General features: G+C 38.5%; 3 protein-coding genes across 3 annotated transcripts; 2 read left to right on the top strand and 1 right to left on the bottom strand.

Annotated features, from left to right (window-relative positions):
- The first annotated feature begins 47,886 nt into the window (after positions 1 to 47,886).
- Positions 47,887 to 48,630, top strand: sox21b (SRY-box transcription factor 21b). The gene has a single exon (XM_030786021.1). It carries the CDS (start codon positions 47,887 to 47,889, stop codon positions 48,628 to 48,630), a length of 744 nt encoding a protein of 247 aa, XP_030641881.1.
- Positions 48,631 to 71,538: 22,908 nt separating this feature from the next.
- On the top strand, positions 71,539 to 75,585 carry dct (dopachrome tautomerase). The gene is made up of 8 exons (XM_030786510.1): positions 71,539 to 71,827; positions 72,400 to 72,699; positions 73,025 to 73,125; positions 73,353 to 73,519; positions 74,095 to 74,274; positions 74,448 to 74,583; positions 74,920 to 75,118; positions 75,410 to 75,585. Exons 1-8 carry the CDS (start codon positions 71,539 to 71,541, stop codon positions 75,583 to 75,585), a joined length of 1,548 nt encoding a protein of 515 aa, XP_030642370.1.
- Positions 75,586 to 80,186: 4,601 nt separating this feature from the next.
- Positions 80,187 to 137,514, bottom strand: LOC115823491 (glypican-6-like). Its single transcript, XM_030787544.1, has 10 exons — positions 137,364 to 137,514; positions 123,542 to 123,700; positions 114,129 to 114,520; positions 110,412 to 110,577; positions 99,764 to 99,894; positions 98,884 to 99,027; positions 97,735 to 97,764; positions 84,359 to 84,492; positions 81,105 to 81,280; positions 80,187 to 80,395 (listed from the first exon to the last, which is right to left on the bottom strand). Exons 1-10 carry the CDS (start codon positions 137,512 to 137,514, stop codon positions 80,187 to 80,189), a joined length of 1,692 nt encoding a protein of 563 aa, XP_030643404.1.
- Positions 137,515 to 144,179: the final 6,665 nt, after the last annotated feature.

Genomic DNA, 144,179 nt, shown 5'->3' with positions numbered 1-144,179 from the left:
ATAAAAAGTCCTGGTGCTTCATTCGAGGGTGTGGCCACCTCTTAGTATCGAAAAAGAAACACAGAGAGAGAGAGAGAGAGAGAGAGAGAGAGAGAGAGAGAACTATGTGAATGAGAGAGAATGAGAGATGAGCAGAATATGGCACAAGATTGGAGTGTTTGCGACTCAGAGATATGAAAGACCTGGAAAAGAGAGAGGCAACATCTCTGGACAAGACTTTAAGAGAGAAGGGCTTTATTACTAACAGAGAGAGAGGGAGAGAGGGAGAGAGAGAGAGTGAGAGAGAGAGAGAGAGAGAGAAAAGAAGGAATATGATAGACTCTCTGATGGAGAGATCCAACAGGAAAAAAAGAGTTGGCAAAAATCCCTACATTGTTGGGAACAGTGACACCTCAATTTTAGCTGTGTTCAGTAATGTGGAAATACTCTAAGAAGTGCACAACTTGATAAATTTCTGATAAAAATTCTCCATGAAATTCTTCTCTTCAGGCAACACAACGAAATCATAAAACTCAGGCTTCTGTGCTGTTTCTTTCAACGTGTAAATAAACCCCATGCATCTTTACACTGCCCCTGCTCTACACCTCCATCCAACATTTATATTTCCCATCAGAAGTGCATGCGATTAATGACAATAATATTACATGGAACATGAAAACTGCACCACAGTGCTAATATCATGCAACAGAAATCCAGTAATACACATGCGAGTTAGCATAGCCACCTAACACTACATAATGCCCCCAAACTTCACCAACTCTTTGTAGAACCAAGCCTGCCCATGCCCATAGTCCTACAAAAGGAGAGAATGTTCTAGACACAATCAGAGGTAAAGCAGTGGGTGTGGCTCCTTTGGCCAGGGCTAAAGAGCAGACCAATGAAGGGAAAAGAAATCTTTGTGCCACAATACTTGAGTGATGTTTGTCACCGACACTACCCTCACATGAGACTAAAAAAAAGTCATATTAAATAATCCAAGCACAAGGGACTATGAATACCCAAAACATCGCTATTGTCCTGTCATAGCACGGGGACATTATAACTTTACAGAGGGTCAAGTTGAAACAGCTTGAAAAGTAAAAGCAGGCAAAAGCAGACATGGTCATGAAGACAAAAAAGATTCTATGTCTCTCCTCTTGTGATTACTGCCTAGAATTCAAATTGAATTTTATTGAATTTGTTCTACATGACTAAAGAGTGTTGGACATAACTGTTGTCACTTTTTAAGTATGCTGTTTTTGGAAAGGGAAACAATCTGCGAATGAGCAAACACAGTCAATTAGCTACGCTTCTTTGAAACTGTCTAAACATCTTTTTGGACTCAATTATACCCTGTAACATTTTGATGACCACATGTGTCCTAATCATATTAATATTACTGATAGCCAGACCTCAGTGATGTACTGCTCTACAGTTGCTTTTTCGCTGATGTGATCTGACTGGTCTAAAGACTCTCCAAGCAAAACCAATTACCCCACAGTGTGGACTGCTGTGTGCGGTGGCACATTATGGACACACAAAAGCTGCTCTTTTTCGCCACAATAGAAATCGCGGAGTTCTTTGTGATGGGAACAAAAGTGGCATCATTTGGACAAAGTGCTTTTGTTTGGTTGGCCTTTTCTACTCTTGTTTGCAGGTGCCTTTCATGGGACGCTCTTTTAATTCTTTCAGGAAGGAAGATTTTCTCTCTTTCTCTTTTTTTTATGAAAGTATTAGCTGGGACAGAAAAGGCCGCTGATCCTGTCCTGTTATTGCTCTTTGCATGGAGGGACATTTCCCAAGAGTCATTGTTTAAATGGTTGTCAGAGGGAATAAACTGAGACTTCATAAACAATACCACTAACTGGTTTAGCTCCCCTTTTTCTGTGGGGAGAGGCCCTCACAGCTTTGGGGGGATTTGCATCTTAGCTCTTCTCTTTATGGTGACAATGTTAGCACTCTACACTCTGTCACCCCCCCCCCCCCCCCCCCCCCGTTCACCAGTGTGTGTGTGTGTATGTGTCTGTGTATCTGTGTCTTTCCTACACTGGAGGTGCATCACTCCTGTCCTATTCCAAACCACATTTCTCTCCTTTCTGTTTTATTAGTGATTTAGTGTATTGAAAAAGTGGCCTTCACTCGCTCTGTCACTCTCCCTGACTCTGTCTCACTCTCTCTCTCTCTCTCTGTCTGTCTCTCTCTCTCTCTTTTTCTTTTCTGCAGAAATGTCAGTGAAAGGGCCCTCAGACACTGGGAATAGTTCAGTCTTTTGTGTGGACATGACCTTTAAATCCTAGGTTGTCTCTACTGTCAAAGAGGGCACATTAGCAGGCACAAGGACAATACTCAGGATATGAAAAGACAGCTATGAAAAGTGAGGGCTCTTAACCAAGCCACATAGCAAACCACAGGGTTTCAGAACACGCTGGCCCATAACCTAAACTATTAAGCCTGTATTGAGTATCACATAGAAATATTACTATAGTGGCTTTCTTTTGAAAGAATATCAGAAATTATGCACACGAAATGTTAGAAGCTTTAGAACTTTTTCATTAAGATTACAGGCAGAATTAGGCCTTTGACACATACAGTCACACATCTGATGACTGAAGAGAGCTGGCTGCAGGGTAGGTTAGTACTTGTGATCATAATGTTTGCAGAATGTTATAACATTGAAGCAACTGTTCCCTCTGTTGGATATATTGCTTTTTCACTCTGTTATTCATTAATAGAGGACCAAGCAGGGAGCTGCTGGAACACTGCTTTTCCCCTCTGTTTATTCTTTGTTTTGTGCTATTATCATTTCTGTCCCTAATGCTGTCTGCCAAGCAGGAACCATAAGTTATACAGCTGTGAAATTTGGCAGGTGTAATCCTTATGCCCCACAGAATTCAAGCTACCACACTCACAACAATTAGTCAAATGGTTTCACCATAGCTACAAGTGTAACATGTTTGTATTTTTGTAAATAACACATGAATCTTGTGGCCTAAAGACCTTTTTTTTTTTTTTAAATGTCATACAGCTTTCTCTTAGGATAAAAAGTTCCCTCAAATTCTTGTTTATTTCCACCATATTGGATTTTCCACCATTTTGCTCACCCTAGACCATTTGTGATGTCGACATGAGATTTGACAAGCACCATTCAGGAAGCTGTTGGGGAAAAAAAAATAAAAAGAATTTGGTTGTATTTCAAATCCCCCCCCCCCCCACCACCACAAGCCAAGTAATTTCTGGGGACTTGGCCTGTTCAAAAACAACAACATCAACAAGAAGAAAAAAAAGTGTTTTGAATAAAGCTTGAAAACAGTAACAAACTTGATGCAGATATTTCCACAACGATTATGAAGTGACGTGGCAAGTATGACTTATTTTATTTGTTACCGTAGATGAATACATGACAATATCTAGAGCTCTAAGGTTGTTTATATGATCAGACTGAAACTTTGCACGGCCCCTTTGAAGGACTAAACCTGTCCTTGTTGAATAAGAAGGAGTATGCAGTAAATATCTGAACATACTATGAAAACACATAGATTGAACAGGAGAATTTCTCAATGCTGCACTCTTTTGACTTTGCAGCTAAATTCCTTAAATCAATTTTATAAACACACTGAAAGTATTTTACATTAAATATCTTGATTTATTGTAGAGGATTAAAGATACCACACACACACACACACACACATACTGTATGGGTGGCTGTGTCATTTAGTTTTGAATGCGAATCTTTGATTTACTGTGGTGACACTTTATTGCTGTCTGTTTGAACAGAGGCAGAATGAACTGTTACTCTTCTATAATTTTTTAGGTTAGCAGTATGTTATCAAGCCTGAAGAGACTGAGAGACACTGATGGGACATGACTATTGTTTGGGAACACTGGTGGGTGTAACTGTGTGTGTCTGTGTGTGTATTGTCTGGATAGGGGATCTCCAGTGGCTGTGTCAGATATGGGAAATGCTGACCAAAGGGATAAGTGGGTTAGGATAGGGTTTCTCATCTGTCTGGAGAGAAGTGTGTATATGTGACAGAGAAAGGTAAGCATGTCATGGTTTCAGGCTACATACACATCTGCAGCTATACAGAACTGAGTAGACTTGAAATTTATGGGTGTCTGTTCATTCCTGTTTTTTTTTTTTTTTGAAACAGCCATTGTCTTCTTATAAAAGCAAAATAAAGTGAGAAAGAGTAAGGAAAGACAAAGAGACAATATTTCAGTGTATCATATATTTGTCTGTGTGTGTGTGTGTGTGTATGTGAGAAAGGGGGAAAGAGAGAGAGAGAGAGAGAGAGAGAGAGAGAAAGACACAGAGAGAGAAAAAGAGAGAGTTAGGTGATGTGAATAAGACGATGTGAGCTGACTTGAAGTTTTGGGTCTCAGCAGCTCTACTCAATGCCATGTGCTCAGTCCTGGCCTCTTGTGAAAAGCTCTGTCTGTCTGTGTGGTCTGGCACAGGCACAGAAGAGCTTAAGAACAGCTCACGTGTGTATGTGTGTGTGTGTTTGTGTTTGTGTGTGTATATGGGTATGTGCACAAGTGTGTGTGTGTGTGTGTGTGTGTGGTTGTGTATTTGTGTTTGTGGATTTGTGTGTGTGTGTACACTGTACACGTACCCAATGTGTACTTGGGTGTGCATTTGTTTGTGCCGTGTGTGTGTATGTATGTATATGTGCGCATGCGTGCATGCGTGTGTGTGTTTGTGTTTGTTTGTGTGTGTGCAAGTGAGTGTATGAGAGATAGAGAGAGACAGAGAGAGAGAGAGACAGAGAGAGAGAGAGAGAGAGAGAGAGACAGAGACAGAGAGAGAAAGAAAGAGGGAGAGCATTTCAAAGCTTGTCTCTAATTTCCAACACAGAAAGAGGAAATCAGCAGCTTGACTGACCCCAAAGAAAGTGACTTCTTTTACCTTTTCATCACACACAAAGGTCTTATCCTGGAACTACTCAAGCCAACAAAGGCAAGACAGTGACTGAGACCACCACAGTATGTATGTGTGTGTTTGTGAGTGCCTGTGTGTGTGTGTGTGTGTGTGTGTGAGTGCCTGTGTGTGTGTGTGTTTGTGTGTGTGAACTTACACAAAACACATTGACTGCAGCTTTTATGAAGTAAAACGTCCAAGGAAAGGGAAAATGTGAAGGAGGTGTCCACAGTCATTTCATCCAAAGAAAAGCAGTCACATAAGGGCATTTATTGCCCAAATAAAAGACATAATATAAAAAAAAGATCCAGAGAAGAATGGAAAGGGTCACACTCCTTTTTTGAGACAAACTAGGAATGAAAAGTCCCTCATTTGTTTCAACAACCGGTGACCCCCCTTCCCTTTATTCTATCACCCTGTCACAGAAAAGCGTGTGTTCCAGAGGAAAAAAAAAAAAAAAAAAGAAAAGAAAAGAAAAAGAAAAGGAAAACCCAAAATTGTGATGACGTCGGGAGGTCCTTTTCGTTTTTTTTTTTTCTCTCTCTCTCTGTCATTGTCAGGCGTTTTTTCCCCTTCATTTCCCGTTTTGTGTCGGTGTCTTTCCCAGCAGTCTCTCCTTTCTTAGCAACTTTGTTGCCGAGTCAGTGTTAGAAGAAAGGGATGATGAGAAAGGAGGGAAGGAGGGAGGGAGGGAGGATGAGAGGAGAAGTTAAATGACTCTGCTGCTTCCTCATATCCACGGGGATGTTTAATTGTCGTGCTATGTTTACGTTCCGCTGCGGGACAACAGTTTGCTATCAGCACCGAGCACAAATATAGCAATTAACTTCAATTTTCTCTGTTTATTTGGACATCAAAGGCCCTGATTGGTATCGCTTACAAAATAAAGCAATTAGGGTCAGTGGAGATGTGAGGTGGTCTTTTGGCCATTGCGGTACACCCTGTTTGTCTGAATAGAGGCTATCGCATCACTTCTTATTTAAAGGCAATTAGTGGTAATACTTTATTTAAATAGTTTATATACAAAAGCTTTTATCCACTTTTAAGTGCAGCGGCCTATTGATGGGCGGGAGTTGTCTGTTCCTGTGTGTGTGGTGTTTTGTGTGATTGGGAGAAGAGAAGAGGCAGGTCAAAGCTTATCGGTGTCATCTGTGCGTGTAGGGTGGGTAAGAGAACGAAGTGTGTTCTGATTCTAACATGATAACAGCTAAACCAGGCCAATGGATCACATCAAACACCGACTAATGGCCACAAGCAAGCCCCTGGGAACAGAGAGAGCATGTGTGTGTGTGTGTGTGTGTGTGTCTGCGTGTGTTTGCGCATGTGTGTGTGTGTGTGTGTGTGTGTGTGTGTGTGTGTTTCCCCTCAGATGACCTGCGCCGTTGGAATAGCTTGAACTTCACTCCAGAGACCAGAGCCACATTTCTTTCATAGTATCCGACAGGAGAGTAACAGCCAGTCCTCCTGGTACTGGCCTGTGCTCGTGCCAGCTGAGAGCAGACATTTGCTCATTTAAACTGTTTTGATAAATACTATAGGATTGAAAAGCAAGATAAGACAGCAGCCAATCCAAACATATGAATCAAATCCTGCTTCTCAGTAGGTGACTACTTGTGAAACTCTGTTCCTAAAGACAAGTGACCGTTTCTCCAAATCTGGCTTTTCTTGAGCGGTATTGCTAAAGGGAAGTGCCCATCTGGTTCTGTCGGAGTATATCTGTGGGCTTAAGATCTAATATAGCGAAATCCAGGTGAATGAAATCAATGCCATCCTCTTTCATTTCCTCATGCTGAGCATGTGTTTGTACATTGTACTGCATTGTACTGTAAAAATGAAATATTGATATACTTCACCCATAGCTTTTTAGGCCCTAAAAAAAGCTGTCACTTAGAACAGATTAGAAAAGTAAAACTGTTAAAAGGACTGAATAGATATATTCCGCAGAAGATGCAAAAAAGGCATTAAAGAGGCATTTTACTGGTCAAATAAAAAAGGGAGACTGGAAATGAATGGGTCTCTATCAGCACCAGTTTCCTGCTGATCTTGTTGTGCATTGTTTGAGTCATTCAGCTATTCACTTCCTTTAACAGAGCTGTACCAACCTGAAGCCTAGGTTTACATAGGCAGAAATAGATTAGATCAATGCGTACAGTTTGTTTTTGGTGGCATCTTTCCCCATGCGCATTGCATTATGTTTATTAGGCTCCGAGACACATTCTAAATATTGACGCAAATATGTCTCAATTACAAATCATCATCCTGTATTTTCTGTTTCACCTTTGGTGTATGTACTGAGAGAGGCAGCACGGCTTCCTGGCTCAGAGCGTGGTGGTTTTGAACCTCTCCGCAAACAGGCCCAGGCTTGTGTACTGTCAAATGTCAGGGGATCAGATGGGCTCAGTTGTCTTCACTCTCTGCTTGAGCGTGTGTGTGTGTGTGAGTGTGTGCGCATGTGTGTGTGTGTGTGTGTGTGTTCCACAGTGGTGACGTTGAGACCTAGTAATACCTCTCTTATCTGATCAGTAAAGCGAACAGTGTGGCTTTTCCACCTATAAAAACATTCACTGAAAAACGATGGTACTTGAACATAAGCTTAAGTGCCTGATAAGATCCATAATTAAGGTGCTAAATGAAATGTTCCTCTCTCTTTGGGCTTGTCTGAGAGCACTGAAGGAGACTCGCTGATCCTAATCGAACTCCTGTAGGAACCATCTCTGGGATCGTCTTTAATTTCAAGGGTTCAGGGTTTCCATTCAAATCTGACACATTCTGTGTGAATTTTCAGAATGTCTGTCAGATATGGTCTGAGGTAAACTTTATGAAGTGGTTAATCTAGCATTAATCAATTGAGCATCTGTTGCATATATGATGTTAATTCAAAGATTAAATAAAGAGACTTTTATTTTGAAAACCTACTTTCATCAAGTATGCCAGGCAGTATTTTGGATAATGTAAGAAACTCATAATGATACATAATGACTAAAGCAAATGATATGTTTATAAATGGCCTCAAATAGTTCAGATTTTGTGTTGCTTGCTGCCTTGTCATTGCTTTTGAATCTTGTTGTAATCATAAATTATTTATTTGGATAATGTTGTTTACTCTTATAAGAATTCAGATAGGGCGGGCAGCACTTACCAAAATACTGGGTACAAGTAAACATGGCCAGCACCACAACTGTCAAATGTTCTTTGTGTCACATGGTCATAATGTTAACCTGTGCTTTAGCGTTTGGGGCCAGTGTAAGTGCTGGATCATTAACATGGAAAAGCAGGATATCATAGATTCTTCTTTCAGTACTAGACTTAATAATAACTAGACTCTTCTGCATGTTGGATGTTGTTCCACTGTTGTCATGTAGGCGTACCTCTGTATTTATTTCAGTTATTGTCATTGATTTACTTTACTACCAGGGCTCCTCTCAAAGAGCTTTAAATCTCACAACCTGGTGAACAAAACAATTAAAATGACTACACACACCAGTCTGATCGTCCAAATACGTGTCCCTGTCCTTTTTGACTGTCATCTTTGATCCTCTGTGATGTCACTTCCTCCAGACCTCTGGGGACACCCTGTAAGTGAAGGCCGTGGGTGGGTTTCGCTCCGACAGCGTCAGTTTGGGTCCTAGACAAAAGAGAAGAGACGCTATGCAAATCAACCATTGGAAGGAGAGCTTGGCCATTAGCATAAAGGTTAAGGGTTAGGGCTGGTGGATTTTCCGACCCATACGGTTTCTTGAGTGTTACGGGTTCATGGCAGAAAAAACAAAGGCAGAAATGCCAGGGGCATAATGTGGGCACCTGGTGGTGCCCTGTTGTTTGAAAACAGCTATCTCAGAGGCACAGAGGACAAATAAAAGGAACAGGACAAAACTGTTTTTGTTTGTTTTTTTTTTTTTTTAAGGCATCATGCACATGCACCCATCATAGGCTTCTTTAACTGGACAAAGTAGGATCAGTAGTCTTTAGTCAGGATGCTCTTTGGTCATAAGATGAGCTGCCGGCTGTGTTTATGCTGAACACACACACACACACTTACAGGCGCGCACACACACACACACACACACACACACACACACACACACACACACACACACACACACACACACACTAACATGTTACTTTATTGTAAACATACATTCTGATATATCATGTACTTCTTCCTTTGTGTGAGGCCATTGTTTAGATCATAGACACTACCACACAGACTGCTTAACTTATCAAGTTACGATTAACATAAACCAATATATGGAAAGAAATTACAGGGGGACCACCTGTTTTCTCAACACTCAAACAGAGCACTACATGCATATTTGATTCTCATGATGTTCAGGCCTGATTTTTTCTTTTGATTTGGTGAAAATGTTGGTTTTTTCCCCTCACATCAACAATTTTTCTCACATCCAGACTTTTTTTTATGGACAGCATTTCTAATAAGCTGTTTTCAAGCAGTGGTAGGGGCCGATGGAACACTTGGGAATCTTTTGAATGAAAATATTTTTTTTTTTGTCTTTTATCAGATGGGTTTTTCTGGCTGGTAATTTTGGAGGGTATTGTCTTGTCAGGGAGAGGAATCAGACTCTGTTACTTGTACTGATGACTGATAATATAATAAAAAAAATCAAGGCCATAAGATATGTATGAAACATAGCAGATTCACTGGATCTGAGCTACAACTGTGAAATTAACTGTGAAATTAATTTGGCTTTCAGATAAAGTCAACATAAGAATGGAATATATATTTGTAAATACATTTCACCCAGTGACATCTCTTCAAGGCAATCTTTTGATGTAATTACAGGAGAAACTCATGCATTTTTGATTTTCTACTCAGCCTTTGACTTCAATCAATATTTGTATAGCTGTAACATTGTTCATTTCCATATGTTTTCCTCCCTAAAATCAATTATTTAGGCAACTTATTATTGTGCCTCTGATACTGCAGGAATATGCAATTTATGATTTATCATGGAACACATATAGTGTAATTAAGACCAATGAAGTGAATCCTTTTGCTGCTCTTTGCCTCTTCTTTGCATTTTATACCAAACAATGTGAGGAGGGGGTAATGGAGGTATTTAGCATGAGACGGTTGGCCAATGCAGCTGATTTCACAATGGATGGGCTGATAAACGTTGACTCCGAGAGCCTTGGGCAGTGGTGTATGTTTGTGTGTGTGTGTGTGTGTGTGTGTGAGCAGGGATCTAGGCTCAGTGCACTGAGGATAAAAGGCTTTGTGCACTCTGACTGTCTCTGTGTTGTGGGCTGTGGATGATTCAGTAGGATTGTAAGCTGAAGACTGCCCACTGGGGTTTTTACCTGCTTTCTTCACCTTGGCCACAGGCCACGAGCACACTAGTGTTAGCAGCTTTCCACAGGGAACAATGCAGAATATATGTTCAGGTCACAAAAGCCATTATAGGGTGATCAGTATGTTTAGATAGAGTCCTCTTCACTTACTATTACAGATTATTTTAGTTTAGGTTAAACTCTATCCAGATTTTATTCTAAAGTGGGGTACTTAAGTGAGCTGCTATATCTATGGACTGCTAAAGGGTAAGGTTGGTAAAATAATTCAGCTGAAATGAGTTTTATTTGTGTAGTCTATGTCAAGGAGGAAGACTTGAGAGAAGTTCAGAGTTGGAAGAGTGAGGCCATTCTCCTTTAGTTGGTTTCAGTGGAATGGTCCCTGTTCTTTAATTTCACACAGTATCTCAGGCAGCTCCATATGCTATATGACTATACATCAAAACTTCCTCCGATCAAATGAAACTGGGATATTCCAGTTGATCACAGTCCAAATTCAAGTGTTTATAATTATGTATAAAGTTGTATTCGGCATAATTTTTAAATCCTCGGAATACTTTGTGCAGGAAACACATTCCTTGCCAGATTAGCTGATGCAGGTAAGTCAAACCTTCCATTTTTGTGAACGTCAGCCTGTTCCCTCCAGGTCTGCTTATTTATTTAATTTTTTTTTTTTAACCGGAAACCTTATGAAAAGATTTTGCATCATCGTTCAAGGTGCGACGTTTTCTCTGTAAGTGAGACAAACCGATGCCTTGAGACAGTTTCAGACTAACTTTATTTCCGCTTGTTGAAACCGATAGCGCATTAAGAGAATGCCAGCCTCCGGAGTTGTGTCGGAAAAGTTGAGAAGAGAAGAACTCCCACGACTACTCTGTGCATGTGTGTGTGTGTGTGTGTGTGTGTATACAGAGAAGGAGAAGCTGCTGTCAGTAGCAGGAGATTAGTCTCCCCCCACCCCCCCTAGAAACATGGAAAAGCTGCTTAGATGAGTTTTCTCCCCTCTCCTCAGACCCTCTCCTCTGTCCTTATTCAGCTGAGCTTGTTTAGCATTTCAGAGACTGTAGCCCAGATTTTCAAAACAAGTTCATTAAGGGTTTTGTCATGGGCTTGATGGGTTTCTGGTTATCGACGCTTTTGCAGATTAAGTTTCACTCCTGTATAAAGCTTTGCTTGTCTCCCCCTGCCCGGGCAATCTTAGCGAGATGTTCTTTTCATTGTTGCACGACTCATTCTGCCTATGAGAAATCTTCCTGTATGGGTATGGCAGCAAAAATACAGCCCCCTTCTTCCTCTCACAGGAACTCTGCTCTTTCACTAACAGAAATGCCATCTCCCGGCTAAAATCAACGCTTAAGGTCTTTTAGCAATCCAACCATGACCACCTCCCCCACCCCAACACCACCAACACCACCACTACCAGCAGACAACAAACAAAGTAAACATTTGTATTCTTATGAAACGTTAACTTCACAAAACTTCAGACTTATCCTGTATTCCACAAGACAAGTCTCTATCACTTCATTACAGATATGAATCTGAAACTTTTTCTTCTATTGCTCTCATGCTGTGCCTCAAAGTTTAAAAGATATTCAGTCAGCCTTTCAAATGGAAAATGACTTGATATCAGATGCTTGTTACCTGGCCTTGTGAAAGTGCAGTCCCCAGATTCTGATACTAAAAGTATACCAGTCCAGAATTTTCTATTAGTTTTCACTCTTCTGTAGACTTTATTATGATAAACATCTATTAGTATACAGAAAGAATCCATTTAATGTACTACTGAAAATGGAGGAATAATTGTAAAGTCTGAATGAATTCTCAGCACAGAACACCTGACTTAGCAGGAGTTGTTAAAGCACAAATAACAGGCTTTGGAAAGCAGTGTGCCCAAATTCAAATTGAAACTCTAATTTATGTGTCTCTCTAAACCAAATTGGGTCTTGAACTGACTTGAAGGTACCACAGTCTGCTGTGAAACGCAGATTCCTTTGTTGACATCAGGAAGCTAAAATTATTTCAAGTTATGAAGGAACACTCAAAAAAAACAGTGTGCTGAAATGATGCTTAAATGCACAGCTACTCTGCTGACAGAGCTTACAGTTACAGTGCAATAGTGTAATTACCCACTAATTCAGTAAATGTTTAAATTGACTTTAAAAGATGATTTAGAGCTGAATTAAAGCAGCCACCTCAATACTATTTATCAATAAATTAAGTTATTGATTCATATTCATCTTAGGAACATCACTAATATTAACTAGTACCAATATTCCAAAACTGCAGGAGAACCTAAATTCATCATGAATACCAGTGGAGACTGGATGCATGTGCAGACTCATTTGTTTCATAAAGACTGTTTCCAAAAGCAGGTTAGGGACATGCAGGGCAGGATACGGCCGTAACTGACGCAAACCAAAGGAGTAGTCAGTAACACAGTCCTGGCTTCTGTTCATTAGCAACAGGTATATCAGAGGCAAGGAAATACTCTAGAACAAGAAACAAATCCTAAATCTTAACACAGGAGAGCACAGGTTTGAGAAATAAAACCAGGCTCAGAAACTCCTTGAGAGACTTCTTAAAGAACACTGGGGAAGAAAATGAGCGTTTAAAGTTAACAGGTAATGAGTCCATGAACTAGAAACAGGTGAATGGGATGATTGACTCATTGATACAACCAACCAGTGATTAGAAAGCTGGAGGAGCAGAGCCCTGATATGTGGAACCGGAAGGCGAAAGACCTGGAGGTGTGATAAAAGGCTTTAGACTAGTCTTGTAGTTGGGGATCAGTCTTATCTGAATCTGTGAATCATTCATGGTCATTACAATGTAATTTACCACAGTTGTTTGATTCCTGTTTTGTGCATTACAGTTGTCTGTTATCTATTAAAGTTTCCTAGTGTGAAGACAGAGTCACTTTTTCATCAGGATTTCACTGAATGGCAGTGAGTCAATCATTAGTCATGGACGATTGCCCATCAATGTTTGAAAACTGATCAAACAATGTAGGAAACAACGCTGTAAAAATATTGTCTAAATTGTTTCACAAATGACTTGACACTTTGCCTGATACCAGTGTTTGCTTGGCTGTAGTGTCTATTGCAGTCATTTCAGTGTTAGCAGCTCTCAGTTTTAAATATACTGTATTGTGAGGTCTTGTTAGTTTGCTTGCATGGATTTGAGCAGTTGCAGGGGCATGCCAGAACATCAACCGTAAATGAGGAGGTGTTTGGACAGCTCTGTCATAAACTCTTTGCTTAGCCTCTTTCAAGCTGGTTTCTATCACTGAACCTTGATCTACCCCTGAAATTCACAGTAAATACACATACCTAAAGAGATCTATTTTTTTCTGTGTAGCCTGTAGAGAATAACAGAGTGAATCTGCTGTAGACATTTGTCTCATACTTGTCAGTCAAACACCTGCAAATCTTTTCATCTTTCAACCCAATTCTCTTGAGGATTTGTCTCCCATTTTTTTCCCAGTGTAAGATTTGTGTTTTTATTTAAATGTCTTTCCTGCATGGCAGCCTCTAAATTTCTGACAGTTCAGATGTGCGCACACACACACACACACAGTTACACATATCCACAATTCAACTTTATGACAACCAAAAAAACTATTACAATACTTCCTATCGTTGCTTTCCTTTACTTGACGGAGAAAGAGCATACCGTATGTTGTCACACACACTGGAGCTACTTATTAATTACTGTATATTGTATATTCATGCAATAACTACAATTGTACATTGTATATTTACACTATAACTGAGCTATGCTGAGTTTTAAAATGCTCTGAATATCATGATGCAAAATATACAAATCTAATTACATTATATTTGCCCGTGCAAAGAAACAAGTGTGAGAAACTGGACAATAACTTAGGTGAAGCCACAGCAACTAGTCCATCGGTGTAACCACGGTAGCATATTAAATCTGACTTACTATGATACAACTTGACAATGTGTTGCAGCTGGATCACCATGCTCACCTCTAGTTCAGAGACTGTTCTATGCTCATTTCTCTTGAACTTTTTCCTTATTTATCTAAATCAGTCTCTCTTTGTCTTTGTCTTTCCATGACAGAGAGCAAGCCTGTTTTCAGAGCCATACAGTTGGAAAAGGATATAGAACATGTCCTAGAAAAGATCTACAACTGTCAACACACAACCTAAGACCTGTGGAATGCACTCCAAGAGGTTCTTCAGCAAAAAAAAAAAAAACAACAAAAAAAACCCCTCACTGGCCTCTCCCTTCTGTTCTCCATAGGAGCATCCCTCCATCCTACTACACAAAGCCACCATTCAGCATCCCCCATACTCATCACAAGTTGGGGGGGGGGGGGCAATCCCATTAGAAATATGGGGCCCAGCTCAATGAGCAGTGTGTAACTGGGAGGCATTTAAAGTGCTGGGGTAGATGTTTTAGACCTGCGGTGTAGAGGGGACAAGGTTCTGCCCCCCTCAGAGTAGAGCTATGCTACCCTTTTTTACTCACTGTTTCTCTCTCAATGGGTTTGCTGGCCTGGATTAAATCAAGCCACAAGGTCACTGGGAGAGATGGCCTGGCATTGTGCAGGGGGCAGAGAGGTTGTTTGAGGTAGTGTTTGTGAAGAGATAATTGTAAAGGTGTGCTTGTAGGGGTGAAACAGTGGAGGGATTTCTCTAAGCTCTTTATTGGTGGAACAGAAGGGTGTGGCTGTGGGAAGGCCACGTTACAGCACTGAGGCGGCCAAATCTGGGTCCGTTTTCAAATCACAGCCACGTTCGTTTAGGGGAATTTAGATATAATGAGAAGCAACAAATATACAGCAATACAGAATGCAAAACAATGTTATGAGAATTAATATGTGGTCTGGAAAGGTTCATTCTTGATTCAAGGAAGACGTCTGTACAGAGTAACAGGTAGCTCACTCCACCCTAGACACCAAATGGCTGCAACTTCAGCTCCAAAAATGAATGTGTAGAACTGTGCAGAGCCCTGCTGTTTCACCAATGAGCAGAGGGATTGTGACACAATAAATTTCTCTAGGGAAACTGCAGAAAGATTGGACCACAAGAGTATTTTTGTCAAACAGAAAAATATTCCGGGACCACGAATATCAGGCACCTCAAAGTAAGAATGCTGATCTAGGATCAGCTTTTGCCTTTCACTTCCCTAACCAAAACAATTATGTAGACCGAGGGAGCGGGTCCTAGTTCTGCTCTCTATTCTTAGACAGTGGGCTCTGATCTTCCCTTGTTAAATACATTTTGGAGATGCGCTCAAGTCTTGAAAGTCTGGTTCTTTGGTTCCATCACAGCTAATCATGCATCTGGCAGGAAACGACGTGATCTGACAAAACAAATGGCATTTAAAAAGAGTGTTTCATTCATGTTGCTCTTTTGTGCAACAAGGTGCGATGACAGAGGACCTCTACACCTAAACCACTCCCCTATATAAACATATCACAATACAAACAATTGTACAGTTTACCATCCTGGAGGATTCCTAGTGAAAACATACCACCTCCCTGAATGGTTGAAAATATATGAAACGGTCATGTGACAGATATAAAAAAGGGAATGGCAGAATTCTAGTTTGGAATTCCAGCTCACAGAGTCTGAGCCTCCACAAACCTCTTAATGAGCAGGGCATTGGTCGACTTTATCACGGTTATACATTGCTGAATATCCATGTTTCATGAACGCAAATTTGCTCTCTAAAAAGAATCCCATATAACCCCCTTGTGGTGCCAGAAGAAAAGCTTGTTGTAATGGTCACTGTGGTTTTTTTTTTTAGTAATGTTTTTAGTATGCAGTACATGTGACAGGCAGACACATTTTCCCCTCCATGGCACTGGGGTTAGTTGTGAGGTGCGGCCGGCTGACTTTGTCCTCTTACCACCTGATCTTTGGCCTCTCCGGCCAGGACATGCAGAGGTGCCAATTAGTGCCATTTGCGGTGGCATTTGTTCCCCGTCCGTTAGGACTGAATCTGACCCTGATGCCGGACGGACCACGGGTCGGGTAGAACGCTCGGCCAAATGGTACACAGCGGGTACAGTTCCACACCCATGCTGGTGTCAAATACCCCCAGATTGCCTCACTGTCTGAGGAGGTGATCTGGACCTCACTTTGGTCACCTGGCTGAAATAATAAATTCTCAATGCACCCGTGGGTTTGCTATTGTCCAGTGAGTAGGTAACCCATAAAGGGGAAAGTGGTTGCAATCTGGTTTAATTTGACACAGTTACACGTAATGCAGGTTTTGGTAATGAAGAGGTTGACTGTTGTGCTTTCTGTAATATAATACACCCAGTATTAGGATGCTGATCTCTTGGATCATATTTAATTTGGGGAAATGAAATCTAAGAATATGACAAATTAAAATGAGGTCCTCGCAGGGAAACATTTGAAAAACAAAGCAAACACACATGCCACATAGACACATGAATTCACACACACGCACGTGTGCACAGACATGCATGCACACATTAAGTATGTGTTTGGAGTTACTAAACATTGTTATCATTATTTCCTTGTTTTTTTTAAATGACTGTTCTGTTTTGTTTAGCATGAATTAGGAGAGCAGTATAAGAAAGCTGGTAGTTCATGGGGTATCGTCATAGTTTCAAACAATGTTGATCATAGTTGCCATAAACTGATAACTGCTTTAGGTGTATGAAAATGAGTAGAGCAAAAACTGGAAACATGAATAAGCAAAACCGAGGGTACTGCCCTTATTTTCATTACATGCTTCAGATAGCCAACTCCCTTTGTCTTCATGTTGTCACAAGCAATGAAGCCAGGCATCAAATAACCTTTAGTTCATGCTATTATGAGTCAACTGAAAAAGTTATTTCCAGCTACTTGTATTTAATTCTGTTTTTCCATGTTAGTCGGTTGTGACAAAAACAGCCGAAATACCGGTTTGGAAGGATCTTAAGTAAAGGGCTGAATCACACACGCCCAGCTTAGGAGTGTTTTCTCTGTCAGTGATTGTAGGTTTTTGGAGCAAAAAGGACATAGGAACATGTCCTGCCCTTACGTGCCGCTGCAAATGTACCAGATGAGCTTAGCGTACTGGAAATTTCAGATGACTGACAAAAGGTAAAGACATGCTGACAGACATTTAGAAGCACAGAGGGCAGATAAGTTGCCTTGCCCAAGTTAAACACAGAGTCTTTCTCCCTCTGGCTATACCAGGCCCAGTATCTAAACTATTATCAGATATTTATTTATTTAAAGTAATTTTCCTCAAGAGGTCTTTACACATATGAACACTAAAACAAATTTTGCCATTCCTTTTGTCTATTTTGTCTATGTACTGTAAAGTAAAGCATAATATCAATTTGAATTTTAAGTGTAACTATTCTGTCTGTCTCTTTGACTCTACTGACTATCTGTTTATCCTGTTTATCAGCATTCTATCTGTGGTGCAATCAATCCCATCTGCCCTCAAAATGCAATTAAAGGATTCTGCGGCACTAGAAAGCTTCCTTTTATTTTTTTTGCTTTATCCTTTTGGGAATATTGGGTTTAACTGTCCGGATTTCGAAAGTTTCCATGGGGATTACTGTAACAGTGTTCATAGTTATATATATTTTTCTCTTTCTTTGAAATTCATTTATGATATAAATTTTCCCCCCCTTGGCTTCTTGCCAGATAAGGGCTGGGTTTGCATTGTTCAGTTCCATTTTTTATGTGCATCTGTCATGGAGCGAAGATGCGATATTGCAACTTCAAACAGGTCTTTGTGAAATAAGAAAAACCCAGGCATCATTCCATTTCCTCTCTGTCCCACGCACAAATTTATCAGCAAGGCTGTATCTCAACAGCCACAGCCAGAAATTGGTAAAATACCGATTTAAAAGACTCACAGCACACAGCCGCATTATGTTGTATCGCCTTACCCTGCACACTGGCGGATTGGTTGGGACATTGTTCGGATCCTTATGACTCCTTTCTTTATTGTTGGGCTACTCTCTTTCCCGATCAGATTACTCCAAACTCCCAGAAGCGTCTAGCACCACTTATTAATACTGAGACGTCTCAGAAATGAAGTGTGAAGTTTCTATACTTGTCAGTCAAGGTTTAAATATACGAAATCATCTGATACCGCCGCACTGGCCCTTTGTGTGAGTTGAATGAGCGAGCTTGAGTTGGGAGTATATCTGATATTATGGTTAACTGTTTTCACCTGGCCCTTCTTCACTTATCCGTGTGTATTGCCTTGAACAGAATACCTGCCTTTCCATGCGTTGCCTTTGTCCTGCCTGCAATCAGATAGAGAAACATCTTTGGTAGTCACGGCCTCAGACTCGCTACTGAAAATGCAATAAACATGCCTTCTCATCCTTTTAATCTAAGAACGCACTTTAAAAGTAAAACGGTCTGTGTGCTTCATGTATAAAAATTAATGAGAAACTAGAGTATGTTTTCACATATCTATCCACCACAAATATACCAAATTTCCTCTAATATGGTAACTAGAAGAATATTTTGGTTTTTTTTTTTTCATGATTTCTCTCATGTTAGTTCATTTCTGTTAAAATTTGATTTCTCCTGAACTAACAATTTACTACATCTGTATTGTGACACTCTTTTTCAATGTGCCTGATAGCAATGTCCTTTGGGATATGAGTAAAACAGATTCAGAGAAAGCTTGCAGATGACATTTTGTAGAATACAAGCCTAGATATGACAACATGTAATCAGAATGAAAATTGTTTCACTCTACAGGGAGCATCAGTGCATATTAAAGCAGAACTACTTTGAAAAATTCCAGTGGAATACAAAGCATTTAAAAGTCAAGTTCTTTTATCTACTCTTCTCTCTGATGTCATAGGGAGACCTGTTTCTACATGTATCTGTCACAATCCCATTGCAGAAGTAAACTGTTAAATTGATCTTCAGAGGAATACATAACACTGGCATTATGAATTTCATGAGTGTGGACTCTTGATAAACTGTTATACAAAACGTAATTTCTGGATTCTAGACTAATTTATACAGAGGGCGTACAAATTGAATGAGGTAATGCAAAACAGATTGTTAGAAATGGACAATGACTGACATGTTGTGAGGACATTTCATAAAGCTGGTGAACCTGCATCAGTCAAAGAAAGGGAAACATTTATTCACAGTACTGCACTGCAGATAGAATCTGTGTAAGTCGAGGATTGATGTAGTATATATGCAGGTCTGCGGACTAGCTGTCAGAGCGACTAATTATCATAGTTATAAGGATGTCAGTCACACAAACTAATCAGTATGCAAACTTTGAGCCAAAGGTGGAAATATGGTTAAGGTAACGTCAAACAGCTTGTTTTATTAGCAAACAGCTCCCACTGTTTTATTGGCATCTATAGACAAGTTAGCCAGGCTGAACACCTCAGAAGAAACTGTAATTACAGTGTAAATTTACCCGATAGCCTTTTGCTTGCCAGCAGACTAAGCTAAATTTACCTACTCGCAGGGGTGCCACCAATCATCTAGAAAAGCACGGCTTTCTTTTCTTTTTACAAAACAAAAACTGCATAATGTGTAATTGCATAATTCCACCATTTAAAATGATTGGTATGCATAATGTGCTAAACAAGTTGTGTTTATTTTAACAGCTGAATACAACATCTGTAATTAGACTTCTGTGCGGTTTGCCAACATGTGACAGTTTTAACAGTGCCCACTCCAACAAAGTCTCTGATGTTAATAACGTGCAGAGAGGAACATGCATAAATGAGATGTGTGAACATCTTTTGTTGTCATAAGTCACTTGAGATTGAATCTCAGATGATCTTAATAATGACTCATGTCCTTGACACACTTCTGTGATCACGTCTTCTCGTTCGATTACACTTGTACCTCAACGTATCATGTTAAAGTCAGACAGTTCTAATTAAACCGATGACAAGGAAATACTGAACATATTGTACACAGAGACATAGATGTTTAACACGTCGTGCTAAGTGCAAAACACACACTGAGCAACACGTTAGACCGTGACTGTTTATCAGTATTATTAAATAACCTATAAACCTTCACAATGCACACGTATACTGTTCATTTGCAAACTGTCAAAACTTGTTAAAAAAGTTGTGTGTGCTCTAGTATTTACATTTGTATTTGGAATAGGATAAACATGTGTGTTTGCTCCCTTCCAGCTCAAATTACACTTCTACCAGAATCTGGCAGAAGAACAGGGTTGAATTGCTCTCAGAAATCATTAAATTGCTCAAAGAGATAATTTGCATTTACTCTCTTTCCTGATGCTGTTCTCTGAAACTGACTCAGATATTTAACTAGTTCAGAGGCCATAGAACTCTGGGGTAACCTTTAGGTTAAGGGCTTTGCTCAAGAGTACACAGACAAAGACGAGATGGGCTCAACATTCAAATCCATAGCCCTCTGGTTACTAAACTGGTTCCTCAGCGACAAGGCCACAGTCACCGTGCAGCTGTTAGTATTCCATTTTGCAAGGCTCCAAGGCTTGTTTAACTTAATCCCCACTTTCCTCTCTTTGGTTGAAGCAGAGTGCATTTTATTTTGAATGCTATTGAAGCTATTAGCCTGGTTTCTCATGAGATAATTATCATCTCTGTTTTATCGGGTATTTTGTAGCAGTCATTCACAATTATCACACATCTAGGATGTGACACCATACAACCAGCATTTATATACATATTAAAAGGATATTTAGGGCTAGTCATTGTTAACCAGGCCTGCCAGAAGGGGAGCCATTTGGGGCTTGAATTGAAAAACCATGAGGTCCTCCAAGCCGTGTGATTTACACAATTCATTAAGGCTAGTGATTTTCCCCTGTTAACATTATATTAAATGGTTACTTACTCTCAAATAGCCCCAGGGGAGTTGAATTGTTGGGCCTGCGAATAGATTAAAGTTTACGTTGAAAGAGAAATTGAATTCAAAGTAATCAATAGCATAATGGGGCAGCTCGAGCACACGCAGCCAGGCAGCCAGCCTGCCGCCTGAAATGAAATTACCATATTTTTAATCTTAATTTTCCACTCTGTTTATCTGACAGTGTGGATGTGCAATCCAAACAGATAATGAGAGACTGGGATATTGACACAGGGACTCTCCAGAGTGCTTGTTTCAGTGATTAAACGCTGTGATCTGTGATTACTTTGTGTCGGGTGTCAGGGCTGATGGCCAGAGAACCCTGAGAGCTGGCGGAGGCACACAGCAGATGTAGCATCAGTCGGTCTCGGCGGCGATAATACACCTGACACATAAGGGGGAGTGACAGCACTTCGAAATGTATCGGCGACTGGAGCGCACATACGAGTCACAATGGGGTATACTCAAAGCTGCAATCTTACATCAGTCAGCAAATATCCTTCCCTGCTTTCTCCTCGATAAACTGCAGTGCAGAGAATGGCGGCAACAAAGTTTGCACAATAAGTATTATAAAAACTGATACCTTTTCCCATAATAGGGCCATTTCAACACTTAATCTGATCATATGTGAAATAGTAATGCTGTCAACGTAGTGCTGATGTGGCTTTAAATAAATAAACAGACGTCTGAGTCACTGAGAATGAAAGCCTTGCTCACATTCCACAATGAATAAAACCCAAAGAAAGTGAAATACAATTTGAGACAGTCAGCACAATGCAGAGGCAATGAATAAAATGACAAATGAATTCAAATCACATTGGTTTATGTGGCAGAGAGGCAGTCTGCATTTTATTCCATATGATAGTGAGCGTTGATGTTGATATCTGTGCGATTTTTTATCGTGTATTATGGGTGTATTATAATCATTTGTATGAGGCATAATATAATGAGCTTTCTGTAAAAAAAAAAGTGACACCTTATTTATTTATTTATTTATTTAAAGAAATGTTTTGTTGCTTGTGAGATTGGAAACTTACCTATACAACCATTTTGTATAGGTGGAATGGCATTATTTCTCTAAAGCAGACATGTTCTTTTTGTGGTGCAACAGGATGGTTAATGAAAACTAACTGCACGCAGTAGGGCTCTGAATAAGAGCAAGCTGTAGTGAGGAGAAATCTCGCGTTGAGAAACAAATAGCGGGAAAGTCGTGAGATCTTTGTGAGCTGCCCAGACTGAAGTGATCCACACATAAAGTACTTGTTGAAGGGAGAGAGACAAGGAAAAACAACATTTTTGACAGGCGTCTCCAGAATGAAAGAAACCACTGTGTCAGCTTTGTACTGTGTCGGTGACATGGGGGAGAGACTGTGAGTTGTGAGTAATTCCCCTGAGATAATGCTTGCATCTTATTCTAAAAAGAGACAGAACACATTTCCAGGGCCTTACACAACTACGTTAGTACCGCTCAGAAAAACAAACAGTAAAATCTCTTATATAAAGACTCAAGTTCACGTGGCATGTGTTTTGATCCTGAATACAGCTAGAGTACACTGGTAAAAATAACTCCTTTTTACCCCGTAATGTTCAGTGGTGCACAGATACAACTTCTGTGTTTTTTTTTTTTTTTTCTAGACCTTGATTATCCTGTTGCATATCATCATTAGTCCCCCCCCTAAAGACCTCAGTCTCCAATACTGAAGCAGCAAATCTTAGAAATGGCAGTGTGCCCTCGAGACCTTAGGTCCTGTGGTTCAAAAACATTCAAAACCCCCCCAACATATTACACATATTACTGATAATGCAAAATGTTCTGAGAATGAAATTATATGACTGCATATTGGTTGAAACGTTAGTGTCTAAAGAACAGTGATGCCTGGCTATGTGAATTAGGTGTGTGTCAGTAATCAAAGACAGACAATACGATCATGTTACAAGAACACCACATAGTTTTTACTTAAATGCATGAGAGGTCAACAAATAAACAAATAGCTAAAATAAATAAATGAATCAAATAATAAATTAATAATCACTTAATGATTTGAATGGGCATAAGCTAAGCATATTTTGAAATTTAGGCAGTGCTTAAAACTGGGACACTTTACCTTAATGTCCGACTTAAAGCTGGCTGAGCTCTTGGGCTCTTGTGAAAGACCAAAAGCTTGGAAACCAGTGGCATGCATTAACTCTAAATCCTTTACATGCTCTGCCACCTTAACAAAATGGCCTTTGATTCCTCAGCTGCAAAAGAAAAAAGCCTGAAATGAGAGAATGGAAAATAAGGAAAGGCTTATCTTATCTGTAAATAAGGTCACTTAATGCTTAAAGCAGACAATGCTTATTGATGATGTCATTCCTTTGTGAATGATTGATGAGGCCCAGGCTAGGCGAGAGAGAGAGAGAGAGAGAGAGAGAGAGAGAGAGTTTTTTCCATTTTGTCAAAGTTTCTTTGAAATAGCAAAGAAACTGATCTGTAGTTGGTACTTACTCTACCAGATTTTCCTTCAAAGTCATACTAGGCCGGAGGGCTGGTGTTCAGAAGAGAGGGACTGAGAGCTGAGAGAGAGAGAGAGAGAGAGGTGGGATGTTCTGTGCATATAAACGTGTTGGACTGAACGGACTAAAGTAAGGTAGGGACAGCTTAGGAAACCTTCACTTTTTATTGTTGGAAGCTCATTTATACCAGTGAAGTGAAGGCCCTGTGTGTCTGTCTCTGTGAGTGCGTCTTTTGGGGGGGGTTACTTTCTCATCATTTTTCCTAATGTAGAGACCCACAGGGTTGGTGGCAGGCCCACAATACGACCGTTGTATGGTTCCTGTCAGCGCTCTCAAACAAGGCTTCCTGCTCATTCGACTTCTTTTCACCTCTGCACAATGTGCTGGCTTTGCCGCAATACTGCGTTGACGCCCAGCTCTTCAATGGTGTGTGAATAGCTCTAAATAGTGTTTATGCATGCCATTGTTGCCTTTTGTAAGCTCGCTCTTAATGCACAGTGATTTGTCTGCATCGGAGCCCCTGGGATACATGATTTTGCCTGTGTGGCTTCACATCCAGGCCCAGAGTTTGCTTTTGAAGCAGTAAACAGGGGAGGAGAGAGGAGAATCCTCTTCCTGTTCCCTCAAACGGACAGTGCTCCGTGTATTTTTGATATACATGGCAAGGTCTAACTTGAACCTGTTCTCTTTGTGCTGAAACAAACAAAAAAAAAAGTTGGATTTTGAAACTTTTAGCAGTTTGTTAGGAAAGTTGAAACTTTTAGAATTCTGCTAAAAAGTCATCTCTTAAGATTTTTTTCCGGGCCTTTACTGTTTTGATATGACAGATAATAGAAGTTATTTGGGATTTTATTCAAGATCCATGCGTTGGCATCAGTCCAGTTAAGTTTGTGACCCTGTTTACCATTATAAGTGATCAGGTTATACTTTTACAGTCTCATTTCTTTCTTTCTTTCTTTCTTTCTTTCTTTCTTTCTTTCTTTCTTTCTTTCCTTCTTATCATGTGAGCTTTATGTCTTCATAGCAGATTGTCCTTAGTGACGGTTATACATTGTTAATACAGACAGAGAGGCAAAATGTTGCATTAATCTGACACATGCAGACTAGAAATACCAGTAAACCTTCCTTATCAAACTTCTGCATGTCCAATACGATGCCATCTCAAATCTTATTCACTTCTGGAAGATAGATTTCTGTTCCACTAACATGGCCATGCCTAGATCTGACGGTTATAGGATTTGAGAAGAAAGAAACTTTGCATGGAAATGTCACAAATAGGCACAAACATTCAGGCAAAATATTCTTATTGTTTTAGAGGAACTGATAACAGCTATACACAACAGTGAGTTGGGGTACTGATCCTTGGGATAAGTTATGACAGAGAAATGAATGAAATCTTTTAGTACATAAGATAATCCACCAGAGTTTTTATGTAAATGTATAAAGAAGACTCTCTATTACAGGTGATAAAAAAGTTGTCACATGATCTATACTTATCACCAGAGTAAATGTAGCCATGAATTCATCTCATCATAACTAAAGGACATTTCAAACTGGGCAAGCAACATCCACAAATTTACCATGTACTGATACTTTCAGAGATCTGAGGGAGAAACTGTCTAGAAGCTCTGAGTTATGATTAACGATTTCAAAATGGGCCAGTAGTATGAACCTCTTAAATGTAATATGTTGGCTGCCTTTTGTACTGGAGCTCTGTGTCAACATGTTACAGTTTGACTCATATGAGCTTAGCCCTTTAGGTCCTGCTTCTAAACCACAGAACTGAACCAGTCAGTTGCTCATGCAGTCTTTCCTCACTCTCTCAGCTGTCAAAGCAATCCTACACACTGAAGTCTGACCACATTAGTAAGGAAATATTTATTTAAGGCGGTTGGACTTGAAAGATAAACTTGTATTGCGCAAGTTTGCACTGTGAGCTGAATTAAGATGTCAGTGGAAAAAAAAAAAAGCTTTTGTGGAAAAAAAAAATAAATAAAAGAAATGTCATAAGACAGGATTGGCGGGCTATCGTGGCCTTTATGTGAGTGCGGTATTGTTCTAAGACATATGCAGCACAATTATTCCAACAGTGTAACTGATAGGCCTCCATGCTCTCTCTAAGGGCTGGAGATACAAAAGGGTAGCAGATATTTGCTGTGGGGATTACATTATACTTGGTTCAAAAGCATTGATACGAAGGTATGCAGGGCGACTATTCCATTCAAAAGGTCCTTTTAATACAGAGCCAGTGATTAGACATGAGAGATGTAACTGATAGTAGGGGTCATTATTATTGTGAGATTAGGTGCACACACACACACACACACACACACACACACACACACACGCACGCACACAGTTTCCCTTGACCCCCATCCCCCCACACCCCCCCGCCACCATCGCCCTAAGGAAAGGAATAGAGCAATTATGATGACTTAATGGGACTTTGACATTGATACTGTAATGTCTTGTCACACACACAGCTGCTTTGTGTTTGGTTATAAGAGTGACGGGGGAAAAAACACAGACAGAGATGTGTCACACTGCATCAGCGTGACATTTTTTTTTTCTTTTTTCCCAACCGAGCCAGCGTTTTTTTCTTTCTTTCTTTCTTTTTTTTTTTTGTCTTGTTTTATCATTCAAAATGTTGTTTGTGTTGTTGTGGCTGTTGTTTGTTGTTCTCTTTTGAAATGACATACCATTAAATCACATAGCAGGTTATTTCCAGTTTAACTTAATGAACTCAAGTGTTTTGGAAGTGTGGAATCCTTCGTTTCCCAGTATCTTTAAGACACTCCTTGACTCGAGTGTTAGGCTTTGACTCACAGCGCTCCAAGCGGATATTTTCATTAAGTCTGTTCTTATCAAATAATGAAACAAGGCATCCATTCTTTGCCAAATGCCATTACTTTCCCAATCGAAAGATGTAAGTAAATGTAATGTTTTTCTTTTTTTTTTTTTTTGTCATTTTGGGTAAAGTAAATGTTCTAGTCACACCCTGGCCATCTTCACATTTGATTTTTTGCCTTTGTTGTTCAGTCTAATGCTATGAACAATTATGTTCCTCACTGAAATTCAATCACCTATAAAAACTCTAGTGTTACCTGTTCAGAGCATGCTATGCTCCTCATTAATGAGACAATTAGACAGCTAATCCACTCGATGCATATTGAACAGATACATTTGTTTAACATGCATCAAGTATACATTACAAGACATGGTTATAGGGCATAGTTGTACAACTCCAGGTTATGCGAGATGCTGAACACACCAGGATTTTTCCAGGTCCGCCCAAGAGACAATGTATGCAACCTCTTCATTGATTTGAAGAGTCAAATTGATATTCAGACTGTTCCAAATTATCATAACATGCTGTTTGTGATTTGTTTTCATTGATTTAAGTGACAAGAGCTCTGACTGTCCTGTACTGCAATTATTAATACTTATTGCATTGACACACTATTTCTCAATCAACAACAATTTCAGCAGATTAAAGTGATCAGATGACAGATGCAAATTAGGTACTTTCCTCTCTGAATATAAAGTTTGCAGTTTTAATCAGTGTCACATTTGATAGAAAATCTTTTTTTTTTTAAATCAATCCCCAGGCATTTTTTTTTAAATACTGTAAACAGTGGGGTATTCTTTGGTGTTTTCTATTGCTCTAGGGTCAGTTTCCTAAATTTGGTCATTCAAATTCACAAATGACTTTGGACTTACCAAAGCTGCAAAATTAACATTTTTAAGAGTGATTTTAAGGGTATGGAGATAATATAAGCAAAAAAAATGCATTTAAAAGGAAATTAACAGTTAAAAAAGTTTGTGAATGATAATTTCACTCCTCTTTTTATAAACCAGTCATTATCCAATTCATCAACTGGCAATCATTCAGAATCCTAAAAAAAACTCCAACCAAAAAAAAACCCCCAAAAAACGGTCCAGCTGGAGCTACAAGGCAGGATCATGAGCAGGGCATGTGGGAAGATTTTCTGAGGAGCTCTTGTTTGGTTCTTAGAAATGCAGTTTGTCGTTTTCTGCCGTGTTATCTTGTGACACTTAACGGAAGAAGTGTTTGTTTTTTCTTCTTCCTCTTCCACTGTCGCACAGTGCCCAGCCTTATAGTGATAACTTACGTCAGAGCCCTTTCTGTTAAAGAGGATTTGTAGTCCAGACTCAGGGTTGTACAGCCAAAACCATCATGTAATTACAGTGACCATCAACCTACTAATGCCTGTTATCACTGGTCAGTTTACTGATAGGGCCACTCATGAGATAAGACCATGTGTTGTATTAATGAGAGGAAAACTGTACTGTACCATGAACACACATCACATACATACTGTGTGTTTCCTGCTTACAGAAGAGCAGCAAAGGCTGTTCAGTGCTTTGCCTCTCAGCACAAGTATTATGTTGACTGTAAGAATGAAACAGTTTTGCTATTTATCAAATCCAAACTCACCAGATTAAGTGTAATTATGAGAGGACCTGAGACAGTGACCTCTAGTAGGTGTTTATATATACAAAATTACTCTGGAGGGAACCCCTGGAAATTTTACACTGGGAGATCAATACTTTACTGTGCTCTGTTACAAACTGTCTTAAACTGATGGAAAAACTGATTCTTGGAATTTTTTTATTTTGGTCTGCTCTGTCAGATGGATTCCTGTCAATGGCAATTAAAACGTGCATTTAGGTCAGGCTTTCCAAAATCAACCATTGGCTATCACAACCACTTGGCTAAATGGTAGATCATTTGGGCCAAGGCTGATCCTTTAACATGTTGTTAAGTCTATATCCCTTAACCCAACTGCAGCCCTTTTCTGTTACTAAAATAGGACACACAACACTGCACATGCTCCAACTTATCAACGACCAATTTTCACCTTACCCTTATGGATCTGAAGAAGCAAAAATGGGGAAATTGTACATCAAGTGCCACAAGGCTTCTGATGCATTCAGCTTTATATGCAAGCACCCTAACATTGGCCAAATGGGGGGCAAAATATGGAAAGCACTAGTGAAATAGTTGCAAAAATTGCATTCTATTGTGGAAAAGGAATTTATCTTTAACAGCATCGCCAGGTCTACAGGGTTTTTTTTGTGGGAAATCCGCTGGCAATTTTCTCCCTAAAGAGTCCCAACAAGCGAGACTACCTGTACCGACTTTTTTCCCCTAAAAGCATTGATCGTTGGGGCATAACCAATATTGAGTATAATCCATTCCCCAAGTCTATTCTATGGACTGCTTATGGAAACATATTTGCTTAGGGCAGTCATGCAAATTATTACTTACTGCCCTGTAAGCTGATAAGGCAAATTAGATCCCCATTAAAGCCGAACAATGTATATGGAATTCTGAAAAAATGATTGCAAACGATACCTGGAAGGATGCTTCAGTCACGAGGAAGTGAATATACCACCCACTCAAAGATTTTAAATGTAAGAGAAGGATGTTTATCTTCTGTTCAAGCACAGTGAGAAACTTACATTTATGTATAAAGCTTATTTGAACATAATTTAAGAATGTTGTCCACTTATGAATAGAAGCAACTTCTGGTGAAAATCAAGTAAACACCCTTGCATGGGCAAAAAGCAAAGAAAGAAAGAAAGAAAAAAAAAGCCCCCCCCCCGACACACACACACACAGACACACAGACACAGACACATGTAGACACACAGACACACAGACACACACACACACACACAGAAATGTTCACAGCAGTAACTGAACCAACCACATTGTGTGACATCATGTAGCAGCTCAGTAAATTTGACCGAACTAATACAAATCAGAATTTACTCCTCTGTAAAGGCTTTGTCCTAGCTTTTCTATTTTAGCACAAAACCCAAGAATGTTAATTACGACCTATTCGCCCACAGGGCCAAATAAGTGTGCAAAAGTAGTACATCTAGAAAAACCCATTTAAAAACCATCACAAACAATTTGAAAATTCTACTTCTACAAACCTTTATATAGATATTAGTAAACGTTAGTGCCTCTCCTCTGTCCTGTGGATGTTAAAAGGCAAGCAGAAGTGACTGAAAACATTGTTTCCACTGTTTGACAAGAGCAGGATAGTCTGAGAGCTGTTTAGAGACCTTCCAGAATGCCACTTTTGACTGTCATTGTTTTCTTCCTTTTCCACCCTGTTTCCACTCAGTTGGCTTAATGATAGTTAGGGAACCATCTTAAAGCCTGAGTTTTTTGTGTGCGTGAGGGACAGTGCGGTCAGTGGTAATTCATCAGATGAGGGCTTTGAATGGGGTAACTGAGAAAGTGATGAAGCCCAAACACAAAAGCAAATTAAGGGCACAAAAACGCTTGCCATTGTCCCATTGTGGTGGGTCACAAATCGTTGAGCAAAAGCCACACAGCGTGGTCAAAATGCATTTGCCTCTATCCATTCCTCCCTCCCTTTTTTCCCTCCTCCTCCCTCTCTCCCTCCTGTCTCTTTATATTCATTAGATTCATTATAGGCCACAAAGGACTGCCAACAAAACAGCTTGTGATTTGAGTTGAATCTGTCCCCCTGCAAGGCCTGCGGGGAAATTAAACTGGGTGACTACCACTGGAGGGGGAAAAACAGATCTGACATGTCTGAGGCTCTCAGTGATGCTAATAGCCAAGACTAGCATCTTAAATACACAAGATCTGACCACAAACAAACACAGTGGGCTTTAAATCATTAGTTTTGCAAATGAAGGCAAAAAAGTGTGAAATGTCTCTCCCCACCAAAACACTGATTAGTGTTTGTAAACTCTTTTCTGATACACACCACACACACACAGACGCACGCACGCGCTCACTCACACAAACACGCACACACACTCACACACACACACACACACACACACACACACACCTTTCTGATCTGAATGTTATTTAAGCAGACATTGCTGCTATACTTTTGGGGGAACAAGTAAGTAACTGAATTTGGAAGCACCTGTTTAATCAAGGTAGTGGCAGAAATCAAGTGCAGGCAAGTGCACACTGCTGTAAAATCTTCATTTAGAGTCTGCCTCTGGGGTGGAAGCTTTATTACTTGAGATTTATATAGCATTAGTTCTGCCTGGCAAATACGCCATGCTATTCCACCTCCTCCGAAATATGAAGAGCTTTGATAAAGAGCTACAACAGATTTTCTCATTAAAAAATTTAAACCTTTTATAAATTCATTAATTGAACTTGTGGTGTGGAGCACTGACACGCATGGGGGGGGGGAGGGTGGGGGTGGGGGGGGGAGTAGGGGGGCTCCGTGTTGGTTATTAGTGTTCAATGTGCACTTAAAGGAGAAATGAGCCATGGACAGAGAATTAGAGAAACTGTGGCACAGCAGAGAGATGGAGAACTTGGTGCTACACCTTTTGTTGCTTTGCATCAGTTAATTGAATCGAAGTGTTCAGACAGGAAAGTGTTGTTTGATTTTTCAGTGTCTTGTACTGTCCCAATGAGCGGCTCTGAGGTTATGCATGTATTTTTTAGCTTTAGAAATGCAAATTGATATAATAACTTTGTTACAATGGAATAGAACATGTTCTAGTTTTCATTTCTTTCATTTGAGCTCCAAAAATGACACGGAGAGCTCAGTTCATGGAAACAAGCGCAAGCTACAAAGGGGAAAATGTGTAAGAATAAGTTAATTTTGGGCTGTAGTGAAACCTTTATCATACCAGTTGTAGGACCATCTCTATCGAATCAATGTGTTTCTGTCACCAACCTGTTTTGGCTCTGGATTCTTTTCAATTTGTTTACATTTGGCCCCTCTGGCAGAGAAAGACCATCTATTGATGCATTGTGCCAGCTTTCAGGGGGTGGCATTGAGAAAGAACAGAGTTTCCCTGTCCCGTAATTCAGCTCATCTCATTCCTGTATTGTGCCTGCTGCTTTGTGAATGCTGTCATATAGTAAGGCCACAGACAGCCCACAATCAAGAGGCCCCTTTACTAAAAACCTAGAGTTCATAGAGAAGGTCTAGTTTAATAGTTAAGCTGCATCAATTGTGCTCTTGTTTTGTTTCCACCCACATTTCTTCTGTTTCTGAATGAAATGACTGGTAGTTCTAAAACAAACAAACAAACAAACAAACAAACAAACAAACAAACATAGCATAATCTGGGACAGATTTTTTTTTTTAACTTTACCGTGGACAGTTCTGAAACCTTTTTCGCTGTGTGGATTATCCGTATGTCTCCTGTGTGATTGTTATACACAGACCATATTGTGTCCCTCGTCCAGATTAATATTCCCTCTGAAAAGAAGCAGCTCCAGACTGTAAGCAACTGTGTGTGTGTGTGTGTGTTTTTTTTTTTTTTAAGTGGGGGTGGGGCTGTTTCAGATGAATATTTGAAATGCCATTGTGAGTGCGCCCCTTAATGTATACTTTATTCCTGCTTGAAGATAAACAATTTTGCCATGAATATATGGCAGGCTGCAATCTGCCATAGAAATCGCTATGTGTCCCATTCTGAGCCTATTGTGGTCTATTAAAAGAAATCCTTCCCTGTGGCATCCATTTTGCAGGTTTTCAAGTAGATAAATGCCTTCCAAGAGGGATAAGAATGCATTTCTACAAAAACTGCATTAAAGAGTAATGTTTGTCAACGACTTCGATAAAAACTTCAGAGTCACATTTCTTTTTACTGTGTGGATAATGCATTGGCAATGCCGGACGTTGATTGGTCCAAGGGGTAGGCTGCCTACAGGTTAGCCAGCCTCAATTCCAATCTCTGACAGCGGTATGTGTCGCTTGGTGCTGCATCCCGATTGCCCGTGTTCAAACACAAACACGCCGTTCACTCTATATATGGAAATCTCTATCTTGGGGGCGAAAAAAAATTAAAAAGGTGAGATTGGCACTTTAACCTCACTGGCCCCCTGAAAATATGTTTCAGTCTGATACATTATACTAGTACGAATTATTTATCAAGAAGATACAAGCTTGATATTTCCAAAAAATAATGAGATGTTGGGGATGCAGCTGGAAGGTTCTGGTCCAGTGAGCAGCATCTATGAATGCTGGAGAAATGAAGTAAAATATGGCAGTGATGGGACACACAGTACGCCTGTGACGTGAAAGAGTGAAGAGTAGGGTTTGGAAAGGAGTACACTCTCCAAAAGTTTGGGGATTGAACTGTTGCCTTGTGATAGGAATTGTAAAATGTGGGTTTAGTCCAAATGTTTAAGAGAATAGTATATTAACAATAGACCATTATCACAGTTCACCTGTGTATAAAATGAAAAGAAAATTAAGAAAATATCTTGCGAAGAACATACGTTAATGTCAAATACAGAAATATAAAACCTATGAGGAAATACTTACGTGAAAAAAAAAACTGGATGAAAGGAGAAGCTGTGTCTTTGTACTGGTCTGTGACAGAAAACAAACAATTTTTCTTTCGAAAGTATTAGGAATTAAATGAGATGGCTACCTTGTTTTCAGAGTACAAATCATTAACGTCATGCAACATGTAAAACACACAGAGATGAGGAATTGTGATCAAATCCCTTCAGCCTGGTCAAACACATTTGAGTTGTGTGTCCTGAGGTGACTGGTAGCAGAAAAACAGAGTGGACAAAGAGTGTCTTATTAAAATCTTTATAAGATATAAAACAAGTCTGCTCAGGTGTAAGAGATGCTTTAGTCCACAACCTCTTAATACCATGTTAAATAAAAGGTATGAATCATCTCACATGTGCAGGTGTATACACACATTCTCTTTATGTACCAAAGGTGTCTGAGAACGGCCCTGTTTTTAAGACAACCATCCAAGGATTAAAAGATTAAAAGATAACTTAATATAACAGATAATAATTCATCTTTTCTTTGCAGTTTGTGTGGTGATCAGGGAGATGAATTGCCCATGAAACCAGCACATTCAACAGTTAATAACTAGACATAATTATAAAATAATTATTCTATTTTTTTGAAATATCACATACTCATAACAACCTTTTCTTCAGAAATCAAGCACATTTTAATAATGATTCCATTCAGTTTGTTTTTGCTTATTTAGCTCAAATCAGAACAAGAGAAATACAAAAATAATTTTAGATTCTTATTTCTGTCTCCATTGTTCTCTGAGAAACCATTTTATTTTCAGGCTACCGATTCATTTCGTCCTCTGTGATCATCATTCCTTTTGGTTTTGGCCAATGTCCATTGTTAAGAGCGAGGGGTCTTTCATTTGGCAGGGCTTTGCTATCTGAGGCCCGAGTTTTGCCTTAATGCAGATATTCATTAATCTCTCCAGTTTGCTCCAGCCTATACCCTTTCATTTTTTGGGTGGGAATTGAATTTGATACCGTATTGTTGTGTGTATGGCTGCCTGACAAAGGCTTGTGTTTCTCCTTGTGTCTGAGGACAATCACAGAGTCCCAATTAAATAATTTGGTACAATAAAAGAGAACAAAGAGGATACGAGGGCTTAAAGTGAGAGCTCCCAATATTTGCATTCTACCTCTTTTCTGTATCATGTTAATTAATTTGCTGTGAAACCATAGGGGGAAACACACAATAGGGGTGGCATTGAGAAAGAGAGAGAGAGAGAGAGAGAGAGAGAGAGAGAGAGAGAGAGAGAGAGAGAGAATGAGCAAATGTAGCTCATCTGAAGCGTTGCTAGAGATGCTTTATATTCCGACGATGTGCTAAATCAACATTTTTACAAAAGAATATTCTTTTGTATGTCTCAGGAGCACAGATACCACTGGCTGCAGCAGCTCATGAGGGAATTGAAGTCATGTCTGTTGTTTACTCACATGATGTTTTGTGCCTCGGAAAAACAGTGACTTCCTCTTGCCCTATCGTAACGTCAAAACCTTCAATGGCCAGAAAAGTGAAAATATTTTCTTGTTCAACATTTTGATCTTTTAGAAGAAGTCTTTTCAGTAAAAACACTGTTTTCCCAAAGGTATGTCTGATTACAATATGTAAGACTAAGATTATTGCTCATTCCTTAGCGCACTAATTAGAGAGACAATAATAGAGACTTTACGATCATGCTAACACATATCCTTACAACTGGAAACAGTGAGACCAGTTGTCAGTGAGATTCGGTCAGGCCAGATCTCTGCCATATAAACTCCACTTGCTTGTAGCTACAAGGAGGTTAATAGAAAGCTGTAACCAAGCATCTTAAATGTTAGCTCAAAGCCAGTTGAATGCATTAAATCACTGTCTAGTGTTATTTTAAGAACACAACGGTAAAGCAGTAAATTAGGTAAACCTTACCTCTAAAGGTTTCACATAAAGAGTGTGTGGAGAGGTGTAGTGGAGTGCCATGGTGCGTTAAACAGAGTTGAGGTGGGTTTGTTGTCTGGTCGCAGTAATTGAAAGAAATAAGGCGTGGAGCTGACACATTAGTGACTCCACACAAGACTGCTCACAGAGACTGGGGGACACATACATGGAGGTTTGGCTCCACTGTCTTTCTCTCTCTTGCTATCTGTCTCTCTCACACACAAACGCACAAATTTACACGTACACACACACACACACACACACACACACACACACACATAGAGTCAGATGAGATTTCGAAGCACCATATTATTTACAAAGACGATTCAAAATATACTTTATGTGTCTGATGAGATGAAACAAAACATAATTCTAAAGATTTTGAGTGTTCAGTCTCCACCAATAAGTGTCAATCAGTTTGCGTGGCAAAATTATCAAAATGATCTATGCATGGTAAAATGATCTGACATAGTAATAATAATTAATAATAGAGAAAAGATGTCCATTTTTGGGAGGGGAGGTTTTGAACCTTGCACCAAAGCAATTTGTACTAAGGATATTATTACTGTTTTTCCTGACAATGACACAATCAGATTTATATTAAGATACTGCATCACTGGTCTGTTTCACCAGGTGCATAGTGAGTGAATAAGATTAGAGAGTGAATACCAGGGGCCTGTGTAAATCTGGGCAGTAGTCAGAGGTGGGGAGAGATAGAGAGAGAGAGAGAGAGAGAGAGAGAGAGAGAGAATGTAAGTGTGTGTGTGTGTGTGTGTGTGTATGTGTGTGTGTGTGTGTGTGTAGTAATGAGAAACTGCCCTGCAGCAAGTTAATCAGCTCATCCCTCTCCCCTTGCGCTGCTATTTATTTTGCTGTTTGTTCCTGTGCCTCTGGCCCCTGGGGGGCCCCAACCTGTCTATGAGAAGGACCTACGGTCTTCCCCAGGTCTGATTTAGTGCCGTAAACACTGACGTGTGGAGTAGATTAAGCCACACACTCATCAAATTGCATTTGCACTCTGATTAGACAGACTGACACACATTGCACTGACTGGACTCAAGCAATTCCCCCTTTGGTTAACGTCCACATTGCTGACTGCTGTAAAAAATGATTAACTCATGCTGACCGGAGTCAGAAAGAAAACCCCTGTCTCTCTCTCTCTCTCCCTCTCCCTCTCTCTCTCTCTCTCTCTCTCTCTCTCTCTCTGTCTCTCTCTCTCTCTCTCTCTGTGTCTCTCTTACTGTCTCTATCAGAACCACACACAAACATACACACACACACACACACACACACACACACACAGACATGGTCTAAATTTCCTTGTTCATTTCAGATTCATTTTACATTCTCACTGCTGATCACATTTACTCTGGTAGACATTTTTTTGTAATCTTAAGAAGTACCTACAAGACAGTTAATGAGAGAAGTCCTCCAACAGCCTGGCAACTTATACTGTAAGACACACCTACATTCACAGATATCTTCATTTAAGAAGAGGTGTTACTCAGTCAAATTCAGATTAAGGTTCATTAGAATAAGATATATATACATGTAGCGCTATTGCATTTGTAGCCTGAGCTAAGAAACTGGCTCACGGCAGTGCCTTGTATGTCCTCTAACAAATGCTATGTTCTTTGCTTCACAATTCACACAAACACACACACACATACACACAAACACACACAAACACACACACACATTAAAAGGCAATAAAAAGCCTGTAGCCTTGGTGTACTGTACATTGTGGTTTGTGAACCCTGATTTTTTGACAGAAAGCACTCCAACATATGCTTTATAAAGTCTGATTCAGAGAACCAACCTACGTCCACCACAAAGGTGACTGTGTCTGTCCAATAGCAAGAGCATCTTAAATATTTGCTAAACACAATACAGCCCAACCTCAATGCCTTTACAGTGAATCCACAAGGTCCCCCTGTTTTCATCTGCCTTTATGTTGAATCCAGAACAGCATTAACGAAGCCATTTTCCGATCTGTTCATTTTACCTTGATCTCCTGTGCTGAAAGCCAGGCAACAGCTCCCTAGCTCTTTGTGGAGCACTTTTTCTCCTTCATTTTCTTTCTTTCTTTCTTTCTTTCTTTCTTTCTTTCTTTCTTTCTTTCTTTCTTTCTTTCTTTCTTTCTTTTTTCTTTCATTCATTCATTCATTCATTCATTCATTTTTTCTTTCTTTCTTTCTTCCTTTCTTTCTTCCTTTCTTTCTTCCTTTCTTTCTATCTTTCTTTCTTTCTTTTTCTCTCTTATACTCTCACTCTCTGTTCCTCCTGTCTAGGCCACATTGCAAGTCCCATTTCAAGTGGAGCAGAGGCATATTATGATGAGAATGCATTATTTGGTAGAACATGTATAAACAGCTGAGAAGAAAGGAGTGCAATGTTCATAATGGAATCCGAAAAGCTTTTCATTTTAGTTCTCATTGTCTCTCCTTCCTTTTCTAAACAACCTTCCTTTTTCCCCTGCTATCAATGCAAAGTTCTTTGAGAGAAAATGAAGTGCATTCAGGCAAGCTGAAAGGAAGGCTTTTAAAGTTGAGTACAGCGCTGACAAAAGGGAAAAAAGGTACAGCTCGCCGAAGCCTGAGAATGACTCAATGTTTATAACCTTGCCATGCACACCCCCAAGGAGGCTTGAGGAACTGGGGAATAGGAGTGAACAGTGCCTAATGAAAAGGGCTGTTTTTGTGTCCCACTTCAGGGAAAAAAAAAGGCTGAATTTTTTGCCATTTTTGATCATAGACAAAATATTGGAGCCTGAGAGCTGTGTTGGGAATTGTATTTATTTAATTTTTTTTTTTTTTTGGTCTGTTGAAGATGGTTGTGTTTTTATCAAATAAAAGAAACATGAAAAATAGCTTTTCAATGACAGATAACAGATGTAGAAATATCGTCACAAAGGGTCACGTTTGCGGAACTGAAATATTTTTCCTCCTATCTTTTAAAATAAATGTATGCATTTTACAAATATTTAACTTGAAAGTGTACAGTCTGTATCGATTAGCAGATATGAAAAGATGAAAACGTTTTCGAGATAAATGTTTATTTATGGTAAGCTACAAAAAAGCATTTGTCTTGGCTGTCACAGGCCTCCTATACTTTCTCCCTGCTCATTCTCCTCCACCCCCCCTCCCCCCTCCCTCCCTGTATCGTTTTGCTAACTGCTCCTCAAAGCGCCCCTTCCCTTGGCCGGACCAAGCACCAGCTTTCCCCCTGCTGTGATAAATGGGCCTCTTTGAATTGATGGCAAGGCTTGAGGAGAAAAAAGATAATCCCAGATAATGTGGACACAGTTTTCATTTCTTGTCACCCAATTAAACTGCAATTATACTGAGTGGAAGACCACAGAATAGTGGGAAGAATAGCCAAAGAATGAGAGACCGCAGCTACCCCTGGGTTTTTCTTTATGTGAGACACATTAGCCCAGATTTTGCTCCGTCCGGATAAAAGGTAGAATCATTCCTCGCACTTGGCAGTGCACAGCAAGATGCAGACCAGCTGCAGGCGGGTAGACTCAGGAGTTGAATGCCTGTACAATGTTTTTGCCATGCCACAAAGTAATGTGAGGGGAAGAGAAAAGACCTTAGTGTATACAGGTTGTCTCCTCGCTTAAGCATTATGGCATTGGGATAGAGGCCTTTTTTTGTACCTTTTGTTTAGCGTGGGACATCAAGTTTTTAGCCCTATTAGTCCCTAAGGATTTCTAGTTTTATCATGCAAATGCAAAGGGACTCGTTGCAGGGGTTGTAACAAAAGTGTATATTATTTGAAAGCATTGTTCCCCCTCTAACATAGCAAGTGACTGATCAATGCCGAAACCCAGGGAGGGGGAACTACACACGGGGGGGTGGACTCAAATCTAAGGAGCAGCCAAAAATCTGGTTTGACTCTCAGCCTCTGTGTTTGGTGTCTTCACAAAGAATGAGCTTTGCCTCGTCTGAAATGACCCGCTTCCTCCTGATACTGTTTACCTCATGAAGAATCAAGAACCTTCAAAGTGGTTAAAAAAGAGAGAGACAGAGAAAAAAAAAACGGCCAATGAATGTCCTTTGCAATTACCAGTCCAGCAGTAATTATCAGAGGAGAGGAGATGTATGGATTGCTTTATTGATTTGACTTGACCTCTCTGTGCGAAGGGAAGGAGTTGGAGAGTTGGAGACTGGGTTTTCCTATCTAGTCACAACAAATGTGCCAGAGTGAAATTGACTCTAAAAGTGTAATTTCAGATCGCAGATACACCTTTTTTTTTTTTCTTTTTTTGTCGCATTTATATTGTAACTCACATGCACCAGAGTGAATGTAATTATTACAGCACTCAGAAAAGTGCTCTTATGGTAATTATATTAACATAACCATTAACTGGTGTAGAATAATTCCCAAATTAACTCTAGAACGCCAGTAAATTCTTCGCTCCAAAAAAAAAAAATCGACATTCTCATATTTGTTGTGGGTGCTCCGGTCTCCAATGAAGCAAGACTCTCCCTGGTGTCGTTCTCTGTCTCGCCTGCAGCTCTTTCCATTCCCAGATAAAAAATTTGTCCCATGAAGGAGTCCGTTTTTTTGTGTGGCCCAACCTTGTGGGCATAGAACTCCGTTGTTGTTGTCACCTGTCTCACGTGCAAATCACAGCGGAGAAAAACCTCCCCGAAAAGAACATGTTGAATTAGAAATCCAAAACTAGACAACCAGCACTGCTTTGATGTCCAAGGTGCTCTGAATGGAAAAACTCCCCCATTTTCCCTATAACCTGATACTACATTCCAATGCAAAGGCAGCATATAGACTTAATGGATGGCAGTAGGTTTGCAAATAACCTTTTAGGAGCTCATTATGTCATTAAAGACCATTTAAGATACATTTCTAAGACAATATCGGTCAAATTATAATTTGTCGGTGTTTTTGGTATGGTGAAATCCATGGTACCAGACATGTTGATATATAATCATAGCCCGCACCTCTGGACTGTGTTAGCGTGCCGTTATGGTGGCCCAGCTTCGGAAGTGAGTCATGACACCAGTGCAACGCTGATTATGTAAAGGAGGAGATTATTGAGTGTGAGTCTGATCAATAACTCCTATAACTGTCCCCAGCACTGTGAATGAATAATGGGCTGATTAAGCAAGGTGTGATGGCCTGTGGGAGGAGCTACTGTTACTCTGTCTGTCTATCAAATAATCAAATTACACCACAGACAGGAGAATTCACAGACCAATCAAAAAAGAGTGTTCAGGGACCGCATGATCAGAGTGTCATGCATGTGCACACATGCGCACACATACAAATTTAAACACACACACACACACACACACACGCACACACACACACACACACATACACACACACACACACACACACACACACACACACACACACACCATATACTGTAGCAATGTCATGTTTTAGAAAGTCTAGAGAGGATATGGTTCAGTCATTCGATTTCTTTCATGTCACAATACGGAGATGGCAAACAATTCCGAGCACAGAAGCAAAGTGTTTCCTTGTCACCTCTCTGGTATAACAGTTTTACTTTGGCCAATGTAACATGTAATACTAACAAATACCATATTCATGCAAAGATTTTCCTCTAACAAAAGTGAATACAAGGTTTTTCCTTCTCTGACACGGCTACTATCCTACACATTTAAACCCTTCAAATAGGATTGATTTCCCTTTTGAAATGCTGCTAGTGGCAGTTTCTGTTGCATGGCATCTAAGGCAATGGGAACTATGGCCTGTGTTCCCAGTGCATCCTTCACTATTCATCAGAACTGACTGAGGCTCACACAATGCCTTTGAACGGTTGCTCTGACTATATAAAGAGGAAATATTAGGAAGGAAAAAACAACAAAAACAAAGAGATTTTTATTTCACTTTGACCAAAATGGATTTGGTGTGACCTTACTACGTCCACACAAACCTAACACTCGCCTAGTGTTAAATTAACTCTAAGAGTGTTAACTCAGAATGTTTTTTTGAACGTTTTTATGTTTAGATATTGCATTCTCACTAGGGTGAACGGAATTATGAGAACAGTCAAAAATAGTGTGCTCTCAGTCGCAGAGAATCTGGATTTGAGAGCAGAAAGATTGCGTGTGAATGCACTGTCCTTACTCTGCAAAATATTTTGGCGTCACTAGTGTGTTTTCTATGCTGTGCCACTGCTTACTGTGGAGTGTAGACGTGAGTTACTGTTGACTTGTTAGATGAATGGATCGTCATGGTAACTCAACAGTAATTCGAGCCATTTCATGACCAGATGGATGAGGTGGCAGTTAATTTTGTTTTTGCACATGTTCGTATAACTTTATTTCATTCATTTCTGTCATTATATGCTTCTATTTATCTTTTTCCTGTCAGACTCTTTACTTCAGTTAATGTTTAGTATAAATGTAGTGATAACTGGTATGTACTGTGTAAGTTATCCAGCATAACACTTCTCCTCTTAGCTATTGAAAGAATAACTTATATGGAGTTTGTTGAAAGTCAAAAGGTTAAAAAAATGGCATAGACTTTTCATTTCAGACAGTAATGCCAACTTTCTCTCTCTCGCTCTCTCTCTCACTCTGTCTCTCTCTCTCTCTCACTCTGTCTCTCTCTCTCTCTCTCTCTCTCTCTCTCTCTTCTCTCTCTCGCTCTCTCTCTCACTCTCTCTCTCTCTCTCTCTCTCTTTCTCTCTCTCTTTCAGCCTCTCTCTTGCTTTCTCTCTCTGTCTTCCACATTCTCTCCACACCTTTGAGCTAGTATGACATAGGGGGAACTCCTCACAGGCTGAGGGTCAGTGACACAATATGAAAGTCCTAATGGCTGGTCAGATTAATGCTGAAGGTTCAAGGAGATTGGATCATGTTTTTTGCTCCAAACTGCTTCAATTCTCTACTCACAATGCAGAGAGAGAACCCAAACAGACAAGTGAAAGAGGGAAGTCTTTGTTAGGATTGAGTGAACAGGTAAAAAAAAAAAAAGAAAAAGAAATATTGTGTGGGTGCATCAGTCTCCCCTGATCCCAACCCGAACTGGAAATGTATCAGTTAGATGAACTATCAGGGGTTGTGGCACTATCAAACTCTCTCTCTCTCTCTCTCTCTCGCTCTCTCTCTCTCTCTCTCTCTCTCTCTCTCTCTCTCTCTCTCTCTTGCTCTCGCTCTCTCTCTCTCTCTTTCTGTCCTCTGTCCCCCCATCCTCTTGGTGAGGAGACAGCCAGTGAGGCCCAGTGAGATAACGCTGATAAAAGGGGCTGCTATCAGGTGACAGCCTGGGTAATTACAACTCTCTATTTGGACTGAGCCACGATGCAGCACCGATAAGGTTGGAATAATGATGAAAAACGAGACACGATAATACACCCTGCTAAACGGTTGAAAAAAAAAAAAAAAGTATCATCACAAAACATGCTCCAAATGCCTTTGGGGGTTGGGGGGAACAAAACTATCCACTTTGGATTTTTTTTTTTTAAATCATAAGGCCCCTAGGATGAAAAAAGGATGCACTTTTCCTCCCTCCCTCCCCCAAGCACCTTCCTTTTTTATTTTGGATAAACATGTGGCTTCTGGAAGATGTCTGAGATCTGTGAAAAGAGAATTTGACTTGACAAATGACTCTGAGGGTTGTGCTGAAACCATCTCAGATAGTCTGTTTAGCGCGCGATGGTTTTTCGGCTTGCCTGAAGGTGAAGAGATACCGCATGATGGAATGTATAAAATACTTTGACAGTCCTCTGTTTGAAGATTCAGACCTTATCACCCCTGGTGATTTACTTGTCCCCTTCTCTCAGTATTCTCTTTTTCTAGAATGTTCTTTGAGAGGTGATCGTTATTCATTGCGTCTGACAGTTAGGGTCTTTACCGAATGATTTGTGTGAGATTGTGATTCAGTGTTTGTCTATGTCCACTGTAACATACACCATTTTCCACAATAAGCAGGGTTCAGACAGTCAGCTGTTGTGACCAAAATGTGGAGAACAGACACAAACACACAAATTTAAACACACACACCCACGCACACGGACACACATGCACACACACGGACACACACGCACACACACACACACACACACACACACACACACTCACAGAAAAATAAACAGAGAGCGCTGTGCCCGCAGTTGCTTTTTAACGTTTTTCTGTAATATTCTTATCTAAAGTTTTATTATTGGGACTTGGAGGTTATTAGAAACATTAATTCACACTGGAACAAAGGCACTTAAATTGGTCCCTGGGGAATGCTGAAGACTGTAGTAGTATTCAGAGAACTGTATGAGTCTTATGGCTCACACAGAATGGGAATGGAATGTGCAACCAACCACTTATAAAAAAAGAAAGAAAAAAAAAATCATTTTTTGAACCAATAATTAGACACACTGTAAAATATTGCTTGAACTACAGTTACGATGGCAAGAAAAAAAAAAAACATGCATGCGGCAAAATGATTTGATGGTCTCAGTCGCTGTGTTCAAATTGTAACACTTCTGGATTTGTCATGAGACTTAACTGCAAAGGCAATTAACACCATCTCAAAGGGCTGGGTATGTATTTCAATCAAATAGAGGGGCAAATAATATTTAATGGATGGCAAATTGACTTTCAATGCTATGGAAATTTCATACTGAGAACATTTTTACATTGGGTTTAATAAGATTATATTTGAGCTATTAGATTCCATTTTGAGAATGACTTCTTTTAAATTATGGAATTTGGGCTTATTTTTCAGGGGAAGGGTTTAAACTTTGAGTCCAATTATGCATGTGTAGTTTTGAAGGGAAAAATATAAACAGCAGGAAAAATGTTTTCCCTGATATTCACAAGAGTGGGAAGATACAATGAAATGAAATACTGCTTTATTTAATATTTCCAGAGATGTATAACACAAAACAGTGAATATCCTTACCTCTGTTGAAATGATCTTTACATGAATTGATTAACAGTGATATATATTACATTACTACAGAAAAAGCATGCTTCAGACAAGTGGATGGAATCTAGAGGTGAAATGTACAAATCTTTAGCATTCTACACATACAAGAATAGGTGCTGCTATAAGTTTATTTCAGACATATAAAAGGTTAAGTGAAAGAGGGCAGACTCCTATGATCAGGGAGCAGAGCGAGAGACGAAGAGAGAGACAGAGAGAGAGAGAGAGAGAAAGAGAGAGATAGAGAGAGAATATGAAATAAATCTTTCAACTCGTCCCTCCCTCGTTCCCTCTTACCTGTTAATGAGCAAACTTTCATCATAGAGTGAGTAAAGACACAACACTCTTCTGCTCTGCAGAATAATGTCAGTGGCAGTGGCAGTGTTGACCACTTTCAATGGCATTGCACCAAAGACAAGAGGATGCCTTTGGAGAGATATGAAGATAAAAATAGAGCAAAGACTCAAACAAAAGCAATGGATATTTCCTCATGGAACCAATTTCCTCTGCACAATATTACAAAATCTTTTCCAGCTCTATGTTGCACATGACCTGTTCACTCAAACCGCGCTACAGATGTTTGACTGAGGTTCATATGAATGTGAACATCAAGAAATGTATATTTTTGTACTGACATAGAGTTTTCAGAAATTAGTGAGTTAGATATTTGTGAAGAACCTAGATACTGCATGAGAACATCAACCTGGGTTATTGTCATTGTACGGGGGTGAACGATGAACAGCTTCTTTGGGGACTCTGTGAATGTGGAAAGTTTGTACTACTGATTTTTGAGCTGAACATTTCTAGATGAGGTCTGTAGAGAATGAGAATACTGGTCTTAAAAGTAAGAACCTTGAGAGTGGAAAATTAACCCACTCCATTGCCTCATGAAATATAAAATGACAACATTTACCATGTACTAAACATAGAGAAAGAGTCCTTATTATTCTCTAATAAAATGACTAGAGAATTACTGTACTCCCTACCTGTGAACCTAATCCCTGCTCCTCCTATTTGATTCCTTTTCTCCCCTTTTCAAATGTTACGATCAGAACTTTTTTATGTTATGCCCTGATAGTATGTGAAACCAATGTTACTGATGCATCTGTAGGGTCACACATTTGTAGAAGTAGCCAACTGGTTACGTAACGTGGGTATGTAATCTGACTCATAGATGGTAACCACTAAAGCTCGAGAGAGACACCCCAGCATTATTAAGGAAGAGTAACAACGATAATCAATGCTACGTTAAGTACAGTTTCTTATGTTCAGACTATGTAGATCTGTTCCGTTGTATCCCCCCCCCCTCCCATGAGATTGGTTTTGTTGTGAGATTACCTACTTTCTGAGATCATACGGTTGTACTATGTGCCAAATTAATTAATGGTGTTAACGCTATACCTCTCAAAGAAAATGACTTAGTACTGTCATATGCGCACGGACACAGACGCGCGCTCACAAACAGAGCAAGGTGCAAGTAAACTCTTGTCAGTCAGCGGTCGGTCTCCTAAACAGGTCACCTCAGTCTAATCTACTATTCTCTTTGTCATTTCAAATTTAAACAATGGAGTAATATATGAAAACCGAACCAAATATTTTCCCACTACACTGACACGACATTAATCTCCATCGGTAGACGTAATTAAATTTGAAAATGCATGCCAGACCAAATAAAAGACAGGAAACCAGGAGGAAACAATAAAGATGAATTTATCAAACGTGCTCTACACGCTATTTTGCACTGTCAAAATCAACCAGGATACTGATAATTTTTCCTCTCGATAACTGTTCTAATGAGTGTTTAATACAGTAAGCTACATATCTCACAATCAATCTTTTTCTTCGTTCTCTTTTGAAGCCCTCCCACCGCTGTATGTTTCCTTATTAATTATACAGAATAATGGCCCCCGATGAGAACGTCGATAAGGCGTTCCTATGTGGAGTAATTGAAATAGGTTCAAAAACAACAGCAATGATAATAATAATAATAATAATAATAATAATAATAATAATAATAATTGTGATAAATTATTCTTTTTGTTGTTGTTATTATTATTATTATCATTATTATTATTATTATTGTTGTTGTTGTTGTTGTTGTTGCTGCTGTTATTAGTAGTAGTAGTAGTAGTATTGTTGTAGTTGTTGTTAATTGGCATTAGTGGCGCCTTAAATGCATTTTTATTCATTTTTATTTGTTACGTTGTCGTTGAAATACTGTATTTATATCACTCTGTCTGTTGTCTTTGTTAATTTAACAGTGTGCCAGCCATTCAGTAGTCGCAATTCTATCAAAACCATTATTGAATGCAAAAGTTATTTTCACTCCCCAATACACGCATAATGTGAACAACAGGAGCGGTGTGTGGGGGGAAATCCATTTAACATACAATTTACTCAACGAGTGTTTTAGATAAACTGTAATTGCTTAGTTGAATATTCGACAACCTAATTTCGGAGGTCGATGCGCTGCCTCCAGGAAAATCCTTTGAAGTGGGACTGAGAGAGAAGTCTGAGAAAATAATTAAGTTCTCTCCGTGCGATTAAAAATACTTTATGATTTCTTTGGTTTGGCATATTTATTACAAAATGCCTTCTCAAAGTATTAAAAAAAATAAAGAAGACATACGTCGTTTGAAATTTTGCGTCTACATATGGGAACATTACCATTTCCCACCCACGGTGGGGACAAGAAAGATGAGCAAAGGTCATATGTAATCAATGGGGAGTAATATTTACCGGTCAAATAAAGGTTGATGACAGATGCGTTCACACATTGTTGACTGCATTTTGTGCGCGCTTTTGTGTGTGGGTGTGTGTGTGTGTGTGTGTTTGTGCATGAATGCGAGCGCGTGTATGAGAGATAGACAGAGAGAGAGAGAGAGAGAGAGAGAGAGAGAGAGGGAGAGAGAGAGAGAGAGAGAGAGAGAGAGACTTTAGTGAGTTGACAGAGGGAAGGACAGAGTAACGAAGTTACCACAACCTAAGTAATCGTGTGTAACCTGTTGCGCAGTCAAACGCTATCTATCTTTGTATTTCATCTTTTTAAATTGCTTACACAGATAGTCAGTAGTGTTTGGCTGTGCTCTGCCCTAATTTTAATTTTATTTTTTCTTTCTTTCTTTCTTTCTTTCTTTCTTTCTTTCTTTCTTTCTTTCTTTCTTTCTTTCTTCTTCTTCTTCTTCTTCTTCTTTTCCTCTTAATTAATTATTAATTTACTTTATAACTGCTTTATGGAAAAAGTTATTTCAAATCTAATACATTATGTGGTCTATAAAGCTGGGTCACAGTTATTTTGTAATAGTAATATCTTAAACAACAGTAATAATACATTTTAAAGTGCTCAGTAGGACCCCCGCCACCACCACCTCTACCACCACCAACACCAACAAAAAACGACAGCGGCACCACCACCACCACCACCATTAATAATAATAATAATAATAATAATAATAATAATAATAATAATAATAATAACAATAATAATATTAACAATAATAATAATAATTCTTAAATATGTAACAATGAGATGAGATAAAATGCTATTTCTGAGAAGTGATTTTCCCTCCCCGTTTCCCGTTTTGGGCCAGACGTACTGCGCATGCTCACATGGTCCTTTCACTACCTGCCGGTGAGGTTGGTATTTCTCCTGTGGCAGCTCTCAACTGGAAACCATTCGCGTCGATGCTGGATGCCAGCGATCAGTGGCGGTTAAGTAAGTGTGCAAAGAGCGAAACGGGACAAGAAAACGGAGCATCAGAAAAACAAGGGCTGTTATATCTTCTGCAATCCCTCTATCCTTACACACACAGACGGATATTCACAATGTTGCAGAAAACGTAACTTTCTGAGAGTTGTTTTTTCTACCTGGACTTCACGTGTAAATTCCCCGCACAAGTGGATGGCAGATTTGTCCGAACGATTGGTTTGAAGGACTGCAATTAGAGTAAGTGGAAGTCTTATTATTTGCAGAATCTATTTACGTTGCAGCTTTTTTCATTTATTTCGTGAATAGATGAATCTCTTGCTCCGCAACAAAAAAACTTTAATCGACACTGAACTGACTCGGTTTAATTAGATTCTCTTGCCACCTGAAATCTTGGCAGCAAATCACTGTGTTAGATAAGGAGTTCGTAGACACAGGATATATTTACCCTGTCAAATAAAAAAACTTTATCTGTGCCAACATGTCCAAGCCCATGGATCACGTAAAGCGTCCTATGAATGCCTTTATGGTGTGGTCTAGAGCTCAGCGGCGAAAAATGGCTCAAGAAAACCCCAAAATGCACAATTCGGAAATCAGCAAACGCCTCGGAGCGGAGTGGAAACTTCTCACCGAGTCGGAGAAAAGGCCCTTTATCGACGAGGCGAAGCGGCTGAGGGCGATGCACATGAAGGAGCACCCCGACTACAAATACAGACCACGGAGAAAGCCTAAAACTTTAATGAAAAAAGATAAGTTTGCTTTCCCAGTGCCATATAATTTGGGAGAACACGATGCATTAAAAGTAAGTGGCTTACCAAGCGGAGCGCTCTCCGAGTCCCTCATAAGCAACCCGGACAAGGCAGCAGCGGCAGCTGCGGCTGCAGCGGCCAGAGTTTTCTTTAATCCATCCATGGCAGCAAACCCTTACTCTTTCTTTGACTTGGGCTCGAAAATGACCGAACTTTCTCCGCCGTCATTTTCTTATGCGTCTCCTCTGGGTTACCCAAGCGGCGCGACAGCTTTCTCCAGTACTGGAACAGTTGGAAGCGGAACACACACCCATACACACTCGCATCCATCGCCGGGCAACCCAGGGTACATGATCCCCTGTAACTGTACAGCGTGGCCTTCTGCAGGTCTACAGCCACCTCTGGCGTACATCTTACTGCCCGGGATGGGCAAACCTCAACTTGAACCATATCCTGCGTACGCAGCGGCATTATGATAGGTTACCAGAGACTTTTTTTGAGTGACAAGTTATGACATGCAATGATTACGAAGCATGCACAGATATGTACATGTGATAAAAAAAAATCGTCGTATCAGATATCACATGTGTGTGTATATTGCTTAATGCCTTTTTGTAAGGTCAAACTTAGTATTTAGAGAACTCTCTAACATTACGCTATGGTCTGATAATTCGGGTGGGGGTGGGGTGGGGGGCACAAAATGTTGAACTGGTGAGAAATTGCTGTTGCTATAGGAGACCAGTATGCCCTTAGAAATGTGAAAAGGGTACCATACTGATTTCTATCAGTTTGTATGTGCACCTGTTGGACTGACCTGTTGAAAGCACAAGCTGGTAGACTAGCCTATTTGTCCTGCAGCCCTACAGAACAGAAACAGTTGGTCAATTGGTCACTATGATTTACCGATACACTGGCTCCGTTTTTAACTTTGTGTAAACAAGTGGCCTATTTATAAATGGTATGATTAATAAGATTCTAATTTGCTGTGATTTAAACCACATTTCACACCAGATCAGTTTTGATTTCTTCTTTTCAAGCTGAAGAAAGTTCTTGTAAATTTGTACAGTTAACTGACCCTGATAGCTAATGATTATAGGAATTCTAAATGGCAGGGCTGTCGGGCTTTTGGACTGGTTATCCAGGTGTACATTTTTTTTTCACTACTGTTTTATAGATGTATGTGATATTTATTGTTTAGTGAAAACCTTTTGGTGACCCAGGTGATTAATAGATGAATCAGACAGTGACGTGGTTCAATGGGGTTTAATTTATTAAGAAAGGATGCATTCTGCTCTGTCATGTTTACCGTATCAGCAGTTTAAAATTTGGCAAAAATTAATACCTGGGGCTTCAACACTGAAACATAAATTCATAAAATGTTCACCGTCGATCATACGGCGACTCATCGGCATTTCTGTGCTTTGAGGAAGATAATTCGTTTTTACTAACTTAAAATGAAGTTGTATGTCAATGTGTTTTATTTAGCATCATTTACATGTTAAAGCTTAAGAAATAACGTTCATTTGTTTGAACAAAAGGTCATAATAAAGCGTATGCGGACCAACAGAAAAATCGCTCCACAGTTGTTATTGACTTGCTAACGAGATTTGTATGTGTCCAGCCCTTTTGGTTGGTCAGGCCAGGTGAAGTGTAAGGTATCCTCCAATGGCCGCTTTTGTTCAGGCTTTGAATAGAATTACTTGGAAATCCAAAGCAACTCATTGTAATCTTGTGCCAAAATCCAGATTTATCACAACTTGAATCATGAATAGGAAGGAAGATAAAAACTGAGTAGTTTTCTTTTCAAGCTCCTTCGACCAGTGAAAAGAAACCTTTTAGGCCTGCGAACAGGCTTCTCTTTGAGTTTCACAAATGTCTTTAAATAGGCCGAAGTAGGCTACTAGCCACCATATTATTGGTAGAGGAGGGACAGAAGACGATATTACGATCCAGTAGGCTATCTTTCTGTTTTGCGAGTGTTTGCAGGAATCGTGAAAAAAAACCTGAAAGCTCTCTGAGAATGCGCATTCACAGAGAGAGGGAGAGAGAGAGAGAGAGAGCGCTAACACAGACTTTTTAGTAGAACACAGCCTTGATTATGGAGTTGGGGGATATCCTCAGTTTACTAAAATATGCTCGCGATATGTTCAACTTGTTATTTAAGCAAACTGCCCTTCTTTGATTACATTAAGAAGTTCATTCATATGGATCAGAGTGATTATGCAAAACTAATTTGGACTGTCCAGGGATAATTATCTCCGCCACGGTTAATTGAACCCTTTCACCGCCCTTGCATTCTCTATTGAAACACCCCGATCACCTCTCTTCAATCAACTTCCTGCTATGCCTCCGAAATACCGCTGAAGTGACCCTGTTTCAGTCTGTGGACTATTGTAGAATAAACACGCAAAAGATAATAGAAATTTTAGCTATTTATATTCATTTTAATCTGTGCCGGATACTTTTAATATAGGCTAACGTATTTCTCCGTAAACATTCTCTGCGTTTAATATCTTTTGCTGAAAATTATGTCGGACTTTGGATATGACATAACGAGACATTTTTAATGCCATGAGCAGAAATTTATGGTGAGAGTCATGAAGTATTTCTTGTCCATTTTAATTTTTCTCATGATGAGTTGGTTCTCATCCTTTAAAAAAGCTACAAGTTTTAGGCGTTTTGACCAAATGGTTTGCTGACTGGAAAAATCCCTGAGAAGATCGTCAGTTTGACAAAAGGAGCGCACATATAAGCTACCCAACCCAGTGACCATTTCCCTCTTTTCCCCTCTGGTTTTATTCTCCCTTTTCTTAAGGAGAAGAGGAAAGAAAACTGAAAGAACTTTTTTTTTCTTTTCCTTCAGTGGGAGCGTTTAGACAGTCGAGGAGGTTTTGTCTGGGAACAAAACATGGGGTTGGGGAGGTTTTTTTGTGTGAGTGTTGTTTGTTGAAGTGGAGCTTAGCAAAAAAAGAGGCTGCTTTCCCTCATTGTGATGAAAGCAATCAGTGGTATTTGGAAAACTGTTAGCATTGTGCACTTCTTCTGTGTCTATTGTGAAGGATTTCTTTTCACAAGGGTTTTTTTTTCCTCTCTTTTTTTTTCAGCCGATCCAGCTGGCCTGAGTGAATAGCTCTGAAATGTGTACATGCTTTGTGCCTGTGAGCCCTCAAGTAGCCCACAGTGAATAGAGTGAGTTGACACTGGATGACAGTGAAACAACATTATAAAAATTACATGAGCCAGATGAATGGAGGCAGGCGCATAAATAAATAAAAAGGGTGACCAAAACTGGATAAACCAAATGACAATATGGTGAAAGGGGGGACAAAAAGATATTTAACACACTCGATTAGCATTAGAATGCAATCTACAAGGCAGAACAATTGATGAATAGGTTTACCGGCCAAGAAAGAAATGGACTAAATGCCTTTTGAATAGATATGCTGCCCCCCCCTCCTTTTCAGAGAAAGGGGTTCTCAATGGGGAAAGGTGGAGATGCAACTATGCAAATAACACGGTAAGAAAACTTTTCTGAGGAGAGGGAATAGGCTTGTCTCTCAGTCAGACTGCTTAAAAATAATGTAGAGCTAAATGCGGGTGAGTGAGAGATTAAATTGAAGATTGGGAAAGATGCAGGTATTTGCTTGTCCTTGCCAATAACTGTAAAGTATTATTTCAGGGGTATTTCAGACATAAACTCATGCCATCATGCTTGAATTATTTTGCTACAAACACTTAATTTCTAATACTGAATTTTAACTGCTAAAACATTAGAGAATAGTATGAAAACTGGAGACCGTGTACCAAACTCACAAACTGAAAAAAACCTTTACATACATCAATAAGACTAAAATCAGCACATTTCAGAGTGCGATGCTGATGTGTACAAAAATGTGGTTATTGAATAATAATGTTTTAGCTCCTCATTTCTTGTGAGGTACAAATCTCAAAATTATATTTTAATTTAAGATATTTTTCTATTAATATTTTGTCAACCCTCATGAAAACAGGAATAGTGAATTAATAAACTTAATCACACACGTATAGAATAAGTTATACACACATTAACATCTCCTTCCAAGTCTTTGTTCCATTTGGAGAAGTTGATAAATACAAGAGGGGCCAGATTTTATTTTAATCAGTTGTCAGGATTCACTTATCCTGAGAGCAAAAGAGGTCATCTCCCAAATCCTAATTCACTTCCCTTTATGGCTGATACATCAGCATGTTGCACATGTTGCAATTTCTCTTCTTTTTTTCTTGGTCATAAATCCAGACTGATCCATTTTTTTTTCATACCTCCCTCCTCTGCCCATCTCATCCGGTGATAAGACTAATTTCCATCCAGCGCAGAGCTACTAAACAGAAGCTCCTAAAATCTCTCCCTCCATATGCAGCTGTCATTTCTCTCCTGTTGTCCTCACAGAATAGGCGTGTGGTGCCATCCAAAGGATTTATGGTATTTTCAGCAAATATTTGGACAAATACTGCATAAGACAAACCACTGCAATTTAGATATTATTATTCAGTTTCACTTTTATTTAGGACATAAGGAAAAGTAATAAATAATCTTTTGCTTTGGAACAATTTTGAGTCATGCTGTTTATGCAGTTAATGCTCTTTTACTTTTGTGTTCCCATAGCGACAAACATAAGGAACACAAAGTTACTTGAACAGGTAAAGGTCAAGCACCAAAATCACACACACACACACACACACACACACACACACACACACACACACACACACACACACACACACACGCGCGCGCACACACACACACACACACACACACACACAATACACAATACACAATATACAATAACCCATACTGTGTCAGTTCCATGCTGTTCTCCCCCCTGAATTTATCACGTTAATAAACTGGTCTGTGTAACTTACACTCTGCATAAGGCCTAATGCACTTTACCATAGATACACCGGATAATACTGTCACGTCACACACTTCCCTGTTATCTCAGTGGCCTCCCATAACCAACCTGACACGGAACAATTCATATTCCACTCTCAAAATTAGGAGTGGGAGTTCCCACAAACAAGATTAGCTATGGGTGAATAGATAGAGAATTGGTTTGCAGAGCACCAGGCCTCTTCAGGGTCACTCCAGACCATTGGCGGATTGACAGATGTAACATATTTAAAGAGGAGACATAGAACTAATCTAAGATGTGCTCAGAATGATTCAAATTTTTACCTTTGTTGTTGTTGTTGTTGAAAATAACACATAAGATCCCCTTATTCGGAAACGCAGTCCTTAAAGAAAATGCAACAACAGGCTTTGGCTCGGGAAGTCACACAGAACTTTAGAATTATAAATGGATTCATAACTCATTCCGAGGCCATGCAAAGACTCCTAACACTCTTTTAGGGTCAAAGGAAGACGTGCAGTTATCCGGATGTAGTTGCTATTGACGATATGACGATAAGCCTCATTACGCAACTCAATTACCTACGCGTTCCTAAGACTGACAGTTCCCCAGGAAACAAGCCAGACATCTAATTCCTCTAAAACACTCACGCCAGATATTGTTTCTTTGTGTAAAAGAGGGAAATGCTTGATGCCTCCCTCAAGAGGATACAATGATACATTACACAGAGGTTTTAAGTCAATTACCCATCACACCAAACATATACTACAGGGAATTCTCCATTTCTTAGAGCTGTTTTACGCTCCACATTATACTGGTTGTACAAAATAATGTTGTATTGACATGAACAGTGGTCCATTCTACTTGTGATGGTCCAAAATATTGTGTGCCACACAAATTTCTAACATGGAGCTGCCATTTGTAACATAGGTAAGGATCCACAGTGTAAGAGTGCGTACCCTCACAAATGTGAGGCTATATTTACACATGAAACTACGTCCTGTAATACATGTAAATACAAAGTACTTAGAAGATTAGGGAGTCTCAGAATCCCAAAAGGGATTCTTATGATGTGACATGAAAATAAATATTCTTCTGCTCAAATACAGTGGTTAGGGGCACTTAATAAAAATGAAGCTCTGTACTTGTCTGTTTTTACAGAGTAAACACACACGCACACACACTATATATACATATACATACATACATACATACATACATACATACATACATATATATATATATACACACACACACACACACACACACACACACACACACACACACATATATATATATATATATATATATATATATTTTATGTATATTTATATATATATATAAAATACACCAGTGATGCTTTAGAATGTTCATATATTGCGATTAAACCTTCAAAGAGCCTATAAGACATTTAGATCACATATATATTGCATACATGCTAAATGCAGAATGGGAGACAAACAGCAGATCCTATATGCTCTGTAAATGTGTTTTACATTTGAAATGTACTGAGAGCTTTTGTCTGAGGTTCACTGTCATTGGTGAGACTAAAGCAGCGGGAAAGCAAAAAAAAAAAAAAAAAAAGCACACTTTGTGAAAAGAAATCACTTACCTGACAGAGATTCTTTGTTAGCATTTTTATCTTGAAGGTGTTTGTAAGTTGTTTATTGCTTTTGGGTTTGATGTTTATTTTATAACAGGTAGGATTCTAGGGGGGGGGGGGGGGATTTGTCAGAGTTTGCCAGTGCAGGTGTCTCTCTGAAGAACCTCAAAGACATCACAGAGTTCTCGAGCTCATTTTAGGCAAATCAAAGTGTGAAAAAGGTCTCCTGGAGCAATCTGTCCATCGTACGCTTGTGTCAGGAATGTTTATTGGGGCATTCGACTGTATTACCTGTAATCTCTAGTGAAGGGTCCTGCTGCATTTCTCACCTGCGTATGTTCCCAGGAGGGTAAAAAGACCAAAAATTATCTTGCATTGCACCTTTACTGCAACAACTCGACGTGTCAAATCAAAAAGCTTCCCAAACCCGCGCATGTGTCACTGTGCCTGCCCAAGGTCACCAGAAGAAATGAGATCTTTCTCATATAAACATCCCACGTTCTTCTGAAGTCTGCTGCTCAGCTTTAAGAGTCAGAAAAAAGTTTGTGTGAAAGTATGCGTGTATACAATGCAGCTGATACACAGCAAGCCTTCGGGATATCAGAAAACTCCTGATGAAATTTGGAGACCTGTCAAGTTTTATTTTTCACTGTCAAGCATGAGAAGAGAATGCTAGAGATAGATGACATTTTCTGTGTGACATTAGTAATAAAATAAAAAAACAAAACAAACAAACAAACAAACAAAAAAAGAAAGAAACAAAGCAAAACAATGTAAAGGTCGTGATGGTGTCATTCAACACTGGGGTCTTGAAAACATTTATGTTTTTGAATGAATGCTGTCTTGTTTTTGGCCTTAATTTATTTTTGTCTCCACATATTTACATTTGAATGGTCAAACCACATGAAGATGTGCTGTAAAAATGTAACTTCAATACTCATATCTCATGTTATCCTGTTCTAGCAGTTTCTCCATTTTAGTTGTTACTTATCCTGAAATTTCCAAACACATACCATGTACAATGGGACTTGTTGTTTTGTGTGGAATTTGTTTAGAATCACAGCCACTTACTTTATACTATTTCTGGTGTTGTGTGATCAAACTGGGGATGTAATCTAACCCTTTTTAATGTGTCTATGTGTGTGTGCATGTGAGTGCATGCATGTGTGTGCGTGTGTGTGTATGTGTGTGTGTGTGTGTGTGTGTGTTTGTGTGTTGATATAGCATAGCTACTCTCTCTAGGGATTAGAACTATTTAACATCACAGTGAAGTTTTACAAACATAACTAAGTACAATTAAGCAAAGTATGATTTGTTCTGCCTTTGTGTGTTTCATCAAATGACTCCTCATTTTGCCATGGGCAGAGCATTCACCCAGTGAAGTGAACCAGCAACATAAGATTCCTTCAGATGGCTGGGACTTCCTTGAGATCTTTGCATGAAAGGCCTTCTTCATTTATGGCTCAGGCTCAGATAAAGCGGCAGTGCTTCCTGCCCTGAGGTCACGGCCCTGTGAAGTTCAAACTGCCAGCTCTCATAGCCTCTACATACTTAGGTGAATGAACATCTTATGTGCGCCATGGCTTAATGTCCCCTCAGGAAATGGTCCTGCTCACCTGAAGACCATATTTATCTCATTATTCATTAATAATGTTCAACATTATTTAGTGACAAACAAGTACATTTAGAGATGAGAGATGAGCACAGACACATTAGATCATAGATCATATTATCAGACAGACATACACTGAGGTCACTTAGTCCTTTGTTAGACACAGAGCACACTCAGGTACTCTACTTGATATTGTGCTATCTGTTTGGGCTGTTTGAGAACTGTGACCATGACAGTCTGCACAATTCTACTGATGGCACAGTGGACTCTGGAGGACACGAAGTACTGTCCATAACACTTCAGAGCTTATCTGAACCATTAAGAACCAAAACTGGCCACAGATCAGCAACTGTGAATACCTTGTACCAAACCTTATTAAAAGAGATTTACACCATTTAAAACAGTTTAAGTGCAAAACTCCCACTCTTGTCTGAAATGAATTCTCTCTCTCTCTCTCTCTCTCTCTCTCTCTCTCACACACACACACACGCACGCACGCACACACACACACACACACACACACACACACACACACACACACACAAACTTTAATAGGGTATTTTAGTCTAAGGCACTGAAAATATATCTGTTTCATAATTATGTGCCACATATGTTGCGACAAGCTGTCTGCTAACAGAGTCCATCCTTGAGACAAATGTAGTTTTGCGTCCCCAATCAGCCTATTAAAAAATTTGTTCTGTCACATAAATGAAAAATAGAACCTATGATTGTTTGGACTTCTTTGCTTGATATCTAATTATGCCATATTCTAGAAAGTTCTGTTATGTACCTAATGAGGTTAAGAGACAGAGACAGTATGAAAACTGATTTCTGCAGTGTTTGCTATGTTTTTCTTTGGAAATTTGGAAAAAAAATGTTCTTATTCAGCCTTGACTAGGAGTTATATCTCTGTGCTTCACAGAACTAAGTAATAGAAAAGGGCAATATTAATGTATTTAAGAGCAGACATAAGTAGACAATGGTTACACAATAATCACATCCAGTAACAAACACACTTTATATAATAAGGCTTTAACAGATGTAAAATACATTATTCAAAGGCTGTGTGTTCGGTCTATCCTGTGTCACCAATAAAGATTCCCAGTGTGTGGCATTTGTTTCATTTCTCTTTTGAATTCCACATCTAAAATAAGCTCGCATATATATTGCTTTGGAGAAAAAAAAAAATCTGTCAACTGTCATGCCATTTTTTTGTTCAAGTTCCAAATGACTGCTGGCAGAGATTGTCAGCCTTCATATTAGATTCTCAGGTTTTTAGGGCAAAAATATTTCTATCAGAAATGGAAATAATGAATTTGAAGAGCCGATTGCCCCAGGAGCAGTCACAAAGAATTAGATTGCTCTATGAGACGGGACACGGGCAAAAAAGATAAGTACCTGGCAGTTGGCATACACTCGGCTACATATGCCTATCAATAAAGCAGATTATTTTCTCTGCTTATTACTCTGGAGAGATCTGGAGGGCTCCAGATTGCACCTTTAATGAGAAGAAATGGATCCTACACACTCTCAACTCCACTTCAAGTAAAGTGAGATGTAATGCTTTCTCTTTTACACTCCCCCCCCCCCGTTCTTTCTTCCAGCACTTATTAAAATTAAAAACTTGCCAACATTAATTCAAAAGGGCTTTATTTATTTATTCACTCACACACTCATTCTGTCATATTCTCAACAGGATTATTGTAGCAGAGACTTGATTTGGGGAGTCATTGCCTGTATTGTGCTATCGTGGTTTCACACGCAAATTCTGCAATATTTGCTTTAATTCACAATAAGAAGCAGTGGGGGGAAAAAAAAGAAAAAGAAGAGAATAAATGGTTGCCAAACGATGTGTTATTTCATATTTAATCCCTCGTGTCCTTAAATTTCAGAATCCTCTGCCCCCACATTGAGGCATGCTGCCTTTTGCTGTATTAAAGCAGGTTACATGCTGAAATGTAATGAATAGTCTGGTAAGTTTTGTTTTTGAATGCCTAATATCTATTCTGATACTGTTATTTTAACCCTGCGACAATGTCTTAAAAGATAAAATATTTTTAAATGATGCTATTATCAAACTCTTTAAAATGTTTGAAAATGAGCCGGTCCACTATGCAGGGGTGTCCAAAAGCTTTTAAAACCTCATTTCAAAATTTCTGCATGAATTCTATATAGTACTATAGTATTAAGCATATCCTAAGTGTGACATTGCTTCTTGATTTTTTGTCTTCTCAGAGACTCAGAGGCTTAAAAACTTCCAGACCTCATACATCAGTGCATGTGAAATTTTTATGTGTTTCCATGTTCATCTCATTGTCTACAGTCTGTGTATGGTAAATGCCACAGGTGAATTCAGCACTGTGAACTGGTAATCATACCATTGTCCATGTTCTTCACTCATACCAGGGTGAGAACAATAAAAAAAGGAGAACCCTGGCTATATTTTTCTGACCTCTGTCAACACAGTGAGACAAGTCATTTTCATTCATGTGCTTCTGCTGTGATAGAAACACTTGTGTGTAATTTAGCATTGTTCGCCTCTGTCTGTATATCTATATTGTATTCACAGTACTCAGAAAGCAAGGGGATGATATCAGCTCCATCCCTTAAATATCATTTGAGACAACAGGGATGGCCAGGCTGGTTCTGCACCCTGTTTCCCACAGTATCACTGCTGAGGTATTGATAAGATGGACTGTCCATGTTGTGCTTTATGGTCTGAAACATTAACGTCTCAATAAGCTGTCAATCACAGAGTGCACAGTACAGCTGTAAATTTGATCAGGCCATGTTTCCGTTCTTTCTTTCTTTCTTTCTTTCTTTCTTTCTTTCTTTCCTCTACTTTCCTTCACAGTTCATGCTGTCTGTAAGCCTTCAGGAGGAACCTGTCCATGAGATCCAAACAAAGTTTTCTATGCTTGTGTCATTCGGATTGTATGTAAAAGTGTAGAGGGTGTCATTTGAAAAACAGCTCATTATGCTACTTTTGAAACAAGCTCTGAAGAAACATCCAAACTTTATGTATTTTACACACTCTCTCTAACTTCCACTGCCGACAGTGAGAATATGTTCAAACAGCCATGTTTGGTTTTACCAGGATCATCACGGAAGACATGTGTAAAAAATAAAGCTGACATTAGCATGCAGTAATGAGAGAAAGATTTATGTATGTAGGACACTATAAAAATGCTCAGCCAGTGACTCCCGCTGTCTGCTTCATTCTCCTATTGCGTCACTCACTTAGCTAGCGTGTGTTTCCGCCAAACCGATCATTTCACATTACCTGCTCTCCAAAAAACGGTTTGATCGCCAGAAACATAAGCAAACAAACATTGAGTTTCTCACTCTATGGATGTTTTTTTTTTTTTTTTTTTTAAGATTTTTCGTTCTGTGTAGGTGAATTTCTGGTGATTGAATTTCTGCTGTAATTTGATGTAGAATTGATTGTGACAGGACAGCGGATGGTTGAAAAGAGCTGCTGATCTTTTGCTCCATGCTGTTGGGTATGAGTCAATGATATCGTTAAAGAAAGAAGCAAAAAAAAAAAAAAAAAAAAAAAGAAAACAGAAAAAGACCTCTGACAACTGAGTTACGGAAACACAAACACAAATTTTAATATACCACAAAGAAGACAAAAATAAATATATTTTATGTGTTTCAAAAATATATTTTGATTTATTCTGGTTTATCTATGGGTGCGTAGAGATGCATATGCCCAAACTGTCATGAAAACTCTGATATTGTGCAATATTTCATGTTCTCTTTAAAACTTCTATTTTTCTAGAGACTCCAAATACACAAGTTTGTACACATTCAACTTTTTGTCTGCTCTCCCCATGCCTGTATTGTTTAACCCATTCCTTCCACAAGCTTAGCTGTGAAATCAAACTATGAGTGTGATTAAGTTAAGAATGAATGGGTAGAAAGAGTAAAAATGAAGGGATGAAGGGTGAATGAATGTTTCAGTGGAAGTGGTAGTGTCAGTAACATACAGTAAAAAACGCAGGCAGCCTTGTATTTTCGGTCATACTGTAGATAGCACACTTCCATGTACACACACGAGAGAGAGTAAGATAGAGATAGAGGGAGAGAGAGAAAGAGATACAGAAAGAGAGAGAGAGAGAGAGAGAGAGAGAGGTGCAGAGTTTTTTTTTAAAGTGAAACCAGAAATTCGGGTTTTTGGCGCATGTGACTGACCCAAATCTCTTGCCCGTCCTTCGTAACATGCTTCTGCAAACCTGAGCCCCAGGGTGACACTGTATCCCTTACAGAGGGGCTTGCCAGTGCATTTCCATGGCATGCGTAATGAGAGATCTATACCCAAGGAAAGCACAGCGGATATAAAGCTTTCTTGTAGCAATAATGAGCGAGCGATTGATCCGTACTCAAACAAACCGGTTTGCTGACTTAATACCAAAGGCAGATTAAAGTGTGTGCCAAAAAGTGCCCTGGCACACAGCGACAGCGCTTCGAGGGTCCCCAAACTTGTCATCACATTAGTGCATGGTCAAGGAGTACATCCTCACACTCTCATAATCTGCTTTCCTGCACAATTAGGCTTCTATAATAAGGCAGCTGTCAGACACAAGGAATGAGTGAGAGAGAGAGAGAGAGAGAGAGAGAGAAATGGCTTAGACTCTTTACAGGGACTGATGGATCTGTTACTTTGCCTGAAAGTTAGATGCTCTCTTCTTTTTAGATGTCCCTAAAGCCTGTCTGTTCTTACAGTCAAAACATTGACTATGACAACATTCAGACACAATACCTTATTGTGCCAAACTGCCCATTGTGCTCTGATGAATCCAGACAGAGAAGAGAGAGAAAGAGAGAGAGTTGGAGAGGGAGAGTGAGAGAAAGAGAGAGAGAGAGAGAGAGAGAGAGAGAGAGAGAGAGAGAGAGTGAGGGTTAGGTGAGAGTGCTTCATCGTAGATGCACACGGGAAGCTGACGTTAAAAAAAGGAGGAGGACAGTTGGACAAAGACAACTTCTCTGGGTAAAATAATAGATAATTTCCATCTAACACGAGAGAGAGAGAGAGAGGGGGGGGGGACCAACAGCTATTGAGGAAAAATAGAATGATAGAATAAAGTAGTGAAGGAGGGGATATGGGGGATATAAAAGAATAAGCAGAAGAATCCAGTGGTGAAAGAGAGAGAGAGAGAGAGAAAGAAAGAGAGAGAGAGAGAGAGAGAGAGAGAGAGAGGGGAAAAAAGCCATTGATGACCCCCAGTTTCATTCTTCCGTTCTTCCTTTTCTCCTGTTCTTTTCGCCTGGCAGAACGGGGAGAGCTAAGCTGGGAGCTGTAATGTCATTAAATTGCAAATGCTTTTTTTTTTTTTTCATTTTTCCGACACACACTGTTTACTTATCTGGCAAAAACATATGTTGGAAGGAATCCGTTAAATTCTGCCCATTGCCTTGGGTGAAAGTGCAATAGAAACGGCTCCCACTGAGCTCCTCACTGACGCTGTCTCTTCTTTTTTAGCACTTTGGCCCTTATCTACAAGACTGCTTAGCACCAAAACTGGCAAGTTCAATGAAAAAAAAAAATGAAGATACAGCACGAGATTAAGGCACCCCAAGAACAGTGAGGGGAGGAATGCTTTAGCTCAGAGAAGGGTCATCCCATTGCAAATCATTTCACTCCTCTCCATCTGCATAAATGACTATTTTTTTTCAGGGCATCTCTCTTTCTCTCTCTCTCTCTCTCTCCCTCTCTCTCTCTCTCTCTCTCTCTCTCTCTCTCTGTCGCTGCTGTCTGTATATTTTTCTCACTCTGCCACACATTTAATTTCACGCCCCATGTTCTGAATATGCTTAAATGCCTATCTCCGATGCACCTTTAAGCCTAAGGAAAGAGTGTAAAGGGTGGTGGAGGGATGGAGGGGTTGGGTGGGGTGGGACGTGAGAGGTGTGGGGGTGAGGGGGGGGGGGGGGGGCGAGAGCAAAAAAAAAAAAAAAAAAAAATTAAAGATAAAATGGTATGATTTGCACTACAAGTCTATTACTCTATGGCATTTACATATAGTTTACCTCTGCAATTCCAAGACTTTTTTTTTCCCTGTGCCACCTTTCCTATCAGCAACTGTGAGCTTGTATAAATATGTATAAATCTTTGTGAAGGGGAAAATAGAGTTCCTCTAGCACCACAGCAAAAGTTTGAAGGATGCACTTTTCTTTCTGTCCCTCAACTTCTCTCTTCTCTCAGGAGTGTGTGTGTGTGTGTGCGTGTGTGTGTGTGTGTCTGTGTGTATCCGTGCATATGTGTGTACGTGCATGCATACGCATGTGTGTGTGTATATATGTGTGTGGATGTGTGTGTTTGTGTGTATGTATGCATCTGTGAAATTGATGTGGTGGAGGTGTATATTCTCACAGAAAGGCAGCACTCACACACATACACACCTCCACTCAATCTCTTTGCACAAGACAGACCCCAAAGAACTGGAGCGAACAGGGATTTCAACATGTGATCGAAAACCTCTGAATACACACACACACTTACTGACAGAAACGTGCATGCATGTGTACCTCAAGCACACTTTTGACTGGACACTCATACACACGCTAAGAGCCCCTGTAACCTTCAAATACATCGTGACTAGATGATAAATATTTTAAAACACTTTGATACCAACGCACACAGTTAAGAAATGAAGGACACCTTTGTTACCTTTTTTTAAAAGTGGACACTTGATTACATATGACACCATTCAAGCAACAGTATTAGCTTAGTCACTGACAGATGACAAATTGGTTAATGTGACGACTTTTGTCATAACATTGGAGAATTATGTGCGTATAACTCTGTGTCTCTGTGTTGACAGGGGAAGTTCTATCCCTGAATACTGAAAGAGAGAGAGAGAGAGGGAGAGAGAGAGAGGGAGAGAGATAGAGAGGGAGAGAGAGAGGGAGAGAGAGAGAGAGAGAGAGAGAGATAGAGAGGGAGAGAGAGAGAGATAGAGAGAGAGAGAGATAGAGAGGGAGAGAGAGAGAGAGAGAGGGAGAGAGAGAGAGAGAGAGAGAGAGAGAGAGAGAGAGAGAGAGAAAGATAGAGAGCTGGAGAGACAGAGACCGGGGCAGCTATTCTAATCACGATCACCTCTCCTTTCTTGTTCGCCCCTCCACATTTGAATACTGTGACTCTCCACAGATGAGAAAGGGCTTTAGCTCTTGCCGTATTGTCGCCTTTCTCCTCTTCCCTTTTATTTGCAATTAAATGCATTTCAAACGGAACAACTGTACAGAAAGCAATTTCGATAAGGCTGGCCGCAAATCCATTGCTTTCATACCTCCATTGTTCATATTTTGCATTTTGGTCCAGTTTTCTGTTATGCGTATTGCTATATCGAAAACATATATCAACAGACAAACTTGCCAGTAAAAAAAAAAAAAAAAAAAAATGAAAAAAAAGGGGGGAAAAAAAAGAATAAAAAAGGGAAAAATAAGTCCCATATTGAAAATTAAATTGTGGCTTAGAATTCATTTAAGGGCCTTTTTTTTGGATAATTTCAAAAACTTTTTTTCACTTTTCCTGTCCTCCCCTGGATGCGTGTCAACATGTAAAGGTCTTGACTTTATGCTCTTGTCCTGTCACACTCAGGCCCAAGGTCCATCTTATTTTGCAAATGTGGCCAAGTGCCATTTTCTCCAAGCATGTGATGGGATTGGGTATATTGGAATTATTGTCATCTGGTCAATGCTAGCTTGTCTCTCTCCTTCTCTCTTTCTCTCTCTCTTTCTTTAAGCATTGTGCTTGGTTTGTGTGCCAAGCACCCGTTGCAATGAGCAATCTCCTCTTGGAGCTAAGGCATCTTTGAAGGATTTGAGCATTGTAAATAGCTTCAAACCCTCTCTCTTGCTCTCTTGTACAAGGTTTACCCCCCAAGCACTTTGTAACTTATCAGGCTTGCCTGGTGCCTCCTTTATGGCTGGCATTATGCGGGAATGTAAATCAGTAAGCTGCCAGAGATGTAGGCGGGATCCAGTACTGAGAGGAGAGAGAGAGAGAGAGAGAGAGAGAGAGAGAGAAGACACTAAAATGCACTAAAGGGGAGTAACATACACCTCTCTTTTTTGCATTTTTGGTTTGCATGGGAAACTATTTTATTATCTGACACACCAGGCACCAACTGATCAAGAATAGGTGGAAGTTTCAGTCTGGAGAGGTAAATGAAAACTGAACTACTGAGTTCATCTGTTTAGAAACCTGCATGTTAGTCAGAGAATAGTTCAGAGAAAGATGATGAGATTGTGTGTACTCTCTCTCTCACACACGCACACACACACACGCACACAAGTGCGGGCTGGTGAGATTGTGGAGAAGACTAAGAGAACATCTTTGCTGTAAGCACAGCACCCTGATCCTCTTAATGTCTTTAATGTATTTTGATTGACAGATGCCCAAGGTCTTTCTTGTTTTTATAATTTCCATCTCTAATGGTACAAGGGACAGATTAGTATTGAAGGAGAACCCATGAAAGCCTCTACAGAAAAAAAAAAAAAAAAAATCCCAGGACCCTTGGCCTACATTCACTTTGTGTTAGGATGTATAGATAATATCTATATTAAAATGAACGCCTATTAAGTTTAATGATGATTTGTCTAAATCTTCTGATTGTCGTACTGTTTGCCCTTGAATTGTCACTGTACAATCTGATCATAACATCTCTGAAATCTTCAAAAAAAAAAAAAAAAAAAACAGTCCTGAAGCAGATTTCAAACACACGATTAATCTTCTTTTACGGCCCCTAATTAGAACACTTTGTGATCTGAGAGTATGGATTCACGCTGAGAGAAATACATTACCTTGGCCTATATGGAGTTGGTGTCTGTTTGGTTCTAAACTTCAGGACTAAATGCAATGACCTTCAATGGTGTTAGTTCAAGAGGCAAACATTCCACAGTGAAGCCAGACCAGGTGTGGAACATGTAAAACGGTGCAATGACTGGTAGTGAATCTGTGTAAAGAAAAACGACAAGGTCGCCCTCTGTCTAGCTTACCTGTGCACTGCATCTATATCTCTGTCAGTAGTTCCAACCTACTACACTATGGCAAATAAAGATATCTTTTCAAAAAACGTAACAGCATTTTTATTTCATTTACTTTCATTTTCTTTCAAGACTGTGATTTTCTTATTCCGTATGTAGAGTCGTGCTCATTTGAAGCATGGGAATGTCATGACATGAAATTTGACATGAAATTTAAACTATTTTAAAATTAGTTTTGAATTTATTTAAAAAAAAAAACATTTTCAATTTATACTTTTTTTTTTATTAAAATGTGTTTAATTTAGTGTCAGCTTAATAATTTTGACCTACTTTTGAGAGGTTCACCTGTTTCTCAGAACTACGTATTTTGTGGAGTCCCTGCTGGTGTCCATACAAATCAAATGATGGGTTCTCCCACCGGATGAAGAATGAACACACTCGTTTCTCAAAATAAAATAAAAAAAAAAGAAAGAAAAACAAATAGAAAAACGGCTGTCATGTCAAGACCTCAAGGGATGAATTTGAAATATTCTGACATAGAACACAAAAGTAAACAATGAGAGCTGAAAAAACATATATGGTATCCATTAGTCCTGTTATTTAAAATGCAGCAAAAAAGAGTGGAAACATCAGTTAAATGGACAAACTTATCCTTTTCCCATTCTTTCTCATTCATCCTTGTTAATTTATGAAGCCCTGTCCCTCGCTCAATGAAACTGAAGTGCCCTCATTTACCATCTGAAAAAAATTCTTTTCTTCCAACCAAGACATTACCCTCCCTGAAATGTGTGCTGAGAGCAGCGGACACCAAGATCACTCCAACAGCCATTAGGAAAATGGATCCATTTTGTCCATCAGCATGACAATAAAAAAGATCGTTTCACAAATTAAGCCTCACCTCCATCTGCAAAATCTCTTTGAAATGCTATTACCGAGGATTTCTCATTGTTAGCACTTCAAAAAGGCCTAAACACCCCCCCTCCCTCCCCGTTCGTGAAGCTAGCCTTTCATTTATAAGTTTCCATTGACTAAACACAATACCAATTCCTCTGCAGCGGACAGAGAGAAAGCTCTAGGCTGCACTGAGAGATATTGTGTCGTGGATAAAAGACACATGGCACACTTGCATATTTCACGCTAGTGCAATTAACAGCTAACAAATTAACATCACTCAAATTAGACACAACACAGGCGCACACACACACACACACACACACACACACACACACACATTACTCAGCCTTCTCATTGCTGAGTCAAAGGCTGTAGATAAGTGTATCTTAATTATAAAACAGGGTGGAGCAAAGAGAGAGAGAGAGAGAGTGAGAGTCTTTTCCCATTAACATTTGATAGATTTCAATGACGGAGTTCTGGAAAATTCATTTTGTCGCAATGAAATAAAATTTCAGAAAAATAAATAAAGCAAAGGCACTTAGATTGGTTAAACACAGAGTTATTTCTCAACACTGTTTACTGTACTAATACTGAATTATTTACATGAAATAGAAGTGAAAAACTCTCTGAGCATATTTTTGACAATCATGGTTCTCTCTCGCCATCTTGTGGTGTGGATAAAACAGTGCCTTAGTTTAATGTACTCAGCTTAGGAGCTGCTGCACTAATGGTTATAACAGGATTGTTGTCCTGAAATGACATTCATTTAACTAGCATTCAAACAAACAAACAAACAAATAATTTGAGCAGTGGCGAGTGCTAAAGTGTTTCTTCTTCAATTAGTTTTGGTTTTCTCTCTTTATCAGTATTGTAAGTTTTTTTTTTTTGCTTTTTTTACAACAGTAACATGACTGCATCTTATTTCTCATCCAGAAACGTAATTATTTTAGTGAATTTGACAACATAAATAAAGCCATCTCAAACAATAAAAAAAATGAAAAAAAAAAAAAAAAAAAATCATGCATTCTGATGAACTGCGATTGAAGCACAACAAACAAGCAAAACACTGTGAATACATACAGATGGGTTGCTCAATACATTCTATGAATGGTCTGAGCTGGAATGTGACCTAATGGGTGAAGTACATGATTTTTATCACATGCCTGCCTGCCTGGAAGACTTAAGGGAAAGTCTTCTACATGTATATACAGAAGCTTTAAGATTTGAACTCAAGAGCCCTCTAAAATATAAAAATTGAGAGTTATTTAGCCTAAAGAACAAATTATATGTCTGTGTATCTGAAATGATAGAATGCACTGGCACAAAAATAAATTTTGGAAATAAACATACAGTATTTACCAATACTGTTGCTGTGCTTATACGACTGGTGAAATAATGAAAACATAAAACATAGCATTTACAAAACATTCCACTGAAAACTTTGTACTTCTGTAACTATTAACCTCACAAAAAAAGCATTTGTCTCAAGCAAGAGGTTGACTGACTAACTGACTGACTGATTGACTGTATTACTGATTGTGTTACAGACTGACTGTATTACTGACTGACTGCATTGCTAACTGACTTTATTACTAATTTACTTTATTATTGACTGACTGTATTACTGACTGCCTAGCTGCATTATTGACTGTCTGGCTGTTTTACTAACTGACTGGTTTACTAATTTACTGTATTACTGACTGACTGTATTACTAAATGAACACCTTACTAACTGACTGTATTGCTGACTGACTGTATTACTAAATGAGCACCTTACTAACTGACTGTATTAGTGACTAACTGTGTTACTAAATGTGCGCCTTACTAACTGACTGTATTACTGATTAACTGTATTACTAAATGAGTGCCTTACTGACTGACTGTATTACTGACTAACTGTGCTACTAAATGAGTGCCTTACTACCTGACTGTATTACTGACTGACTGTGTTATTAAATGGGTGCCTTACTACCTGACTGTATTACTGACTGACTGTATTACTGACTGACTGTGTTACTAAATGAGTGCCTTACTAACTGACTGTATTAGTGACTAACTGTGCTACTAAATGAGTGCCTTACTAACTGACTGTATTACTGACTGACTGTATTACTGATTGACTGTATTACTGACTGACTGTATTACTGACTGACTGTATTACTGACTGACTGTGTTATTAAATGAGTGCCTTACTAACTGACTGTATTACTGACTGACTGTATTACTGACTGACTGTGTTACTGACTGACTGTGTTATTAAATGAGTGCCTTACTAACTGACTGTATTACTGACTGACTGTGTTACTAAATGAGTGCCTTACTAACTGACTGTATTACTGACTAACTGTGTTACTAAATGAGTGCCTTGCTAACTGACTGTATTACTGACTGCCTGTATTACTGATTGACTGTATTACTGACTAACTGTATTACCGATTGACTGTATTACTGACTGACTGTATTACTGACTGACTGTGTTACTGACTGCCTGTATTACTGACTGACTGTATTACTGACTAACTGTATTACCGATTGACTGTATTACTGACTGACTGTGTTACTGACTGACTGTGTTACTAAATGAGTGCCTTACTAACTGACTGTATTATTGACTGCCTGTATTACTAACCGGGCAGGGAGATGAAAGGTTAAGACACTCTCAACAATAGTTTTGTACACTAGTTCTAAGATCTGCTGATTGACACCAAGGCCGCTGAGTTTTCTGAGAAGATAGAGTCACTGTGAGTATATCTTAAAAATATACTCTGTATTTTCAGAGAAGCTCACCTGGGAGTCCAGAACTATACCAAGGTATTTAAAGTTTTCCACAGTTTCAACATGTTGGCCATCAAGTGAAACTGGTTCTGTTTTCAGATTTTGTTAGATAATTAGTTGTTTTGTCTTGGTGACATTGATTTCCAGCTGGCTAGTGCGACACCATGTTGGAAGGGCCTTAGTGTGGACCAGATAGGCAGCTTCACCTAAATGGTGTGTTTTCAGTAGGAGGCCAACTAAAGCCATATTGTCAGCATATTTAAACAATCTAAAGTGCTTCTCATTGATCATAAATTCATTGGTAAAAAGAGAGAATAGCACAGGGGATGGTACACAGCCTTGTGGGCAGTCTGTGGTCACACTGAGCACATCTGACATACTCCCTCTGACACAGACCCTCTGTGGGCGTTAGGTAAGAAAGTATCTGATCCAGAGAACTAACCCCAAATTGATGTTGAGATCAGTGAGCCTTTTCAGGAGAATGTTGTCTTCATTGAATTAAAAGCTGAGCTAAAATCCACGAATAAAACCCTAGGCGTATCCTTTTGGATGCATAAGATGTTTCGGGACTATATTCAACAGGGTCAGCACAGCATTGTCTGTGTCTCTGTCGCTGTTATATGCAAATTGAAGGGGATCTAGCATGGTTGCCACAGTGGAGGTCAGGTGACTGGCCAGAACGTGCTCCATGTTTTACATGGTATGGAGGTTATTGCGATGGGCCGAAAATCATTTGGCATGTTTGTGCCTGGCTTTGTTGGCACAGGCCTGATTACTGATCATTTCCATGATTTTGGCACTGTGTGTGTGTCTAGGAGGGACTGAAACAGCCTTGCAAAAACAATGTGTGTGTATGTGTCTAGGAGGGACTGAAACAGCCTTGCAAAAACTCCTTTTAGTTGAGGAGCACAGTCTTTAAGAAGACATGCTTTTAGACAGTCTGGGCAAGTAGTCTTGATTGGCTTCAGTTTAAAAAGATTCGTTGCAACATCGTCCTCATTGATAACTATTGGAGTTTCTACAGGGAGACTCTTGCATATCTCATCACACTCTGTCCTGCTATCTATAGCATCGAATCTACAATAAAAGTTGTTCAGGTCATTGATAAGGGTTTGACTATTACTTACAGGACTATCACTCTTTTTACTGGATCTGCCCATTAATGTGTTTAGTCCCTTCCACGCTTGTCTTATATTACCAGTTAGAAATTTGCCCTCTATTTTATTTTCAGTTTTTGCCTTAAGAATTTCTCCCCTTAACTGTCTCCTTTTCTCACACAATAATTCCATATTACCAGTGCAGAAACTGTATTACTAAATGAGCACCTTACTAACTGACTGTAGTGCTAACTGACTGTATTACTAAATGAGTGCCTTACTAACTGACTGTATTACTGACTGACTGTGTTACTAACTGAGGGGATTAATAACTAACTGTATAACCCACTGACTCTATTATTCGCTGACTGCCTGACTGACTGACTGACTGCCTGACTGACCGACTGCCTGACTGCCCAACTGAATGGCTGACTAACTAACTATCTAACTAACTAACCAACCAACTAACAAACTAAATACATAAATTACAATGTCTATTAGTGGTAAATACATTAAAATGCTCATGTGATGTCAGCTGGCTTGAGAGTGCCCATGTGGGAGACATCCTTTGCCTCAGGTCATGGTACTGAGATCCTTTCATCAGACCTGGCTGAACAATGGCGGCTTGGTTCTCACAAATGAATTATTATTATTTATTTATTTATTTCTTTGGTGGAGAAAGGGAACACAAAGATCTACATTCCAATAGGATAAAGTATTTGAAAATGTTTTTTTGTCTGACCTTAAATTTAACTGTATCATAAAACCTTAAAAACATTAATCTTAACATGTCAAAATAGTTTTAATGCGTCAAAGCCACTGTGCTTAGTGAACCCTTAAGTCACAAGACTGACCTCATCGTGTAGTATAAACACCAAGGGATATCTCTTTCTAGTATTACTTGCAATGCGTACAGTATATTAGAATACATTTCTATGAGCTTCATGAAAAGATGTTTTCAGAATTGGTTTCTTTGTCTTTTATTTTTTGCATTACTCTGACCTAAAATACTCAGAAGAGATACAATCACACTCTATTTTGTGAATAGATAAAAAACATATCTTTGATAATATCCTGCTTTCCAGTAACTCTGTGGTGTTGTCATTAGGTAACCAAGTGGCCTTTAATTTAACAATGACATGTTTTCACACTGTTCCTATACATATGCTACTAGGACACATTTGGGTTGCCTATGCCTGCTGGGAGCCCTTTTCCCTTTATTGCTTTCAAGGGAATTAGGGAGACACATAGTTTTCTTGTGTCAGGTGATTGCCACAAGACCTCTGGCTTAATCCTTGCGGTTAGTTCATAGTAGAAGCCTATAAATAGGAGGCAGAGTTAAAAACTGTGAAACAAGCAGAGACAGAGACTTGCTTTCTTTAGAGTATGCTTCACGGATCTTGCTCATCATAACTGTATCAATTCGTAAAATCACATTTGATTTTCTGCCTTTTTAGCTAGGACTAATGAGCCAGGGTCTCCACGGGTTTTTGACAGAGGGACGAAGAACAGAACAAGTGTAAGAGATGAGGGGGATTCTTTCGCTGTGGTTGTTATGCTGTTTGAAATGGAGTCTGCTTGTGGATGCTCAGTTTCCGAGGGTTTGCTGCACTGTTGAGGGGATTTCAACCAAAGAATGTTGCCCAGCTCTAGGGCCAGATCCTGCCAATGTTTGTGGAACTCTCTTTGGTCGAGGAAACTGTTCCAACATCAGAGTGGACACAAAACCTTGGGGTGGACCCTACAGGCTGAGAAACGTGGACGACAGAGAAAGATGGCCAACGAAGTTTTTTAATCGTACCTGCAGATGCTTTGGTATGTAAAACAATGATAATACTTTGGAATTATATAGTTAGTATATCATTACAGTGTAATACCGATAACCAAGCTATTGTCAGATTTGTTAAAGTATATTTTAGTGTACAAGGTACATATCTAGGATTTAGGGGTATATTTTTCACTTAAACTACACTAAACTAAACTAAAACACTATCTTTTCTCAAATTTATTTATATGAAAAATTCATAGATCTTTGTTAAAATCGTATAAAATGTAAAGTAAATGTTTTTATTTATTTATTTTTTTTACTCTGGTACAAGTCACCAAAACTGTTTTGTTACTTTACAGCAAATAACAAAGATCTCTTTGCATTAGTTAGTTAATGCTACAATTGCGAAATGGTTCACGAGATTGCTTCAATATTAAGACACTTACAGCAGGATTAGGCTTATGTATAGAACAAAACCATGCTAAAAAGTTCAATTTTTTTCTCATTCTGTTATTATCCTTATCAAAGCTGCTTATGCTGTCTAGCCCAGGGACTAGTCCCTTCTAGGTGGTATGACAAAACTGACACCTTTCCTGGTTGTATGTTACCTGTTGAACAGGTAATTTTGCAGGTTTTAATTGTGGAGAGTGTAAATTTGGCTGGACCGGACCAAATTGTGACCAACGAAAGCCTCCAGTGGTGCGGAAGAACATTCATTCTCTGACTGCGGTTGAGCTCCAGGAGTTTCTGGATGTTTTGGACTTGGCCAAAAACACCATCCATCCAGACTATGTCATTGCCACCCAACACTGGTTGGGTGTTCTGGGTCCAAATGGAACCCAGCCACAGTTCACCAACATCTCCATTTATGATTACTTTGTGTGGCAACACTATTACTCCGTCAGAGATACACTCTTAGGTAACATATCTACATTAATAAGCACATTATAGAATGAAGGGTTGGAGGGGTTTAGAATAGGAAATGTGATCTGAGAAATATTTTTTCATGTTATAGTTCTTAAGTGTGTGGGATTTTTGGTAAATTGTCAGTTTTAAACCACAAAACAAAACAAAACAAAAAAATGTCCAGTTGCAACCCACTGTCATCTGTCACGTGTTGCATGCAAAAAAAAAAAAAAAGCACTGTGTGTCATCCAGCTCATTTGAAATATTAAGCATTTTACTGGTCATTGATGTTTAAGCCAGCAGATGTGGATTCGCTGTTTTTGCTGTGTGTTTTGCAGGCCCGGGGCGTCCATTCAAAGCCATAGACTTCTCTCATAAAGGCCCAGCCTTCATCACCTGGCACAGATATCACCTGCTGAGTCTGGAGAGAGATCTACAGGTCAGAAAACGCAATTTTCTTCAGAAGAAAAATCAATAACTCAAAGGAACATCTCACATTTCTATCTACTTTCTGTACATATTGCATTTGTACAAAGGCCTTTAATTCCTTTTATAACATTGAAAAAAAATTATATTAAAAAGTCTGGTATTTCATATTCCATCAACGGTATGAAAGTCTTCAGAACAGACTCTTTTTTTCCTTTTCCTCTTTTTTTCTTCTCTCAGAAACTGACTGGAAATGAAAACTTTGCTGTACCTTACTGGAACTTTGCCACGGGACAGACGGATTGTGACGTCTGTACAGATTCTCTCCTGGGAGGTCGTGATCCCAATGACCCCTCCCTCATTAGTCCCCGGTCTAGATTTTCCAACTGGGGAGTGGTGTGCAACAGGTCTGTAAGACTCACATTCTTCATGTTTGCTTGGCTGCAAGAGATGAGCCACTTCATTGCAGCAGAGCAACTCAGATGAAAACAGTAAAAATATGACAATATTTATCTTTTCTCATGTTATACAAAATCTGTAGAAGTAGTAGCCCCATAGTACCTTATATTTTGACAAATGCTGTGAGTAAATAATTACTTTTTTTTCTTAAACTGAATTTCTTCTGAATTCTTACCTTCACTTGATTCAGACATCTATTTATAGACAGAAAATCAAAACCTATGCTATTTTGCATAACTGTGCCTGTAGGTTGTGTTGTTCGTCATACAGTAAGAAGTCTGAAAGTTGTTGTAATTTAAGGACTAAGTAATTGTCAGAAATAGAGATAGTAAAAAATAGGAGTGTGGAAAATTGTCAATGGCTTCATAATAACAGAGACACATCATTCATCACATTGTTCACAATTTCTACAGCATAATGAAGCATTAAACACACACTAAACACCGATGTTGTTTATTTGGTAGCTGTATGAAGTTCTTGAGGTGAACTGAGTTTGGTCTATCTCTGTTTTTTCTCCTCCCAGTTTGGATGACTACAATCGCCTAGTCACGCTGTGTAACGGAACGAGGGAGGGATCTTTACGAAGAGGAGTGGTGGACAGATCTAACATGAGTCTACCTACCATGAATGATGTTAGGAGCTGTCTCAACATTCGAGATTTTGACAGTCCCCCTTACTTTACCAACTCATCCTTCAGTTTCAGGTGAACTGATTTATCCACAGTGTGGCTCAGCTGTTTTCTTTTCTTAATTTAAAATTGCTGAGCTCTCATTTTCACATGCAATACACTCAAGAGCACTGCATAATTTACAGAGTCTAGATGGCTGATTTATTTGTCGAATAAATCCTTTATTTTCGCTTTGATTCCATTCACAGAAATGCATTGGAGGGTTACGACAAACCAGACGGTGAACTTGACAGCTCTGTGTCCAATTTGCACAACCTGGTTCACTCATTTCTGAATGGAACAAGTGCTCTCTCTCACTCTGCTGCTAATGATCCCATCTTTCTGGTAAATGGTTAAATCCATTTCTATTCAGTTTAGTTCGACTGTATAGCAGTTATGCAGTAGTAGTTATCTTATGTCACTGCTGGCTGTTGCGAGTGAAACTGGCTGTTCGATTTGATTTAATCTCAGAGTTATTTTACTTTCCAAGAGCACTCACATTGTTACATCTGTTACTTGTGAGCTGATGCTTTTTCTGAGTGCTCTGATGAGTAATTATATGAACATAATACGTGTTTACATGAACCACCGTTTGCTCAGTTAATGTCACTCCATTAGTGGTGCAGTTGCTGTGTTGATAAGCAGTGGGGAACAATCCGGCCTCCCTTCTCTTTTGTTTAGGTGCTCCATGCTTTCACAGATGCCATATTTGACGAGTGGATGAAGCGTTTCCCTGAAAACGCTACCTTCCCAGATGAAATGGCTCCCATCGGTCACAACCGAAAGTATAACATGGTGCCCTTCTTTCCACCTGTGACCAATGAGGAGATTTATGTTACATCTGAAGTACTGGGTTATTCATACGCCATAGATTTGGAAGGTATGCCACAGTTTATCCTTGATTCCCTAAAAGAAAAGGAAAAGACATTAAAGGTTTAACTGGGGTTGAGCATAACAAATGAAACAGTTCTTCCCATCTCTCTTCATACTGCTGTAAGAACTGTCTATTAATTCCTCTCCTGCATTCTATGTGAAAAAGACACGATTGTGCTAATTACACTATGCTTATTACTTTATTGAGTTTATTAAGATTTTTACTTCTGCAAAAGTTTGCCCAGGGTTATTCTGCTGGATGTTTCTGACTTATATTTCCCTCCATTTTCCCTTGAAGAGACTGAAACCAATGCCACAGTGGTTGTGCTGGGGTCCACACTGGGAGGAATTTTCTTGGGTCTGCTGGTTCTGCTCCTGTTGTTAGTGCTCTATCTGCAGCAGAGGAGAAAGCGTGAGTTTGAGCCCCTCATTAAAGCAGAGTTCACCAACAAGAAGTATACAGAAGAAGCTTGAAAGCAAATATAATAAGGACTTCAGTAAAATGGATTTAAGATTAAGATCTGAAAGGACACCACATCCAGCTGCAATGTAAATGAATCACTGTTCCAAAATATTCAAATCTGGCTAGACCACTGTTCCAAAAGACTCAAATCTGACTGAAAAAAATAAAGCTATCTTAGTGAAAAAGATATTTTCACTTTAGTGAGATCACCCAGTTAAATCAGAGCTCTGTAACTAAATAAATGAGGCAATTAATGAATATTTTAATAACAGTGCAACCAGAGTGAATTTTATGGCTTCTGCAGAACTTGACAAATGTGAGATCACTTTTTGGTTAGATCTTTGGAGTCATTGTCTGCTCACAGTTCACAAAGATGCCATCTGGTGCCTCACTCTGTTTTGTCTCCTGTTCCTACAGTATTTTAGAAATTCACAAGATATGCCATTATGAGTTAAAATTTACAAACACACAGCAATGGTGACTGAGAGTAAAGATGAGAGTAAAATGAATAACTGGTTGATTACAGAAATTAGGTGTAGTTAGTAGAGCGGAAAAAAAATTTTGACTTTAAAAGTCTTTTAAACTAATGCTGACTGCATAAGAACAGTATAAAATTTAATATTACTACTTCCTGTGAGGTGCTGTTACTGTCTGTTACTGTCTTTTCTGCAAAAAAAAAAAAATAAAGAAAAAAAAGACAGAATTATCAATAAGGCATGATATTAAGTTTTACATTTCCTCTACGTTACATGAACGTTATAAAATTGTTTATTCTGAGACTTTGCAAGAGATGACATGTCATTGCATGTTTCATATTAACCAAAAGATTGAGCATTGTGTTTACCAATAATGTTCTGAAAAGTTGTCATTGACTGTAACATTCCACTTCAAAAGATTAAAAGAGAAGAGGCTTTCACAGAATCATTTTTAATAAAAAGTATTTATTTGCAAGAAATCATTAAAAACCCAAAAGAAAAATAGTTGTAATTGATCTAAATGTTATAAGGCATATTATAATCCATTTTTACCATAATTTCTTGGGACAGTGAACCAGTAAATCAAAAGTCCAGACTCACCTTCTCCATAGGACTTCATGATCAGTTTTGCTTGTAAAAATATTAATAAAACAGAAAGATACCATTTTCAATGTAAATATTATACTGTTATCAAATTATGGAAGACGTTGCCGAGAAACAAAACTCTACTTGGCTAGCTTAGTAACAATGTGATTTTGCCTTAAAACCCAAAGCTGAATCGATTCAACAGTTATCATTTTCCTCTCACACAGACAGATAGAATACTCTAAATAAAGATTTTTTTGTTTTGTTTTGTAATTGAGTAATTTTTGTACTGAATAAGCAGTTGATTTTTTGAATGACAATTACTCTGCATTACGGTGTTGGACACGGTAAGCAATGCACAGCATTTCCAATATAACAAAGTGAAATTGGTTTGTATAATTATTTAATGTAATTTTACCTTTTAATGTTTCACAAATCCTTTTGAAACTGTGAGCCCATATTCAAATAAATGTATGGCATAACCTGTTCACCACTGGCAGTGAGTACCACTTCTTTTCCAAACTCAAAATCTGTGGACACAAATGGCTTTATGTATACAGATCATACACTTTAACTAAGAGTTAGAAATATTCAACACAACTTCCACATCTCCTCGTTTTCAAATTTCAGCTGAACTCATTTCATATGAACTGTGAGCTCAGTACAGTAATCCCATCAAAGGGAGTTGCTTAGAGACCTTCTTCCTCTGTCCAAGGCACTTGTATGCACTTTTCCTTTTCATGTCTACTTTGGCGATGGAAGTGCTTTTAGCATCACAATATTGAAGGGACATTCCGACCAAAAATTTCTAATTGGAGGTATGTGGCAAACCATTTAGCATTCATAATGCTGGATCAATACTTTCATATAGAGTTTTAAGCAATAGTAAAGCTGATTTGATCAGTCAATTATAGAATATGCCAGATTTATGTTTTAACATACAATAGATGCTCTGACACTGATTAGGGCATTTATTATATATAACTTACACACAGCTGACTATTGTAAAAGCTGTATCACTCTACATCTCTCAAGTGCTATTAATTTACTCCACAAATCATTAATAAAAAATATATGTTAAAATGATATATTTTGGTAGCAAATTCTTTAATACCGCTTCCTTAAACACATAGATGTCATTTTAGGCAAGGAAGCAAAAGAATCTAATTGTTAGAAGATCTATTTCTTGAAAAGAACTATTTGTTTGAGTGTAATAAGGACATCAGGTCATTAATACATTACCAACATGTACTGACCAGTGAAAGTGTGTGTGTTATTTTAACCTTTTAAAGGTAGCCCTCGCTCAGGGACGAGACCTCAGTGATAGCTCAACTTTGTTACTTTACATCAGATGGAGGTGAAATAGTCACCTCACAGTTGGTAATGTCACAGAGGCTGCCCTGCCTGCTCTACTGAAGCACTTCAACAAAGCATTCAACCATCCCGCCTCTTCAAATTCCCATTTCACAGGTGACTGTGGCCAGCTTTCTGCTCCCATGTCAAGTGGGAACAGGGAAGCTTTTGAGATAAAAGAAAGTCAAGCACTGCAATTTGCTCCTTCTAACTTCAACTCTGAGTTTAGCTTTTTCATCCTTCCACTGTCTGTGTGACTTTCATCCATTTTGAGATGCATGAATTCCTAACTAATCAGCGTAAGAGGGTGATAGCCAAAGGCTGCTGGGTAAAGATCTCTGACAAACTCAAATTTGAAACCAACACATATGAGACATCTGAGTAAATTAGGAATAAAATCTGTGTTGAATTTGTCTTAGTTTTCTTATTAAATAATCATAACATAATTTAATTTCAACTCCCTAATGTCTATAAAAGTGCTTTCACTGATACATTCATTTTAGGTTTTTGTCTGAAGATCTACATCTGGGTATAAATAGAAATATGCATTTTAATTCTCACTCTCTTCAACTGCTGAATCCTAAGAAATTTGTAGATAAATTTAAATCTTTGAATAAATCTGCTGGGCAGAAGGGGGTTATACTAATAGAAATCTCCCTGATCAGTGGATCAATGTTTCAACATATGGATGTGCCATAAAGGTGGCTGACATATAACATTACATGTTTACATTATATGTCAACCCTGAGTATTCAGGTAGCATTTACATTTATGAATATATATATATATATATAAACAAAAACAGATGATTAATGACACAATGAAAACTATAAGAGAACCTTTTACCCCTCAGTCTCTCAGACAAATAGAGACAGGTGAGAATTTAGCATCACAAATATTCTTCATCAAGTCAAAAGTAGGAATAATATAAGAATAGAGAAGAATCTGTTAAAATATCAGAAAAAGACGAATGCAATTCCCAAATCTGGCAATACATTAACCGTGAAGTTTGGGCTTTGTTTCTTCTAGTGAGGTGTCGATCTGGATTTCCTTCAGTCAAATCCCTAAGGTAAGAGACAAATCAATCCAAAAGAAGTCTGTTGGGTCACTGTTAGACACTGTGTGTTCAATCATAATATCGGATCTATCCGGCCAAACCCAAGACCTTTTTAGAATCTATGACAGGATTACTCAACAGCAGAATCAAGATGTTCTACCAGCTTTTGATTCTACATAAAACAAAAAGCCGTTTGTTTTCTTAAAACTCTTTACAAGCTACAGTTACACACGCGCTGCCAAAATAGAAATCAGCTGAAAACAAACAAACAAACAAGAACAAACACACAAAACAAAAACCAAAAAAAAAAAAAAAAAAGAAAAGAAAAAGAAAAACAGCAAGGGCCAATCTGTAAAAAGGAAAGCTGAAAATCCCTATACTCTGTTGGAACCTCTCAATAACCTCTGTAGCAATCTCTCAGTGTAATGTCCCGGAAATTAATTAAGAAAATAGAAAGAAACTGTAAGTGTGAAAATTTCCTATCATTGCGTCTATATTTTGATTGAACTGACATAAGAAATACTTGTGTCCCCTCATCCCCAAGAGTATAGCCATCAGTGGAGCCTGAATTGGACTATGATGTAAAAGTACTGTTGCATCTAAATATGACATACAACACCCTTAGCCTGTCTTCTGATGAGGAAGAATCAATACAATTTAAAGCTTGCAGAAAACTATGTTAAATGTTATATCTGTTTTGAATGTTATAGGCTTTTGTAGCTCTTAGAACCTGAAAGAAATTAAGACTTCTCCATTCCAACCAACAAGAATAAAATAAAATGAATTACTCTTTGTTAAGGATATGAAAGGACCTTATTTTACTTTCTGCAAAAGAAAAAAAAAGGTTCGAAAAAAAACCAAACAAAACAAAACAAAAAAACAGCACAAAGCTTGCGTGTAGGTGAGCACCAACATAGAGATGTATTGTGCAGCTAAGGAGCTATTTGTTTAGTGGAGGCTGGTTCTTCGTGGTGCTACTGAGCTCTCTTTAGAACTTAGAAGCACACAGACTGGAAATCTGCTTGCCTAAAAACCACCCATTCCTCCTATTAAAAATGATAAGCTCCTCGTTCTATCAGACAATACAAAACCAGCATAGAAAATAAGAGCAGTCTGCAGTATGACAGGTTTTTCTCTGGCACTATCTCCAGTGGTTATGCAGTGCCAGGACAGACAGAATGAGAGTAGCTAGCAGTGCCGTGAAGGGATGGAGGATGGAGGCGGATGAATGTTCATCACTCCTGTCTGCCTCAAGCACTGGAACTACTGTGGTACTGAAATCCATCTCTGCTGTTACACACGCATCAGTACAACTCCCACTGCCGCTCCCAGAACCACTGCCCTCATCACCTGGCCAGAGAGAGAGAGGGAGAGAGAGGGTGTGTATGTTTGTGTGTGTGTGTGTGTGTGTGTGTGTGAGAGAGAGAGAGAGAGAGAGAGAGAGAGAGAGAGAGAGAGAGAGAGAATGAGTGGTAGGCATAAACCATTTTTTGAAAAATCGTAATAATCATAATAATCATAAAAGAAGATACATATACACACATACACACACACACACACACATACACACACGTGTGTGTGTGTGTATAAATATAAATTGATCTGTTATTACCAGTTAAAACTGTTTTAGAAGATGGGATTGCGCTTAATTCTATTCATTAAATTATTGAGGTATCTACAAACATGTTTTTATTGATGAAAGCTAAACTATTTATATTCTTCCCTTACACCATGGCTCTCTCTTTGGCCAATAAAACAGGATTCAGGCCAAGCAGGAATGATACTGACCATTTAATGAAAATGTACTATGTGCTTCTGTGACTTTGTGTCTGTGGATTCTGAAATAATTGTAAGATGCTATGGAACTGCCGTTCAGTGAAGGTGCTCAGTTATAATAAAACATACAGTTTAAGCAAGCTTTCCCTCTAATTCCAGTTTTTAATTTTTCAATTAGCTTCAGAATTTAATTTTTTTATTTATTTATTTTGTTTAATGAATTGAATGAAAATGAATTTTATTATAACAGTTCTTGCACAGCTGGTCAGGAAAGCAGACTTACTTGAGTCTTCAAAGTAGATATCATTGCCATTGTAGGCGCCTTTCAGCTTGTTGGTCATCACTCTTAGAGCCATGATCTGCTGCCGCACAAAGGTATCAGGTCGAGTGATGTCAACACCAACCTCTGGGTTATTCATCTGGTTGGTCAAACCATCTTTTGAAACCTCTGGAATGTACCTGCACAACAGCATTTTTTCATTAAAATAACAGAATCATGCAATATGTACCGACGTAATGACATATATGGGATCTACTGATTTGATTATGTTTTGATCATGATATTATGTATGTGAATTTCATAACTGTAGAGGTTGGCAGAACATTATTCCTAGGATAAAAACAAACAATTTCTATGTTCATTTCAGTACTGCAACAGCAAAGTCGTGTTTGTGGTGACATGGAATAGCAGCAGATTAATATTTAACAAGAAAACTACCTTAAAATCTATGAAAAACTACCTTAAAATTTTTCTCTCCAAAATATTTTACACAAAGCTTACGACAAAGTAACCTTTTTCAGAGACACTGCAGCTGAAATTTCAGAGAAAGACATTTTCATCTGGTTGTGTGTAATGTTCAACAGTAAATAATGAGCGATATCTTTTCTCTCAGTAGGTAATAATATTTCTGGCAATTTTTGCAACTCTTCAGTGGCAGACCTACTGTGAATATACTATCTTGCAGTCAGTGCAGTCTTTCACTGCCTTCCTACACCATGGTTCAATGCCAGCTGTGGCACGTTTTTGCTGACTATGGAGGGTTGTCCCAGGGAACAGAGCTGGCTGTGTTTACTCAGATACCTATACAGCCATGACTGCTGAACCAACCCCGTGCAAGTAACAGAACTTAATTATACTGTGTGGCTTTAAATGTGTAAAAACATCCATTGACTGGGAAGCAGCTAACCGGCATTCTACCACTCTTCTCTCATATCCCATTTGATCATTCAAATAGTCTCACATCTTCGTCTGTAACCCACCTGCCATACTCTTCATATATTTTATCGCTGTAAGGCAGAACAAGAACTTAGCTGCGCACCTTCATAACTTCTACGTGTTTATTAAGAGGAGCAAAGATGAAGATATTATGCATTTTATTTTTCTGGATCACCTGCAGGAGGCTGAAGTCAAGGGCTCTTATTGATCATATTTCTTTTATCTGTCAGTGACGAATGCATGCAACAGATTAAAGACAGACTCCTGTTTACATCAGAAGATGAGAGCTCAAAGAACACCCTAATCTCATTTTGCTGTGTGATGTCAGAGCTGATGTGAGCTGGTGGCATGTACCTGTGTGGGTTTACTGATCTTTTCACAGTGGCGGGGAAAAGATCTAAATATGCTGAAAACACTACAAGATGTTTCTCGATTTCTAATACTGTCAAGGAATAGAAAAAAAGCATGACTAGTGACTATACCCTGAATTATGCCCATTCATATATTAGACTGTACTTGTCAGGGCCAGTGTGCTGCCAATGTACTGAAATTGTAAAATATTTTACTGAATGTTTCAGAGATTTACAAAGAAAATAATGAAACCTCTAAAATTCTGATAGTGTATGTGCGTTTTCTTTTTCTGTAATGTGTTGAGTCTTATGGCCACATGAGCAAACTGAGTAGAATATTCAGCATATATCAATCATGGCTTTAAAGTGTGGTATATTTTCATATCACCTCTCTTGTTTACTAAGGCAAAATTTGTGAAATACTCTAGTTGTTACCAAACTCATGCTGTATAGATAATTAGAATAAATGGCTTCAAATCTAATGAGATGTCCTCTCTATTCTTTACTCAAGCAGAAGTACAGATACTTGTGCAAAAAAAAAAAAAAGACTCTAGTAAAAGTAAAAGTACTGATTACACTTCTTTACTCAAGTAAAAGTGAAAAAGTACAGGATCTGAAATGTGCTCAGAGTATAAACGTAAAAAGTGGCCCTTTGGAGGACATTTCCACCGGCTGTTTCTGTGCAAAGCAAGCTGAACCTCACGTCATATTAATATAATTCAAAGACTATTAAACCATTCTAACTTCAAATAAAATAAAAATAATATACTGAAAATAATGAACATTAACTTCACTCCAATGTGCAAATCAACTTTCAATGTCAGCAACAGAACTCGAAACATTATGATCAACACGAGAACACACTTCAGGTCTAATTAAGCCTTAAATTCTTTTATTAGAAATTCCCTTATCTCTACAGGACTGCCGACAAACATTTCTCTTAAATAAGGCCATGGATGGCGAATGTCTTGCTGCTCTGAATCTGCTCCGTCAGCAATGTTGTCTGATTCACTTTCATTCACGTTGCTCCCTGTCATGGACATCACATTCAATAGACAATGATTTTCCACGGTAGAGTCTCCCTTTCTCGTCTGTTTCGTCTTGTTATGTCTTTTACGTCGTTTTTGTCTTGTTATGTCTGTCATGTGTGATATGCACCAATGGATACACCATGGGATTGCCTTTTCTATGTGTTATTGTCCCATCCATTTAGGTTGAAATCGGTCTTGATGTTGGGAAGGCGCGCAATGGTGCAAAATAAAGATAATCGATAATTCCCCTCAAATGCATTAAAACCTAAGTAATGTGCCTGTTTTGAAAATGTAAGATGTAGAAAGTACAGACATTTATGATAAAATGTCGGTGGTAAAAGTGAAAAGTTGTCAGAAAAATAAATACTCAAGTAAAGTACAGATACCTGAAACCTCTACTTAAGTACAATAATGAAGTATTTGTACTTTGTTACTTCCCACCACTGCTTGTATGGAGAATTGCTGACCAGGTCAGTGATGCAGATGTGGGAATTGGTATCACCTCAGGAAGAACAGTGTTGGACTTTGCTTCAGGGTTGATCATTTTTGGTTTGTGACTTGTAAAAAGTAGTTTATCTTTCCTTTAGAGCAGACCGAAGATACAATAAAAGAGAACAACTAATCTATTTTTCATTACTTTTGGGTTTATTTTTTCACATTTGCTTTAAGAATCTTTTCCATGTCCTCATAATAAATATCTGGCTGAGCTCACTGGACTTGTATTTGATACAGCAAAAAAACCCCAAAACAACAAAACAAAACAAAACAAAACAAAAACAAACAAACAAACAAAAAAACATTATAATAACCTACTCTTGGGTTATGTCTTCTCTTCTGCCAAACTATTATACTATAAATTATTTCGTCAGTTTTAAATTTGATGACTAAGCTTTTAAATCTGTGCTGTGTGTTATCAATTTTGAATCACTTGTGCTCTTACCTTCCCTTCGTCTGCCCATTCCAGCAGTCCTCTTCACTGATCTCATTGGCCACATGTTCACCCTGACACACCCCCTCAGGCAGAAGCAGCCAGAACTTCTTAAACTGCTTGAGTTTGTCCTTGATGTCAATCACCTAAAACAACACGAGCCACTGAGACGGCAGACTGATGCATAAACAGACTGAAACTGGGAAACACACTGGAAAACTACAAAAGTTGACGTGCTTTCAGGGAGGATGGAGGTGGATGGAGAGTAAAGACAGCCACAGTGGTTTGTTAAATTAATTAATTAATTACTTAAGTAATTGCATTTAATTTAGCATTTTGATATCAACTGCTGCAACTGATCCATGGACCACTTCACTCTAATTGCATTCATTTATTTCCACGTTATGGTCACTGAATGGTCACACTTATTACACAAGTTGGAGCAAAGCACAATTCACTTGATTCTGGTTGAAACCATTCAAATGCCTGACCAACAGCAAAGCTGTCAAAGAAAGAAACGGAGACAGACCCTGGCCAACACACCCAGCCAACTTAAAGTGCACCGTGACCTAACAAATGAAAATCATATCATTTTACCGTTTAGTTGATGATGTTAGAAATTGGCTAATGACTCTACTAATATCTTCACAAATGCAATAAAAGAGCGTAAAGCTAAGATAAGAGCCACTGAGAAACAATAACAGGAGGTTTGTTGGTTCAAACCCCAAGCCTGACAGCTCAGGACAGCTCAGTGTTGGTTTGCCCCCCAAGCTGACACAGACAATAATAATAATTGTTACTCTTTTGATCTACAGGTTCTCAGAAAACATCATGATATTTTATAGGCATGATGTTTTAATTGTCCTGTTGTGATCCTGAAGCCAGACCTGGAACCTGATGTTGGCTGATGTTGACCCTGCTGTTACTGAATGTATCGTCATGAGGCTGGCGTGCTTGTCGCGAGAGACTGTTGAGCTAGCCACCATTTTTATAATTCTCACTTTGTAAATGCTTCAAAGAATGTGAGTTTTTTAAAATATGCAAATATGAGTTGGAAATGAACAGAGTATGAAGTGCAACCAAAGCAGTCTCCAGCAGGACCCAGAAACAATGTCTCATAACACGGATTAAGATTCACCATCTTTTCAGGGTACTTGCTTGTAGTGGGAAAAGACAGTGACACATGACTGTTTGATTTTGCATCTTGAGCCAGGTTCTCATACCATGTGGCCTCATGTAGTAGTGGATAAACAACGTGAGAACGGATATGTATGCTCAAAGCTAAGCTTAGGCACATTTTGATCCTGTTAGATTGAGAGAGAGAGAGAGAGAAAGAGAGAGAGAGAGAGAGAGAGAGAGAGAGAGAGAGCTACCTGTCTGGAACATTAAAGGGTTTGATTCTCTGACATCCCATGTCTGCTGTAGGCCCTGCTGTCTGCCACTTCGTTTGATGTGATAATCTTGTCATAAAGAAGATGCCACAACATTTTAACATGACTAATAGTGCCCCATGGGGCTGACTTCCTAACAGACAGATACACACCTATGTATACACATGTGTTTGTGTACTGCAACATGCTATATTAGACCCCTTTTTTCCAATTCACCTTTTTGATTTTGGAGAAAAATATGCCCCCTAGTGGGTGAGTTTAAACACTTTTGAGAAGATAGTGAGAACATTTCACTACATGATGAATCCAGCTGATAAGCAGGCACATCTGTGGTAAAACTAGATAGTATAGTGTTCCGATAGCAATATTTATAGTTATTTATAATTCAGTATGTATAGCATGTGTATGGACACTCATGTACTCAAACAGATGCAATATATACTGAGTGCGTACAGCTATACCTTTCATCTCTCTACCACACTTCCTGTTGTTTTCTGTATCTCTTTGAAGCAATTTGGACAACTAGTGTTCTAAATGAGTGAATAAATGTATTAATGAATGAATCACTGAATGGCTGAATGGTTGAATGACTGCCTGACTTATTGACAGACTGTCTGATTGAATGAATGAACAAATGAATGAATGAATGAATGAATGACTCAAAACATACATACATACATACATACCTACATACATACATTGCATACATACATACATACATACATACATACATACATACATACATATGTAAATGCAATTTCACAGATGCTTGGGTAAATGCCTTTTTATAAAGACAGACATTAAGTCAACTACGTTTGCTAAACTGTGAGAAACTAGAATTCTCTGTCCCAAAATTCTGCCCTTTTCATTACTTTTCATTACCAAGTCAAAAGCTTTTCCTCTATTATATACATTCAGATAGGGCATTTTGAAATGTCCTATTTTGTACATGTGCTAAGAAGGACAGAGCCTCCAGATCTTAAAGTAAAGTGCAGGATGACTGAACCAGCATTAGGTGGTGCCAGATTTCTAAGGAAAGAGGAAGAGGACGAGAACACGAGGCAGAGGGGAGAAAAGACCTGAGGACTCAGTGCAGTATTTACAATAATAATGATTACTGCAGTTCATGTTATACCTGTCCAATAACATTACTCTTATTAATTTACTGCTGTGGAAATACCTTTGACAAAACAGTTTTTTCCACAATCAGAGAACAATTTCAATACAAGTGCCTTTATGTCATATTCCTGAGAGCAAAAGGTTGAAAAATGATATAAAAACAAGTGAACTCTTCTCACTCTGTAGTGAATATCAGCTCAGTACATTCAGAGAAGTTTCACATATTCTAATATTTCTATGGTTTGTCTATGTGTCTACAGAAATGAGGCAGTGGCCTTGGGGATTTGATGCCAACCTTCTGATTATGCACAATTTCACATCATTTATTTCTTAAAACACCCAGTAACTCTTTATGCTGCTGAATGGTGCACTGAAAGAGAGAGGGAGAGAGAGAGGAAGAGAGAGCGAGATTGGTACTAAAGTGGGTGCTGAAACCAAATGACCTTCATGTGTTGCAGTAAGAAGAAATATTTCACCTTAAAATGTAAAATGAAGACTGAAGCAGGTGGTGAAATGGCTGTGTACGGATGTGTGTGTCTGTGTGTGTATGTGTGTGTGTCTGCGTGTATCTTTGTGTATGTGTTTTGTCTCTGAATATATTTTTTTAGTGATTGACTGCAACACAACAGGGCAGCAGATAGACTCCTTTTTGGTTCTCCACATACACTCACAGTGTCAATCTCAAAGAGCCACAGCCACAACAAGTGAGTTCATGAAGAAAAGAACAACAAAACACAAACAATACTGTCACAACAAGCTCCTGCTCCAGACAGCTAGCCCTGTCTCTCTCATTATATTTTCACACAGAACAGACAGTCTGACAGAGTGTGGGTGTGGATTTTGTGGAGTTTGGAGGCATCTGTCAATAAATGAAACTTCTGACACCCCACAATTGTCTGAAATGCTGGCCTTTTTAAGAAGACGTGACGGTGCTGAATGGTAGAGTTGAATGGGAAATGGAAAACTGACTGAAATTCTAGACAGAGGTGTGGTCAGCAACAATCAAGCATCAGAACTTATCTTTGACTGAACAGAACCGTTCTGCCCCCGTGGCACACACAAAAGCATAAAAAAAAGAGCGTATTATCACGCACCAGTGTTTATCTCAGATGCATTCAAAATGTAGTGCTTAACATCTAAAAAACCTCACTTCCATTTTCATGTGATCTTTGAGATGTTTTTATGGTGGTTCAACTTACCTTACAAGACTGCTATTCAATGGTACAAAAATCCCATCATTTTGACCGGTTTTAAGTGTGAAATACTGGGGCGTCTAAGAGCAGCGATGTAAGTAGTAAGAATGACTTGAAGCTCCAAAGCTGTGATACATCAGAGTCTTAAATTATTAGACAAAATAGACAAGACAGATTGTTATGTGCTTCTAAAAGAAAAAAATCTAAAAAGAATGTAGTTTGTGGCTTTATCTGTTTGAGCTGAATCATAGCTACTTTTTATATTGCATGGATTCATTAACTAGGGTGGTGCTGTATTTACAATGATATGTGAGAAAAAAGAAATAAAACTGTGGGTTGAGAGTTGTTTACCCTACACACACACACACACACACACACACACACACAGAAAGAGAGCTGTCTGAGGGGATTATCAGTAGGGACCCAGCAGGTTGGACCAGTGTTTGTGAGCAGCAATACAGTCAATTAATTCAGCTGTAAACATCATTAGAATGCAACCTGTTGTGTATCAAAGCTAAATAAATAATGTTCTCAACAAACTCTGCATTTCTCTCCTTCCATTGTAACCCCTCAAATTCAGCATTGAGAAAGGACTATTTGCAAAGCTAAAGCACTGTGTGAACATTTCAGCTTCACTGTGGCAATTAATCAGCCAAGAATAAACTGATGAATTAAATTTAAGCTGTGCTATGGCAGAATGATATTGTCCTCATCTTACAGTTCAATTTTATTTTAAACATTGCGATGTTACAATGCAATTGCTTAAAATGAAATTGTAAACATAATTGGGAAACTGTGAGTATACTGTTAATGAAAAACTGTTTGTGGTCATTTACCTTTTTTGAACCTTCTTACTAGAGCATGACGAATAGGCTATAGGATTTTTCAGACCGATACCGATTTTGATATTTGATGATTTAAAAATCCGATAACAATACGTCGGCCAGTATTCTTTCTTGCTTTCTTTTTTTTTTTTTTTTCCAAAAACACATAACATAAACAAAGATTTTCCCTAACATTTGTTATGTGTAGTTATTTAAGAGTCCTTTATGTCATGTTATCTTGGTGAGGACTTTCACACTACACGTTTGAAAGAGAAGCTAGATAACTTTGTTTTGCTACAAAGCCACGTTAGATAGTCGTGCAGCTCACGTTTATTTACATGTCCCCTGTGGTTTAATAATTTGCGACTGTAACTGCAGACATGTGAATCGCAGATATATTTGCCATTGCTTCATTTAGGCAGAATGCTACAGTTTAATCCCTCATTAACGTTAGCGGTCTTCCACTGATAAACAGGGCATTAGCTAGCTTTGTTGGTGATCTAATTTAGCAAATTTAACAAATCAGCAGGCCGATTTATCATTGGGCTCTGCTCTTTACCCATACCTGCTGTCGCTGTAAAACTCATAGACGTGATATTCTAGATATACAAAACATTTCAAGAGTTATTGCTTACATTTCTGAATTAGCTACATTTAACTAAATTTAACTAACTAACTAATAAACTCATTCGTTGACTAAAATGTTTGGCCCATTGTTTTATGCTTGGCCTTTCATTTTCTTTTCATCTGGCTTTGGTCAGTCCAGTCACTGTGAGAGCCCTTCTGCTGCTATGTGTCTTTATCTTCCTGCTGCAGATATTTTCAATTTTTTTCTTCCTGCTGGAAATAAGCTTTGTGATTTTGAGGATGGTATTGAAGTAGCTCATGTGGGTGGACATATTCGTGATAGTACCCGCCAGTTATTCTTGCATGTATTCTCGATATTTAGATGAAATACAGTGCCATTCGAAATTTGATGGCTAGTACACGTTATTCCTAATAACCTCACTAACTCAAACATCATCCAAAATAACTAAGCATCCACACTTCACTGTGAGGTGATCAAGCATAGAGATGTTTTGTTCCTGGTACTGTTATGTCCAAAAAGAAGGCTGTTATAAAAGGGGGTTTGCTTGTTAAGAACTCAATAGTTACATTTTGAAGCTTGCAGCCTTAAATTTGGTGAAAACATTAAGCAATAAATGATAATAAATGTAAATGATGATGACACAGCTGATTGATTTATCTGATGCTGGCATTCCTTTCATCACATATAAACTGGTGTTAAGTAGTCTTATGATAATTTTAGTGTTAAAAAGCTAAAGCTAAATCATACCCTGTGATGTAAATTAGAAGAGAACTCAAATCCATTATTAAAGCCTCAGTGCAAATGCACAGCACAATGGGCTTCTAGTGGTTTTGAACCAGCATGCAGTATGTGTGTGTGTGTGTGTGTGTGTGTGTGTGTGCGCACACGCGTGTATGCATGTGCACATGCTCAGTAAAGCCAGAGGGAGTTTGTTAAGCTCCTGCTGTAGCTCTTAGATAACTGATAAAATGAAATGCCTGACACAAGACAATAAAATCTTCCTGCCAATGCCTCAGTCATACACAACAAACAAACAAATGAACACACAGACACACACAGACACACAGACACTTCTGTATTTTCACAGTTTCACTTAAATACTACACTAAAATAACCAGGATTTTCATATTACCCGCTCATGATCAAAATTTATGTCTAATTAAACTTTAAAGATATGAGAGAGAATGGAAAAAATTATTTCTGTTCCCTCTCCACATTAACTTGCATGATTATTAATAAAATCTTCGTGAAATACATCTATGCTATTTTACGGTGAAAGGTAAAATTAGACTCTGTCACTCTAAGTCCTGTAACAACATATCCTGTTCAGCAAGCAGGTGGTACGAGTGCAAACAACGGGTCCCTGCAGACCTCTCCTCAGTTAATTTGGCAAACTGAGTTAAACAGAGATAGATGAACTGTGTTTAGTTGTACATAAATTATTAATATGGTTACTCTGTGCATTGATGAAGTGAATAAAAATCAGCAAATGTAGAGTTTTAAATGAATAGGTCTTGTGTGGGTGAGTGTGTGTGTGTGTGTCTGTGTGTGTGTGTGTGTGTGTGTGCGCGCGCGCGCTTGTGTTCCACAACACAACTGTTCTATCCACAGAAGGTGTCACCACCCACGGTATCCTGCAGATATACAATTTTCATCAATGTTTATCTATATGTCTCACAGATTTCCACGCTGAAAATCCACACTACAGTTAATTAAAACGATTTAATAACCGTAGTGGTTGCAGTGAAAAAGTAAAGACTACACTGAACATCCTTCCTATACAGGGACTGGAGTTGTTCATGCCACAAATTAAGATGACACAAGACAGAAAAGCTTAAGCAAGGTCATTTAGCCTCACCAAATGCAAAGTGGCACGAGAAAAAAATAACTAAAGAATAAGCCAGTCCATATTAATTCTCAGAAGAGCACTGTTTATGTTTATAAATACACAAATGCGCACAGACGTGACTTTCACGCTTGCAAGCCTTGTCCTTAAAATCCAGGTCACTGGTAAAGTTTTTTCACAGTTACCTGACTTCTGCTGAAACTGAATGGTTTAGATACAAGTTCATGGTGTTCTTGGTGAAAGCTACAGAAAGTAACTATGACAGCCTTACTGAGGACATGTCATGATATTTTAGAGCCACTGCTTGCCCTGGGAATTGAAGTGTGAGAATGGTTCTAGTAACCCTGAAGGAATCAGACATCACTAGGTTAAGAGCTTTAATTAAACGCCCAAGAGATTTACGTTATGATCTTTTATCCCCTTTCATTTTTCTGAAGACCAATCTAAAGATTGGAACCAACAACCATCTGGAGATCAGCCTGCATTCCTGTCTTTTAGTTCTGACAGCTGAACTACCTGATATCAGTAAATCTACACTCAACACAAGAAGAACACTTTGAATGTCCTTGGGGGAAAAAAAAGGCAAAGCTAGATACATTTGTTCAAAACATTTTTGGCAATATTCACAGGAAAGTTTACAATTTTTCATGATGAGTTTTTAAATTTTACATGAGTGTGTTCTTGAATCTCCGCTATCACAACCAGAAGAATAAACAATCTCGAACCTATTAAGTTGCTTTGAGGTAAATACAAGATGGTGAGACAGAAAAATGGATGAGTCTATCTCTTAATTTTAACATGAAATATTCTGCTGGAGAGTGAAAGAGGCAGAGAGGAATGAGGAGAAACGCTTCAACAGCGAGCAACATCCAAAAAGCAGTGAACAACAGGTGCACACACAATTACAGAATATCCCACCTCACTCTAGACAGCCAGTCTGGTCTGTCCTCTTAATCTGCTGAACATACACCAGAATGAAAGGAATGGAAGGACTTCTTTTCAAGATGTTACGGCTGCATTTTCATTTTACAATGCATAAATACCAAGAAATCACACAGAATGTCCATCATAACATAATGTATGTGAGGTAGAGATGTTGTGGATCAGTGGTTTGTGTCTACTGACATCTTTAGCAGTGGCACCATGTATATTCAACATCTAAGAAATATCTACATACTATAAATAATTTCCCTTTAATGAAAAAAAAAATATTTTGCATGTGTGTACTATGTAAATTCTTGACATACATGTGCAGGAAATGGATGGGCTATTTACCTTTGTTATTACATATGTGACTGTAACATGTTTTTGGACTCATTACTCTGGGAAGTGAAACTGAGGATGCTGAAAATGAAGTCAAAATTCAAATTTCACCATCATATAAATTAAGAATGAAGTATTATTTAAAAAGTCATATCTTCATAAATTAAAAAGTGCATAAATTTCTTCTTATATTTATTACGCTAAACGGAAGAATGTCTCCCTACTGTCGCAGAAAATTGATATTAATCATTTATTTCTCTTGGTAGATTTCAGAGAAACTTCCAGATTGAAGCAACTCAAAACTTAATCTCCATGGAATGAGCTTCTGAAAAAAATATGAATGAAAATCACTTTTTAGATCAACAACTTCTGTTCTGATTGACCTCTGTGGTCAGTCCAAACAACAGACACTGCCCAAATGACCTCACTGTCTGAAATTTCATCCCCAACCACTGCTCAGTCTAATGTTACCACAACGCTGAGAACAGCCGAAATAGCGATGCCAGGATCCATAATTATCTGTTAATTGCTTCAATCTGCTCACTGTTCATTACAGGGCAATCTGTGCACTCTTCCTCAGAGCTCTAGTTCACGTGAGAGGACAATAAAAATGACACATCCACCCAGAAACTTACAGTTAAACCTCTTTGCCTCATTAGGTTAATTCCCACATGATAGAAAGGATGTGAAATGGCTCATTTAAATGGAAAGTCGAGTTAAAATATATGTGATCATATGATGATAATATCACAGTTTTGCCATCTTCATCGATGTGTTTTTTTTTTTTATATCAATTTTGCGGGATAAAAAAGTTTGCAGGACAAAATATTAAGCATTTAAAAAAGACGATGTACTAAAAGTTAAAGCCAAATTCTACTACAACAGAATTTATACATTTTTGCATGAAAACCTATCTGACATTTCTGTAATGTTTTCATTGTGAGAAAATATATTGTAAATACCAACCGTTCTTTGAAGCCAGAAAAGTTCTACAAAATATTCATAAACATGATACACATGATCGACTACTGGAATACTATATATGTTTCTGAACTTGTCATTTATTTATTTAAGGTGCTAAAAATATAAAAATGCAGAGCACAAAATTGAACTCACAAACACCATGCCAAAATTCAGCAGATGATAAAGTTCTCAATCTGAAGTTATCTGCTTTGACCCCACTTCAGTCAATCCCATCTCATTAGTGCTCCCACTAACAAGACAAAGCTCTACTGGTGCTGTACTTTCAGAACAGGCTCTCTCTCCAAACCAGCTCTGACTCCGGGTTTACAGCACAGTTAGGCTATACAATTCATCATTGCCTGCTTAATTTATCAAACGGCAGTTCCCATGGTGCGAGCCAATGACAGAATATTGATGAAATAGTTGCTGGTTTGCTGTGGTGATTCGCCCAAGGGCTATGACTGGAGAATTTGTTGAAAAGAGAGAGATGATTAAAGGGATGCGCTACTGCGCTCAAAAGAACAGAGCAATCTCGGGCATGGGCTCTCTTAACGGCTGCCCTCTCTCTCTAGAGGGGAGGTGGGGGCTGTGTCGTAATGGAGTCCGAGGGTACCTCATTAATGTATTGACAGATATGAAGTGTAGCAGCCATTGAAATATGTGCCCATTTTTCACTAAAGGGAATGAGACATGGGCCAAGCTGACTGGAGGTATGGGCAGAGGGCTCACCTGGAACTCTAAATACATGAAACGTATCTGAATGGACTTGAGTGAAAACGTTCCGGGCAGAAAAAAAGAGAAAGTGATGCAAAACGTTTTCCATCATTACCTATGGCATAAAGAGAGAACACTGCATGAACTGAAGTGAGAGGAAAAGCAGAGAGGTTCAAACGGACCAGATTTGACTCAGATTGACTCTGGCCGAGGCCGCAGTACTTCTTGTGCGTGGCTTACGAATAATCTGCAGTCAAATGATTTTGACAGCTATTTTGAAAGTGAAGTTGTCAAATTATTTTGCCGATTTCTAGACATCAGACTGAATGTCTAGACTGTAAGTGGTTTGACATGATTTATGTCACTAACGTTAGCAGCCAAAGCACTGAGTTAAAAGGTTCATTATGTTTGCACCGTGACAATAGTGTCAGAACGGGGATATATATAAGTGAGAGGTGCGATGTCAATGATCTACTGCTAGACATGGATCGACTTCAAATAGAGAGAGAGAGAGAGAGAGAGAGAGAGAGAGAGTTACCAGACTGAGGAGCTTACTTCATACCAAAGGACATATACAATATCCTTAATTAATTAGAAAACAAGCAAATGATTTCATTGCTAAATTTGTATATTAAGGGCATCTATTAAGAGTGTCAGATGGTGAAAAGATTATAGTGTGGATCCATACTGCTAACTGAAGGATTTGTGGTTTGAACAAGTTGATAAGTTAAGAAAGTACATGAAATGCTACTAAGAGAGCAGAGGAATCTTGTCATAGAAGAGTAGGCCTAACCTGAATCTTACTGTCACCCAATGGCAAACCCTAAGCGTCTAAGCACTCAAAAAAAGGACACTTTCTCAAAGTTGTTTCCTGAGTGAATGAACGTGATGCAATGTAAGTGCTCTTACAGTCCTTTTATGAAGCTCTTCAGCTACGTGCTCAAGGATCATATCATTTTCTTGCTTGGTCCAGTCAAGAACGTCGTGCAGAGGGAGAGATTATTCACAACATCAAAATCACTTGACTGAACGTGTTACGAGGTAATAATGAGTATTGGCAAGATGAAGCAAGGGTATTACGCTGACGTTTTTCAAGTGTTAGGCCTGCATTAAAATGCACCTTTTACAGTTGTGTTTATTTAGCAGATGTGCATATTCAGAGCGACATACACGAAGCACATTCGTGTTGAGCAGCAGAAAACTAACAATACGACCCCATCAAATATAGAACCTTCCTATGAAAAGTGCCAGCAATCATTTGTGAAGAACTTGTTGTAAATTTAAATGTATTGGTGACAGCAAAAAATGCATATAAAACCTTGATTGTTGCCTGTCAGTCAGAGACGTCAGAAATAGAATTTATATAAACACTGATGTATCCATCATTGTCATGTTTATCTTTGAGTGGTTTTTCTTGCAAGCACTAATTATGCTGAAGGAATCTGCCGAAACTATATTACATAACCGCCAAGTTTGGTCTTAAATAAATAAATGCTCCAAAAGAGGGATAAACTGCCATGATTCTGAGCCAAGAAAATAAAAATAGACATGTTTGGCAACCACACTTCAACAACCATTATATAGACACTTACATGCCAAACTGCCCATGACCTCCACATACAAATACACTCTATTCTAAACTAATGAGAACCCGCTATCTGAACAAAACGACATAAGAATCCTGTAAATACATAAATACATGATTCTGTGTATATTCATACAACTTTCAAATTTTTTAAAGCATGCATTCAAATCTCTCTCTCTCTCTCTCTCTCTCTCTCTCTCTCTGTGTTTAATTATACATGTGTTATATTCATAAAGAGATTTTAACATAAGCTTAAAAAAAAATTGCAATGAGTCATGAAAAAGGCAAAAGAACTCTGTTGAACAACATAATTAGGGACAATCGAACAATTATAAACAGACTTCAATTACAGAAATATTATGATTACAGCAATAGACTGTTGTTGTGTGTCTTTAGTTACAGTGGCAATACTGAGCAAATGTATCCTGTTTCCTAGACCACACAGCAGGCGCCACATACAGCCCAGCCTGGAGGAGTTAAGACTCCTAAATGTGATCACTGAGCAACGGCAATTCATTCCCACCTCAGTAACAGAGTTAAAACTGACCAGTGCATGCACTCAGGAGCTCATGCTTACGGATATCTATGATATCAAATATCAGACATCCACAAAACCTACAGATCTACCCACCTAATGTGATCCTACAACTGAAGCAAACAAAAGGAGAACAACTCTCATTAAGAGCAGCTTGTTAGGTCTCTGCCTAGGGGCTTCCATTTTTCCTCCCTGTTTCCTCCCCGCTCTCTGAAAACAGTGAAATTAAACCCCACACATACAAATCAAGACAACTCTCAGTTATCAAACAACTAAACCCAGTGTTCTGTGTCCTTGTATCATCTAGTGACGGCGTCAGATAAAATTGTATTTCAGATGAAAATAGCAAATGTTAATAAAGATAATTAAAAAAAAAATGCTGGTAAAATATGCATTTAATGTTTAACATTAAAATAATGAAACGCCTGGAGTGGAGACAGACTAACAAAAAATCTGAAGGAGCAGTAAAGACAGAGAAAAGAAGCAGTGGATCATGTGGATCCACTAGTTTACCTATTTATTTATTTATTTTAGGATTACGATAACAATGAAAATGCTTGCTTGCCAAAGTGATGGCACCCTGCTGATTCCTCTGAAGACTGACGTACTGCATATGTTTGGCTATAATCTAAAATAGTTTCTTGTCAGTATTAATAACACAAGTCCAGTCCATTTAGTATCGTACAAAAAACAGGGCTGTTGGTACAGCCAGGTATGTCCTGCATAAACGAGTAGTGTTTACAGAGCTACAGAGGTAGAGACGAATCGTGCGTGTGTGTATATAAGAGAGAGAGAGAGAGAGAGAGAGAGAGAGAGAGAGAGAGAGAGAGAGAGAGAGAGAGCAGAACTTATAGAGTAGCTTACTTAAAGCAGCTAGTGCCTGGGTGGTATGGCAGACAAATCTTCTTACTGCTTGTGTACAAAACAGACCATGTACTGATGTTCTCTCACTCTAGAGCTGCTCCCTGCAGGCCAATTGTCCATTTACCAACAAGCAAGCTATCACTTGGTCTCCCTGCACGTTGGCATTGGGGCGGACAGCATACTGGCAGAGTAGGTCAGCCACTGATTGGTTGAAGCCCCCATGGAGTTGACTCCATTACTAAACGCAGCAGAGACCTTCAACATGTCTGGCTAGTTAGAGTGAAAAATTGGGCGGGGTGGGGAGAGGATATTGACTCCCCACAGACGAGTCCTCAAAATGCACCGTACACACACTACAACGCGGCCAATCAATCTTCTTAACCCTTATATCAATACGGCAGCTTTTTACTATGCTGCATGTAAGGACAGAAGACGAGGCAGCGGGAATGAGGCTGAAAGACGAAGAGGATGGAAATGATGAAGAGGGATTGAAAAAGCTTACACTGTGTTGCATAGTCCTCCAGACAATCCTCTGACAAGCAGTAAAGAAAAGAGAGAGGCATTAATTGAAAAAAAGGTATTTTTGAGTGGACGAGAGAAAAAGAGGAAAGATTCAATACAGTCCCTGCACATACACTGAACAAAATGCTCTTTTGTTTTTGTTAGGTTGTGCCATCTGTTGATCAAATGATCTTCATGTTGTTGGGAATTGAAACACATTTGGACATACTGAAGAAGAAAGAGAAAAAGAAAGAAAGAAAGAAAGAAAGAAAGAAAGAAAGAAAGAAATGAAGGGAAAGGGCGGGTATTTGTATAACCAGGACCAGAGATAGAGTAGGCCATAGTGGGAAAGATGGCCATTTCCAACTCTCCATTTTAAGAACTTAAACTCCATATTTTCTCATTACACTCAATGGAAAGAGCATGAGGTAGGCTACAGCTGCAATGGTAATCCATAATGAGAAATGTCTGTCAGCTAAAATGGACTGTCAGCTACACATTAACCCCAAAGGCCTGCACTAAGTTTAGCGTCAAGGTTATTGCAGATATATCCACAGCAAACTCTCAAAACCTCTAAACTTGAGGGAAGGGAAAAAACTTGAGAAAAAAGGTGTTCATGTTGATTAAATAGTACAAAAACAAAGCAAACCGAGCAAAGAGGCCACAGGAGTACACATACACTTGAACATTATTGACACATATATATGAAAACAAAAGCTCACACAAACACACATAGATAAACATGTGCACTCTCTCTCTCTCTCTCTCTCTCTCTCTCACACACACACACACACACACACACACACACACACACACACACACACACACTTCTCCTTTGCCCTCACAACGTGATGCAGGTAATTTGCTGACAAACAAAAATCAGCAGAGGAACCTGTCCAAGTGAAAAAAAACAAAGACGTAATTTCTGCCGACGGAGGACCCGGAATGACAGGAACTTTAATCAGCTGTGTCAAAAGAGTCAACACAAACACCATTTCCACAGATAGAAACCAGCTCCCCCCTGAAACACACACACATGCAAGTACATGCAAACACACACCACACTTGCACGTGTACATACATACACATGTACTGCGCACACACACACACACACACACACACAAACACACATGCACACACCCCTCCTTACCAGTCTGTCCAGGCTGGTGCGGGCAGCAGTAGTGGGTGGTTCCTCAGGGTTGTAGGGCCTGAAGCGGGCATTGAACGTGTCCGAAACACCGCGGGCAGCCCTGCTCATTCCTGAGGGCTTGGGTTGTCCGCATCCTTGAAAAACCTGCAATTACACCCAGAGATTGGTCCAAGTGTTGATGTGCATAAAGCAGATGGATAGAATTACATGAGAAGTTGAACAGAAAAAGAAAAACAGCATTTGCGTTCAAGTTATGCTAGGAACTTACTGCTCACCCACGTTATTCCCAACACAAAGTCGGCTATGAGTCAATGTCACTTTGAGTTAGCTGCGCCCATAATACATTGCGTTGGGATTTGTCTTTTGACCATATATAATTTCATGGGCTCAAATTATGGGAAATACTGAATATCTCATGGAGAATGTTGCACACGTAGACAAAAAAAAAAAAAAGGAAACACAGTCAAATACCATAGCTATTAAAAACAAAACCAAAAAGGGTAGATCCTATTTAAGGCAGGACTAAGCCAAACCACCAACACTCTAGGAGTGGGAGAATCCCATCTCAACCGCTTCCATTTCTTCTCTGCACTAAATGACAATCTGTGGTGGTGATAGAATGTAGCCAAACTCAGGAAATACATTAACTGCTGCAAAGCAAGAGCTGCCATTATATGACCACCAGCAAACATGTAATTCCAAAAACAAATGGCTGCAACTCGGTGAATGCTAGAAGACGCAGAGGGCTTCGGAATGATGAAATACTTGCGGAAGAGTGAGCTTGTGTATGACAAGTGAAATCATAACATAAGTGTGGATGTAGTCCAGCTGCTGGCTTAGGGAGGAGTTGGAGTGCAGAGGTGGCAGAGTGTGGCCATACCTGATGGGAGATTTGCATGGTGTTGTCTTGCATATTCATGATGGCCTCTGATATCTTTACATCGATTGGCTCCATCACCGCCTCGATGTTAAACGGACCCTCTAGCCGCTCTGTCACTAGCAACATAGCATCTGTCAAACCACAGAGAGAAGGGGAGAGAGAGAGACAGAGAGAGAGAGAGAGAGAGAGAGAGAGAGAGAGAGTTGAGCATTGAAATGTCAATTTTGTCCTCAAACTTTCTGTCACCAGTTTTTAAATCAGCTCTCTCTGCTCATATTCCCAAACAAAAGTGACTGAAAAAGAAATTTTAATCACACACTTGCTCAGGTTAATCTACTTATCACTTATACCACTGCCTGGTACATCAAAGCCAGCTGGAGGAAAAAATACATTACTATACATTACAACACTACACTTGCTTTGAAGCCAAGTATGATACACGATGACTGATTAATATTTATGAAAATATTAACATTGACTCTGTGTGGAAATTTCCTATGTGGTATTCAAAACCAGCAAGATGATTTTATATGAACATTCAATGTTTTTGAAAAGTGTAAAGTTGCAACAATTATCGGAAGATATTTTTAACCATCTGACAGTTCCGTAATGTTATTGTTCTCATCAACACACAAAAGTTATTTGTTGTATATTTGTAATAATTCATGAATGAAAGGAATGCAACAAGAACAGAAATAGTTCTTAGAGATTTCACAATTTGTGTCTGAGATTTTTTTTTTGCTTCAATCTTTCCATTCCATTTTTGCTCACTGTGCTTCAAGATGCAGATGTGTGGTCCAGATGCCAGTGACAAACTCAGACGAAGAAAAAAAAAAAAAAAAAAGTCTCACAATGCACGCATACGGATTGCTGAAATCTTTTTTTTTTTTTTTTTTTTCTGTGACCCGACAGTGACCCTGCATGGTCAGCATTCCTGATTCAAACCCAGCATCACAATGGATCACTTCACTACTTCGGAAACAAGTTTTCAGCCCTTTGGTTTACAAGCCTCGATTCCTTTGCTATCATTGTGGGCTGTGTAAAGAGGGATATTATTTTGGAGAGAAATGGAAGGAATATGTACGGCTAAAAGAGTGGACAATGGATTAATTCTTACATAACTTGACATGTGTTCTGTTTTGTATTGACATCGAGAATGTTTTCACACGAAAATGAATTCAAGGTTACGAGCTCTACTACTACTCCTACTACTACTAATACACACTGAATGGTGGAGATGAGAGAATAACTAGAGCATGATCAAAGACTTCCATGTACTTAGAGGCTCATTTACTGTGGGGAGTCAAGCAAACAAACAGCATTTGCCGCTCTATCTCCAGTCCAGCTTGATTTGGCTTCCAGGTACTGAATGAGGTTATCTTCTCACAGAGCTCTTCTTTCGTGTTTGTGTGTGAGCCTCAGATAGACTGGGTGATTTCTTCATGTTTAATCAGAAGACTATGAAGACAGAAATCTAACTTGGCTTAAGTGTAACTAAAACATGCAGTTGTGTGGCTCAGTTATACTAATACGCCTTGGGGATAATATGGTGGAAGTATGTCAAATTCATAGTCTCAGCATCCAGACCATTCAACACAAAAAAGCCAAAGCTTTGAGGATGCAAAGGGAGTTTTGACACCGAGTTAAACTCTTGAAATCCTTAGTCTACAGAGAGGGAGAATGAGAGAGAGAGAGAGAGAGAGAGAGAGAGAGAGAGAGAGAGAAATGAAAGAAGGGCAAGAAGGAGAGATATAACATCTGCTCTGGGATGTGAATAGGAGTCATTTATAAGCCTTACTGCGTGAGCAGTCCCGCTTCTGTTGGCTAGAGTCCCTTCATACTCATTATTGTGGAAGCGAGATAGGCCAACATCCAACAAGATGAACATCTGGTTATCAGCAGCAAGTGTATACATGCACACACATAAACACAAACACAAACATACAAACAAACACACACACACACACACACACACACACACACACACACACAGACACACAGACATACACACACACCCACACACACACACACGCAAACAAACAAACAAACAAACGGCCATTCATTAGTTCATTTTTGCCCCAATTCAACAGATGAGCTGAAAAATGACTTGGACAGCAACTGTTTTCTTCATTATTTTCTAAACTATACAGACATATCCATTGTAAATGTGTACAGAGAATCACAACAGCATGATTATCAATCTATCCTGCAAAAGAGAGGCAATGTTGTGTACTGACTTAACAGTGTGTCTCATCAAATCAAAGACTGAAAGAAGACATTTGAAATATGTGGGGTTTTTTTAGCTACATGTCCCTGAGCAGATTTCTGTCTCTCTCTGTTGTGTACTACAGTAAACAGAGGTGCAAAATGACAGAGATAATGATTACTTGGACACACACGTACACAAACAATTAACATCAAACCTATAATCAGCCGTCTCAAGAGTAGACAACTTAAGAAAAACATACTTCGAAAAAATGTTTCATTTTTTTTTCCAAACTAGAAACATCTCATTATTGTGTTTACCATCATGTGGCATGACTGACATTTTACCATGGCAACGGGATCAACTATAATCTCTCTGTTGTACTTATCTGACAGATGCAGGGGAATAACAGGCTCAAACAAAAGAACGGAGAGACGGTATGACAGGTCTCTTTGGTTTATTTGTTTATCTGGAGGGTTTTTTTTTTTGGACAATCAAGCCAATCTGTCCTTGAACAGCTTGCCTATAATCCTTTGAACGCAAAGACTGGTTGGACTGGCAGATTCATTGAGTTCAGAAAACCCTGAGTAAGTGAGGAAACAGCTGAGCACTGCCACTGCCAGATTCCACTGATATTCATGAAGCAGGTTGCCTTTAATCTCAAAATAGCACTAGGGAAATAGCCTCTTTAAAACATAGCCATGAATATTTTATGGTCAGATAGAAATGATCAGCATAACAAGCCTCTTGTTTCTCCACCTTCACAGTCACATGACATTACCAAGAACCGTGATGGATGGAAGCTCTTCCCACAATTCACTGAGAAAATTCTACATTATGATGGTGTCCAACATCAGATTGAATCATCTGTTGCTAAGTGAAAATCAATTAACCTGTTCCGCTAATGAAACCACACACATGTAGCTAGGAAAATACTGGGAAAGTTCCAGAAAAAAATGGAGTGTATATACTCCTGCCATGTCTCCAATGTCTTCTCCTTCCCGTTCCATCTCTCAGTGCTGTACCTCATAGGCTTTCTAATTACTGTATCTTTAGAACAACCATTTAGTCATTATACACCTGTTTCTGGTTCATGTTTCCCACATGCTCCTGTGTATAAATACTCCCATTTGTCTCATTGCCAGTCATGAAGTCTCTCTATTCTCTGGGGTTTCTGAGCCTTGGTGTATCAACTTTGCCTAATTCTCCCTGTGCATGAGTCTGTTTCTGGTTTACAAGTCTAGCACAACATCCGGTTTTCCTGTTCCTTGTGTATCAAACTCTGGATTGTTTGTGAAACTTCTGCCCTTGCCTTGCGTTGGAAATACCTGAACACCCCATACCAAACTCTCCCTGTTTTGTGGCCTGACTGCTGGAAAACAACATCATTAAACTCATACCCAGGACATACATTCAGTCTCCCCTGTAGTTCACTGAATACTTTCTTTCTTTCTTTCTTTCTTTCTTTCTTTCTTTCTTTCTTTCTTTCTTTCTTTCTTTCTTTCTTTCTTTTCATAAAGTTGAATCATCTCATGTTTTAAGTTTTGGTGAATCCAAGTTATCAACAAGAGGGATGACAAGGCAGCTTATGAAGATGCTACTGTATGTAGAAGAAAGGAATACAACACTACTTCCCAACAATCCAAACAATTGCTGATGGCATTTGCTATAAAGGGAAATGGAACAGACAGTCAGCTGTTTTTCATGTACTTATGACTTATATAATAATTGCCTTGACTGTGCCTATGCTCAGTACAGTAGCCTGCAGTTAGAAGCCACTACAATGTGATCTGCTCTGATATATAAAATCAGTTCAATCATTTTTCTGTGCTCAATTCTTGAGTGATTTTCAGAACATTCCACTTAGTAAACAGAGGGAGAGTCAGCTTTGCCATATCCCAGGAGTGTAGTGTGAGCAGTGTAGCAAAATTCAGTGAGTTATCTCAGTGGGCAAACATTCAGCACTAGTTCCTTTAGATTTTGTGAAGATCACATAGCCAGAACATCACAGATTCTCATTCTTATACAGATTAACATCGTAATGAAGAATTTGCTTCTTGGATTTTAGTTCACTTTTAAGAGGGTCAACTGTTTATAAGAACCATACAAATCGTGTGTGTGAGGGAGTCTTCATGGCTTGGGTGTGGTCTGTCATGATGTAAAACACAAAATTATATACTTGAGTCAGTGGTGGTAAATGAACATGGCAATTATAATGTGACCCCACACACAGAGCTTTTAAAACCCCTTTAAAACTATTTCTTTTTTCTACCACTACTCAATTGCCACCTTCTTAAGAGTACAAGATGGTTATAGTAGTAACGAGCATATCAGCAAGTGTTATCCGTGCAGAAATGCTGTTCTCTCCGGGGCATTACATGTTGTGCCATATTCTGTACAGAGAGACACGCAGCTGCAGAGTCCAATAAAGAGCCATTATTTGTGGGATCTAGTTTCTAATGGGAGTTGGGACAATTCAGTCATGCTCTCTCAGCCCTTAACCCCAACATCTGTGCAGAAAGACCTAATGCCAGCTGACAAGGGTGGCGCAACAACTTTGTCCACAAATATGCTGAGGAAAAACCCCTTCCTTCCAGTCAACATTCATTTTCTCAGGACACAGCCACATGTTTTCAAAACACATTAACCAATAAAAAAAAAAAGAAAAGAAAAAAAAGAAAGAAAAATAACAGGCATGAGTTGGCTCCAGGACTCACCAGCTAAGGGTAGAGTGGAAAACCAGAAAAGGCACTGGCGATGTGATGTCCTTCTGACTACTTCCAAATACAACGATGGCACTAAAGAAACATTTCTAAAAACAAGCCATTAGAAAGAGTGTCTGGGGAAAAAAAGCCACGTTTTTCAAAGTTCAATTTGTACAGTGAGATCAAAATGTCCTTTAAAATTCCATTATTTTAAAAAGAAAGACACTCCATTTTTGACAAAAAAGAGATAGTTTGTTGGCTTGGATCACTTTTACATCCAGTTAGAAAACATTAATTCTTCACTGTTGAGAAGGTATTATATTGTGACCACCATCTCAAAAAGGACTGATCTGTGCAAGACCTCATAAAGATGGTGGAGTTTATTACAACAAAAAATGAAATTGACCAAACATCTATGCATTACCATGAACAAGAACACCTACTGTGAATCTAACAGAAGCAGTATGCGTGGAGGATGTTGCACTAGTCCACAGAGGACTGGCACAGTGCAGTGTGAATGACAAGGTTAATTCAGTCATTTCCTGTACCAATCTCTCTCTGCACAGCTGTGCACCATTAATGGGTTGCATTTTAGTCCATGCAGGCCACATTTCACAACGGATATAAGATTACTTGTTTGTATTTGTCTAACCTTGTGTTCTTCCAAAATAAAACAAGCTGCAGAGATTAGCTGAGAGACGAACATCCATTATAAAACCATTTACTCAATAGTTACAGGGAGCTGATGAGCCAAATAATGTGACTGTCTCCAGAGAGTGACTCTATCCTAATTTCTACAAGCAGCAACACAGAAAGCATCACCCTCAAACCAGAAACTACATTAACTCTTACATGAGTATGCAAACTCTATTTATGCCATGAATCCCCTACACTTTAGATAGATAGATAGATAGATAGATCGATGGACAGACAGACAGAAAAACATACAGAAAGGCAGACAGATAGATAGATAGATAGATAGATAGATAGATAGATAGATAGATAGATAGATAGATAGATAGATAGATAGATAGATAGATTCCGTGTTTAAGTATATATTCATTAAGTCAGCATGGAAACCGGCACTGAAATAACTTCACTGCAAATTCAGCAGTACTAAATATACACTTGTGAAGAATTTCCACATTGCACCCTTAGTGTTAATTTAAGACTGGTGAATTTGCTGTTGTTTGATGTGTGAAACAACATGAAGCATTCTGATGTTCCATTATTTAGGGTGTCATCAAATTGTAGATGAATGTTAACTTCACCGGTGTCAAGAATTTATGTAACTACAGACCAGAAAGTCAAGGCTCTCATCTTGACTTTATATAATTACATTTAACACAATAGGCATTTATAGTTAGACAGATCATTTCCAAAACAGACTAAATCACTTGAAGTTGTTACTGTTCAAGGTGGAAAAGCTCATTAATTCAAGATTTTTTTCCCTTTTAAAAAAGCCCCAGTAATACAAAGCATCAAATCATGGATCCACCTATTTAAATTCCTCTTTATCTCACTGTACGTTTGTCGAAAGGGCCCAGTCTAATTATTCTTTCAATGATCTGGAGCAGCACGCTGTAATTACTTTGCATAATCTTTACTGTGGTCCATGATTTCAATAAAATGACAGTATACTATATATGAGTAAAACTACAGTCAAGGGCTCAAGCTGGCATAAGACATAAATTAAATCTATTCAATGGCATTGTGATGAGGATGAGTTCACCAGTGCTTCACTACTGGGAGATAGTGTTTTGGGAACATTCTCCTCTGAGTTTATATCTTATTCATGAGATCCTCCTCCTATCCAGGACAGGAAATGTTATGGGCTTGAATTTTCATGAACTGTCTGACTGTGGCAAAGGTCCTATTACCTGATGAAACAAATCAGGCAATTAAAAAGAAATGAGCAAATCAAATCAATACAGATCTGTTTACACAGTTGGTGACAGAGAGCTTCAGTGAGAGCACCAGGAGGTTTATACACAAGGCTACTGGCTAAAGATCTGTTAGAATGATATCATACAATTATTTTAATATTTTATGGTGCTTCTTATTTTGTTGCAGGTCTGTCATCTGTTAGTTTACTAAGTCTTGTAATTTATTTCATTTTATAATCTTATATTTCATTTTGTCAAATGCATTCTGCAGACAAATCAGGTAAGGTAATTTGTGATTTCACTTAAAACGAATTAATCAAAATGAACTACTAATAACATTCATAATTTTTGGAAGGTGAAGCCATTCCATCAATGTGATGTTAGTTTTTAGGAATTTTAAGGATGACAAATTACATGTCAGAATATTAAGATTTGGGGAAATTCATAAGACCAGCCTGAATTTAATAAGCAAGACTGATGTTCTGAGACATACAATCCTTACACAATATGGACTTGAAGAACAACTAGACTTTTCCAAATGTTTGCATGGCAGTAGTGTTGAGGTTTGACTTCCACTGTGCAAGTCAAGATATACTGCATGGTTGATAAGATAGGAGATACAACTAACATTACACAGTTTTGATATCTAGCTTGTTCTCACAATTTAATGGATATATACATCTGTATGAACTATATTATTAATGTCATGTTGAAAAAAGACTAAACATCATGAATTTCAAACACAACTGTGTGCATGTACCTAATTTCCCATTCCTCTCAACCATTTAATTCTCAGGTGAAGACAAGGCTTTTGAAGGAACTGAGGACAACTCCAGGGGTTCCATGGTGAAACAGGTCTCCAGTTTAGACAATGTAATTCTTCCTGACACAAACAAATAATTCATAAATATATCAAAAATGAATTCACAGCCATGGATTGCAAAACATTGTTCTGAAATGTGCTGGAGTGAAAAACAATCAACAAAACTCTTCTTCTTCTTCTTCTTCTTCTTCTTCTTCTTCTTCTTCTTAGTATCAAAAATTAGGTTAGCTTTGCCCACAGTGACACTAAATATATGGTCTCCAGGGTCTTCTTTGAATAACAAATCATTAAATCATGTGCATTAACATTAACAGCAACGAAAAGGTATATAAGATATATCATAATACCATGTACCGCACCAGTTTTACATTGTGTTAGCAACCAAGAATCGCCCTGTGATATCCAGCCCCCTTTCAAATGGACATGTTCATGGAACATTTCTTTTTTATGTTCGCTGAAATATTCCAGTCATATTTTATTCACTGGGTCCATTTACGGCTAGCCGTAGGCAGAAAGAATGTGCCGACTTAAAGAATGACTAGAAACATGATCCCATGGGCATGTAATGACTGGGTTGGTCGGTGGGTACCAAATGCATTTGCAGAGCCCCAGGAACTCAACAAAATAAAAATAGCCACGCTACACAGGTCATGAATCTCGAACATATAATTTTTTGTGCATGTAATCTTATGTCGATAACTTTCTAATCTCATTGATTGGTTGTATCCGACTATTTTCTGATTTCCCTCTTTGATATTGAATTGAATAGCCCTCTTAAGACAGAGCATGAAAATGTATTGATATGACACAGACATTGGCCAGCTGTTCTGTACTGTGTTTGACTAAATGTTAGTTGGAGAGAAGATGAATGCTTGGAGGATTTAAAGCTGCAGTGAGGAGAAAGGAGCATAGCTGGCCTGACAGAACATCTGTTGATGTGTGGTGTGGCCCTGGTCTGGGGAAGAACCCCATTTCCAGCTCTCAAACTCTGCATGAATAAAGGTCAGGCTGAGGCTAATGTGCCTTGGTGGCTTTTTTGTTTAAGGATTGTCAGCATGTTAATGCACTGTATGTGGCTGCTGGGTAAGGGATTGGGGGGGGGGGGGGCGTGTGGAAATTCAGGGATAAATCATTGAGGCTCAGTTGGTCGTTGTGAAGAGTCTTTTGGCTCCTTGGTTTACTAAAGCTTTTTATCCGCATTTACATCCATGGCCTGGCCACCAGTGTCAATGAACTGATATCACTGGAGTCAAGACTAGATTCTACTCAGAACTGTTGAATTTTTTTTTTTATCTTTTAAGGATTATGCATTTCTGTTCTATTTCTCTGCATTTTGAAAACTGAATGATTAATATGATTTTCCACAGAACAGAAAAAAAAAAGTTTCTCAGAAAAGGCAGATCGATATCTCTTTGTTCTCAGACCTTCAGATAATTAAAAATCTTTAAAGGTTTCATGAATATAAAATGTCAAGACTCAAAAAATATGAAAATGACATTTACCCACTATGAAATCATGTCTAGCATTTAAAGGAAAAATCCTTTACACTCCAAATCCCAAACTCCAATCCCTTAAGTTTAATATTAATTTAATAGGGATTGTTTGTAACAACTGATAATCAAAATCATATATCTTGTGGACAAAAATGGACATTCTCTAAATTCCTTTAAAGCAATGTAGTTTAATGTTATGTACGAATGAGCTACTGAAACAATTACATGGCTAATCATCACGTGCAAGATTTCCAGATTTACATGTGAGGACCAAAAGACCCAACTGATCTTGGTATAGCCATCTGGGGAAACAAATCAGTGCAGAAGTAGCCTGGATGTGACTTCCCAGTGTTTTGTGTTCATCACATTTGACTACAATATATTAATGACCTTCTGATAACGTAGATCTACGTAAGCGATATGCTATGTGATGTCTAAATCAAATAAAATACCATGTGAACGTCTGAGCCAGTGCATTAACATGCAGTAATTCTCACAGTGCACAAAACGTTTTTTTCACACAAAACCACTCTTTCATAAATAAACCAACCACTCTCAGATACACTACATAATGACTGAAATGACAATGGCACAATCCTTGTGTACAGATTAAAGATCAACCTTAACAACTCATAGAGTGTAGTGATGTTGGCCTTCACACTGGAGAAACTGTAGTTTCAACAGACATGAAATAAATAGTAATGATTTGACCTCAGTTAGCAATATCATTTTACATTTAACTGGGCACTTTTAGAATAAATGAACCAACTGACACAGGGTACAAGTCCCAAATTACCCAATGTATTGCATTTTTTTTTTTCCCACAAAGCACCACACAACCTATTTTGTCAAACGAATATAGTATATTAGCAATTCATCGGCTAAAATAGGGGATTTTGGACCTTTGTGACTAGACCCTAAATGACACTTCACCAAACAAAATCAGTTGACTATCTTAACACTTGTCTGTACATTTAACTCACATGTTTTCTATTTCCACCATTAAACAAGCATGCAATGGTGTTCCACAATGTTTTCACTTATGGAGACCCACTTTAGCCCCCATTTTCTTCCTCTAGACTACTGCTAGCAGATGACTCAACTAACCAGAGGATTGCTGGTGAATGGACTAATAAAAACAGAATAGCAGATGCTGGTGTAGACCAAAAATGTCTGATTAATGCTTTCTCAGGTGTGGAGTTACAAACCAGCATTCGACAACCAGCAGCCCATTGCAAGTTTTACTTTAGCCCTGCCATTTTTTATTGCAAGTATATGTATGAATAAAGCATTAAACTGAATAAGAAAACGGCATGGTCGATTTTCATATGTTGTATCTTTGAACTGTGGAGCTCCATTTTTACAAGTGTATGTGAAACTCAGCATTCCCAATTCCCAAACCGGCACAGCGGGATCCAGATCTCTCTAATGATTCGAAAAACCCCTCTCATACATTCGTATCTACAGATACAAGAGACATGCTTGACTACTGAAAATGTCCTCTCAGAGTTAAGAAATTCACAAGATATTCTTACCAATGTACTGATTCCACTCTGGGTCCAGGTCAGCTTGGTTGGCAAGGCAGCCTTTCATCACATTCAGACAGTAGTTCTTACAGGGTTTGAGCTCAGGCAGACCTTGGCAGTACGAGCAATAGAGCATTTTGGTCACTGCTCGTATGCATGAAGGACTCATGCTGACCTATGGACAAAAAAAAAAAAAAAAGATATGAACAGCGTAGCATTCTGTGGAAGTTAATTTACAAATCTTTCCAGGGTGCTAGAAATACAAGCTCTTAGATGTACATGGCAAATTTGTGGGTGTTATTTTCCACTTTATAACATCCCGGTGTTGAAGAGTGACTCACCAATGTTATTTTACATTCTATTCAAACCTTCGCTGTTAAACTTACTCACAAGAGGGCACTGTTTTTGAGTGCTATCATAATTGTATTTTTTGCTTATCAAGGCAGGGCTGTATTATAACATGAAGCTGGCCACCACCAGAAATCAGACATGGGCTTAAAAGGAAGCAACCAAACACCTTATTCACAAAGCAGGATCATCGGATGTGTTCACTCAGCTAATCGGCTGTACTGACTATCATACCAATGTATAATCCACATTTAAGACTCTAAGGATCAATTTTCCAGACACAGATTAAGCCCAGCCCGAGAATTTGAACAGAAAGTATTTATTAATGATGAAATAGAATTCATGATTATGTTTAATCTGTATCTGGAGAACCGCCAGCTGGAGTTCATTTGATGTTGACAATTTTGCTGTGTATTGCGTTATGTACTATTTTCACGCATTTACAATATTCTACTTGTCATATGTGCATTTTATGTTCTGTGTGCATTTCGGTGTTCTCTTTTTACATATAAGCATCATGAGTTATAGACAAGGTGCCATCATCTGATCTTTCTTTTCTATTCTTTTCTATTCTATTCTATTCTATTCTATTCTATTCTATTCCGGCTGGGGATCTGGGGATTACCAGTACTGATAGTGATGGATTTCTGACTGTGATCATGTGCGATGGAGTAAAACATGCAGCCAAACAGTCTGAGTCGTCAGGAAAACAGATCAATGCTCCAGAGTAATATTACTTGTTTGCAGTATTATGATGACAATTTTGGTTGACCCACCTCATGACAGACCTTTAGTGCTCACAGAACTACACAGAGCTACTCTAAAAATATGCATGCTGTTGTGACAACTTCGACACCTCCCCCCTCCAATTCCACCATTCAGCGATCAGCGTCGCCGGTCTACTAATCACCGGCTCATCCGTTCATTATCTCTCTCACCTGTTTTCACCTGTCTCCACCTTGTATTTATACCCCTTGCCTCCAGTCTGTCTCTGCGAAGTCTTCACCTCTGTAGTAATTACTGAGCCTTTTGAAGACCGTGACAGTTATAGATGTTTCTAAGATAGTTCTACAATGTAACAGTTCAAAATCAAATGAGCAAAAAGAATCATGTTCCTTCATGGTCTTTGTCAAATGCAGAGCAAATACAAGAGTGGTTCCTTCCAAGCAAGTTTTAGAGGGTAGAAGTGGTCTGTCCCACAGAATCAGAAGATGAGTTTTGTGAAGTGAAACTTTCTGGGTAGCCCCTGGAGTTAACCATCCATTCTACAGATGATGTTTCAGCTCAAGTGAAACATTTATGTTTTTAGACATATCTGAGTTACTTTCATGTCAATCTGCCTCAACCCACAAGTGTTTTCCGGCACAGCTGGAGCAGAGAACTCTATCAGCAGCTTTCTCAGATGCGAATTTAAAAGAAAGGATCAAATAGAACCATCTTTGTGCTTGCGAGTAGGCCTGTACCATCAGCTGGTACCTTTGCGATGCTGCCGAAGTCAGGACACGCTGGTGTAAAATGCATCAGTCTCATGCTTCATATTGACACTCTTCATTTTTTTATCAAAAAACAAAGATGGCAGGAGAGTTGGTTGAATGTAAATCTTGTCCTACTTTTCATAAACTTAAACAAACTGTTCTTAGCTGCCATTCCAGGATCAACATTACTTGGTCATTTTGGTTGCAATAACATTGTGAGTGTATTTCGATAATTTGTATTAATTCAAATAAAAACAAATGTAATGTTTTATATTGCATGCGTGTAAAAAATACTTTTGAATACTTAAATATTTTTAAAAGCAAGTACTCCGGTACTTTAATCCAAGTGAAAAATTTAACTGAACAACTTTTACTTGGATTGGAGTAATACTTGACCAGGAGTGGGAGTGTCTATACTTTGACTCAAGTAATGGAGTTGTGTACTTTGTCCACCTCTGCTGATGAGACACATTTCCTCACCCTGTTTTTGTTCATTTTTTCTGGAGCATCTAGTGGCTGAGAGTGGCTGTTCAAAAACTGTAACATGAATACACACTAATGCAGTAATTTTGCTAGATCAAGGCACTCAATGCTGCAAGAGGTCAGAATATCTCTGAAATCTAAGCACAAATTATTATTACTGAATGAGCTGCAGTTCTCTTTGTACACTTAATAGTATTAAGATAATCTTTTGAATCATACAAACCCCTCAAATTTACAGTGAAACAACAGCACAAGATACATATCGCCTTTGGATCAGACCTAAGCCACTGGACGTCAGATCAGACCTAAGCCACAGGAGTTTGATTGGCAGAGTGCTGATGCACTCAGTGCTGCAGTGAGTGGTCTGCAACAGTGTAGCTTCCATATTCTTCAATAAACTACACCTATACAGTGAGTAATTTTCTCTGAAAGTAGCCTACTAACACACACAAACACCACAACTGCACTGAGTAAACTTCTCATCAGACAGAATGCTTTCTCTATGACACAGTCATTCTATATTTCAATATAAAGCTAGTGTTAGTAAACATTAAGAGAGATAAGATGCAAATATTGATTTCAGTGTTGCCTGAGGTCAGATTTGTCAAAAAACACCACAGAATTTCTTAGAACAATGTGAGGGCCCAAATGGACTCATTAGAGTCTGAGAGAAACTATCTCCAACCGTACAGCCCATGGGTAGACCTGCAGCAAGAGCAACTGATGAGTCAGGTGGAAGAGTGGTGAAGGGGAGCAATATGATGGTTCATCTTTAGGGAGATAACATAACATCCTGAATTTAAACAAGGGATCTTCATCTGTGCACACACAGCCAGAGACCTATGCTCTCCCTCCGGTGGATGTACTTCACCTGCATTGATCTATGCTTTAAAAAGACTGATTCAGACAAGTTATTTTAACTGACATGCTCACTCTCTCTATATCTATATTAATCTCTCTCTCTTTCTTTCCCTCTCTCTCTCTCGCTCTCTCTCTCTCCATATATATATATATATATATATATATATATATATATATATATATATATATATATATATATATATATGCGTGCGTGTGTGTGGAGAGAGAGAGAGAGAGAGAGAGAGAGGGAGGGAGTTAGGAAGAGGGAAATCCAACCGCCTAAATGATGATCATGCACAGTGTTTGGGCTTTGTGTAGGTACCACTGTCTTGTGACTATCTCGTTTCAGTACGAACTTCTCCCCAACATAGAAAAGAAATAAGTGTATTGTTGTACGCCCTTTTGTAGTATTGCAGTATTGTCATATCATAGATTTTTTTTTTAAAGCATAATGGCCTCAGATATCCTTTAACAGACAAATAGCCCAAGTGCTACCTAAGAGCTAACCAGCAATACGGTGTGGAGAGGTGCTAATTTCTGAATGTGTAGTTGATGGTACCTTGGACACACGGTTTGCCACCTCACGGCCGACCATGAGCCCCTGGACAAACGTTCGTGCGGCGATAAAGGCCCGGGTAACCTGAGACTTAAGTTTCCTGGGCACGTCTCCAAAGGGCTTGAGCTGATCCATGTACTTGCTGATACATTCCAGATATTCCTCAGTGATGATGTACTGAGAATTTAACAACTGGAACATGCGTTCCAACAGTCGTGTCCAAAAGTCATTGAGCATTTCCTCCAAGTTAACGTTTCCTCCCGTGTAATAGCGTTTGAGTTCAGTAAACAGGCTCTGAAACACCTCTGCGTTTTGCATGTAGGGTTTTCCATAGGTTTTCACAAACATCTCATTTAGGGACCTCTCTGTGTTCTCCAGCAGCTCCAGAAAAAATTCTGTTTGAAAGGAGGCAGAATAGAAGAGTGAACAGAGAGTGTAAATGAACAATTACACAGACACGTATATGAACATTCTTACTGACACATGCCTGCACATAGAGAGAGTCATTCAAAAACTTGTGTTAACATACACACACACACACACACAGAGCAAATTGCTATTGACATTGCAATAAAACAGAGATAAGAAACAACTCCTTGAGGAGAAGTCTGACTGGCCACCAACATCTGACTCCCACAGTATATAAATAAATATGCCCAGTCAAACCACAAAATGTGGAATGCCTCTGTGTACAGTAGTTGTTAGTAACACCATCATTAACCTTGTATAAGTGGCTATACGATGTGTGATAAATTTGCTGTTTATTACAGGAATGAAAAACCGTTAGGGACCAGAGCTTGTTTCTTCAGACAAGTCTGTTTATAAAGCATATCCACTTCCAGATGGCAAAGCCATTCCCCACTGCTGCTATCATTAAATGGTGAGATCACAGCTCTGTTTTTAGGGCCTTGGCTTCTGTGCAATGCCACACTGACATATTGTCACTCTGACATCCACAGTTTAATCTGCTTGACTTACCTGAGAGGGATCTGAAAAATTAAAGAAAAATTAATTCATTGGCTTGAATACAAACAGCAATATTGAGAAATATTGATTAAATGAGGAAAAACACTCATGTTTATTTTGTACTGAATTTTTATTTGTTTGTGTGTTTATTGTATTTCACTAAACATGATCTGTATTTTGTCCCTGTTTAGAATTCAAGCAGTGTACCAGGATGACCTGACTGTCAGCATTTTAGTAACTTCACAAGTTTCATTTGAAACTTTGTGCATGGAATTCGTCTTTTCAACTCATCAATATTTTTGCACCCCAGTTCTCAACAGGAGGTTCTTGAAGTTTCAAAGGCTGTCCATCATCTCTTTTCTTATCATCATTTCTTATTTCTTATCATCATGTCTTTTTCATAATAAGTCTCATAAACTATCAACCAAAGAGCTGAGATAAAAATACAGAAACTCTGTTAAAATTTTCAACATTAATGAATTAATTAAACACAATTTTGCAGATTTGTATATACTTTAACACATCTTAGATGATTTGGAAAATTTTTAATCAGCTACAAAGTTGCCCTCCTGCAGAGTTATCAGAGCTGTATCTGGGGATTACTGAATAATTCAGATCTTTGGAGCCCTGTATTCATTGTTCTAAACCCAGGGAGTTACACTTCACACAAAATGTCTTCTCAGCTAATCTCTTCTAACCGACAAGAATTTTGCTCTCTATTATAACATTCGGTGTAAATATATGAATGCATTATATACGTTTATGTCAATTCAGTCAGCTACTACTTGTTTTGAGGACGATTTAGTCATTTGCTATGGAGCCATGGGACATCGGCAAAGATTTGACATGCTCAGGATTTACAACCCTGGCGACTAAAGATTACTTACACACCTGCATACGTTCATAAGTATGTATACACTTACATGCATGAACACGCACACACACACACACACACACACACACACACACACACTTGTATACGCATATATATGTACATACATGTATATAAATATACATCCATACACACAAGCATACACGCAGTACAGGGGACAGTTAATCTGCTGTACTGGAAGGTATGTGGTGTCTCAGTTTGAGCTATTGCTGTTGCAAAAGCTGCAGGTTTCATAACATTATATCTCTGTAGAGACAATAATCATACAAACACATTTGGACATGTGCAGTTACGTCTCAGGAGAATGATACATTCTGCAGGGTCATCTGTTCGTTTAGTTCCAGATATAAATGTGAAAATATATGAATATATATTTAAAGATTACTATGTCTAATTCAAACACCTGAGCAGGACCTACAGCAATGCCTGTCAGCAGCTACTAAATCTAACCATGAACCCAGAATGCACCCTTCCACTTCTGGAGAGTCAGTTAATCATGGTGGATGCAACAGAGTTCACATCTAAATAAATGAAGGTATGAATGAATGAATGAATGATGTACTGGTGTGAAATTTATGTTCATGTTAATGGCAACAATATGTCCATTTGCAATCTGGCGCAAATGCTCACTCAAATTAATGAGTGAATTAAAAGCTAAAACTCAGAGCAGTCAGTATGTGAGGTCAGGATGAAATGGAAACTGTCTTTCAGAAATGGGGTTAAGTGAGAAATGAGAAAACTCAATACCCAGTAGGCAATGATGAGGTCACTGAAATGAAAGACAGGGTACAGAGAGAGCTGCTATCAGACTAATCCTGGTATGGAGATGGAGTTGAAAATGACTGCTTCTGACAACTTGAATGCGAGTGAGAACATACAAACACATACATGTGTCAGTCTTTTGTCTTAACGAGAATGCTGTTGTATTTGTATTAATGCAAAAAAGATGGCATGGACGCCGACCAAGGAGGACTCCACTTCTGCAAGGCATAAAAGAAGAAAGCTTTTGGTCATCCGTGCTGTGGTTGGATGACCAAAAGCTTTCTTCTTTGTCCAGGTGAGCTTCTGCAAAGGCTAGGGAGCCTTTGTGTGCTTGTCTTGGAGAAGTGGAGTCCTCCTTGGTCGGCATCCAGGGAGACCAGCCTTGTGCAGTGTCCACTGGAGTGTCTGCCTTCAGATGTTAGCACCAGAATTGCTCAGTTTCATCAGGATGGCCTTGGTGGTGATCCTTGGATTCTTCTTGGCCTCTCACACTGCCATTCGTGCCAGCGCAGGGGTCACTTTTGGCTTCCTACCCCTGCCCTTTGAGATTTTTCACAGTGTGGAATTCCTTGGACTTGTAGATTATGCCTTGCACTGTGGCCACTGGCACTTGAATACACTTCAATATGGCTTTATAGCCTTTCCCCATCTTGTGAGCAGCCACAATATGCAACTGCAGGCCCTCACAAAGCTCTTTGGTTTTAGCCATAACTGGCAATTGACTAGTAACTGACTAGAAAACTACTGCATGAGTTGTTCTCTTATAGTTGATTAGAATGCTCTAGAACATGGTAGAAATTTCCAGGACCATTTGGAATGGTATAGGAACTTGCACGTTCTCAAAAAATTGTGACAATTTTGGACATGGCATTTTTAGTAAAAATGTAAAAAAACCATAAAAATAGTTAAAATTTATCATTAACATCTCTGACACAATGTCTTACCATCTGAGGTCACTTGTTTATGTCATTTCCAGCTGGATGAAACGTATTGGTCAAATAAAAATTTACTATAAATCCAAATTGGACATGGGTATGAATACTTTTGGACTATAATAATTTTGAAAATAGCTGAAGTTTAGTACTTTGCTAATATGCAAACTCACTGTTCTTCCACTGACACTGTCCACTGATATGTGCCTTAAGTACTATCCCCTGTATGTTTTACAGTCAAGTCAATGCATAGTTATGACAAAATTCACTTGCCACATGGGAAAAAGTGGACAACTTTAAACTCTGAACAATTCTAATCTGAGTGCTCTCACTCAGATCACATACAGGCCACATGGTACCACATACAAATTTGGTCCAAATTGGAAATGAAAAGCTGTGACACTGTGTGTGCGTGTGTGCCTGTGTATGTGTGTGTGTGTGTGCGTGTGTGTGTGTGTGTGTGTGTGTGTGTGTGTGTTTCCTGTTCACATACTGCACAGTTTCCATTATATCTGGGCAACAAAATTGGAATTGGGTCCCTTTAGGTGTAGGATGATTGAAGCTGAAATTATCAGCTCTGATCAATATTTTCTCCCTTTTCCAACTGTTGTTAGGCTCAATCCCCTGGACATTTATGAGGAAGAAATGTTTTTCATATTAGAGATTTCTTCCTGTCTCAGTTTTATTCTATCATTCCCAGTGTGCAGTATGGTTCACTTTAGTATTCTATGCTTGCTAGCATTAGTACAGAACATTTGTCCATTGTATTTGCATTTCTCTTGCGCATATTTGTACATTGTCTTTTCCTTATTTTTTTTTTTATTTTTTTTTTCCTTATTTTTTTTAACTATATCATAAAAATGTTACATTTTACCAATGTAACTATCAACTTTTTTTGTTCATTTAAATGGACCAGAGTGCTCAGTTATTAAATATAATATTACTGATTAAAGTTGAATTCATTAAAAAAAAATCACTAATTAACCAATACTACGTGTCCATGTCTCATGCTGTACAGAATTACATTTGTTGCTTAGTACACTATATATAAAATACATGTAGTGCAGTAACTGTAACTGCAGTCTTGCTAATTTACCAATTCACCATTAAAATGAAAATTTATGTCTGGGGAAAAAAAAACATCATTATGAAACACTGAACAAGTCTGTACAGTGTAGTTAATTTGGATCATAAATCCTCCCCCGGTTTTCACACCTCCGTCAAACACTGTCGGATCATATTATTTATCATCTTCATAATATCACACTCCTTGACAGAATTTTTTTCTGGTCTTGTCTGAAGTCAAAAAACTGTGGGGCAGATAAGGGAAATGATGGGTAACCTAGAGAAGTGTGGCTCCTTAAAAAAGCATGCTTTTTCCTATTAGAGGACTTAAGGCATCAAATGTGAAAGATTTTTCTATCTTTATTGTATCTGCAAGAAACCCTTAACTTTACCTGCCAACTGAGCACATCAACAAACTCCTGATGTCAGTCTGTGACCTCGTTATCCAGTGTATGTGTGTTTCAGTGTGTATGTGTCAGACAGGCATATACAACTGAAGTGAGATTTCTGGCTGCATCCTGAAAGTAAACAGAACCCATGATGCTGAAAACATGGTCTCACTAATTTAATAGGTTCTGGATTATAATTTCTAACACAGGGTAAAATTCAGGTCCTTGAGTGCTTAAATCCTATGTTCTAGCATGTGCAACATGTCTGCGATTGTCTGAAGAATGTACACATCTGTTTGGCAAGTGGAAATCAATCTCTGATCATGTGGTGAAGTCAAAAAGCAGCAGGATTCTCAGCAGGAAGACTTTAGCACCCCTGGTCTAACATTTAAAGTATTATCCAAGTAAAACTGAATAAAATGGAATTCATTTGAACTGAAAATAACACATCCCATGATAAATGTCTTAGTTAAAGCCTGATTGTTCTTCGTTGCTTTGCTGTTTGCCAGGGCCCGGTGCATCTACCATCAGTATTAACCTGGAGTTCACCACCAGGTTACTGATCAGTGGAGTCATAGGCATTGAGTGAACATTAAAATACCTCACATAATCTAATTAGTGAAGAAAGGAGAAGAAGCAATGAGGAGCCTAAGTAAGATTTTTTTCAATGAGCGTTGATGGATAATTCAGTGGAGAGTGATTTCCAGCAGGACCCTTAGCTAGCTGGTTTAATGAAAGGAGAAAATAAAGCCTGATTGTGGAAGGATGTGAGATTAGCATCAGCAGTGGTTGGGATGCCCTCTGTGCTATAATTTCTGCCAGTCACATACATGTAGGCTACACAGGCAGTGGGAGGCAAGATCAGAGCTTATACTGCAAAGTGGAAAAAATACAGATTGCTGACTGTGCGTGGGAAAGGGAGTGTACTAAATATGACTTGAAGAGCACTCAAATAATTTGCAGGAGAGGTAATAGCAGAAATAACACTTTTTTTTTTCATTTAGCAGACCAAGGAACAGGGCAGAGCAATACCAAACAGAGGGGAGTAGAGGGACATGTTCCTGTGAAAACACATTAATAAAATAGTTAGTAATGCTGTCATCCTTAGGGCAGCTCAAAATTGGAAATTTTGAAAGGATGACATAGATTTTTCATGTTTGACTAGCAGTTTTCAAAGCTGACCAACATTTTTTGTTTGATTTTGGTTTTGTCTTAGATAATTGCTATTTCTTCTCCACTCACTAGGATTTCATTGTTATTACACAGACACATAAAATGATTTTCTTGTCCACAGGACAAATTAAAACAGATGGCAAGACCGTCCAGATGAAGTAGAGAGAATGCTCATGTGAGCCAAGAGTGTAAAATGTGAAAATCACAGGAACTGTGCGGATTTACAGGACTTCCACTGGAGATTAGATGGGCTTCTGTGATGACACAAAGCCAAATCCCAATTCTGTGCATCAGGTTTGCAGCTGGTCTACCAAGAGACACTTACCACATGCACCAGCTCTAGCACACCCTTCTTGACAGTTAGTGTGTCAAAACCTATGGAGTACATCTACTTTGACACTCATTAAATTATGCAGAGTGGCAGGTGGCCTACTGAGCTATGGGCTGCCAACAGCTCTGTGCTTAAGTGCTGGACAAACTCCATTTACCCGTACATCTGAGACACACATTGCACTCCACTCATTTTTTCTGTCTTCAGGCAGAAGCAAGGAGCTACCCTAAATGCATTCGGGTATTCTGTGATAGTTTTGTTTCTGAAGCCTTTGAAAGTCATAGTTTAAATGCTTATGTGAACGTTTACAACTGACCTCATACAGTTTACAATTCTAAACTCTACCAATGTTTTTGTGTACATGTGCCTACATGCACACTCTGGTTAGGGTGCAGACCATGTGCAAAAATTATGTTACAGTCATTTATGTGTAGAATGAACAGCTCTCATGCTTTATTACACAAAGACCCTTATGTTTCATGGCATCATATATCATATATTAGATGTGTGTAGTGTGTAAATGAGCATACATCAAACTAAAAACATGTATAGCTGTATTATACATCTTTGCGATTAAATGTGTCCATCCACAGCTTAGCAATTACTGCAGTACATGTATAATATAATATAATAAAATATAGTATATATACCGTGCTTGATAATGTAGCTGACATAAACATACAGGATGTATACATAGAGCAAACATCATACCTCGGAATTCATGATATGGCACATAAAAGAACCACAGTGTATTCTACACATGAATAAACTTTTGTTTGCAAAAGTTTTGTTTTTCCACTTGGGTGAGCATTTTCACTGTCTGAAATGGTGACTGGTTGTGGAATTTAATTTAATTTAATTCTGATGGAATTCTCTTTAGTGAAAGCAGTTTAAACTTTAATACATTTGTGCATATCTACTAAACCCCCGCCCCCCAAACGCTGCAGTGCAATAATGAGTAAAAGTGGTCATCACTGATAGTCTTTACCTGGCATTTTTGCCCAGTTTCCACTTAATCAAACAAAATGGACTCTAGATTAGAAACATTTGTGGGCCCATGTTAAATGAAAGCAATCTACAAAATACCACAGTTAAGTACAAAAATAATATTTATCGTGATTTGACATATGGAATTACTGTATAATTCTAACACTTTATCTTGTACACTGTCGTCACTGGAAAAAATAGAAAAGAAAAGAAAAACCCTGCATGATATATACAGCTTGAAAAGTTGGCAAAGTTCAGAACTGTTGTCCTGTTATCTGATATTGACTTGGTGGATGGTTAGTTGTAGAGGTTTGCAACATGTACTGCTCCACAAATCATTCAGTACTTTATTTAATGACCTCACAGCTTCAGAGTAGATTCACAAAAATCCCATACGATTGAGCTAAGAAAGCCAAAACTTCCAAAGAGCCAACACTATACATCACACAACAAACAAGATGTGGTATGAAAAAAAGTCAGATTTGCAATATGTGTCACCAGACAGCTTCAGTACTGAGTTACGGCAGCAGTATTTATTTATTTATTTTTATCTCTACATGTAAAAATGCTTCTTGTGATCCAGTTACATGAGATATTCTTTCAACCATTAAGTTTTTGTACTCTCTACCACTTATTGCAGTATATGGGGCTTTGGAGGTAGGTAAAATTTCTGTTTGAAAAATTAGTAGATTTGAGTTCAAATACACAAGTCATTCCTGAAAATGAAGTGTCAAGGCCATATCATTTGATTGAGTACACAGCCCCCAATAAGAACAGTACAATGAGACATTTCAGTGTGGTATTATAGTGTTACTACTGTAGTTTAATTATAGTTTTTCATTTATTAATGAGATATGAAATAAAATGCTACACTACTGCAGCTCTCAGACACTTACCATCTATAACTTTTTAAAGCAATAGAGCTGATAAACTAAGTATATATAACACATATACCCAACTAAGGACTTACGCTTTTCATTACAGTATTGGAAATGCTGAAAGAATGTGCTCCAATGTGAATATTTAGTTGTGGTTGGTGGCATATTCATGGCACAATCTGATTTATGAATGTATATTTTAGAGGATCATCAGCTGTGATAACTGCATATTGCTTTGGGACCTCACCACTGTAATTCTATTTGAGATGAGCAATTTCCACAAGCTTCAAATGCTCATGATTCAAGACTCTACATCAAATTCTTATTTTGTATTTTCTAACACTCACACAGCATTTCTGCGTGCACACACACTCTCACAGTTTCTTAATGATTAGCTGATTAAAGATGGAGCAATAAGTGCATAAAATTAGCTTTTGATCATTACCATGTCTAAAGAGGTGTTGTGCTAATAGCAGCAGAATTTCCCTAACTGAGATCATCAGTGTTATTAATTTTTGTGTACTACTGAACCAAAAGGGCTTAGTATAAAATATGCATCAGAAATCGTCTAATAGGAACAGCATAATTTCCAGTCATACATCTATCCATAACATTCTCAAACAGGATCTCATCGATTCCATAATCCTTCACTGAAATCACCCCAAGGTTAAAATGAGATTTTCCACTCCACTCTGGGCTAGATCACAAACTTCATAATGTCCATGTAGGATAATACAGTGAAAAGACGTGTGGAACTCTGGGGACACCACATATTCAAGTTCAAACTAAGGCTGTGAACTGTGAAAACCCATTATATATGCTGCAATATTTTGAGGGCAAATGGCAAATCTCATTTTCATTTAATATACCCCACATGCTTACTCTCTAAACCATAGAACTGTGCAGATAAACAAAGTGTACTAGACTGTGACTCAGTTTGTAAGAAGATTTAGCATAAATACAGGTCTAAAGTTCAACTGAATTTTTGTATAGTTACAACACAAATTCAACAAGAAAAGAGATAGAAGCAGGAAATCTTACCATCAAATCTTTTATGCCTGGATACAAAGGTGTCTCGTAATTCTTCACTTGTATCGTCAATCAGTTTTTCAAATTCTCTTTTACTCCGCTGACTGAAGTTGTCTTCCATTTCAGTATTACAGCAGGTCTTTTCCTGGGAGCAGATACGGAGATGTTCTCCTGGAAAGAAATCACATCTAAGGAAGTCAGGACAATACATTTGTAAAAATATGAGGTATGAATAGTGGCTTAGTTAAGATGGAAACAGCTTGGTTACTGGTGATTTATGTGTTAAAGCACAATTTTCTGTCAATGCGCCCTTGGCAAGGTTACTCTGGCATGCAACCTCTGACAGAAAATAAATAAATGAAGAAAGAAAATGGTACTTCTTCAGATAAGAACAGAATGCAGTGTAAATGTATGAAGTAATGGAACAACAGCTGAGAAATACTTTATAAGGTTTATCCGAAGTAAAGTGTACATTCAGAACATTTAAAAATAACAGGCAAATCAATGAGGCTGTTAAACACACACGCTGTATGCAGAAATTCCTGGAACAAGTCACGCACCTTTTAATTAAAAATGTGCATCATTGCTCATAAAAACCTATATCCTGCTATCTCTTTCTGGTTACATTTCAGATGCCCTTCGGTTAGTAAAAAGACAACAAATTGATAAAACTAGAAAGAAATTAAATTTGAAAAAGAACAGATTCAAAAGAAAATAATAACATCCTAAAGCGTTGCAGCAAGAGAAAGGCAGAGTTTTTAAAAGGTAGGTCTCTCTCACATTCCCTTTGCTGCAGTCTGATCTGGCCAAACATTTTGTGCTAATGGGGTCAGTGTCACAATGACCTGTACCATTTCCATCACTTAGAAAACATCAATACAAATCTGACAGGGAAGATTTGTCCTGGAGAACACAAAGTACAATATTAATGTAAAATCCATCTTATCATTCAACTGAAGAAACACAACCAAAGCGTCCTGGAGGCCAAATGAGCATTTCAAGACCAGAAACCAACTTTGCTAATCATGCATGCCCACACGTACAAAAATCCAATCGATGGAATCGGAGCTCCTTACAGGAGCAATCAATATTCCCATCCCCTGTGTCAAACACACAAACAGAGAGGACTTGACCAACACTGAGCAAGAATGCATGTCAGGTTTCATACGGTGTGTAAGGACAGCTCCTCTGTCTCAAGGTGAATTTTTATTTATTTATTTATTTATTTATCTGTGTAGTTGGGGCCCAGGAGCTTTAACATTAATTTGATAGTTGCCATAACCATTCTTAAAAAGGCATCTCGGCAAATTCAACTTTATGATTTTACTAAAACTTTATTCTCTACAGAGGAAATTCACAATAATTCTTCACACATCATTCCTCTCTTGACTCGCCTTTAGGGTAAGAAAATACATAGCTTCAGGCAGAATCTGTTTTTGCTAGGCTAAGCAAACTTTATGCTTCTTGCTAGAACACCAACTTCTCCCTGAAGCAAGATCACTTTGGATGGCAGTTAACACCAACTTTTTTGGGGCCAAGATTAAATTTCCCTTCAAATGGAACAGAACTTTTGTTTCTCCAGAGCTGAGAAGGTCCAGTGTGTGACAGGAGGTGACTTAGAATAGTACTAGAAATGTCTTTCACTCACACAAAATTATAAGCCCTAAAATATTCATGCAAAGATAAGTGGAAACTACATTACAGCTTGAATCCTGTCACTCAAAAAACTTTTGACATTACCAAAGATATACTACCTAATTTCAAGTACACAGAATTGATATGCATATCCTTTATATATAGCATAGACAACTCTTGATCTCTTTCACTTCTGCATGAATGCCTCTCCATTTTCTCCGCAGCAACACCAAAAATCGAAACTGTCCAGCAAGAGAAATGCTTAGGAACGGTATGCGCTTTTCGACCTGCTGAATGAGAAATTACGCTTCATGCACTGCCCCTGAAGTGTAGTAGAACAGAAAGCTTATTAAGACTGTTAATGGTCTTGCCGATTGTCCTGGTATCTTTGGTGCTTTCGGACAAATTTCGTGGAAGTCGAGGACAACCTGTAATAGGAAATGCTGCTGATGCCACAATATATCTCTTACTGTAATAGCAAAACAGAACTACCACTAAACTGATCATTTGCTGGGGTGGTTGTAGATACAAACTAACATGCTTTTCTTGGAATAAGCACAGTTTCACCTGATCTGGTCTCCAAGCTCAGATAACACAACATTCATCTCTGTCATGGCCCATTCGCCGGATCCAAGGACTGTGACCCTCCCAGTGGCCGCGCAGAAACAGCAACTACACACACAGCACACGGGCACCTTAGGCTGGTTCTAGTCTGCAAGCAGTTCTCCAGCAACTATCACACACACATGCACACATGCACGTACCCAAACACACACACACACACACACACACACACACACACACACACACACACACACACAGAGCTATCCTTTGATGACATACACACATACCCATAAATAAAGACAGCAGTCTCACCAGCACAGGATACATGTCTTCAAAACCAGTCTGTCATAGATTAACATCCTTGGAGCAACTTTCAGGGGAGCTTGCTGGGGCAAACACTATGTCCTTTATTGCCAAGGTTAAAAGCTAGACAGCCAGGAAAGTGACTGAGTGGGGACATGTGTGTTCCTGCATCAAATCCAAGCAGAGTTTCATTGGGCTAATAACTGTACTCAAGGGCATATAAAATACGATTTCAGTTTACACTGAAAGAGAGGGGAAACACCTCCATTCACAGCAACTTGTTTACACGTCCATAACATCAATACCAACTCTAATAATTCTGATATGTTTTTACACTAGAACAAGATGTGAACAAATACAACCAATACATTCTGCAGTATTGCTAGATCATAAAGGCTTTGTCTAAATGGTGGCCATTTTATTGGATGACGTGACTGAGGTAAATGACTCAGTAATTGTGAGGGTCACAGTGATGTTGAGTGTCAGAACACCACCCTCTCTCGACAGACATGAAACATTTTTACAGCATGAATAATGACACGAATGTCATTACAGCATCAGGATTGTCCACTAGGGGCATTAATTGCGGCAATATTTCATCTTAAGAAAAAACATGGGAGAGCTTGCAGTTAATAATACACTATACAGACACAGGAAAATGTGCCTTGTGTACTTACTTATTGGTTGGATGGTTTATTCCTTAATGCATTTATTTATTCATTCCTTGTTTCATTTTACTTTATATTTTAAGCACTTACATGTTATGATTCTTTAAATTTTATACTTTGTATTTTTTATTTTACAGCATAGATTTCAAAATAAAAAATCCCATTTGCAATTATTAGCAGCTTGGTAAGAGGTAGAACTAGCACAGACTTCATAGCCAGTGACTGTAAAGCATAGTTAAACAGCCAGAGGATTTGCCTAAAGGATTTATGAGCCCATAGGCTGTATTAGTTTTAGCTCAACCTTCTCTCTGTCTCTCTTTGTCTCTGTCTCTGTCTGTCTGTCTGTCTGTCTATCTCTCTCTCTCTCTCTCTCTCTCTCTCTCTCTCTCTCCCTCTCTTTATCATTGCCTGCCAATACTGATAATATCCTTGTTCCTTGCCAGTCCACCCATACCAAGAGAACTACAGAATTAAAATGAAAAGGCATGCCCCAAAATCAAGCTTCCCTTCTCTCCAGTAACACTACAACAGCATCCAGTCTAAACTGTTGTGAATAATTGATCTATTGCTGAAAATAAATTATTCTGCCTAGAAAAAAGTGAAACTGACAAAATTATAGAGCAGTTCTTTAATGTAATGACGCAAAGATATTGTTGTGCTTACAGACAAAGGCATAGACATGCTCAGGGAAAAGAAATGCACAAAGACACAGCAATGCACAAAAAAGAGTGATGCAGAAATATGTCAATTAAACAGGCAGTGCCAGCCAGTTACGTTCATGGATTCAGTGTTATAGCAACAGCTGCATTAGTTAAATGATCATCGCATTCTGTAATCAGCTAGACTGTCAATCTTCACCCACAGATCATAATATCTCTCCAATTATCTCAGTAGAGGAATCTTTTTCCAAGTCTAATACAAAAAGCATATATATATATATATATATATATATATATATATATCACACACACACACACACACACACACCACTCCTCTTACTTTACTTAGGATGCACAGCAGAGCATTTTCTCCCTGATTTGCATTAAAGAATGAATATAAGTGATGGCCCTTTTAATGGGTACCCACAGTGTTTGTGCATATTGATTCTGGCATGACTGCTGAAGAGTTGGAGAAGCTGTGAGATGCAAAAACAGCCAAGACCAAGAATACACTCTCTACTAGACTATAACAAGTACTTTGAAAAGTCATCAGTTATCCCTAAGGCTAGGCACAGATAGATAGATAGACAGACAGACAGGCAGACAGAGAAAGAGAGAGAGAGAGAGAGAGAGAGAGAGAGAGAGAGAGAGAGAGAGAGAGAGAGAGAGAGAGAGAGAGAGACATTCTGAGAGTCCATAAACCTTGTATTAGGTTTATCATGCATACCTGTATCAAGACAGTATGCTACTACATTTTAATGTTTTAAGGTAATTATGTACTCCAGTATCAAGAGCACTTTTCCAAACGATTAAACTGACAAAGTTATTACCACTACTTAAGCAGAAATGATAGTTTCAGACATTACCATTTGTTCAGTTCAGTGAAATTAAATGGAATCACAGATAGTGAACATGTGTGAAATGTTTTTTCTGGCATGCCTTGATTTTCATATTCATATAGATATATATATTTAAAGGTCCTCACCTATCTTTAAATTGTGTAACATATTCAGATAGTTGTTGTGATAATAGGAAGACTGCTGTAGAAGATAACAGTTGAAATGAAGATGAAAGACAGGACAGGTCATGTGGTGTGGAAGTCCACTGTATCAAGTGCTACTTTGATAACAGATGGAAACTACTTCTCATGCCACTTTGTAGCTTTGTAGCAGTTCAGTAAGTGGATCAATAGTAGAAATATGTTTCTAAACTCTATATGACAGATGACATAAACACACTGTTGTTTATTGCCTGCACAAACAGAGGCCAGGGTAGAGTGATACTGACAGTGGCTCTGTTGTCCCCCTAATTATAATTATAATAATGTTCAACAACACGTCTGTGACAATAATACCGGTATTTCACATTTAAGAAAAAAAAATTACTTTAGACAAGAGCGTTATGAGTCAAAAGTCTAGAGTTCTGTTTATATTTGGCCAGAAAAATGCAGCCATTAAGAAGTGTAAATGTGATTGAATGGGAGGTAAACTGGGGCAATGAGCCAGTTGAGCTAATAGAGGGTACCCAGATGATGTTTCAGTGCCAGATGAGGTAGGCCAGCTCTCAGAAGAACGGTGTACAGTACCTGGCCAAAGTGGTACGGAGCATATGTGCCATGCCATCTGCTAGGTCCCTTGGCTCCCTCCTTTCCAAAAATGTTTAAAATACTCCATCTTTGTTGGCCAAAAACAACGATGAAACTTGTCCTCAATCAGCTTTGGCATATTTTGTCAAACTTAGGGAGCAAAGTCATTCAGAATGACTGGATAAACCTTTATTTTGTTTTTCTTTTGCATATCAAATTAAAACTACTATCACTTTACTGCAGATACTAATTCAGTTAAAAAAAATCTCTGAAAATGTGAGAGGGATTCAAATGAAAACATTAAAGGTTTTCAAACAAAAAAAAAAACCCCAAAATTAAAAAAACAATATATATTCAGACTGTGGACAAAACATTCCATTACTCTTCAGTGTAAAAACACAGCAGGTTTGTGGTTTTTTCACAGTCGCACTCTGCATGAAAAACACCATTACTATTCTCGTCTCCAACTTGTGTTTCTCACTTTGTCAACTTGTGAACCGATAAAAAGAGAAGAGGACTACTCACATGGGTGTTAAGCCAAAGATTTTACAGTACCGCTAGACTTTTGGGTGTGCTTTTTTTCCAGCTGTGTTTATGCAAATAACCCGACGTATTATTTATATGAATTATGGTACATTGCCCTTCATTAAATCAGTCTGACTCAGGCTTCAGATGTTGCCTTTTAATTTCATATTCAATCTGTTCAATCCCAGCAAATTAACACTTTTTATTCACAAGTGTCTTTATTGATTTTTAGGCACAAAATGAGTCATATAAAATGATGCATTGCCAGATATCCCTTGCATGGTTATTGACATGAGAGGTAAGTTATGTGGCTTTGGAAACATCTCTGTGTGTTGTATCTCTCTGTTGAAAGACCTTAGGAAACTTCATGATAGTCATTATTTTGCTGCATGACAGCAAAAATCTTTATGGCTAAAGTCAGTCTTGCACTGTTGAATTGCTGATCACAGTACAAACTACTTGACATAGCTGTTCTGGGAGAGCTTTTAAAAGAATAGTAATGCCAAGTAGCATCTTCAGACACATTGTGATACACATAACTCAGGGCAGACATAGAGAAGAGGGAGAGAAGGATTCAGAGAGTTATTTTTTGCCCTGTTATTTCATAATGTCTTGGCAGTGTCAGGAGAAAGAATGTACTTTCGTGACTTGTTAATACTTTTGCTGCATACAATCTTGTGTGAGGCCAAGCAAAGAATAGTTCACGTTTCCAAAAGTTCAGGAAACTGACAATGACACATAATAAATGGAACTTTAATCTTGCAGTGGCATAAGGTTCAGTATTGAAAAACACTGTTGTTTATATTTAATATAGGAATCCGATATGGTTGTCAGCTATGGGGATATCTAAGTCATTTACATTAAGCTGCATGAACCTGGTAAGTGGAACATGGCACATGGCACAGGAGTAGTGGCGGGGGGGGGGGGTCTTCAACTTCATTTGATCATTAACTTTGTCTCCCCTACACTAAGGCCTTACATTGTTACCTCAGCAAAATATTCTTTCTTTCTTTCTTTCTTTCTTTCTTTCTTTCTTTCTTTCTTTCTTTCCTCTGGCACAACTTTGTCACAGATACACCAAGACTTCAAACAGCATTTGTCAATTACAGTCAAGTTTCACAACTGTGACTGGCTTATCATTGTGCTGTAACATCTGCACTCTCAGACTTTAGGAAATTTGAACAAGGCTGACCAAATTTTTTTCTGTCTTACTGTTCTCATGGACCTAACTGGAATGTTAATTCTGGCAAAAGTGAGGACAGAATTGGAAACAACAATTTATTTTCTGGGTAATAGCGATTTTGCAGTGAAAGTATCATATATTTCAAATCACTTTCAAAAACAGACACCCCCTCCCTCATACACTCTAGCTTTCCCATATTGACACAAGCCTTTACATTTAGACATTTTCCACTAAGTCAGTAACCTCTGATTTAGTGAAGTGACCAGGATCCTTTGTTGTCTTGGGAACATCAAACACTCGACTGCGTTTTTCAGATGAGTTCTCTGAAAGCACATCTTCTTCTGCATGTGCACTCGTCTAGCCAGGCGATGACGACAAGAGTGAATGACAGAACGCTGGCTAAAGATAGACACAGAAACAGCACAGGGGGATCTGAGGAGGGGCTTGGCTTCTTGATGTCGCTCTGTTTTGACAGGTCGACATTGGTAAAGAGGCATACACAGACAACAGCACTGTGACTGCTACCACCTGGTATTTCATGCAAATTCAGATGCAAATCCCAGAGTTTGTACAGACCAAAACAAAAGCACCTAATTGGTGCCAACAGGGTATTCCTCAGGTAACATGTATAAACACCATAAAACAAGCAGTGTTTACTTAACAGAAAGTATTTTACTGGCAATAGCTGTAGGTTATGTTTTAATTGGAGAATTTCTAGCAGATATGGTGACCCCTTGGTCACCCTGCCAAATAAATCTGAAACGACAAAAGGAACAAATTTCTTTGCAGAGTGCTATGAAACAAAAAAACATAAATAAACTTCATGCCAGACATCTATCTTATATTTATTTGGTTTTCATTTCACATTTCACATGCCAGCTGTGCAATGTCTCTATCCCAGGGCTTTTCAGCTATATTTCCAAACCCAATAAACTTATATGAACTTATATGCATCACCAGCCAAGTCAAAAGAATAAAAAACATTTCTTCCTGTAACAAAAATGAACCATATCCGTGATCCTGAATGTCTCCTTTCCATCATAGTATAAGTGGAAAGGCTTAGCTAAATGACCAAAAAAAAAAAAAAGTTGAAAGTCTACTGACACCATTTACATCTCGTGAGAAAATGGTGTAAAAGCCAAAGCAAAAATTTTTGTTACACCACTTTTGGTTCAACACTAGTTTTTCATAATTAAACAAAAGTTATGGTGCATGGCAGCAGAAATATGAGAGCTAATTACAAAAAAAAATAATCTATCTAAATATTATCTTGTCATAACTTAGGGGGGAAAAACATAAAGTGTTAGGCTACTCTCCTTCCTACCCTATTAAAACATGCTTTTGAGCGGGACATGCTTTTGAGTGAGGCATGCTCCATCGCTTACGCTGAATATATTGACTTAGGATTAAATGTATATGACACTGTGTGTACTTGCTTTATTATTTACATAACTGTGTAACGTGAATATGAACATGGAGGGAGTTTGTATGATTTCCTGTGATGTGACATTTAAATTCTTTCACAGCCACCTTGAGATTCTGATTTCAGAAACTATGAGTGAGATGCCGTTTAGCTAAATCCTGTTCACACGGTAGGTCTATGAAACGAAAGCATAAATGGACATGCTGTTCTGTTAAATTATAATGAAAATTAAGCCCTCGTAGACTATTCATGAGCCTAAATCATCTGACCCGTGACACTGTATTACAATACAGAATGACACATTTACTTAATTTACACCAGAATACCACAGACGTTCAAACACACAAATGCACCAGGCCTACAACCTTTAAACGACTGTGCGCTCTGATGAAATACGGGTAACAGTGTGTGGTCTAGGTCGCTTTGGGCAAAGTGTGATGATATATGTTGAGAAATGTCTCCCAAGGTCTTTTAGACAGTCTGACAGGTTCATGCTATAGTCATTATTTCCACATGCAGTGGGACTGCCTGCTGAGACAGCTAATCATCCACCATGTTTTAAAATTCATAAATATGATTGGTGGAGAAAGACGGAGAAGATATTAGAGGAATCCACTTGAAAAAAAAAAAAAAAGACAACTTGGTGTTTGCTCCCAGTCCTCTTTGATAACACCAGCTACTTGAATCTTAATAGGAAAAATTTTTAACTAAATCATCTGACATTATCTCATCTGCAAGTGCTAATGAAAGCTACTTTTCATTCAGTGTTAATCCCTGTAGTCCAATTATATACCAGTTCTGAAATACAATTTATTTACAAGATTCTTTTAATTGTAGAATTCAGAACCAAGATGATCATAGGTTCCAACCATCGATGGGGAAAATATGAGTCTCCATGGGTCAAGCCCAGTGGTTTGAAGGAAGGGAAGAAGTTACTGGGTATAAGGTGTCTGTTCACCAAGCACACAAACAAACAGAAAGAAAACCCCCAAAACCTTTTATTAATCTTAGATTAGACTGTGGTGTTGTTGTATGTTTTGGTGTTTCAGGGGTCTAAAGAGGATATTTGTAAATTTACATTTTACCCAGAGGGCTGCCTTCCTACTGACCATTGATTCCTTTCTTTAGTATTAGTGGCATTTGCAGGCAAAGCTCCATTTATCAGGAAACAATATCTGTTCCTCTAAAGTCTTTAGGTTTCTGTTGTTGAGAGGATAAAAGAGTTTGTGTCTGCCCGCTTTCAGCATGACATTCTGACAAATGCACAGAGGCTGGGATTGTCTGGACATCATTTCTGTCTCCAGAAAAATTTGCCATTAGATGTTTTTCTGTACTCAAAGATTAAAGACTCCCTAAAGCAGGCCTGATCCCACTGTCCTTTTTTGTAAGACAAACAAACAAACAAACAAATCTGAAAACAGAACTCCAGGCCAAAGTATGAGCATACATCAGCACTGACAATAACCTGCATGGAACAAACCAGTTCTTAAAACAGGACATACATGCAATGAATCACATAGGATTAACAGTTTTAAATGTTCTAAAATGTCACATTACAAGAGCTTATGAATATAGTGTTTGCTCACAGAATGTTTGAACATGAAACTGTTTCACAGTACTAGAACTAATATTACCAGACAAATATTCAGCAAAGAAATATCCAGTTTTACTAAAGAGGCTATTACAGTGCACTTGAGCCAGAGGAGAGATAACTCTCCTTGTCTTCCCACCTTGTAGTCAAGACGATCATAAAATGTCAACAGCGTTATTTCTGGACCTTCCCGCAGCCAAGAGTGAACATGGCAGAGCAGGATGGGAAATTACAGGGACCAGTTGAGACATCATGTTTTAGAGGATTGGCTGCCTGACCAGGACATGTGATCTTAGAGACATCTTCATCACTACACAGCAAATATTCAAGTGCTGATTTCCCAGTTTAAAATTTCCTGGAGTTGAACTGAGTTCATCTCAGAATTATTTTACAGTACACAAACACTTACATTGTTACAGTTACAGAGGGCGGTGCTTCTCATACTCTATTGAGCATGGGTTTTATGAACATTAAAAATGTTAATATAATGCAAAATTACTTCCTTAGGCTTAATTTAACACTAGTTAATCTGTTGTGCACTCTGTGAAAACTGCTGTGCACTTAATTCAATAAAGCAGTTAATAGGACCTGGAGACACCAAGGCAGTGGATCCAGCCCTCTCTGCCCTCACAGGTCTAAACTTTCATCAGGTCAAAGATGAGTCAAGCTCAGAGGAGCCGGTATGTAACAAACTCACAGACAGTTTATTTAAATAGCCAGACAAGACTGTTGTGGTGCCTGTGAAGCACTGGGCATTTTTAGCTCTGCTGACAGTCTACAGACACTGGGCGCTGAGGCTGCAATGACTGTTACCAGGCACACAGAAGGGTTTTTAAACCCTCTACGCTGCTGCCGCTGACAGCTTCAATAAGGTCCTCCTTCAAAATACAGAGGGCAGGCTCAAAGGTATTACTTTAAAGACCAAACCTGTAGTACTTGGCTTATAACAACTCTCCAGGCAATAGCAATGACAGGTCACTGTGACATTGAGCTTGACTTAACTGATTCAGAGGTACTACTCTTGTTTAAACAATGCAGAGACCTTCACCACCAGCAGTGACGAGGAAAAGAGTAACTATTATAGTAATGGCAAATTGCTCATTCATGTATATAATTTTTTTCTCAAACATAACTGCCTTACTTTAATAAGAAGTCATTACATTATTCAATTAAATGTATGTTATAAAAACCATTTCGAGGTCAAACTAAAAATTTGTACTTCAAGTAATTCAAAATGAGTACTTCAAGTGCTAACAAAGTATGATTTTTTTTTGCTGCCTAGGTTTAATAATAAGAACTAATTTCCTTAATTTCCTCACTCCAAAAAACACTAATGTATGCTGTATTACTGCAACCCAAACCAGCGCTATTCCATTTTATACGAATAATCCGTTTACTAGAGAATAAACTTGATCTCTATTGAATCTCCAGACACTGATGATATCAGTTAGATTTCTGTATGAAAGCAGTGCGATCAAATGCAGTGTTCAGTCTCTGTGCTCCCCTTCCACAAACTCTGGCCCGGCCCTTTTCTGTTGTCATGATTAGAGCACTATTACTGTTCCTGGAAAAAAAATACAGGACCTTTCACCTACATTTTGAGTGTTTAAAGCTCCTTCTGATGAACTCTGGATTAAAACATAAGTTATTCTGAAAAAATAAGAACAAGAAACTTTACTGATGGATGTTGCAGGCCACACCTTTGCTTCAACATAAGTCAGAGCAGGCATGTACCTGGATTACATACAGGTAAAAGAAGTGGAGTGAATGAAAAAAAGAGTACTATAACAGTTCTCTGCTTACTGAAATTGCAGTAGTATCTGGCTTAGTTATGAGACTAGTATTCTGCTATCAACTACTTGAAAGGTGTGAATAAAAAAAAGTTAAGGGACAGAGACACTAAATCGAAAGAAGTTTTACACGACATTTTGGTAATGTAGGTGCTTCCATTTAGAACAGACATTTCTGACATTTATGGCCTAGTTCAGCTGTCACCATGTAACCAATGTAATTATCACAAAATTAAAGAAAGGGGAGGGTAATATTTCAGCAGAAACAGTTATATCTGAAATGGTTCTCAACATCTCACAGTAACTGATCATTTGCAGTAATTACCTTTTTGTGCAATAGTAGCTGTGTATTTACAAATCACACTCACTCCACCCTAGAAGAACTCTGAGACATTCTAGACATAGTGATGGAAAATCAACATTTGAGACATTCCAATTTCCTGCCTCAAAAGAATTAACACCAAAGATAAATAAAAAAGTTCACATATATTTTTAATGTTTTATTTGGCTGTGGTGCAGGCACTTTATACAACAACAGTTACAACAGTTTTGCATGAGTGCAGAGTTTACAGGGAATCATATACGACCAGTTATAATACAGGACAACAGAGAGCTTAAGAAGCTTGGTTTTTATTTCAGTTCACGAAGAGAAGTAACAAGGTCCAATACTGACTTTGCATTTTAAAGCTCAGAGCCCTGAGGTTTGCTCAATCTTTCCTATTGCAGTAATGATGCAGTTCATTCTGAACCATTTACAGGACAGCCCAGCAAAACAAAACTTCAGGGTCTGGTTTAAAGACAGGTCTAGGTGTTGGTCTCCATGAGCCCTCAACCCAGGAGAGAGCCGCTGACACCACTGACATGGAACCCTAGGTCTCAGGATGCAGCTTTGAGTTCACTGAGTTCACAGTTATGTTCTCCTTTTGAAGCTCCACATCAGGATATTTTATATCAGGTCATGAAATGGTTGGACCAAAAGCATTTTCAAAGTGTGAGGGCTGGTTTCATGATTTGATTTTAACACGTGGGCCACAAGATGAACAACTACCCTAAGACTGCTCTGTGAAAGATCAAATTATTATAGCGTTTCATTTGGTCTGAACAGTGCTGCCACGAAGTGTCTTAAACTTTAACAACTCACACTTTCGTTCTGATCAAAGTCTGGAACATGATTTATGTACTCGACCGAATGACTTTCAAAGATAAGAGACATCAGAACCGAGAAAGACAGTTGTAACCCCAGTAGTCTTGCAGGCTACGATGGGTGTCCTTTGACTTCCACGACACAGAAATGATCATGTAGTTTTAGCTGAACTTTTGTCATTTTACCGCAAGTTCCCTTGAAAAACGTAGAACAAAATGAAGTTTTAAAAGCAGCATGGTTTGAGGGGGAAACTCAAAGGTGCCATCTACAAATCCAGAAGACAGTTCATATGCTTTAGTAAAACTGTTGGCCGTGTAAGCACCACGATAACTGAACCTTTTGATAAACAGCCTGAGCACACCTTGACAGACCATGTGCAGAACAATTTTCTCACAGCTTATCTCAAACGCAGCGCTAAACTGGCCTGACAAAATACTCGCAGATATGGAAAATATTCTTTAGGGGAAAAAAGAAGGTAAACAAACAAACAAACGAAAAAAAAACGTGTCTTTCTCATGAAACTATGTTTTAAAGAAGTAAAGACTATTTAAATAATCGAATCCGTCCATTTCAATCGTTTACTCCAGTTCCATGGTTAAACATATGTTTCGGAGTCTTGTCCGCACAGCAGAATTAAAACAAGTGGCTGAGTGTACACATCAGTTCTGCGCGGTGCGCTATACCATTTTAGTAGCAATCAATATTCGTTACATGGGACGAGAAATATGACAAAAAGCAAAAAAAATCCAGTATTTCATTCTTACCTGATATCTCCTGGAATGGGATATTCACAACACTGAAGCCTGCGGCAATGTAAGCCTCCCGGACATCGCTGCAATTGCGTGTTTTAAGATCCGCTACCACTGTAAGAGATAGCACAGAAAAAGTGCACAGGGCTGCACGTGCGTTCAGCATGGTTCAGTTTGGTGATTAATCCTTTCTCTCTGCAGTAGATCCTGATTGTGGAGATGATCTGTGTTTTGGACTCGATGGTGCTGCTTAAAGTGCGTTTAGTGGCATGCCTTTCGTTGTCACACAAGTCAGAACATTGTTTCAAAAAGACATAATTCTCTGTGGTGAATTCGCTGGAGGAGCACACCTTTTCAAATAAAACGCCAAGTTTTGCTCAGTGAAACGCCATAAGAACCTGCTTAAACAACCGCCGTCAGAGATGACAGTGAAGCACATTCACAGTATAGGGACAGTGCGCAGTGTGGTGTTTGAAGAGAGAGCGAATGCCGGGGAGAGGGCTTCCAGCAAAGGGAATACAGCTGCGTACGTAATACGTCGACAAATCAGAGGAGTTTCCGATGGAGTAGTGTACATGGCCATTCATACCAGTGTGTCGCACACACATACGCAAACACACACACACACACACACACACACACACACACAGACACACACACACACACACACTAAGATGTACTGGACAAGACGTTGTCCCTAAATGGAGAAACAATGCCATAGGTACAGTTACAGTTTACGATATTTACGCTCTGCTTTTGCACAGCCTGGGGATATCTCTTGAAAATTTGGCATTTTTAAATTAGTAAAACGTTCAATGAGAAAATGCTACCTTAATGAGAGGATGCCACGATTTTGTCCTGAGGTTTACAACTCCTAATCTGCTTAAGGCTAGCATACCTCTAGCTGCTTATGGGTAAGGTGATGTGTTCTTTGCCACTGTCAGCCTGGTCCTGGGCTTGGCCTGCTATGAGGGTCACAGGCATATTAATCTTTAAAGCTATTTGGTGGTAATGGCTGTTTTAAAGGTGCTGAACAAATAAAATTTAATCATATTGAATTACAGCATCACATGAAGCAGTGGTGTAATTCAGCCTGAACCAAGGGCTATACAAGTATCATTCAGATATGTTAATCTCTGTCCTCACTCGTAAATGATGATGGTGAAGTTATTGTCTTTTGTGTAAACTAATGTCCAGGCTGATTGTTTTAAAAGATGTGCGAAACATCATTGTAAAATATCATGAATATCAGGTGGGATGACAAAATCCTCATACATTTAGCTGTAATGAATAATATTCAGACCATTTGGGTTTTATAACAATGGTGAAGGCACAATGATGCTTGATACCATTGTGTTATTGTGACAATGGTACTTCCACACATTACTTGGCAAACACGCTTGGGAGAAATTAACCGAGGGGAAAAAGTCAACTCTGTGTTTATTATATACAATGTTTATACTGTAGAAATGGCAGTCGTTTCCTTTAAAAAATATTGGTGCATTAAAAAAGCAAACAAATTGCAGTTTAAAAGAAGGAGGGTTGTTCTGTGCATGTAACATGTATAATTTCAGCCGTAGCCACAAGTCAGAGCTCAAAAAAAATTACAAGTTTGTGTTGTCAAAGTGCTGTTGTGCAACTTTAACTTTGCTTTTCATTCCTCTAAGCAAGATGTCAGATGAGAGAGAACCCAGAAGACGGTCTGTTACTGGCATCTTTGCCTTTCTTCCACTGAAATAAGAGTTTTGCAACTTTGCATTGTGTAACACACACACACACACACACACACACACACACACACACACACATACTTATACAGAGAGAGAGAGAGAGAGAGAGAGAGAGAGAGGATGGTTAGAATAACTCTGTGTTCTTTGAGAATATTTAAGGATAGTATTAATACTACTCACTTCAATCAGACAAACTTCTGGGGCAATTGCAATTTTACAAAGCATTGTATGTACAGCACAACTTAAAACTTTTTCTTTGAGAATCAGCATATCAATAACAGGTCTTGTTGGAGAAATATATAACCAATTAATCTCTAAGTAGAAATATAGTTGCTATCAGACTGTGTTTTTAGTCCTGAGTATTTTGCAGTCCTGAAATTAATTTTTATGTTTAGCGGTATGCCAACCTACCAACACACATGCACATATGTGTTGCACTGCCAGGAGCACATAAAATTACCTGTATATACAACTACCAAAAATGTTCAACATGCACACAGCTGAAGAACATCTAAAAGACTGCAAGCAAGTAACTAGGTTCTTTCTCACTTCAGGTTCAGATTTTGTGATATCTGCTTTTCCCAGGCATGATTCCCTGGCTACTGCTGCACAGTAACAAATTAAAGGTCAGTATTCGTTTTGACCTCTTGATCTGTCAGTTTCAAGTTTTTTGTTCTGAAATGCGCAGATTGGGAGAAGACAGACAGTGGCGCCATAGATATGTATGTATGACTCAGTCATTGGGTTTGCATGTGGGAGTGAAACTGGCAAGCTAAGGATTACGGGATAAATTCAACTGAAAATAAATACAAATATATTCTGTACACCGCCCACTCTCCCTGTTTAAATTATCCTCCATAGGCAAACATATCACATTTTTGACAGATTTTTTTACACAACAGATTTCAGTCCTAGAGTGGAGATGGGGGTGAAAGCTTCTCAAAAGATTGATAACAACAGCAACAACAACAGTAACAACAACAATAACAACAACAACAACAACAACAGCCATAATACAATGCTATGTATGTTTGTAATCCATAACATGCATCTTAATGTCCTTTTCTTGCAGAGTAAAAACAAATAAAGAAACCATAAACTCATCAAATCAAATAAAAAGTAAAATATGTTGAATAAAATAATGTTGGAAATGAGACTATAAAACAATGTTCTGAACTGTAACAAGGAACATGTGACAAGCTTGTAGTTGAAGATCTTAAGTATCAGGAATATATATAGATAGATTTTACCCTGATGTTTACCACTATTTGATGGATACAGAGTGTCTCTATTCATGCAATCACTGTTAATTTTATTTATGAGCATATTGTTGAAGTCGACAAACATAACATTAAAGAAGTTACTATGCTTATTTTCATCACAAAGTCCCAAAGAATATCCAAATGGCCAAAGAGGTAACGATTTTTAGTGGAAACTATGCTTTGCCTATTCTATTAACAAATGTAAAAAAAGTCAACATGTATCCCTTTACAAAATCAAGAGGTGCTCTCAGTTGTTCAAGGTTCTTCATCATTAGCAGAAGTAATATGACGGTGACTGGAACTGCTATTATACAGTTGGTTATTCCAACCGTTTAATTTGCTAACAAGGCGACTGATGTTACTTTTGTTCTTATTTTATCTGTAAGCATCCCAAGAGTGAATGACAAGCATCCCAATTTTAATTTCAACATGACAAAAGAGATTAAGTTTATTGGTCTTGTTATGTAAAACTTCTGAATGTGCCTTTCTTTAAATTCAAACCAGAAATGTTTAGTTGCTAAGTGCGTCACACTCCAGGCTGAATGGATATTTATTTGAGACAGTCTATATGATCAGAGGTTACAAGAAATTCTAGTTTGATCAATTTTATTTATTTATTTATCTATTTATTTATTTAATTTTAAATACATAAGAGATGGCAATGAGGCTGCTTACAGAGAGGTTAACAGTGATGTACTGAGAGAACAATGGGATATTCACTAGATAGTAGTAAAGTAACAAATATTGTAATCATGGCTATAGTAATGCGAATGTAAATGCAATAGACACAGTGAACCAGATGAAATAACAAATATAGAGTAATAAAGAGGGTCATGGACGTTCTGACGTCATAACAGATGAATACTAGAAAAAAAGGAAAGTAATAATACAATGCTATGGAAAAAAAAAAAAAGAACATGAAACTAGACCAGTAAAGGGACTGCTTGTAAACACAGCAAGAATGCACATATTCCATAGATGTGTCACAAAAAGTTAACAAAAATTTCTGCTTGAACAGTTCAGTCATGGCTCATATTGATTAACTTTTGGATATTTTCTGTCTCATTAACCTCATTTTCTTTTTATCACAGAAGTGCAGCTTTCAGCGACAAGAATATTTAACAAGAACTGATTTATTCCCAAATGCACTGTCACAGTGAATCTTTATGCAAAACACCATGTAACGAATGCAGCATATTTTCAGTGCAATTATAATTTAGACATTAGTAAAGCATCTTTTATGAACCATGGGACTTAGTGAAAGGTTTGAAAGGTTATTTGTTTCACGTAAGCGCTATGTAAAAAAAACCAACTGAATTAGAAACAAATTATCATTTTGTTCCAGTACTACTTTAGTTTGATTTTTGAGGAATGGATTAGAAGTAAGAGAGAAGATTTAAGCATTTCGAAGACCAGCAGCTGAATTCCAAAACATGCTTGTTTAAATTGGACTATACACTGAAGAGCAGCCAGTTATAGGTCTGCAGTCATGACCTTCTGCTCACATGCCCTCAAGCGAGGTTTTTCAATGAAACGTTGCAACATCTGAGGTTCTTATAACTTTGTAGAGGTCAGTGAAATTGATATTTCAGTCAATGAAATCTCCAACAATATATTAACATAACTTTAGTTTATTAATTCCTAATTATACATAGGCATAAAATAGAATTTTATTCTTCAAAAAGAGACAACATCAACAGAGAATTGTGATATACTTCTTGTGATGCTGAGGAAGAAGGAAAGACAATTTCTGGATTTTACAAACAGGTGTCCAAGCGTGTTGCACTGAGACCAGAAACAGAAGCCATGTAGTACAAGCCTGTGAGGGCTCACATAGGAGTGACCTTATAGAGGTGTTCTCTGGTATTTTTATTCTGGTATCAGTCAGCACTACGTAGAGACTGGGATTCATAATTTTGTCAATACGTGATGTAACCACCTGCAGAATGGTTGTAGTTATGTGAATACGGTTAACCTAGAAATTTTTTCAGAGGCACATTTTGATGTGTGAGACACAAAATTATGCTAGAGCTCCTTTGTCAAATTTTGTTTTTATATGAACAGTTAATTTGTGTTCATTAGTACTAAATGCAATTTGGATTAAACAAAATATGATTATATTGTAATCTTGTCTCACTGTTACAATAACAAATTACATAAAATTACAGTACAATCATTTATATCCTTTTTAAAACCATAAATCATTTTTATTATAACTCATACTGAGTCAATGAATAAATGCTGTTGGACAAAAAAAAACATTAGGTATTGCTCTGAAAACTGCATGATTAAAGTGTTAACATCAGTTTTAACATTCAGTTAAAATAAAATACATTCTGTAACAAACTGTTGACATTAACATTTTAACATCCAGTTACAATAAAATACAAGCTTTGACTGCATTTTGATTTTGAATGAGAGGGACTGGATAAATGCAAGACTACATCACCAAACTTTCCAAGATTGAGAATCAAATTGATACACAGAGTCTCCGTCGACACAGGATGTTGAATAGTACATCAATGCTTGTTCATAGTGGTGAATTCTAACAGCTTTCCATTGCTACATCATCATGGCAATCAGTTTCAATCTAATGGCCGGTCAACCAGTACCTCTGTGTCAGGAGAGACTGCAGATTAGTGTATGTGGATCAGGGTTTTCATACCCCTGGTGTTAGCCGTCCTGTAACTCCTGTCTGAGGGATGCTCAGGCAGGAATGAGTTAGCAGAGGAGCAGATAACATTGTGACTGTAGATGCTGAGTGTTTTGTTGTGTTGAAATACTCCCAGAATCCTGCCTAACTTCATCTAGCTCAAGGAGCCTGCTAGATGCAACAATGCCCCGTCGTGGTCCAAGATGCCTGGAAGACTGCTTTGAAAAAAAAAAAAAAAAGCTTAGAGTCAAATCAAATGAAAGGGACACTGTACTTCTAATAGCACCTTAGCACTGACAAGGCACGACTGATGATGTATGTAGGGTCTGGTAAACACAGGAGAGAGAATGCATGAAAACGAGCCGAGAACACTCATGCACAGAACCATACTGATCGGACAAGCAATTATTGTCTTTTCTCAAAAGTCCTGCAGAGTATGTCCTAAAGAAACCACAAAGAGAGAGCAATGGAAAAAATGAATTATACTCTTGAAAGAAAGGCAAAGAAGTGACAGACAACATCTGGCAGGCAAAAATCAGTACCATCAGGGTACAAAATCCATCTGATACAAACTGTCCACTCTTATTCCACTACATAGTATGCTGCCTATGGTGAGTGGGGAAAAAAAATGTGTACAAAATGTGCATCATCTTGTTCACTAATGTCAGATGATTGCTGAAGTTCATCCAGTAACATCCACAATACTGAAATAATCATTCTGCCTGATTATCTCTGTGATGCTACAACTATTAATGTGAAACTTAACTGAATCAACCACCTGCTCTTCTCTTATCTTTGGAGAGATACATTGGGTCACTGATGTATGGAATGAGATTATCAAAGTAGATCCAATGATGATCCACAGTGCAGCTCTTCACTGGTAAAGTGGTCAAATGCACATGCAGGCCGAGTTTTGTTGGATGTGGGCAAACATTGAAATTATAAAACAGACATCTGTCTGAGGCAATTTTTTATTTTTTAACAATAGTGGGATAAGTGCTCAAATTGTCCCAACAGAAAGAGCCAGTTTTCATCAGTGGCTTGTGTTCATTGTCTCTGAAAAGTTTTAGACAGCTTAAGCCAGAGACAATGGACCTTACAGTGGAGCCCAAGATAATAATCAAAACTTTACTGAATAAAAAATGCTTTACAACAGAAGTAGAACTCTATTTTCACAGGCTGAATG

The sequence above is a fragment of the Chanos chanos genome, chromosome 10 (assembly GCF_902362185.1).
Source record: "Chanos chanos chromosome 10, fChaCha1.1, whole genome shotgun sequence".
NCBI classification, from domain to species: Eukaryota; Metazoa; Chordata; class Actinopteri; order Gonorynchiformes; family Chanidae; genus Chanos; species Chanos chanos.
The sequence above is the reverse complement of the archived record's forward strand: the minus strand, read 5'-3'. Positions and strand labels throughout refer to the sequence as shown.

Bases quoted from the DNA above. Each gene is read 5' to 3' on its own strand.
- sox21b (XM_030786021.1), top strand. From the start codon at position 47,887: ATGTCCAAGCCCATGGATCACGTAAAGCGTCCTATGAATGCCTTTATG.
- dct (XM_030786510.1), top strand. From the start codon at position 71,539: ATGAGGGGGATTCTTTCGCTGTGGTTGTTATGCTGTTTGAAATGGAGT. The intron at 71,828-72,399 runs GTATGTAAAACA...CCTGTTGAACAG, and splicing joins TCGTACCTGCAGATGCTTTG to GTAATTTTGCAGGTTTTAAT. The intron at 73,520-74,094 runs GTCTGTAAGACT...TTCTCCTCCCAG, and splicing joins TGGGGAGTGGTGTGCAACAG to TTTGGATGACTACAATCGCC.
- LOC115823491 (XM_030787544.1), bottom strand. From the start codon at position 137,514: ATGCTGAACGCACGTGCAGCCCTGTGCACTTTTTCTGTGCTATCTCTT. The intron at 99,028-99,763 runs GTATGGCCACAC...GTGTAATTGCAG, and splicing joins CCATGCAAATCTCCCATCAG to GTTTTTCAAGGATGCGGACA. The intron at 84,493-97,734 runs GTAAGCTTTTTC...GTGTTGTTTTAG, and splicing joins GGAGGACTATGCAACACAGT to GTGATTGACATCAAGGACAA.